The sequence below is a fragment of the Pogona vitticeps genome, chromosome 2, assembly GCF_051106095.1.
Source record: "Pogona vitticeps strain Pit_001003342236 chromosome 2, PviZW2.1, whole genome shotgun sequence".
Lineage (NCBI taxonomy): Eukaryota > Metazoa > Chordata > Lepidosauria > Squamata > Agamidae > Pogona > Pogona vitticeps.
This window is the reverse complement of record NC_135784.1, coordinates 151103250-151231601: the sequence shown is the minus strand read 5'-3', so window position 1 is coordinate 151231601 and position 128352 is coordinate 151103250. Positions and strand designations below refer to the sequence as shown.

The 128352-nt window shown below is 42.4% G+C and overlaps 2 protein-coding genes across 2 annotated transcripts; one reads left to right on the top strand and one right to left on the bottom strand.

The window, feature by feature from the left end:
• Positions 1-12489: 12489 nt before the first annotated feature.
• On the top strand, positions 12490-29419 carry SLC39A5 (solute carrier family 39 member 5). Its single transcript, XM_020785033.3, has 11 exons — positions 12490-12820; positions 15812-16243; positions 16900-17116; positions 19136-19310; positions 20667-20836; positions 21720-21875; positions 22585-22666; positions 24320-24571; positions 25717-25797; positions 26232-26422; positions 28779-29419. Exons 2-11 carry the CDS (start codon positions 15822-15824, stop codon positions 28926-28928), a joined length of 1896 nt encoding a protein of 631 aa, XP_020640692.3. The 5' UTR covers positions 12490-12820; positions 15812-15821; the 3' UTR covers positions 28929-29419.
• Positions 29420-42387: 12968 nt separating this feature from the next.
• Positions 42388-110117, bottom strand: ANKRD52 (ankyrin repeat domain 52). Its single transcript, XM_072990865.2, has 28 exons — positions 109947-110117; positions 99976-100059; positions 87903-87981; positions 86884-86954; positions 84353-84553; positions 83591-83678; positions 79433-79575; positions 73976-74188; positions 73723-73801; positions 72845-72959; positions 72295-72377; positions 71633-71750; positions 70448-70516; positions 69757-69897; positions 69062-69139; positions 67956-68067; positions 66276-66347; positions 64918-65119; positions 64658-64745; positions 63476-63593; positions 62429-62648; positions 61378-61465; positions 61097-61180; positions 59549-59694; positions 57927-58009; positions 50162-50244; positions 48720-48811; positions 42388-46929 (listed from the first exon to the last, which is right to left on the bottom strand). Exons 1-28 carry the CDS (start codon positions 109971-109973, stop codon positions 46685-46687), a joined length of 3222 nt encoding a protein of 1073 aa, XP_072846966.2. The 5' UTR covers positions 109974-110117; the 3' UTR covers positions 42388-46684.
• Between the last annotated feature and the right edge of the window lie 18235 nt (positions 110118-128352).

Below are 128352 nucleotides of genomic sequence, written 5' to 3'. Positions count from 1 at the left end.
TCCTTCCTGCACCAAGTATCCTGCACTCAAGGTATAATAAGGCTGCCAATTTCTCTGTTCAGTACCCACAACAGATTAAGGAGGGGGAGCCTTCCCATCACTTTATGGCTGTGAAAGAACAAGATTTGCCTCTTAAAGAAAAAAAAAAAGACCAGAGCAGGGGGAAGGAATGTGGCCCCCTCTGCAGCCCTTTGCTTCAGTCAGATTCTGAGTTATTGCCATAGGTTCCCAACAAGGCTTTTTGCCTTCCAGACTCCTTCCTGGCCCTCGGGCAGCATGACTGCTACTTGCCACTCCCAAGTCCATCGATCAGGACTGGGCTGGATCCACAGTAACCCTTGATCCCTCCAGATATTTCGACAGACAGATCTTTGAGAATCAGGAGCAGCAACATCCGACTTTCCCACAGACCCAAGTGGCCGAAAAAACTAAGGTAACACTATCTGATTTAAATCTTGGAGGTTTGTGGATTCCATCTCTCTCTCTCTCTCTCTCGCTGCTCACGCACAGCCACTTTTTAAGAACTGTGTTTTTTTTGGAAGATATTCCAAAGTCCACCTTCACTCAGGTGGTAGAGTTGTGACTACCACCAAGGACCTTCTAAACCGGGCAAGGCAACATCTTGACAACTTGGGGAAGGGGGGACTTTTTGCCTCAAAGCAGGCAATTGTAGCTGTTATACACCATTTGTGTCATAATTTGCAAGGGTGAGAAAAGCTGCACCTTCCAAATGTAGCTGAGCTGCAAAGGTGGGAGACAGTGTGGTGTAGTGGATAGTGATAAACTACAACTCGGGAGAATTGGGTTCAAATTCCACCTGAGATATGGAAACTTACTAGGGGATTTTGGCACTGGTAAATATCTCACATACCTTCACAGCCCTGTTATGGTTGATATAAGTTAGATGCAATTTGATGCGCAGAAAACGAAGCTGTTATGCACAGAGGAGCACTATTTTCCACAGCATCACCTGGGCCTATACCTGCCTTTCATTGTACTAGGACCTGACTGTCAATGGAAACCAGCTTCTGCTGCAGTTCAGGTTTCCTGAAATCAGTTCAGGCATCTTCTTTGTATTCTCTCCATGTGTCTACGTACATATGCCTGTCCATGCATACAAAATGGGTTCTGTTAAAAGCCAGCCTTATACAGTGGTACCTCGCTAGACAGTTTTTTCGCTAGACATTGACTTTTTACGATTGCTATAGCGATTCGCAAAACAGTGATTCCTATGTGGGAATTTTGCTGGACGTTTGGTCCCTGCGTCGCAAACCGATTTTCGCTAGGCAACGATTTTGACAGCTCCCTCTGCGCTCACAAAACAGGTGTTTTGGGACCTAAGCTTTGCAAGACAATTTAAACAACTGATCAGCTGTTCGCAAAGTGGCTTTCCTATGGCTGATCTTCACTAGACAACGACAATTCTTCCCCATTGGATCGCATTAAACAGGTTTCAATGCATTTCAATGGGGAAATGATTTTCACTAGACAATGATTTCGCTAAACAGCGATTTCAGTGGAACGGATTATCATCGTCTAGCGAGGCACCACTGTAGTTTTGATCTTTAATATGTGTGAAAAGGAAAGAGGCTCTGTTTTTCCCGTTGTAACAATATTTTCCCAAATAAAAATAAATTACTTAGGGACTCAATTATTTTTCTGTTAAATTGCAGTTTCTGTGCTGATCTCAAAGAGGATGATGGATGGATGGATGGATGGATGGATGGATGGATGGATGGATGGATGGATGGATGGATGGATGGATGGATGGATGGATGGATTGGATGGATTGGATGGATTGGATGGATTGATTGGATGGACGGACGGACAGACAGATAGATAGATTGTTCCAAGGTCCTTGCTCCAGAGCAGCATGGAAGTGGTAACTAATAAAGTGATGGTTTACTTTAAACCCATATCAAGGAGGTATGTGACTGACAACTGAATAAGAGAAGTGCTCTGTTCCAAAATATTATGAGTTGAAAAGGCTTTCTATAGGGTTAGAGCTGGGATATGCTTCTTTACACACATAGGTGGTCAACGTAATTTTTGGACCTCATCCAAATCGCAGGGAAACTGTTATGTGTGAATCAGGCTTTAAGAACTGTAACCATGTGGGTCAGCAACACAATTAATTTTTTAAGAATGCAGTTTGCAGGCAAATTCTAGCACAGGGCTGTGATTTAAATGGAAAATCGGCACAATTAAATTTTTAGTTCTTCTAAGAGATATTAATTCTGCTCTTGGAGTCACATGGAGGGGCAGAGGTAGAGCAACATTGCCTTTAAAACAGGGAAGGACTCTGCTTTCTTTGCTCATGTGGCTCCCTGCCAGTTTTGCATTTCCCTCCTCAACCATCCACACCGTTTCAAATAGATTCAGGATTTGTTGTAATCCCACATAGCTTTCTCTTTAGCCAGACTCAAGCTCTAATGGCATACTTGGACTGGATCCCATTGCGGCTACTAGAATCAGCATCCTCACCCAACCTTGCCGCACCATAGAAATCTGTTCAGGAGGGAAAGTAAAAACTCTAGAGCAGAGTTTTGGGACCACAGGAGAAGTGGCAGAGGAAGAATGTCCCAACCCATTGGTACTGGATGTGGAAGGACATCATGGGGGTCATCATGCACGTACCATGGACAGTTGCAGCAATTTGTTCCCACTAGGATTTGTAGTTTGGTCAGGCACTCCTAATTCCATGCAAGAGAGTTCTAGTGCATTCATCTGAATTACAACACTGGAACTCTCAGCAAATAATCCTTTGTAATTCACCAAAGTATGCATCCCACTCTTCCAAAGGAGGAAAGCATGGCAGTTTAAAGTAGTATCAAAGTCCTGCTCTGACAGCATAGTGTAGTGAAGATCTTGGCTTCAGTCACTGTCCCATAAAGGGAGGAGAGCTGTTCTCCTATAACATTATACAGTATGATATGATTGCAGCAGTTAAGCAAGTTGGGTAATAGTTCTGTCTCAAAAGCTTTAGCAATGTTTTCCAAGTGACTCAAAATCACTTGAGGGGGATCATTTGGTATTCGCCAACGCACCATCTGTTTGACAGAGTATCGAGAAGCCAGATACAAAATGATTTTACAACTTAAAGTTGATGTGTTGGGGGGGGGAATTGCTTCATTAAATATTGTGCTCCGCTGTAAATATTTGCTTCAATCCATATACAGTGGACCCTCTACTTAAGGAATTAATCCGTACTGGAACGGTGGCTGTAAGTCAAAAAGTCTGTAAGTCGAATCTCCATTGACCTACAATGCATTGAAAACTGATTAATCCCACAACTGGCAGTTTTTATTCTATTTTTGTTCCATTTTGGTTTTTTTCTGGTCTGTAAGTCGATTCTCCGGCTGCAAGTCGGATCTAAATTTTGCAGCCAGAGAAGTCTGTAACTCGAAAAGTCTGTAAGTCGAGCCGTCTGTAAGTCGAGGGTCCACTGTACCATTGTCTACATGAGCTCCTTTGGAGCAGGCTTGTGTTTGGTCTAAATAGGGTCACTTAAGGTTGGGTAGAGGTCCAGTATGCCATTTGGTGTGATAAAAAGGTAAAGGTTCCCCTTGACAATTTTTTTTGTCTGCGTTTTGTCCGAAGACAATCTTCCGTGGTCACATGGCCAGTGCGACTTAGACACGGAACGCTGTTACCTTCCCACCGAGGTGGTCCCTATTTATCTACTTGCATTTGCATGCTTTCGAACTGCTAGGTTGGTGGGAGCTGGGACAAGCGACAGGCACTCACTCCGTCGCGTGGATTCGATCTTACGACTGCTTGGTCTTCTGACCCTGCAGCACAGGCTTCTGCGGTTTAGCCCGCAGCGCCACCACGTCCCTCATTTGGTGTGATACTTGCATTCAAATGGTATACACACACATCCCAAGCAACCCTATTTGGTCTGGTTTCTACCACAGTCAATTTCGCATATCATGAAGTGGTTTAAAAAGACAGCCACTTCATGGTACTGGCAGCTTAAAGACTTCCTCTGTTCTACAGGTATAGAGGAATTTTGTTTTTAATTATACTGCATTAGGACAATGCTGATGTGCTGCACCACTTATAAAAATATAAACAATTGAAAAATTCCTCCAGGAAACAGGAGAGGCAACAAGGGGATTTCCTTCCCCCCCCCTTTCTTTGTGACTTTTTAAAAAGGTCAGGTCTAATGATGGGGATATTTGTATTCCTATACAAATATGAATACTCCTGCACAGCTGGACTTAACGAGGGAACGGCCCCTGGGGCCGGAGTGTCCACATTCGCTGGTGGCGGCAGCCTCAGTCAGCCTTCCAATCGCTCCCGGAGCGCCGCTCTCTTTCCGCTCATCTAGCCAACACCAGGCAGGGGAAAGGCTGTTGAGGGGCTACATGAGCGGAAAGAGAGCGGCGCTCCGGGAGCGATTGGAAGGCTGACTGAGGCTGCTGCCACCGGCGAACGCGTGAGTGGATGGTCTGGCCCCAGGGGCCGTTCCCTCATTAAGTCCAGCTCTGCAGGGGTATTCCTATATGAATAGGAATACCCCCATCTCTAGTTAGGTCAAGAACCTGCCCGAGCCAAATCCGCTGCTGAGTAGTGGCCACAGTGAAGTCAGCTGAGGGAGGGGTCTTAACCTCAAGAGAAACAGGCTGAGAAGTATGTGTGACAGCCACCCTCTTGTCTTCTCCCTTCGATTGCAGAACAGAGTTGTGTATGCCACACAACATGTCCTAAACTCCCGCTGCCTCAGGTATGATGTGGTGACCATTATATCTGAATTGTTGTTAATTCATGATTTTCACAATTATTCCACACGAGAAAAGGTACCACACATATTCTGCATATTTTCAGGAGCCATGCCCTGGCTTCTTTCTCCTTCCAGGCCTTAGTATTTCTCACTCTTTCTCTTGGTGCTTCTTTTCCTAACTATTGCTTCTCTCTGCCTCCCATGGAATAGCTGGATCATTCTTAAAAAGACAGTGGCACAGAACAAAGCTTCAGTTCCAAGGATTTCAATAGCCCATGTAGCCTCTTCAACCAATATACAACATGGCTTAAAAACAGATTTAAAGTTTTCCCAAGAGGATGCACACACTGGCCCAAATTCCTTGTGACTATCACGTGACTTTAACCCAATTTCAACCCCCCAATCCAGCTATCACTTTACTTTCATAGTGTAACCATGCTCTCTGAGAACATTTTTATTTAAATTAAACCAAAATTGCATTATTTAGATTAGGAAACCAAATGTTGTATGGCAGTCACAATAATGTGGCTTGCCAGGAGCCAGCCCAAACTCCCCTGCTGTTTTTGCTTCTCTCAAGCAGGGAGAAAAAATGGCCATTGACTAGGTTTATCCTATGTGTAGATACATTACTATAGAACAGGCATAACTGTGCAATATAATGGAAATCAGCTCAGAAGTACTTCCAACTGAGTTAAAAGGTCTCATAAAGTGAGATAAAGCATTCTTATCACATCATGCCGTGATGTGATAAGATCACATAGGTAATGGAGTTGCAGTCCAACAAGGCAACTTTTCTATGCTCTGGATAAAAGCAGAGTCCTCTTGGTTGCAATCGTGCAGCTCACACTCAGTGCTGACTGGGGTGTCTGTGCATCCCTTGAGAGGATCAAGGCTGAGACATCCTTCTCTAGCAGCAAGGTTTTGTGGGTGGATGAGAGCTTCGTAGGTGCATTGAAGCCACTAGGCAACCCTACAGATGAGGTCAAAAGGTGGCCAGCTATCAGATTAAGCCTAAATCAAGGAAGGGCAAGGATCAGAGTTCAGCAGAAGAGCTTTGCATAGGGAAGGTCCCTGGCTCAACTCACAGCGCATCTTGTGAAATGGACCACATCACAGCAGACAGGGAAGTCGTTCCTCTGAAACTTCAAGAGAAGGACTGCCTGATAGGATAAGCAATACTAGAGGAAACGGGCAAAGTATAAAGAAGCATCCTGATATATATATATAACTCCTTTAAATATATATTCAAAGTTTATTAAAAGGTATTTTATATATAAAAACAATTTATGGGAAGCAAAGCAAAGTTTAATTTATTATTTCAAGTCTCTGCTTATCCCAAGGAATTACCGTATATAACCAGACTAAGCCTTTATATATAATTCCTTGGAATAATAAGCAGAGACTTGAAATAATAAACTTTACTTTGCTTCCCCTAAATTGTTAAAACATTTTAAAACATGAGTTAAAACTTTGTTACTTTAATCATTAATGGCCAACAATGCTATTTTTCGACCATAAGAACCTGATCTTTTCGCTTTTGTTGTATTTTATTTTCTTTTGCTTTTGGAAGCTAATAGAGTGGTGACAGTGACCATTTTCAGCCACTTGAAGTATTTTTACTTATTTTTGATGAAATGAAGAACTTACCCATTTTTCTTAATTAATGGAGCAACTCACTTTGCCAATTCAGTGTTAATGCTTTAATTCTAATGAGAAATGGGGGAAAGGTTGCTTTTTTAAAAATGACACATGAACTGTATAATTCTGGGAGATTTGATACTAAAAAGGGTGACTTTCCCCATTTCTGGAACCAATACCAAAATAGCCAAGATCTGCATAATAATTAACCCATGTAGTGACTGCTGAGTTGCCACTAGAGTCCACTGAGACATAAGACAGTGATTTCAACATGCTTGAATGTCATATATACAAGATTCATGGGGGGTTAGTTTCACAACCCCACATGCCAATAAGGACTGAGTATGCCTAGGGGCCATGTAATGTAAAATGGCTGCTGAAAGTGAGAAACTGAAGGTGTAATGAGTAGTGGGGTGACCTGCTTGGACAAAATGGCTGGCTGGAATCCTGAAGGGGAACCACTTCTTCTAGAACAGAGGATACCGCTTAATATTTTCAGTCTTGGGTATAGCCCAAAAGCTGCTCAGAAAAACTGGTAATCTAATTTTGAAATCATGGGACACTCAGTGTAGCGTAGTGGAGAGTATGATGGAGTCGGGAGGCCAGAATTCAAATCCCTGCTTAGCCATGGAAACTCACTGTGTGTATAGAATTGATAAAACCACTCCCTAAATATCTGAGGTCCTGTCCAAACTGGCCGTTTTGCTGCAGGCTGGATCAGGCCACAATGTATTGGTGGAAGTTGGGAGGAGAAATGATGTGCCATTTGGCACACTCTTTCTGTCCAAATGGCATATTTTTATTACATATGCTAGATCATTGCTGATGCAATTAATGACTTTGATCAATTTTTTAATTAAAAAAAGTCTCTTCACTTGTCTGTATATTGCCAATTGAGAAACTGCCTGCAGTCAGAGTGTTATTGATCAGCACTACAAGCAGGCAAAGAAAATTATATTTTAAAATTTGATCAAAGTGATTAATTATATCACCAATGATGTACTGTAGTGCAGTGGTCTCCAACCTTGGGCCTCCAGATGTTCTTGGACTACAACTCCCAGACGCCTTCACCACCACCTCTGCTGGCCAGGATTTCTGGGTGTTGAAGTCCAAGAACATCTGGAGGCCCAAGGTTGGGGACCACTGCTGTAGTGGATGCAATAAAAATAATTTCACTTTTCCTGATCCTCTGTAGATTATCAGGGGAAGCATTTAATTGACATGAAGATCAGCATGCCATTTGGACAGAAGGGGCACGCCAACTGTCATATCACTCCTCCTCCCAACAGACCAATCAGGGGAAGTGTTCAGTTTTACACTATCCTGAAGTGGCTCATAAGCCACTTCAGGATACCGGAAATTGACACTGGAAGAAGCTGCAAGGCTCTAGTTTAGTCCACTCCAAGCAACCACACTCTCTGGGAAGGGAATAAACTGGAGGCCTCCAACCCACACCAAAATAGTAGAAACCCCCCAAAAGTACAAGTTGAGGCAAATAGAATCATTCTAGCAATGTCCATGTGTGAACACATGAAAAAAGGAATGGCCCAACATGACCCATCAACACACCAAACAGGTGTGAGGACAGGCTGTCACTTGCCTTAAACTCAAGGTCACTATATGTTGGTTCCCACTTGACAGCACATAAGTTCGAAAAACAGGGGAATACAACTTGCATGTCATAAAGCACAGGTGAGCAGCCAGTAGCACTCCAGATGCTCTGGGACTGCAACTCCTATCAGCTGAAGCCTGTACAGTTAATGATAGGGGATGATGGCGCTGCAGTTCAACACCTGGAGATGCATGAGCTTGTCCATACCTGCTGTAAAGGGAGGCTTTCTTTCTTTCTTATCTAAAAATAAGAAAATTAGTGGAGAACTTTTTTCTTTTGAAATATGGATGGCAAGATCAATGCCATATATATATATACTCTAAGAATACTCTTGAGTTCTTAGACGCAGGCTGCAGAAAGGCTGCTGCTCTATTTCTGGGCAGGCTTCCTTAGCTTTTTACAGCTGCCCCACAGGCACAGCACTGGCAGGTGAAGGGTTTCCCACCATGGAAATGCAAAAAGGAATGCTGTATCTTTTGGATGTCTGCCTATGACGCATTATAAAAGCTGGGGCCTGTCCCAGGAAAACAGAAACTCTGCGACAATTTTCCCATTATCATACTGGGGTTGTCCTTGTTTTCTACACCTAACATCATTTTTTCTTAGAAATTACACCTGTAAAATGAAGAAATGGAGAAAGGTTAAGGTTTGTAAAGCAAAATTAATTTTGAAATGAATATTGGCATGAAGGGAGGATATTGTTGCTCTGATTTCTTAAATTGCCATCTCAAATATTAATTCCAAATTTTTTAAAAAATCTATATTTCAGTACAAGATTCTATTTCAATTGCAAGTTCCTGTGCAGGTTCCCAATTAATGTGTACAGTGACATTTCCAGTCATGTCTCGCCTGCTAGTAACCTTTTACCATAAATGCCGCTTGCAGACTATTTAGCTGATTGGGGACATACGGCCAGACAACCCTGGAAAACTGACTCTTTGGTCTCCCCATTTCCATTCCCCTGAAGCGGTGTGTCAGCTCCCACGTTATTCTGCTCCCCCCCTGCCTTCACTTGATCTGCTAATGCAACCAGAAATCGACCTTTAGAACATCCTGCTTAGCACAGGAAGGATCTTCCTTCATTTCTGAGCTGCTGGGTGAACCATTAACTTACTCAAATAAAGCATCTGGGCTTGCAAAACTGTCTCTATGGAAAAACAAAATGTACTCCTGACTCTTTCCGCTGCTGGCATTCCAACAAAGAGTGGGAAATCCACCAAACTTTATGGGAATACCCAGATCAGGATTCGGGAAACCTGTGGGCATCCAGATGTTCTCGGACCACTGCTCCTACCATCCTGATCATGCTCACTGGAGCAGATGGGAGCTGAGTGCCAACAAATAACAACACAAGGTGGCAAGATGCTTCTGAGCATCACAAGCATGGAACAAGGGCAATAGCCCGTGCGACACATCACCAGCCTTCAAAGCACACAACGCATATTCAGAGGTATACTGCCCCTGAACCAGGAGCTTGCTTTCAGTTCAGTGGTTAGGGTCACAGCTCCCTGAGACCTCCAGCCAGCTTGGTCAGTGGTTCTCAGAGGCCAAGATGATTAGAAGACATGTAACAACAACAACATATTTATATTGCACTCTATACCAGTGTGCATTCCAATAAAATTAATAACATACAAATAAGCAGCACAACATTGAACAGCAACCTTAAATGTGTAGGTGCGTATGTACATCAACATAAACCTCCCGCAGAAGAGGCAACAATTTGAAAAGAACTAACCTACTAACAAGCCAGTTTAAAAGTTCAAACAAAATACACTGGTCGCTAACCTCTCTGTACCAGTAAGACTGGTCAAAGAAGGCAAGAAAGAAGAACCTACAGTAGAATAAAGAAAAGAAAGAAAGAAATGGATCACTAGGAGCAGGAATCAGAGGGGAAGCAGACAGAACTGCAGAAACCTGTTCCTCCGACACCCAGGAAAACTCAAACTGATCCTCTAGGGATTGTGAAGGAAAGAAATGAAGAAGACTAAGTTTTCTGAAAAATGTGATCAGCTAGGGCATCAACTGAGTGAGATAAAGAAGTTGTGCCACACAGCTCTGGGGCAGCAAGCTCTTAAAAGTATTAAATAACTGGTTCTGGTTGTGTCTCAGAACCAAAATAGCTTCCCAAAGTAATTTTTCCCAGTTCTGATTTAATTATCATGCCTAATAGCTACCGATGAACTGAGGTATGAACTGTACATTACAGACTCAATAATATTAGAAGAGAAAATTCCATGACTGCTGAAAACATCTGATTGTCACGACAAGAGCTTTTCTACACCTTCTATAGTTCATACTCTAGCTGCTAGCATGTTTTGTCACATGACTGGTTTCTGATTTTGTCACATGACAAGCTTTATTTGCAAGTCTGTTTTCCAGTTACAGTACTGAGGTATGCCTGAATCATGTCTCTGGAATACTAACAAGTTCCAGCCTTTAATGATAGGATGTCTGTAACTTATAGCATGGATTCATGTTTGATCTAATTCCCTTTTAAAGATGTCTGCTGTCTCAACATCTTGTGGCAGTAAATTTTGCAGGTTAATTAAGTGGTCCCGCATGCATTTCAGTTGGACTTTGGTCTTTGCTCTCAATCTGGAGAGATTAAAGAGCTTTCCGTCTGATCTAGTCCGGAGATAGACACCTTTTGTTGCAGTTCCAAAGGCATGCCTCAGCATGACAGCAAAAAAAGATCCCAAAAAGGGTTGGTGCGAGGACACAGCCCTGTTTCACTCCGCTTCGGATGTCAAAGGGATCTATCTGATGTTGAGCCGTCAAAAACTACAGTGCCTTTCATTCCCTCATGGAAGGATCTGATGATGTTAAGGAGACGAGGTGCAGATGATGCAGCCATTGTTGCCCACTCTGCTGAAGACCTCCAACAACTCATGAATCGTTTCAGCAAGGCCTGCCAAGACTTTGGACTGACAATCAGCCTGAAGAAAACACAAGTCATGGGCCAGGGCGTGGACTCACCTCCTTCTATTACCATCTCCACACAAGAATTGGAGGTTGTTCATGACTTTGAGTACCTTGGCTCAACCATCTCTGACACCCTCTCCCTGGATGTCAAGCTGGATAAACGCATTGGCAAAGCAGCTACCATGTTCTCTAGACTCACAAAGAGAGTATGGCTCAATAAAAAGCTGATGACACATACCAAGATCCAGGTCTATAGAGCCTGTGTCCTCAGCACACTCCTGTACTGCAGTGAGTCCTGGACCCTTTGTGCACGGCAGGAGAGGAAACTGAACATCTTCCATATGCGTTGCCTCCGATGGATTTTTGGCATCATCTGGCAGGACAAAGTTCCAAACAGAGTAGTCCTAGAACAAGCTGGAATATTCAGCATGTATACATTACTGAAACAGCGACATCTACGTTAGCTTGGGCACGTCGTGAGAATGGCTGATGGTCGGATTCCAAAGGATCTCCTGTATGGAGAATTAGTGCAGGGAAAGCGCCCCAGAGGGAGACCACAGCTGTGATACAAGGATATCTGCAAGCGGGATCTGAAGGCCTTAGGAATAGACCTCAACAGATGGGAAACCCTGACATCTGACCGTTCAGCCTGGAGGCAGGCAGTGCATCACGGCCTCTCCCAATTTGAAGAGACCCTTGTCCAGCAGGCCGAGGCAAAGAGGAAGTCACAAAAGCAGCAAAACCAGGGAGCTGGACAGGGGACAGATTGGATTTGTCTTCAGTGTGGAAGAGATTGTCACTCTCGAATTGGCCTCTTCAGCCACACTAGACGCTGTTCCAATATACCAGAAATTCCGCACACCTGCTCCCAGACCCTCTGTGTCGTTTTTGCCTAAAGGCCTGCTCGAATTAAAAGGTCTTTGGCCTGTTAGGGGAGGACAACAAGGAAGGGACCGACCCTCTTTGCCTCCCTTTGGCAAGGAGTTCCAAAGTCTGGGAGCAGCTAGGAAAAAGCCATTGTTTGTGCTGTCCTCCAATGCACCTCAGAAGGTGGTAGGACAGAGAGAACAGCTCTGCCTGCTGATCTCAACGCCCTGGTTGGCTTCTCCGAATATTCCTGAACACTCAAAAGCACCGAACAAATATTCAATGTAATAATAGCTAACCTCACACAATACAGGGGTTTATATACAAATTAATAACGATATGACATCAAATCAAGTCTGATTTCATGTCTGGAGACCCTTTTCAGGCTTTTTCTAGGCAGAGATTCCTCAGGAATGGTTTATTATTCCTTTCTTCTGGGGGCATCCTGGGACTGTCCAGCTGGCCCCCAAGGGTACTCAAGTTGGCCTTCCTCTTGGGTGGCACGGTGCAGAATAGGGACTCCCAAAGGCTGGCTCCACAGCCAGATACATAACACACTGAGCTATCCAGTCAGCTATATGCACATGAACACTTCATGATGCAATCTCTCCCCCCCCCCCAAATCCTTGCCCAACACAAGCAAGGAACAAGCTGTTCGTTCCCACCCACCTACCAATATTTCTGAGGAAAGTCTAAAAACCCTGCCATGCCCCCAGTTTCCACCTGTTGTTCTGGAATAGGAGGGCCTGGCGCAGGCCTCGCCTTCCCTCAGGCGAGGCAGTCCAACCACTGCTGAGACTCAGGATCAAAAGCCAGAGGAAAGCAGAAGGATTCCTATTAAAAAGCTCGAAGCCTGCAGTTTTCCTTCCCAATCAAAAATGATTAGGCTGGGAACTGTTATTTTTAATTAGTGTTCAGTGACTATAGAACACTGGGCCCCAGCAAAAACTGGAAATAAACAGATAACAGAAGCTCTAAGCTTTGTAACCTAGAAATTATAAAGTTTTGAGGACTGGTCAGCTGTTCCAGATTTTCTTCTTGACAGGACCACGGTAAGGGAATCAGACTTTTCTTTTTTAAAAAAGAGAGATAATGTTATCTTGTTTTAGCATTTACTTTATTCACAGGAAAAAAAAATGTTTTCACTACTTCCCAGCTGCTTCCCAGGGATTTTTAAAATTTCTGGATCAGGACTGTGGTAGTGGATATATTAGGTATGTTAAGACTGGAATTATGGCTAAGAAACTGAACAACGAATTACAGTATAAAATCTCCAGCTAAAATCCTGCTTTTCCATGAATTCCTTTAGTAGCCTAGGTCGGTCTTTGACTCCCTTGTCTGCAAAGGTGGCGCTGGTGGTGGTGATGGGAATCAAACTCACCCAGTTTTCAAGGTTGTGGTAAGAATTAATGAGACAATATATATGAAGTGCTTTGAGACTCTCTTTCTGTAGATATAAATGCTATTTTTACAGCCCTCACCTCGACTGATGTTTCTTGCTAGCCCACACACCTGAGAAACGATCTGGAACTAGTATAGTGATTACCGTAATTTAAATTTGGTTCCAAAACCCTGTTCCAAGAGGGAAACCTGAAGAGCATTAAGCTCTCTCACTCTTTGTTCCCGTTTCCTTTGTTCCAGCCTGGCAATTGGAAATAATTGGGAGTGGGGGGGCGGGCCTGAACTCTTATCATCATTGGAGAGAAAGATCTAAAATGGAGATGAGAAGCATTTGACTAATTAAAAGCACCAAAATCATAAGACGTCTGAATCATGGCATTCAAAACAATAGAGCTGGAATGGAATTTTGGATAAATACAATCGGTTGGTAGCTGTTGATGTTTTTTTAAATTTTAATACAGTATTTAAACTTTGCAGTCAAATTTTGATTTTTTTTTATTACTGAAATATATTTCCTACCTCATCTGAACGTAACACAACAATTAAAACCTGAACGTAACTGAACAACTAAAATGCTACTATGTGTCTGTTGTCCTCCTGCCCGGTGCCAACAGAACCTTCATGTTTTTCTTGCCATTGGATATTATGAATGTTGTTGACTATGACTGCAAAATATCTGGATATCTTTCAGTTGCAAGTTTGGAGCTTTTCGCCATCAAATATTCATAGGTTCAGAGAATGCTTGGAGGATATTCACTACTGAAATTCTGAGGAGAGAATTTCGATCATTACATTTTACTTTACCACAACGACTCAGCACCACAAGGAGGTTGATAAAAGAGCTGGTCGCCTTTCCACAGGCAGAGAGGAAGGAGGAGAAAATTCTTGTCTCTTTCTGGTGTGCGAGGGCAAATGTTTGTGCCTTCTAGGTACGGTATTTTAGATCACCATTCATAGCGTCCCCATTATGAACACATCTGTGGGGATATAATTACAGTACTGGAGTATTACAGGGAAGTGAACTGAAGAGAGAAGTGATACCTCAGGAAATACCTCTACTTCCACCGGCTTCATAGAACACTTGTGAGTGTTGTGTGTCATCAGGTCGGAACCAACTTACAGTGTCCCTCAAAGGGATTTCAAGGAGAGATAGTTAAGGAGTGGTTTTACCAGTTCCAACTGCCATCCACCCAGTGCGTTCCCATGGCAGGACAGGCATACAGGGCCAGGTCTCCTGAGTCCTAGCCCAATATACCCCACTGCTATTACAGGGCATTTCGTTTCCTGTAAATATGGTTGTGGTGGATATTCAACTCTAAAAGGCACAACGAGGACCATCACATGTCTGAAAAATCCTGAGAGAGAAAATGTCTTTGAAAAGTGAGAAGTTCAGCTTGCAGCTGATGGGAGTAAATGCTTTCATTGCGCCAAGGGAGAAAAGAGGCAGCAGAGAGTGAATGTCCACATTCCCTTAAGACAAAGGCCGATGGTGGTTGCAGAAGGTGCGGGCACTTTGGAGGAATACATTGGCCATCTCAGCCAACAGAAGCCTGAAACATCATAAGGGAAGGAGGCAAAGTTTGGAATAGTTATTTTTTAAAGACTCCTGTACAATGTTGAGAAACTCTGCTTATGTGTACATAAACAGTGTACTCTAAATAAGCATAGATGTCACCTTCTGGAGAGAAAGAGAGAGACCAAACAGAAACTCAGTGCTTTGTCTTCTTATCTCAGGGATACAAAAACTTATGACAGGCAAACTCAATTAGCAAAATACTTTGTATATAACATTTAACTTAAAGAGCTTAACTTCAGCATAACAGCATGTACACCACACATAATCACTTGGTTACTCACAAACCCACAACCAGCATTGCTGCCCTTAAGCAAGGTAAGGTAAAGGTAAACGTTCTCCTTGACAATTTTTGTCCAGTTGTGTTCGACTCTAGGAGGCGGTGCTCATCCCCGTTTCCAAGCCATAGAGCCAGCGTTTTGTCCGAAGACGATCTTTCGTGGTCACATGGCCAGTGCGACTTAGACACGAAACGCTGTTTACCTTCCCACCGAGATGGTACCTATTTATCTACTCGCATTTGCATGCTTTTGAACCACTAGGTTGGCGGGAGCTGGGACAAAGCAACGGGCGCTCACTCCGTCATGTGGATTCGATCTTACAACTGCTTGGTCTTCTGACCCTGCAGCACAGGCTTCTGTGGTTTAGCCCACAGCGCCACCATGTCCCCTCTTAAGCAAGGTACACCAACACAAGTTCTGCCTGAGTTACTTTTATACAGACTGCAGCCACGGCCGTCACAAACACCTGCCTGTGGCAACTGGCACCTCAAACCTCACCAGTTATTCAACTGCTGGCGTCTGGCTGACCTACTTACAGTTTGTTCAAGACTTTGAGTTATTTCTCAGTAGCCCAATCTATGTATACAAATATTTTAACATACAATTCCCAGAACTATTTTTTAACCTGCATGGCCAGTGCCTGTCTTGAGAGGGGAGTTCTGGAAATTGTAGTCCAAAAGACAAGTCACTCTGGATCCATGTGTCTCCCCCTTACATTGAGAGCCACAGCACTGTTTGTTGTACTAGGTTTCCTCTGCTGCTCAGGGCCCATGTTCTTTGCCTTCCAGACTCTTGTCGATGGACTGGAGAACTTCCCATTTCCACCTCCTGGGAGCATGGGGGATCCTGCTCTGCCTGCGGGGCTTCTGCCCCTTTGCCCTGGCCGATCCTTCGGACTTGGTGGCTAGTGGAACCGCCCGGACCCTCCCTGAGGACGCCGCTCAAGAGCAAGGCTACTACCTGCAGCAGCTCTTTGGGCAGTACGGGGAGAACGGCACCTTGTCCTTTGAGGGCCTGACGCGCCTACTGCTTAGCCTGGGGCTTGGGAAGGTCCAGGTGGTGGAGATTGAACACGAGGCCCTGGGTCACGGCCATGTCTCACACCTGGACATCCTAGAAGTCCAAGAGAACAAGCATCTCCACTCTCACTCGGCCCTGGAGCACCTCAACAAACCTGAGCACCGGACCGGGGCAGAAGCAGAGAGGGTTGCCCCCACCAGGTAATAATCAGTTTGGTCTCAGAAAGAAATAAACAGTGGGTCTTTTAGGAGGTTGCCACTTCAGCTTGACTGCAAGGTTAAACACCCAGGGAAGGCCAACAAGCACACATTTGTAACTGCAGAGAAAATTAAATCACCCTCTTTATTGTTGATCTTAATGTCCTTATATCTTGAGGAGTTTGTTTTGCTTCTTTTGCAAAACAAACTCCTCAGCTAATATCTTGTCAGAAGATCTGATGTTGTCAGTCAAGGCCATGGCAGTTTGTCTTGGCAGCCTCTTGAGACTGTCCTGGGCAAACACCTCAGGTCTTGCCTTTTCCTTACCACCTTGTTAACACTGAGAATTTGCCATGAACTGATTGGCTAAATTATTGAGGACAAATTAGTGAAAATCCACTGACAACTGCTTTTCTCAGAGGATTTTAGTACTGCTCAAGGGAATGAGACCAGTTTCACATTTTATTTGGAAGCAACAGATAAAATTCAAGAGAGGATAGATAGAATATTCGCTTTTAATGAAAAATTATCCTGAGCTGCACTCTTCTGTTACCAGGATGTTGGTGGAAAATAATCTTTGTTATGTCAGGACTGTAGCCTTATACTTAAGTGAAGTATGTCCGCCTACCTGGAGTTTGATGACTACATGTTTCCTGCAGACCTGGAGTTTCTCAGTGGGGTCACACGACCCAGACACCTGTGCCTCCTGCTTTCCATGGGTTCAGACATGTCACCGAGTCAAGCTTTGGGCAAGCATCAGAAAAGTCCGGCAAGGATGAGGAGACATTTAAGCCGTCCAAAGAACATTCTGGATTAAACCTTCTAGAGGGTGTGATTGCACTGGATCACTCTGTCTACAATCATCTACATGAGGATGTAAGTGTGACAGGAGCTGAAAATTATGATTGTCCCGACACTTACGGTGATTCATGACTTACTGCAGGAAGCGTGTTGAATATCTTAGACAGGAAGGGGAGTGGCTAATTTCGATAAAATGGGACGAACTAGGAGCAGGGCTTAAGACTTTTTCTTGTTGGTGTCCTGTGCTGTCAAGTTGTTGCAGATGTGTGGCAGCCCTATGAATTAGTGGCCTCAAGATGCTTCTATCATTAACTATTCACATTTTTATTTTTCAATATTGACTAAAATAGTTACTTTTTGTTATTTATTACTTAAAATAAACATCTAAATTCTACATTGGCCTGTGATGGAAATCCATCCTTTCTTTTGTCCATCGCATCATCATCTCTACACCCACAACAGAGTAAGGAGCACAACATGTCGATGTTTTAATTAATACTCCTGTTCTACCATTAAGTGATGTGATTCCCCTGTAACTATAAAGGTAACTATGAAAGTTACACCACAAAAGGAGCAATGTTATCCCCAATCTTGCTGGCAATTTACAAATGCGCAAGTGAAATCTTATAAGGCATGGCAATCAATTAGCACTAATTAACAAGGGGCTGTTTCATTTTCCAGTCCTGCAGCAGGCACACCATTGGCATCTTGTTAATCAGGGGCAATTCACAGCTGCAACTTATGCAATTTCACTTATGCATACGTACATCACCAATACGATTCTGGTTCTTGCATTGCAGGGTTAAACGTAATGTAGTTACAGTATACTTTATTATGGCAGAACTAATAACAAGTGACTAGTTACTTATAACAAGTTACTGCCAGACTGTGAATGAGCCAACATTTCTTAGTGGAAAGGAACTGATCATCTGTGAAACGCTTGATAACTATAAATGTCATGTGACCACCATACCTAGTATCTGATCATATGCTGGCTGTCCCATGGAGTCTGGGCCATATTTGCAGCTGAGGGGAAGGCAAATTCATCTGATCCCTTTCTATCCCAGAGCAAAATCTCAGTTTCTTCCTAATTCCTGGTGAAAGCTGCCACTAGCTTCTCTTCCAAAGAAATCCGTTTGCTTAAAAACAGATGAAAGACTTGGGTGTAAGACCCTTTACCCTCTGTACATGCTCTATGAAGTCAATTTTACTCTGCTAAGGCGACTTGGGCAGGCTGGCTTCTCAATCAGTTTAACCAAAGGTAGCTCTGCAAGAAATAGAACCTTCACAGCCAAGGAAGTCTATCTTTTTTTTTTTTTAAAGAACTTTATTCAAAGTAAAATACTCTACTAACAAAAGACTAAACCACAGAAGCATGTCGTTCTGAAGAGGGTGGCATCACGTTGCTTGCCACTTCGAGCAGCCCAAACAGGGTTTTTGAGGTAGGTACAATATTTAAAGAGTAATTTAACCAATTCTCACCCATCCGCCCATGAGCTTCTGTGGCCAAGCAGGGATTTGAACCCAGATCTCCTGAGTCTTAGTCTATCCATCTATCCATTTGCTCCCCAAAACAATAGAAGGGGACAGAACAAACAAGTCTGCCGTGCATTTATTTTAAAGAAACTTTTCAACGACTCTCCTAAATGTTGCTATCCTGTGTGTGTGTGTGTAAATAAAAGAAGTACTCTAATACAATTTATCATATCTTTTGTTTGCTTTTTAGGGGTAGGGAGCATGTGTTGTTGTGAGATAGGCTTGTGTTGCTTCTATTTTGGTTTCTTTTTAACCCCAATCTTCCATGCTAACATTTTACACTGAACCATACTGTTTCTTGCTTTCTCCAAGCGTTCCATTTCCTGAAATTACGGTAACTTCTAAGCTCCCTTCTCCTTTCAAAATTGGCACTTCTTCCCCTCCCCTCATTTAAGATTCCCCTTGGACTAGAGCTAAAATTAAAACTTTAATCAAACTAATGATGGGCAATTTCCTGGCAGTCAATTAAGCCTTAATTGGCAGACCAAGTCCAACACAATTATTCGTTCCTTCCATAACCCTCGTCTGTGTTTCATGTTTTTGTATTTGTGCCTCCAGTGCCTCAATGTGTCCCAGCTGCTTGTGAACTTTGGGCTGAACACTGTCTCCAAGATCACACCAGAGCAGTTCAGCCTGCTGTGCCCCGCTTTGCTCTACCAGATTGACAGCCGGGTTTGCATCCAACACTACGATGAAGTGGCATTTGGCCTGGTGGGGAGCTCTCTCTGGACTGGTAATTCACATGCTGTTTGCCTCAGATCCTGACTCTGGAAGGGACCCGTCTGAATCCCAGTCCCTTAACCTGTAACTCACTCAGAGTTCTATGCAGGGCTATGCAAATTCAACTTAGATGTTAAATAATCTTGCCAACTAACGGTGTGACTGCACAGTGTGGAAAATACACTTGGATCCACTGTGATCAGTGTTTTTCAAATCAGATTTTCTTGGGTAAAATCTCTGTAGCCATCCAGACATCAAACAGTGTTCAGGAATCAGCAGGAGCAGAGACAGAGAGCTTGGTTTGCATAGCAGAAGGTGCCTTTGACAAGGTGCTAGTTGTCAATTTCCACTTTAGAAAAAAAGGCTTCTCCTGAACCAATCTAGTGATTCTGTGTTCTTGTGCTACCTTGAAAGCCTTTAAAAAAACACACCTCTCTGCAGACAACAGGCACACCATTGTGGGGAACCAACCCCAAGAGGACCCGTTTGCCTTTGGATCAGGTGATCACATTTTGGAGAAAGTGGACAAAAGTTCCTCATTAAAAAGCAAGGATTTCACATTGAGCTTTGTGTCATTTAGTCTCCAGGTTTTAATCCAAATTCATCTGAGCCTAATCTGTTGCATGCTGCGGGGTAAATGGCCCATGTATTGACTCTCATAAGATCTGTAGACATCCGAAAATTGAACTTGAACAGTTAAAAATGAAATGACAACAAGTTTCTAGTGTCAGGCTATTGCTGCTTAAAATCAGGAGGCATCTGGGCAAAATACTCGTTTTCCCCATATTGCTGCCTAGTGCCACTCTGCATTTTTATTCCCTTGTTTTCTGATCTACAGCCTGCCTGTGTCCTTCAACATGGACATTTCCCCTTCATTCTTATTTCCCCCCATCTTCTTGAACTGGTATACATTTTTACGACAAGGAGTTCTAAATTTGTTTCAGGCCCATGTCTTGGGCCTGATCCAGTCATGAAATAAAATGTGTATTCTATGTGCTCCCCTCTAAACAACCTTGCCAAATTGTATGAAAGGAGACCATCATCACCCCTTCAACTAAACAAGGGGTCCTAGTCTTCGTCTCCCTCATTTGCATAACTGCAGCCTAATTTTTAGGCTGTTGTTCAGCGAGGACCCCCTGCCAGTAAGGCTTACAAAATGGTTTGTGCCTTTTTCCTTTTAGAAGGAGAAATGTTAGAACCTGAGGGAAGGACCTGCTTCCTGTCCCTTCAGTCCATGTGGAGAGAGTGCAGATTGGCCGTGGGGAATGGGAACATTCATAGGGAGGTCCCACAATATGACCCTGTACAGTCTTGATGTTAGAGCTCCAGTTCTTAGTTCCTGTCTTGTTCATTCTTTTATTTCCCACAGGCCTGGGCTGGGGATTTTTGGCCATCACCTTGACCAGCTTGCCTTCAGTGCTGGCCATTGTCCTCGTCCCTCTCCTCAACCACAAAGTCTTCCATTTCCTCCTTGCTTTTCTGGTGGCATTGGCTGTGGGGACACTGTGTGGGGACGCACTGCTGCATCTCTGGCCACACGTACGTAGCATCCACTTTCCTCCCATCTTTGACGAGTAACGTGTGGATTAGTTCAGTCACACCTCGTAAGGAACTCACTCAAATCCTATAGTCAAACCTTGGATGGTACTTAGTGAACTATACACCAGGTCTCACGGACACAATTCATATTGTGTCACAAAAAGGGTGAGAGAGTACTCAGCAATTGGCATCTTCCAATTATTATCCAAGAATAACCCACTACAGTTGTTAAAGAAGCATGTGGACCACATACACACACAGATTGAGGGGATTTTGCTAGCTTTGCCCCTCAACCTGGAAGCCTGTGAGTCTGAAGAGGTTCTGTCCAGGTAGCCTCTCCCCTTGAACCACAGCCCTGCTCATATGGAGCAGCTACCTGGAGACAGCATACATTCAGACTTCTGTGTTCATTCTAGAAACACTTGAGGGGGGCCAGGTGCACTCCCTGCAATGTATGTGGACTCTAGACACTTCCTCAAGGACTCCTTTTAACTAGGACTGGGCAACATATCTTCAATATGTTTTTGGCCTACACTTCTCATCAGCTTCTGCTGAAAACAAATTTTCAAAGATAAACACTGTACTCTCTTAGTGCATTAAAGGTATATCAAATCATGGTGGGAGGTGGGGGTTTTCATTCCTAAGGAAACATGCTTTACTTCTTAGGAGCATCTTGGACTCAAACTGTTTTCAGCGAGACCTTTGTGATAGATTTGGGTTGCCACCAAACTCTAATGAAGTCTCTCTCTGTGTGTTTGTGTATACAGTATGTGCATTTGTAGGCAAGTCTGATCTACCTGGTTTCTTGTTAGGTCTGATTTTATTCATTTGTTTGTTTTCTGAATTCTCCCTTTCTCTGCTCAAAGGAATTATTTTCATTCAGGCACAGGCCAGCCCCCACGGACTACTGTCACCGAAACATCAGCCCGACACAGCAGAGGACGCTGTCTTGAAAGGCACGTGCATGCTGGCAGGCATTTACTTCCTCTTCCTCATTGAGAATCTCATGGGAACCCTCAAGCAAATACGAGCAAAGAGGGTAAGAGGATAACCCCCCAGCTGGGCAATTTTATCAGCGGATGAGATTCCACCAGATTGTATTGCTGTGAGATAGCTTTTCCCCTCTGCTGTGAGATAGCTTTTCCCATCGGTTTCTCCACTGGCTGAGCTTGCAAATCCCATGCCAGTTTGTGCAGGCTGACAAATGGATCTTTGGTTGCCATGCCGCCTATGCTATGTCCATTCGTCCAGAATCTTCCACTACGGTGGGACCACAAGCAAAGAATTGGTATGAGCTACATGATAGCCTATGCTTTGGATTGAATTACTCATATTGGCCTTCCTAGCCCCACAGTTGCTTTTTGGAATCAGAGTCAGCATTTTGCACAGATTTTTCGAAACATCATGGTGTGCTAGAGTGTGCTGCATCACTGTGTCTGGCATAAAAATAATCACAACAAAATAAAACCCATATGCAAGTAGGGGCAGAAAAGTCTAATTCCCAGGGTATGGCGCAATTTATACACAACCGGTTGCAATCACGAGAGAGAGAGAGGGAGAGAGAGAAAGAGAGAGAGAGAGAGTGACATCCTTTCTGGGACCCAGCCACTGCTCTACCAGTGCCACTACCAGGGTCACAAAAATGTCCACAGCAGCACTCAAACAGAGCTTCCTGACCTACCTCTACACTTTTGTCTAAACGGTAACATTTCCAGCACATTCATAGCCGTTCTGTTTTCCTTTTGCAGAAGGCCATTGCTAAAAAGCAACCTTACCAAGCTCCTACCATGGTGGATGAGAACAGCGCTCTCAGTTTAAGAACACCTCCTGGTGAGTCATGGATTCCCCCTTGCTTTAAATGCATATTAGTATACTTATTTCATTCTGCACTCTGCTTAGAATAGTATACTGTTTTTCCTCTTATGTGCTGTCAAGTTGCTTTTGATTTACCATGATCCCCTGAATTAATGCCCTCCTGAAGGTCCTCTCACTGGCTGGCTGGACAGCTCAGTGTTTTAGATAGCTAGCTGCAGAGCCAGAGGTTGGCAGTTCAATTCCCCGCTGTGCTTCCTGTAAGTAGAACCAACCTGCATGGCTTTGGGCAAGCTGCACAGCCCCAGGGCATTCCCCGGAAGAAGGGAATGGTAAAGCACTTTTGCCTACTCTCTACCTGGAAAATCCTGAAAAGGGTCACCGTGAGTCAAAATTAACTTGATGGTACACAATTATTGTTAAAGATCTTGTCATTAAAGCCCTATTCAGGTCATCCAAACTAAGGTGGTGGCTTTTCTTATTGAATCTGTCCATCTCATGTTATGTCTTCCTGTTCCCTACTCCCTTCTCTTTTTCCTGGCATTATTGCCTTTTTCAGTGGAGTCTTCTTTGGTCATTTTGAACTGACCTTTTCCTAGCAGTTTTCTTTATTGTCCAAAAGTGGATCATCATCCACATGACTGTATTGCTGATTACAATGCAAAGACGTGGAAGTACACATTTGGGCTCCAGTGGACTGGAACTGAAGCACTCTTAATTATGTATTGAGTTTTCTTCTACCAGGGTCTGCTCAATGCCTGGACAGGTGGGGTAGTTATCCCAGGGTCTTGTTATCAGCAATGTAATGCCTCAGACCGAAACATAGTCAGCACTGATAAATTCCATAATCCACTAGTTTTGAATGCAGAAGAGCCCTGCTCAACATAAAATTGAGTTGGATTAGTCAGAATCTCTTTGCTAACCTGCTGCTTTATAGACATGTTGCATAAACCAGTGGCGCTTAGACTGCACCTTCCAGAAATCCTGGCCGGAAGAGTAAGTGGTGAAGGCTTCTTGGAACTGCAGTCCAAGAACATCTGGCATAAACAATGTGAAATATTTTTGGAATGGGCCAAACAGAGAGATCTAATTGCAGCTAATGCAGTTTTGATGGAGTTAGGCAACGGTGAGTAAAAGGTGTCTCACAACTTCATCCAGGTGAGACAAGAAAATATTTTGGAATGCATTTCAGAGTTGCTCTTGTTATGAGAGGATGAGGTTGCAGCCTCGGTCAGTGGATGTTGCAGAGAACAGAAGTGGCGCTGAGGTGATGGAGGTTAGCAGGGTATCTGTCATGGGGCTTATCCTTCTCCCTCTCAAGCTCACACCTGTCTGCTGACCCATCACCACTGTTGAATTAAAGAACATTAAGCTGCTAGTGTGATCAGCTTCTGTACATAGAACAAGGAAGGGGCCATCTTATCCTCCATCTCAAGCAGCAGTGTGTCTTGGGCCAGTCTGATGTATGAGGAAGGAACTATAGCTGTGTGGTAGAGCAGATGCATTGCATGTGGTTTCTCTCTGAGATCTTGAGGGGCTTCTGCCAGTCCAATCAGATAGTGGAGGGCAAGAGAGATTTTGCTTGCATATTCCATTGACCCTGTGCCATATTGGTGGAGTGGTGGGAGGATAAGGTTGATCTGATCTTTCTCCACTGGGTCTGGGTTCCAGGTGCCGAACTTCAGAATCTGTCAGTGACAGAAGGAGAAGCTGGGGACCTCTATGGTGAGGCTCAGGACTGTCCTATCCAGATACACAGCTCAGAAGATTATGGGGCAAGTTCAGAGAGACAAGTGGAAGAGCTACATCACCATGGCCATTCCCATGGTCCAACCAACACCCTCAGTAGTGGGATAGCAGACATCGCTTGGATGGTGATTCTAGGAGATGGGATACACAATTTCACGGATGGACTGGCCATAGGTAAGGGATTTTTAACCAGGGCTGAGTCTATTCTTGTCTGGGGATGTGCGTGGGGAACAAAACAATCCAACTGTCTATACTGAAAAGCCCAAAATTTGGATGCAGTGCAGTTGAGGGAAAGCTGATCGATCAGTTGAATCTTCTCTTGTGCAAACTACAAGGTAGCTCACATTGTGAGCTAAAACTACAAAAAGTTACAGTATTAAAAGAAATGAAATAACTGATATTAAATTGAGCATTAAATTAAAACAATTAAAGACCATTTGAAAGCACAACAGAAGAGAATAAAATACAACATCTGTCATTAAAAGGCCCTCCTTTAGAAGCAAACCAGTGCCAAACGCTTGTCCCAATAAAATGGTCAAGGGGCCAGGTTCTTCTAAAGGGAGTTCCACAGTACTGAAAGAAGATGTGGTGAGGTGGAGGAGAAGAGTCATCACTCCTGAATAGAGATGGGATATTCGTATTTGTATACAAGCATCCTGCTTGTCACGTCAATCTCGGATGTGGCCAAGATTAAATACTGTACTTAAATACAGTTTTAAATACATGAAAATAAGGAGTAAAACAGTAATTTGGTGGTGGTTGTTTTTTTTAAACTTGTTATGAGTTGTGAGTTATTTTTAAACAATGTAACAAGCAAACAATAGGAACTAATTAATTTGGAAAAGCAAATTTCCATTTTTGGGAGAAAGGGGCCATATTAGTGCTGTTTCATGAACCACTGATTGTTCAGTTTAAAAACTTCTATGGCTTTGTTTGGACAGATGTCTTACTCTGGGAGGGGGAAAAGGGTTGTTGGAGTTAAGCTAAGATGGTCTTCCTCAGGCTCGTGCCCTTCAGGTGCATTGAACTATAGGGCTGAGCCTGTACGCTCAAGAGGTGATACAGTCCAACATATTTAATGCTCGGCTAAAAGGTAGGGACTGGCTGATGAGCACCAAGTGGGCTTCATAGCTAAGCAGAGATCTGAACCCAGGCCTTTCTCCGCCTAGGCTAGCATTTTGTTCAGGAGGTGTGACTGGGAACTGTGTGGTGAACACAGACTAGTTCTGGTTACTTGAGACAACGTTCCTGGAGAGGGAGTGCTTTAAAATGAGGTTTGGATTAATAAATCTGGGTAAAATTGAGTTCTTCTCCCTTAGGAGCTGCCTTCTCAGATGGGATCTCTAGTGGTTTAAGCACCACAGTGGCTGTATTCTGTCACGAACTTCCCCATGAACTTGGTGAGTGAAAGAAAGCTATGCTTTTTTATAAAAAAATTACAAATAAAATAAAATAACAACAAAAAAATCAACATGTGACAGCAGACAGGGAACAGCAAAATATTTTCCTTCAGATCTATTTTGACCATTTGATCCTTGTGACTTCTTCGGCTGCTTTTCATCTTTTGCCATTTAATATATTAAAAACAACATAAGCAGCACTGTGAAAGTAAGACAGGCCATACGATGACAAACAGGGGTAGGCAACATCTGGCAGCATCCTTCACTTGGCAGGAGAGGTTCAGCTGATGGAAACTGCAGCCCAACCACATCTGGAGGGCAGGTGTATTTTGAGAGAGAGTCTGAAATTGAATTGTTATCTTCTTTTTTTTGCAACTCCGGGCCTTCTTGCGGGATACCGGCACTGTATCCTTAACCTTCTCTTCCTTCGGCAGGAGACTGTGCCGTTCTGGTGCAAGCAGGCATGCCACTCCGGCGGGTGCTGCTCTTTAATCTCCTGTCTGCTTTCCTGGCTTACTGGGGAACCGTGCTGGGAACAATAATCAGCCAGAGCACTTCTCAGGTCACCCCATGGATCTTTGCCATCACAGCTGGCATTTTCCTCTACGTGGCACTTGTGGACATGGTAAGGACAGCTACATTGGGGCTTTCTCCTCTTAATGTGGCATAATACTTGAACCTTTGAGCGTGCAAAGGTATAAACATTCCTTGTTCCTCCCCCCTTCCCTTGCTTTGAGGCATGCACCCATCCAGTTTTATCCTCACAACAGATCTGTGATGTTGGTTAAGCTGGACATGAACAATATGCCAGTTCCTGAGCAGTGCTAAGCTGCAAGAGAGTAGCTGCCACAGCAGGCCTGGCATAGCTCAATGTCCTCACTTCCAAGGAACATCTTTGCCAGTAAAGCACCAAGAGAAAACAGCAAGAGGCTTCCCTTCTAAGCATCTGTTCCGAGTCCTCAGATCAACTTATATTTGTTTGAACTAGAGCAACAAAATGTGATTAGGGCTGTCAGCTCTTTTGATAAGAACCAAGACACAGTATTTATTAGAGATAGCCTGTCCCAGGAAGAGAGAGTGGCTTAAGAGCTGGAAATGTCTTACCATCACAGCAGGAGTCATTCACATCTTCCATTGTTTACAAATTGGCATTCTTTGTCACCTCAAGGTTTTGTTTCCAAGCATGATTGCTCAGTCATTAAGGTTTACCTGAAGGATATTTCTCAAACATGGGCAGATTTCAACTTTTTTGGAAGTCTACCTCCAAGTTTGATCATTTAAAGAAATGACCCCGTGCTTAGACCAGTGGATTTATCTTTTTCCTGGGTTATCTGAGAATTTATCTACAGCCTTTTTTTAAAAAAACAGCTTGGGAAAATATCTTGATCAGATGCTTCCGCAACTGCTATTTTCTGTCAGCTTACCACAAAGAAGTAAGCCAGGCATGTCTTCCAAACAACGAACTCAGTATTGCTCAGTTGGGTGATCGCTCTCCTACTACAGTACTTTGGAATTCAACTCCCAGAATCACTCACATTGACCATATTTACTGGATGTGACAGGAGTGGAAATCTAAAATATTTATTTTATTTATGTACAGTATTAAAAATAGTTTTACCCTGCCTTTCTCCTTAGAAAGGACTCAAGGTGGCTTACATCATTAAAAGACAATATGTACATACTTAAAAGTTGAAAACAGTATCTGGAGAGCATTATGTTGATAGAAGGCTGATTTCAGTGATAACATGTACTGTACTCTTCTTTATTTATATTTGGTGTATATTTGTAGAATCGACCCCTAATTGATACATAATGAGTCTTGTCATTGTGTGACAGTATAGTTATACTCTCATTTTCCCTTTATTGTCCTGTTAAACAGAAAAACAGTATCTCACCCCTGTCCAGGGGAGGACTAATTATGTGGCAATGTATCAAGCATTCATTGTTAAAAATAAAAAAAGGCATTCATTAGAGGAGCCAAGCTACATCAAAAGGAATTAAATACTGCAGAGTTTTAAAAGGCTACAGGAATTCCTTCTTATCAAATTTGAAGGGGGCATTTTCATGAACAGTTTTCTGCAAGCAAGCATTTATAAGAAAGGATTAGATCGGGAAAGAGGAGCGGGAAAGAGCATTACTTGATATTGTATTTGACTGAGTCCCGTTAGCTTGAGTTCCAGGCCATTCAGGTAGAGCCATGTCCTCGGAGCATCAGACAGATATATTTAATAATTTAATTTAGATGGCATAAGTAGAACTGTGAACGCTTTTGAGAGATGAAACTCCTCCATGCAACTACAATGATGCCTTGCAAGATGAGTGTCTCGTGCAACAAAAAACTCGCAGATGAAAGCGGCTTGCGATTTTTTTTGGTGACTCGCAAGACAAATTTTTCTATGGCTGTGCTTCACAAGACAAATACAAATGCATTAATTACATTTCAATGCATTCCTATGGGAAACCGCGCTTCGCAAGATGTCATTTTCACAATACGAAATGATTCATGGAACTAATTATTTTCCTCTTGCGAGGCATCACTGTACCTGCCTTAAATAAAATTGCTATACTGTATTTTGTATTGGCTCTGACCACTGTGTGAACAACAACAGTCTGGCACAAGGTGAGCCATTCCCTAAGTTTCTTATCTCTATGGCAAAAACATATGAGCTACTGAATACCTACATATCTGATTTGCATAAAAGATCTGGGGCCAAAGGGCACATAACAAAACCCCTCTGCATGTATTGTTTCAAACAAAACATTGCTGCTTTTAAGTGCAATACGAGGAACAGGAGTATTCTTGGGGCTTTGGGCTGGTGGGTTGCTCAGTGGCCTAGGCAGCTAAAGGCTGTGACCTGGTGCTGTTCTCTTTTCAAGGACAACCGCCTTCACTTGTCTGACCTTAAACTGCAAGCTGTTTTTAATCTCAGCTGCCACGGAAACAGTAACAAGCTGCTCCTTTTTCTTTTCCTCCCTCCCAGCTGCCTGAAATGCTGCAGAGGGCTTCCAACGGCAAAAGGCGTTCTCTTGCACATTTCCTTCTCCAGAATGTGGGATTCCTGAGCGGAGGAGCCCTCATGCTCTGCATTGCTCTCTTTGAAAAGCACATCAGTTTCCACGTGGATGGGTAGAACTCTTTAGCGTGAGGGGACAAAGTCATAGCCAACTATGACGGCTCCCTTCCAAAAGATTTTGTAGGAAGGGTTGTACAGTCCCAAGCATATGCTTCACCAAAGGATCTGGGGAAAGAGAACTCTGTAAAAACAGAAGCAACTGAGACCCCCTGACAGTATTCCTGCAAATCACTCCCTTCATCTTGTATGCATCTTGAGGCAGAAAACATGTTTGAACCACCTTCTGTGACTTCTATACATGGAAGGGAGCTGCCACTTTCAGCCATCAAAAGCAACTTTTTCACTCAACTGTATTGTATTGGGGAGCATCAGCCAATACCAGTTTGCAGAGGGGAGACAGACCACATCTTATACGTGCCACCTATGACTGCAAGGCAGGGTGGCTGGGTTATTTAAGGAACTGTGGCCCATTTGGGTAGCAATTTGCTTCCAATATAAACTGGACAGCTTGCCTTGTACTTGAATTAAAAGGATGCTTTCAACAGGAACAGTTGTTCTGGAGTGTGAACCTTCACAGGTGGGAATACAAAGGGTATGAACACCACCTCCATAGATGCCGCTGAAGCACAGCTGCCTGCCTCAAGTTCTTGTTGTCATGGCTCAACATAGGCATCAGGCTATCCAAAGGTTTTGTGTTAAAAGTTTATTTCGGCCATAAGAGCAGGTTAAACAGCAGCCCCACATGAGACTTCACAGGATGTCTTGCCCTCTTAGTCAAAGTCAAGGGAAAGCTTTGTATCTAGACAGCCTCTGAAGCAGGACACTCAAGTCAAGCAGATTTGCTTTCCTTGCATGAAACAACTGACAGGCTGGGATGGGTAGGAGAGGATGACACACAGACAGGTACTGGGACCTCTCTGTGGAAAAAAAAACATGAAAAAGCTCTGACTTCACAAACAATTGCTCAGGGCGGCAAATGGAGCACTGTGCAGTCTTCCGTTTCAAGCTCCTGGTCCACACCTAAAAGCTTCAGCTTAGCCCCGAACAATGATAACATTCGAGGGTATGTGTAGAATACTGGCACTTTCTGAACTGATCCGAGGCCTACAAATTGGTCATGTAATGGCTTACAGGCAAACCCCATCGTGTTGCGAGTGAAGAGTAAAAAGGCAGGTCTTAATTTCCCTTCTCACTGCGTAATATGGCCCCCTGGATGGCCCAAGACTGGAAACAATTCTTCACAAACCACCTCATAAGGTTCGATCTGTGACTTATACAATCCTGATTACACCTGCTATTTCTTACATACTGTCTTTATGGCCATGGCCAAAAAAAGATCAGGAATAGCTGATCTAGAGCAACTGCTAGTTTCAACTAGAGGAGACCCATTAGAAAGGAGAAAATGTAATAAGTCCACACTTGCATATATTGATTCAATCAGTTCAATTCTGGTTGGAATTAACAACTGGATTTATGCTTACAATAATAAAAAAAGATAAATCAGGCAGTATCAATTTACCAGCTATTTCCTCACAAATTTTATACAGTGTCTGGAGGCAGAAAAAAATAAGGCAGAGGCAGATAGAAGCAACAGCATTTTAATAAACATAATTGATTCAAAGCCACAATATGAATAACAGGACCTGGTCGCATCATACATTGTAGAAAATAGATCAAGTCTGAATGCATTTTTTAAATTTAGCTTTTAAGTTCCTGTTTAACCCTTCCCTCCCTTCCCCCAACCCCAAAAGGTGATGCAGAAATTCTGAAAATGCATATATAACATCAGACAAAAAAGGTAACCATTAACTGGGTTCACATAAAGGGCGTATACAAGATCGCTTCCACACTGTGCAGGGAAGGGGTGTGTGCGGAACAGGGAATGGATGGCTTGTGGTACTTGCTTGTTTCGTTATTGTTCTCCAATATATATTTATACAGATCTCTAAAATATATATATTTTTATTTCATGGAACAACCAGGCAGGGAGAAGAGTTGGTGGTGGCACATTGGCATTTTGTTCCAAGAACTGAACCTATAGGCTTATGGATTTTTGACAGAGAGACAAGTGCTTCATGTTGCCTGGAGCCCCCCCCCCAATCCCTGCCCTCCCCCGCAACAAAGCAAAAGAGGAAAAGGAGATAAGGAAGGGAGATTGCCAAGAAATGCTCCTGCATCTCAAGCTTCCGGGCTGTAAGGTGGGACGCAGAAATAAGAGTTAAACTCTGATTGCACACCAGAATACAAGAGTGCTCTTTGCAGTGTATGGGTTAGAACTGGAGTGTGAGGAGAGTGAACCGCCCTTGGAAGCTCCCTCCCCACAACCATCCTCCCCAAGACACTCACATGACGAGCATTTGGTTTTTTGTTTGTTTGTTTGTGCTTTAAACCAGTGTTCGAAGGAAGATGGTAGGTCTGCAAGCAGGAACACAGTCCCATGAGCTGATCTGAATGCGTATTTTAAAAATCTCTTCTAAACATTGGTCCAAGATCGTCAGCACTAGCAAGACAACGGTGCAAAGTTAATCTTCCCCACAATCACTGTGGATCCAAAGGCATGGGTGGTGGTGGTGGAGGAGGAGCATTTTGCAAGCGGTGCTTCCGTATTTGCTCCCCTGTCCATCCTCACATAGAACGCCACTGCACAAAAGAAACTCCCTTCCCCATCCACCTTTTCAACATATTAAATATTATGTGTAACAAAAGCATCTAATAAAAAAAAACCTACTCAGTCAAACCACCCCAGTTAAGGCTCCAGCCTTAGAGAAGGACAACATGACCACATGCTGGTTTTGATCAGCAGGTTGGAGGTTTAGTGCTCTGGAGTAGAAAACAGAAGTACCTCCCCCCCTCCCAATTATTAAAACACAAAAGGCCAAACACAAACCAGGCCCATTAAGCACGAGGTGTTGATCTAAGAGCTAGTTCCTGTTCTTCCTCCTAAACTTATGCTCACCAGGTTGTTGCAAGATGAGGAAACAAGCTCATACAGAGGAGAGAATATGTTTCCAGTGCAGTATCTCCTACTCAGTTTGTGTTCCTTGTATGGTCTCCATACTTGCCCTTAGTGTTTAAGACAAAGAGCAAGAAAAGTTTTTACAATGTTCTGATCTACTTTATTTTTATTGCAAGAGATAAGTAAGAAGACCTGTTGTCTCTTCCTCACCTGAATGAACTCCTGAAGTGGCCAAATTCTACATAAAATAGCCACCTTCCTATCCAGGCATCTAAATCTGTGAGTCCAAGAGAGCTCTTCTGAACTGGGTAGGAGATGAGGGGTCCTGAATATCAAACACAGCTGGATTTTTATCTTATTGGTCAACTGAACAAAGAAAAAGGGTGAGCTCTGATAACTATCTGAAGCAGTACAATGACCACAGGGTAATTTTATGCAGTGCAGTGATTGTTCAGCATGAACTGGAATTAACAGAAGTCTACAACATCTTGAAGTTCATTTTGGAGCCAGTTTACATATTTTACCTGTCCTAAGGATAGGCCCAAATAAACAGTACAGCCAAAGGAAAACTGATTGCAGGAAATACTAACCCTTATGACAAGGATAACATACAGACCAGCTTATGAAATGTCTGGAATTGGTTGGGTGGAAGAGAAAGAGGAAATCTCTTACTTTATTTATAATGATATTACAGTCTCGCACGCAATCACCCTATCAGCATTGGGTGAGAATGTTAAAAAACAACACACCGTTGTGATTTTACAACTTCAGTTGTTCATGCACCTCTGTTCTCAAGACCACTGCAACTAATACATGTAGGAACTGTGCACACATGGAAAAACACTTGCATCTGAGGCAGTACCTTGGAAGAAAATGTGGGGTAGAGTGAATTTCACTACCCTTCTCCAAACCTGCTCTTTCATATAGGTTACATGATAGCTGCTGGTCCTTTGTATTTGGTATCTTTGCACCTGTGGCCTAGCCAGAGAAAAATTTAGCAAAGGCTGAAACCAAATCACAGCCATGGAATACCAAAGTTCACTGCCATTTTGACTGTAATGCAAGGTGTCCCTCAAATAATATGGCGTGCCTTGGAAATCAAGGCATGGAGATGCCATTAATGACGCCATAAAGAGGGAAAGAGAATGTGCTGACTAAGAATTTTCCAAGCAATGTAATTCCTCCTCTTCAGCTCTCGGAAGGAAAGGCACAGAAACAAAAGCAAATTAATGTAACTTTAAAAAAAAAACTGGTGTTAAAGCAATTGAAGAGTATGTTATGATAATGCTGATGAAGAATTAAAATACTGCCCCTCAAAGCCTAATCTGATATCACATCAACATATATACTCTGCTCTGAATAGTAACGGACCAAAAGGATTTGACATGAAAGGAAAGGAGCAGAAAAACCATCTCACTCCACAGAAGCTCTTCTCCTATAAGCAGCTCCTGGAAGTCAAGCAGAAAGAATACAGTATTTTCCTCCTCCTTTCATTTTAAGTGGAAACAGTGCAAGTTTCCATTTTGAACATGTGGTTCTCCTCCTCTCCAGCCTTCCAGAATCAGCGGCTGAAGAACTGACTACTAAGGGTTATCTTGCATCCTTTTTTTTTGTCCTAAACTGAAATGAAAGAAACAGAGAAGTGCTCAACTAATTAAAGCAAGAAAAGGGGGTGGGGGAATCTCTGTGCGTTTTGATTTTCAACCTAAAGTGTTTCAAGCTTGGGTGCCTTGAAAGCCATTTCCATCCACACAACCCAACCCCAATATTACAGCTTCTACTGGCAAGGTCTTCTTGAGCCTTGCTCAACGCGCAGGCTGGCCAGAGCCTTCCAATGCAGGAATTCCGGAGGAGCCTCTTTTCAGAAAGGCTTCCAGCCTCTTCATTTAAGGCAATATTTCAATTATGTTCCTGCACTAATTCTAAGGAGGCAAACTGAAAGGTACCTACAGGAAAACGAGGCAATTACCCATAGAGGCAGCAACCAAAGCATATAATTAACCTTCCTTCCCTTGGCTGCTATATGTCTCACCAGCAGGGAGAACAGTTTGGGTAAGGAGGCAGAGTAAGGATTAGAAGCAGCCTTAACGGCTTATTAATACGGAATATACTGCATTTAAGTCACCCCTTATAAAGACCACCACAAAGAACTAGCTCTGCCTATCTCACACAAAAACAAAAACACAACCAAGATGCCCCTCGAGTGACACACACCATTTGGATATCTGTGTGCAAAGTAACTTGGTGTGCGCATGTGTTAAAATAAAGAAGAAATACAATTAGGAGAAGAAACAAGGACAAAGAAGGGGAAGAAACAGCATGAAAATAAACAAAAGTTTTCAAAAATAAATCCTCCACTGGGAGTGTAGCTAATGCTCTTACAGCTCTGATCACAATCTTTCAAAACCTTCCATTTATAGCTAAAATGTGGGGGGGGGGGGGGAGAAGCTCCTCCCAAATGAAACAGAACACACAGCAGTGCAAGAGAGGTAATCAACTACAAAACCCTCAACACAGCAATTCATTTTCCTTGCCCTATCCTACCCTTCCCACCCCACCCCCTTTATTGCTGCTCCCAAGGAAGAAATGTGTTTGGAGCACAGGTAGTTTTTGAAATGCCTGCAAGATTAGAGCCAACAAGTATTGCTATAAGACAAGGACACACCCGGCAAAACAGCAGGATGGGCACTATTTGGACACAATCTGTAACAAACACACTGTAAGGGAACAAAAGCAATTCCTGCTGTCCTTCAAAGGATGACCACCGGACCTCCCCACCACCTGCCACGCCAACCATGTTCCATGTTTTCAAGTTGCAGACAAACCAGGGAGGGCCAAGCAATTAAACACACAACATGCAAGAGGAATGTTAATAACTTCTAGAATTATTTTTACCACCCCAGCTCCCCCTCAAGAAACCTAAGGAACAATTGCAGTTTATACCAAAGGGGTTTATGCAACTAAAGCAAAGTATATATGCTAGGCTCTGCAGTCAGATTGTCAAAGTGGAGTCCCGATGATGCCTGTTTCAAAGCAGGCTGGTGAAGCTGACAAAAATGTTATATTAATACACTCCAAGACTACAATACTACAGCAAACAAAGTGTAATCACTGGTATAATACATTCTCGCCAAGCAAAATACAGTAGAAAAACTAGTTTGTCTTGCTTTTTGGACTACCTTATTTTATTCCATTTCTAAAAGAATATGAAAATTCTCTAATTCACACTTAATGCCAGCAATCACTCACCTCCGTGTCTTTCCACAAACTAAACAGGCCAATGTTTATTGCATCAGGTTAGATCAGATCTGGGCTCAGGCTTGGAACTTGAAAGGATAGACTAATGGTGTACAACCATCCAATGTTCTTGCTTTAGAAATGAAGATGTGCTCTTAAGAGTTAAACTAGTAATGTATTTAACTACTGATTTTAAAAAACTGGGGCCATTTTCTCCCAATCAGAAAAAGAAGTTACATGTAGATCTGAGATTACAAATATGAGAATTCTAACTGGCATCCTTTGCAGTGTTCTTTTGCTAACTTAAAGAAGGTTTCTACACCACTCCCACAAGCAGCTTGCGTATCGGACAAACCCCATACCCACTTGGTCATCGGAACATATGTTCCTCTTCTCAAAGCGATGAGAAAGGTTGATGTCTTGAAAATGGCATACCATAACAGTGGACACCACCAGAGATGAACAGGTTTTCATTTATCTTTGTTGATTACTTGGATTCTTTCTTAGATTTATCATCAGGTTCTGATGCTATTCAAACTGTTGATGATAGACAGATAAACCTTTATTACGGTCAAAAGACCAGCCACAAACTGTTAATGGAAAACGCCTTGGTTTCTGCTTATTGCTGCGTCCAAAGTATCGTGTCAAACATATACAGGAGGAGAATCAATGCTGATCCTGAAAACCAAAGAATTTCGCCTGCACAACTACTCTTGAGTTGTTATTCAAATATAAGAGCTGAGGAGAGAATATCCAGAGCCCACTAGGTCCCCAACCCAAAGGAACACATCATCAAGAAATACCAAGAGTACTTGCATGGATCACCATGTCTCAAAGTGACCAATAATTCAAAAATGTTTTACCCGTACTTCAGACGAAGGATGTACTTCATATGAGCTAGAAGGTATTTCTGAAGAAAGGTGATAGCAGCTCCTCTTGGTACTTTAACGGTACTCTCAAGTCAAGAACCTGGAAAATAGACTGGAGTGATGCACAGCTTTCACTTCCCGTTATCATTTGAAAAGCTACTGTCTGAGCAGCAAAAAGAATACAACCCAGATGGGCGTGCGGAGATTCAATACCCCTCCCTCCATCTCTGTGGGAACCCTATTCGACCCCCATCTGCATCAATGTGAAAACAGAGGGAACAAAACTGCACTGTATTGAGAGACATGGCTCTCAAAACGTACACCCTAACATCTCTTGAGATGCTGGCAAGTATTAAATTGCAAATAAATACCACTGAAATTGAGATGACACTTTGTTGAAGGGTTTGTGTGGCAGGAGGCAACCAGATGCATTGCTAATGAAGTGATCAATGAAAGGGATTTTAAAAACTGAAAATCTTTCTGCAGCTGAAAGATTTGGTGCTATATCCCTTAACTGAGTGCTTTTTTTAATGTAAAAAAAAGAGAGAGGAGGGGAGATCTTTGAAGTAAACAAGGAGATAAGCAAATAACCAAATACTTATACCATCCTCCAATATCAAAAGAGTTTTGGTTTTGGTTTGAAAAGAGGAGGATAAAGACAAAACAAGGAAAGATTAGACACTGGCACGTAACGCTGTTTAGTGCAATTTTAATGCTCTGAATCTACACAGTACAACTACAACATAATGTTACTGTCAGCGGCAGTGGAGAGAGGGTGAAAAATCACAAAGAAGCAGCCACATTTCCTCTGTGAAGCCCTTGTCTCCTTCTCAGAAGATGCAAGTCTTAAGAGTCTACAAGGCAGGCGGGTCACAGGATTTCTCAGGTACAGAATAACAGAGGGAACACTAACAGGCCAGGGGGAAAAAGCCACAGAGTTCACAGTGTACTTCCTATTGCCTGCAAAAATATGAACTGTACTTTGCAAGAAGAAAATCTGTACCCTGCAAGCATTCCCAACTTCAACATTATTGAAATCCATATGCAAGGCAACTGAACACAAATCATGCTAGCACTGGTTTCTAAACATAAGAAGAAATAAAATGTTTCTGCCATGTTGACAATAAGTGAAAATAAGCTTCACTATTCTTGAGTTCTAAGAGAGGATAATGAACTTTACGAAGGGGAAAGCATTTTAGTCATAGTGAGTTTTCTAACTACTTCTGTGAAGTCTAGACGCTGTGGGGCAGATTATGACAAAAAAGTCCAGAAAATTATCACTTTACTAAACCTGAGATAAAATACACTCAAATGTTTACACTGATTTTAATCATACATACTCTACCTCCAAGAATAGACCATGGGTCAAATCACCTTGTGTGCAGGATGCAGAATTCTCTCTCTCTCTCTCTCTCTCTCTCTCTGTGTCTGTCTGTCTGTCTGTCTGAGTGAGTGTAAGAGAGGGAGAGAGAAAGAATATAGGAGAAAGAAACACTAATTCACATTCTTGCTCTGAAAGAAGACAACTAAAACAGGAAATATTTTTAGAAAAGAGATGGGGAAAATACGAAATCTCTTCAGGCTCAGTGCTTGGCATAAAGTGATGCATCTGTTTCTGGATACGAAGCAGATACGACTAGACAATGCTAGGCAATACATTTTTGCCCCCAAATAGTAAATTCTTCTAACCAAAATGCATCTTTCTCCTATCTTTAGGAAAAGAGCTACTGCCCAACCGTTAGCCTTTCTACTCAGGACAAAAAATTTGTCTGATCTGTTCTGTCACCTTACAATATGTTTCTTGTATAAGCAAACTAAACACATAGTAAATATCTAATACCTCTGGTATAAGTAACTGGCTTTTGTTTTTCAAAAAGGTTTCAACAAAATATTACTTTCTGACCCAAAACATTTTTTTTCAGTCAACATCCCAAAATTCTGAAGGAAAAAAAAATCTAACTGGAAGTTATCAATTGGTGAACGTCTGGATGGAGAAGTAGAGACGGAAAGAAATGGAAACCTGGAGAAACTCTTAGCAAAACACCTTTACATCACTTCCCTCAGTCACAGACACAAACAGCAACAAGCAGGAGATACTGACAACATCTGTGGACAACTGCATTTAACACCTTGCAGGAGGCGTCTTTCAATACATCTTTCAAGAAAACTGAAGTGCAAGACACACATACAAAAAAATATATGAGCAGCCATTTTGGTAAGTACTTTCAAGTGAACCAATGACGAATGCCTAACAAAATATTAACAGCTAACACTAAGCTTGTAATAATGCCCTAGTCTCTTTTCAGTGACTCTGCTCCCTCTCCTTTCTGGTTATCTCCATATGCAATGGTGTTTTTAGGTTGCCATGTTTTGAAAGCCAGCTCCAAATAAACATGTCATTGGCTTAGGAACTTGCTTCTCTATCACCAAAGGTGTTTGATTCTGAACCCTACCCACTGTAGCATTCTAGACAGTGCAGTGAAATCTCCAGTAGAGGGGCTCCAATACGCAACCACATGGCCCAGTCAGTCACTACCCCCTCGCAAAAACTGTGCAAGCAGCTCCTCTCCACCTGAGTTCGGGCACAAGGCTACCTGTGTTCAAGTTCTAGAGCATGTAAACAGCCAGAACTGGTTTTGGTCACTTCACAACACATTTCTCATTTCTTTCAACCCAGAGTCTGCATGGTTCATTCTTTCATAAGCCAACCCCACCTCTAATCTGCTGAACAGAATCCCAAAGAGGCCAAACAAATCAGTGCAAAATTCAGGAGTTAAGGCAATCCCCCCCAAAAAGTGAGAGCCCAGACTTCCTTCCTGACACAAGGAACTCTTGCTCTCAAGGCTGTAGTATCTGTTTCTTGGACCATTTCCCCCCAGTTTTCTTCCCCCATTCCCACTGGGATACTGGCAGTGCCTAAATAAAAGGAGAAGAATTGGAGAGTAGTATTTTAATTCATTTAACAAGAATAGGTGTGGTTCCAAGGAGGTGACAGCTAGATAGATTCTGACAGAATGTTACTTTAAAAAAAAAAATAGCTGGCCCGACAGGATCTGAAATTAACCTTTTTGTCATTGCTGTGATGAAGCTGAGTAAAAACAGCCCCTGAAATACTGCACTGCAGCCAATGTGATGGGGGAGCAGGAATCTATTATGCACTACAGAAAGGAAAAACAGATACATATACTAGCCTATGACTCCAAATCAAGAGACAAATTTGGGAGTCACTTTCAGAGCTAAGGTCAATTCATACTTTCTCCTGAGGAAGTCTCTACTGCTAACAGACCGTCTCCATTACAGAGTATGATCTGCAGCTCAACCCAATATGCAGCAAATCACCTATAGGCAAGTCAGACAGCTAATGCTCACTGAGGCAGAATATCTTGAGATGGTAGTAGAAATAACCTGAATGAAAAGGTACTATCGCCTGGCCTTTCGGAAAATGTTTGGTCTTGGAGGGTGGGGTTCAGCAGTCCTTTGAGCCAAAGGTGCCCTCTTCATTTCCAAGCTATCCCTATGAAACACGGTTGTTCTCTGGTTCTGCCAATCTAACAACAGATGGCACTGACTTTTCTTTGCTACAGCTTTTACTTCCTTATTTAAGCCCTTATGATGCTCTAGAAAGTTGCACAGCCCCATGCAGTGCATATCCAGTATGTGAATACAGGCTGTTAATCTATGCTGCCTGTCCAGCTAATCTCTCAAGACGCCGTCTGAGTCTCACCACCTACTCTGGTAATGCTGGTCTCATGAAAAATGGAAAATACAATCTGAGGTTATTCATGCAGTGCTAGAAAGATCTTTCTTCTGATCCAGACATGGGGCGAGAATCCCAATTCCTAAGGTTTTGCTAAGGTAAAAGCAGGCACAAGCTGGCATAGTCAAACCCCCCTCCTCACCATTCTTTAAGGAAAACAAAGCAGGACTTTTGGAAAGAACAGCTGAAATTGCATACTAATTTTTGATTAGAAAAAAGTTTAGTGCCAGCCCATCATGCACACAAGGCTCAGCTAGTTTCAAAGGCTCGCATGCAATTTTGCTCTATTATAGTCAAATGGACAAACTAATGAGATAAGATTGGAATTATAAGTAAGGCTATTTTTCTTTTCCTTTTTAAAAAAATCCCTTTTTTGTTTTTGCACCAAAAGTTAATTGGAAAAGATACCCATCGCACAGATACACATACATACACACAGGCACACGCGCACGCGCACACAAAGAACCAGAAAATTGACACACAGAAAAGGAAGAGTAGTTTATACCTGACTGGTGATGAGGTCTGTCCTATCTTATTCAGAAGAAATGTTTTATGTGCATAATATACATAGGTGCAGCATTTACACATAGGATACTGAAGGAAAGACACCACAAACTTGCTACAGATGCCTTAAAAAGTCCTTAAAAGACTCAATCCCCCCCCTCCCATCCCAACTTGGAGAATCTTCTACCTATTGTAACATCAAGACCTTTTTTTTTTTTGATCCAGTATACATGGTTCAATTAAAGCCACCACTTCATATTTCTATGGCCAGTAACGTCCTTGCTGCTTCAAACTGGAAATTTCCACATCTCTCTACCTTCTCTCCTTCCACCTACATGAATAGTTTTAAGGTATTAAATGGTGCTGAAGCCATTTTTTCTAGTAAGACGCTACATGCTGAAAGCTGAACCACCCACCAGAAAAATCCAAAAAAGTCAAGGGAAAAGGCTTCAACTAAGGTTTTCACAACTGGATTACCAATGTAGAACTCCCCCCCTCCCTTTAATTATCATGCAGTTAAAGAAAGCTCAAGGCAAAGGTGATTTTGAGCTGATAGTCTGTGAATGGACTGTGAAAGACATCCACTTTTCCAGCCAAAAGATTATATATTCCTGCCCCCTTTCTTCCTTGACGTTGTGGTCCCTTTGGCACTCCTGGGAGAATATATGATCAAGGCTGAATTACACAGAACGTTCACATGGAAGTATTTTATTTGGGTAAAGCGTGGGTCAGGCAGAGAGATCCAGAAGGGTAAATACACTTCTGCAAAACCCATCTTGGGGTATGGGGAAAGGTGAAGGGGTAGGGTACATGTGCAACTACTGTATTTCTGGTAACAGCCAAACACAACAACAACAACAAAACAACACCAGTAAGGCCTGTAGTTGTTCCACAGCTCAACATAAGCCAATCAAGAGTTCAAAATTCCCACCCTTGGGGGAACCCTTCCACACTAATATGTCTGCCAAAAAAACCTTTGGCCCCATGGCCCCAGCACTTTTGCGCGCTACAGGGGACTCTCGGCAGCGTCCTCGGGATCTGTCCTCTCAGTTGGGACTGGGAGCCAGCTGGGCTTGTTGAGCCTGGCTGCTGGCCTAGACCTCTGAGGTGCCCAAGGCCTTCTCTGCAGCTGAGCGGTGCAGGAGGAGGAGCACAGACGTGGCGGCAGCGGTGGTGGTCTTCACAGAGGCAGCCTCAACAAATATCTTGTGAATGACTACAGATCTACTCACCGAAGGAGCTTTAGAAATGCCCTTGGACTCCACTGAGGACAGCTCGAAAAATTGTGCCCTGGACAAAAAGGCTTCAACTGAGGACATGCAGGCATTTTCTGGATGATAACTCATTCGTCACTTTCTGGGACATAGGTATGAGTCTAGTCATACTTCACCTTACATCCATGTGTGTAAGTGGGGTGCGGAGGGGAGGGGGATATATTTCATGATTTCATACCCCTTTTTTGGGTTAAAGGAAGATTAAAAATAAAAGCAGTCATAATAATGAAACCAAATGTACATTTTCCAGCAACATAGGGAAAGAAAACAGAAAGCAAAATAAAGAATTTTATAAAAAGAGAATAATAGCACAAATTTATCAGGACTGGTTATTTCGAATTTGTTGAAGTGCCCATTTAGGAATACAAGATCAATTTATAGCTTCCCAGTACTTGTCCCCTAACAAGGACATTTACATTCAGTGTTTGTCAAAGGTTATATGGCTCAGCTGGGCTCCCAGGGGGGGTGGCCCGTTTATCTAACAATGGCAGTGCAAATACACTTGTCAAGCTGAAATGTATTTGTGCTGTTTTTTTTTCCAAACACAACTTCCCTTTGTTCATTAATTCTCTAGAGACATGAAGTTAATCAAAATAATCATCCCCCCTCCCCTCCCCTGCAAAAACAAAGGAAAACAAAACCAAATACCTCCTGATCCCATTTCCCCTTGCTGGCCTTTCTCCTATGGGTTGCTATAAAAGGGGGGAACTAGACCCTCATGCTTTTTTTTAAACAAAAGTGCTTATTTTACTTGTAAAGCAAGTGCTTTGGAGAAAGCTGGTTGGAGAGAAACTTCCTTATTTTGTGGGGGTTAAGGGGGGGAAGGCCAATAACTGTTTTTGAAAGGAAGAAAACAAAATTTTGGAGTTGTGTCCTCTTGAAGGTCCAAAGAAAGATGCTGCTTCTAGACGGTGTGCCAATGGGAACAAACTATAAGCAAACATTTGTTATAACTTCTGCACAGGAAAACAACATTCCATTCCCCCGCCCCCAACCCTGGGTTACAATACTGCACATATTTAAGCCAAATGTGCCTGCACAATACTGGGGTGGGGTGGGTGGGAGAGGACAGGAAGTAAAAAGGAAGTTTGCCTCCAGCCCTCTTTTACAATGCACTAGGGAAACCAACTCTCATCTTAGCACAATAATGCAAGTTATTACCACCAGACACTTCGATTATTACTTAAAATTGTCAAGCTGTGCTGTCGAAATGTACATGTTACAGCATTAAAGGAGAACAAGACTGGTACCTACAAAATAGAACTGGCCTCATTGCTTTGTCCACACCCAGTTTCTACCTCCACCTCTTTATTTAAAACAGCAATAATTTGAATGTATGCGCTGCTGGAATTTTCTCCATGCCACTTTCTTCTTCATTATCATTTTGAAAAAAAGGAAAAAAAAAACAGGGGCAGAACTGAACATAAAAATATTAATGCATGATGCTACAGAGCTAAGAATACTAAAGCCCTTGAAGAGATCACACTGATTGTCATATATTAATTTTTTATGTTGATGTGCGAGGAAAAAGGAACACATTATCAGCAAGTATGAATTTAAAAAATGATCAAGTGTCAGGTTATTTTTCCTCCACAAATAGAAAGAAAATATCCACCAGCATCCTAATACAGGAAAAGGAAATGCAAAGACAACCTTTGTATCAGTAGGGCTCGGAGATTCCCTCGTTTTTGAAATGATCTTGGAAAACCCATCCTCATGTTGGCTTCGTTCCCCTCTCCCATTCAACAGTGACTTTTAAAGTCTTTAAAATCAGGAGGGGCATACCTGATGTTCAAAGAATTGTGCTACTCAAAGAGTCTGATGGATCTGGCTCTATGCAAGACTCTCCAGCTGACTAGTGAGGCTCTTTCTTCCATTACAGAAAGCGGCTACAAACAAGCACAGCACCAGGCCCCAATCCAACATCTGGGAGAACAAGTATTTTCATTCTGAGCTGAGCTAGACTGTATCTTCGCTATACTTTCTTAACAGGAACACCTCTTTCCTGGGCTGCCAAAAATTGGTGTCTGTGTTGTGGTACAGAATGAAGAGTGCCATGTCAGCAGGAACAGCCAAGGGATGACACACAAAGGACTCTGAAGTTCCGTCTGCCTTTCCAGAATGCAGCACAACCGTTAGCATATGTTATCCCCCTCCAATTTTTCTGTAAACACCTTGATCCCAAAGGCCCCCCAGAAAAGGCCCTTGAAGGAGAAATAATTTTAGCCCTTAAAGGGAAAGGAGAAAGAAACACAAAGCGTGGCTTCAAATTTATTTCCCTACAGTCTCCCATCTTGTGTGGCAGGGCAACAGGAATGCACTTGGAAGGCTAAAGGAAAATTAGGTGATTTTAAAGAAGTTACAGGTTGCTAGTACCTAAAAAAGCAATGTAAACAAGTTTTAAAAAATTATTTTCAACTCTCCCTCTACAGAGCACTGAAAAAAAGGACCTTTTCTTTATTAAAAAGTGGGGAATGGGGAGGAATGGGGATGTTTATTTCAAGTTTTGTTCATTTCTATTCCAACGTGAGGTATTTGGTGTAGAAAGGTTAACACTTTCTTTCAAGGTAGAGAACTTGGAGCAACTGAGGGCAAAGAAAATTCACCTGACCATTAGTGCAGCAACAAAACTTAATGGCCAATATGCAACAGGCTGTTGCTGTGCTTTTTGGCAAGTGCATTAAAAACTTTAGCATCGGCAAACTGAAAAGATCTCTCAAGATTCCTTGGGCATCAAAAGAAAGGAGGGGGGGGAAGCTAAGCTAGTAGCGCCCTAGTCTTTGTGGAAGGCTTAGTTGAAGGAAATGGCTGGGTTTGTTAGAAGACTAGAATTCGCTACCTTAAGGCCCCCAGTTTTTTTTTGCAACCTATCCATATACAGCAAACCAACAAAACATTCAGCTAGTGCCAAAAGAGCTGACTCAGAATGATATGCCGTGGTCTGTGGGGAAGACAAAATTCATTTAGCGGAAATTAAACAAAAAGGGAAGGAAAATGTAGAGTAAGTGTATCTTTTTAAAAATGCACTGTTCACCAAAGGACGAAATTGCAGCTTTAATATTTGGCTCTATGGATTTGGCTTTGGTAAATTAAACAGTGCGGGGGGGGGGGGTGAGGGGAGAATGACAGGGTTTTCTCATTTTCAGACTCTGCCTTTGTCCTTCTTGCATCTAGATTGAGCACCTTTTCTTAAGGTCCTCTTCACCAGCCATGTCCCTCCTCCTACTCCACAAACTGGCTGACTTTCAACCTCCTGTTTTGGAAAACTGGGTGGTGCCCAAGTTAAGCAAGGCGAAGCAAACAATACTAATGTTCACACCACATTGTAAAGTCAGTGTAAAATTTGAGTGGGTGGGGGAGGAAGGAGGCTTGCTATAGAAGTTTTTTTTGGTTAAAGAAACTGAAATTTGTATATAATTTTTTAAAGTGTAATATGCACCATGAAGCAGGATGGTTGAAGCACACAGCCAGCTAAGATGTCCTCCCCTAACAGTCTAGCAGATCCCACAAAAGGAGGACGCAGGGAAATACAAACATTAGTTAGTGTGTGATGGGACTGCCAGCTCTAACAGGCCAATGGCCCCAAAACTCCAACATCTTGGAACAACTGGTTCTCAAATGCTCTGCCAACTGCAGTCCAAGAAGCAGCATAAGGCTGCAGGACCGGGGAAAGATGGTTGGATAAAAAAAAGTTTGCCCTGGCAGCCCTCAACCGATTGCTACATCCCAATCTTTGGCTTTGAACATACTTGTGATATGGTAAAATTTTTGTTAGTTTCTACACATGATACAATTTACAGTACAAAAAGAAAAGAAAAAAAAACAGTGCATACACTCAAATGTGTAATAAATATAATTTTTTTAAAAAATAAAAACAAACATGCACACTAACCCCCATCCATGGATATCTCTACATATATAAACACGTACACACTTAATGAAACCTGCTGGATGGTATTCTAACAGGGGAAAATTATAAATACAGGTGTAGGATTGTTAAGATACAGAAGTGCATTGTTTTCCTTGGAGAAACCTCCTTCTCTTTTTTTGCTATTTTTTTTAAAAAAAGATAATGCTTGTTTCTTTATAAATAATTTCTTTTTCTTTTTAAAGCAACACTGACTTGTCTAATGTGGAAACATGCACAACACAGAGAAGAGGGGGAAACCACAAAGGAAATTCTCTTTGGAGATCCAACACTTGTAACTCTTCCTACTTCCCATCAAAAAAAAAAATCAGCCTCCAGAAAGAGAAAATCCCTAAAGTGCCTGATAATATGGTCAGGATAATTCTGGCAGCGCATACGCAAGTTATCAGAGGGGACCGTGTCAGCTGGGCAACAGCACCCATTTTGAATACAAGGGAATATGAGCTGCCTAAGGTATCATAGTGTCCTACGTACAGTAGTTATCAATTCAAGTGTTTTCACCAGAGTAAAAAAAAAAAAAAAATAGGGCAAGCACGACAAACAGATTAACAAATAAACAAAACATCACCAGAAAGGAAGGACCAGTTATAGTGGCACTTTGCCAGGAGCTGCTGCCCCTCTTGGCGGTCCCTGGTTTATCACACCCTTAATGCCAAATAAAGCTGAGAAGAAATTCAGGCTTCTGCTCCCTACATAGACTTCCATACACAAGGAGGCGGTAACGGTGAAAGGGCCAGGCAGATGGGAAGCTGAAGTTGGCTGATTTCAAGAGGTTCCAAGTTTCAAATTCAAGCCGCTGCCACTTAACTGAGCAGAACCCACAGGAATTTGGCCTTGCCCTTTGCTCATTCTCAAACACACCCAGCTAGAAGAAATGGGAGTCCAAAGTATTTCATCTAAATTGCCCATTTAACTTAATCTAATGAACTCACAGATTCAGACAGCACTCTTTAGTGAAGGACAAAGGAAGGCAGGTCACACTTTTTTTTTGTCTTATGCGATAATTTTAACCAGATATAATAAAAGGGAATCATTTAAGGGATACCACTCTGAAAACAACTGATTAGTTTGACAACCACACTGCTGCTTTGTTAGGTTTAAGGACGAGTGTCACCACTGGTCCAAGCACAAGTCTAGATAGGAAGCAGAAGCTGAGATCCTCTCTTCTGTTTTATGGCCAGGCCATTTTGGAAGGCCAATCCCAGTCTTGTTCTCCTTTAAAGTGTCCTATATTTATAGAATTCCTAAATAAATAGAAGATATTAGACCACCCATCATGGTTCTTAAGCTACTCCGAGTAACAGCCATCTAAGCCAATGGCATTGTGCCTATCCTTGGTGTAGGGGCAGCTGTTCCCATTGGGGAGGGCACTGCAGGCTGCTGTTTTGGCAGCAATGCCGCAGTTCTTGAGGAGGTTGAAGCTGAATGGGCTGATGGCGTCTTTAGGTGGAAAAGGCTTCATGGTGGAAAGGATAAGTGCCAGGCAGTCGGCAACGTCTTTGTTGGGGGCGCAAGCCAAGGCTGGGGTATGGCCTGTAAATGCAAAACAAAACACCAGACATGTTCAGTCCCAGGCGCATCATGTTTTCCAATAACAGCAGAGCCAACTGTTCAGACCTCAGACATAACCACTGCAACAGCATTCTCCCTAGAAGCCTGAAACAATCATACATTGACTGAGGAAGGGATTTGTCCGGGGATTACTCTTTTTTTTCAACTCGTTCCTCTTCCTGCAATAGCAAACCACCCTGACGTCAGAAAACAACCCAGACAAACTGGCCTAATATTGGCCAGGCTGTGGCCCTTTGACCCACTGCTAATTTGTACACTTCTGGTAGCAAACTTAACTTGGATAATCTTGCATTTGTTCATGAAACTTTTGTGTCCACCGTGTCTTATGTTTTCTTTATCACTAATGGGCGGGGATGAGACTGGGAAAGGTGAGGAAAGGGTCAAATCCTAAAAACACTATTTTCCTAAACAATTCTATTCTGCCACTGTTCACACACACCAAAGGCTGTGAAGGCTGTGTATGAGCCGTGCAAGTGTGTAACACAGATTTCCAGTGTACTGGACGTAAGAGGGACAGAGGAAGAACATGCTCTCTGATGGCATCTCTCAGTTGTGTACCCACTTACTCTCTGTGTGTTGGAGATGCAGAATGTGTGGCTCCCTAGAACTGCTGGACTAAATGCCCAATCAGATCTAGTCCGTGGTAAGGGATGATGGGTGCTGCGGTACAAGAATACATGGCAGGCCCAATACCCTACATACTACTCTATGCACTGAAACTGAAGACCTGCAGTGGCGGGTCTGGCGTAATCAGGTACTTTCCATATAATTTGGACACCTGCAGCAGGCTCTGCGCAGCCTATCTGTGTATTCCCACACGCACACACTGTAACACCCATTCCAACAAGGCTACCCTTAATTCCTCAATACTAAACAGATTTCATCAAGAGACTGGAGGACCAGAACTTATCGTGAGGATTGTTTCCAATAGGTTGCAAAGAAGCCACCCAAAAGGATGGACTTGACTCCTCCCAAGGAGGGTCACTGCGGTGTAATGAACAGCATCTCCACTCAGCCGTGGAAACTTACCTGAGAGGTGGCAATAGTACCTTGAAAACCCTGTGCAGGTCACACCGCACATCAGAAGCAACTTGGGGGCACATGGCAACAACCAGCTAGAAGGGTGGGGGCAGGAGACTGCAGGCTCATAATGTTTCGGTCTCATATTAGTGTTCGCTTCTCTTCTAATTTTATTTCTATCTAAACTAAGCGCAGATAACGGGAGAAATTCACTAAGTTGAAACTTAGAAAAGCAGAAGAAGACGGAAATGCCCAAAGACTCTCAGGCAGGAGCCGCATAGGCTGCACTTAATGCACTAAAGCCAGAGGCTGCTGTATCTGGGATTTTTTTTGTCTCAGTCAGTTTATCTCAAAGTATGGACTGAAGGACTCCTTCATATCAGAACAGAAGGCTTATGGAGACAGCCAGAAACTCTCTGTCCGAGGGGAAGAAAACCTCGGGAAGGATGGCAAATATTTAAGCTGAGGTGGCCTCAATTTTTGCAGGGCAGCCATTTCTTATTGGAAGCAGCCCAGGTCATCCCTGGTGAATTATGCGGCTCATCTTGAGATCTTTTTAGAGAGAAGGTGCAGGACCTTAAGAGTTCCAAAGAAAGCTTCAATGAGGGCTGTAAGATTCCTCCGGAGGCGCCAAGAGGGAAAACAGTGGGCCACCTTTCAGAGATGCCTTTCCCACAATTGAATCTGACCCTGCCCATCCCGATGAGCTTGGAAGCATGGAGAATACGCACCTTCTTCGTCCACAGCAAGCACAGTGGCACCTCTGCTCAGCAGAGCCTGAACAACAGAGGCCAGTCCATTTCGAGCTGCAATATGGAGCGGCCTGTGCACAGCAAAAAGAGAAAGGGGAGTTGGAGGTACATCCTTGGGCAAATTACGTAGGAGCCAATAAGGACCTGTGCCTTGGGACTGAGGGCTGCCAAACTTGCAGCTGACATGCATGTCAAGAGAGGAACATCATTCAGTAACATTGCCTAAAGGAGGAAGACATTTTATACAACCACATAACCTGTAGGTTGAAGATACCAGAGTATTTCTTCTAATAAATTTTGTAAAACTTTGCTAAGATTGCTTTCTACAATATATATTCCTTTTTTTCAGACCTTGGGAGCATATGACAAAGGTTTGCATTTAGAGGAATATAATAAGCTGTCGACTGTTGCACTGGGAGAACCAGGAGAACTAAAAGCAAGAAATGGATTGTTAAAAAATTGGCCAAAGGGAGTCCAATGATTGATAACAGCAACCAAGACTATTTATTAGAACACAGCTAACATTTTAAGATAAAATAAAAGAATTTCTGGGAAACAATAAAGCCTAAATTTTTGAGTCACAGGTCAGTAGCGGATCACGTTGCATGCAGAAGGCCCCAAGTTCAATCCATTTAAAAAAAGATATCCAGCAGTGAAAGACTACTGGTTGAGGCAGCTACAAATACAGACAAGTGTAAACATTTTATAGATTGTTTTTAAAGTTCATTTCCTTTTTAAAGAATACTGACTTCTAACACTAGTTTTTAAAATTGTATTCAATTTCTTTTTTAGAAAACGTTTTTAATCTGGTGGTAGAGTGTTACTTTTGGTGTCCTCAAAGCTGAGAAGCAATTAACTGTACTACTACTAAAAATATTAACTGTCATACTACAGTACTAATAAAAATAAGAAACAGAGTAGCTGCCGGGCAGACTGGACAATACCAGGCTAAGTGGATGAAAAAGCAGCTTTCTACACAAAGCTACATTTGGGGAAACTGAAGTTCAAAGGAGTACTAGACATCTCCTTCCGTAATTAGAATTACAAGATGTCTTATTTTAAAAACTCATCACCACACAGGACCCAAAAGACACCTTTAATTTTCACAGATCCTGGAGGTAGATCACCCATTCCTCCTTCCCCCGCCCCAATATACCAGGGCACCCAAATGCTTCTGCAATTCTGACTTGGCTAACCTATCCCTAGATAGTTGGAATTATTCACCCAGAAACAATGAAATGACAGCTTCCTCCCAAAGGCAGGAGTCACCGATTTTAAGGTCACTCTAGGAAGGAAAATGCTTCTCTTCTGACTTCTTTCTGGATACATGGCAGTGTCACTGAGTAAAAATAAAATGGAGAAGAAAGGAGCCAGGGATGGAAGAATCATTTCTCATTTCCACCAGCTGTGCAAATACTCACATCTGCAGAGCACTGTTAGTTGCATTGATAAGGCCAAGGTCTTGGGTTTCCCCCAGAATCAACAAGGCACACTTTTCATGACCCTGAAAAGGAAAGATAATATATTTAAAGGGTAGAATTATTTTGAAAAAAACGTCTTTTCAAAATGGCATTCTCCTCTGCGCTTCCCTCCTGATGAAGGTTATGACGTGGGTTTCTCCCCTTTCCCCACAGGTTCATTCCCTTTTAAATCAGGACTTAACAGAATGGTCAAACTGTGGTTTATCTCACTGGTTCTTAACCTTGGGTTACTCAGGAGTTTTGGACTGCAACTCCCAGAAGCCTTCACCACCAACTGTGCTGGCTGGGGTTTCTGGGAGTTGCAGTTCAAAAGCATCCGAGTAACAAAGGTTAAGAACCACTGGTTTATCTGACAAACAACCATTAAAGAAAATGCAGAGGGAACTGGCATGAGAAAAGGAAGGAGAAGTACACAAGCCTCTTTGGCATGTGCCTGATCCCTGAAACACCGAGCTGGACTTAAGTGTAGCTTCCAAACCCGGGATGTACGAGAAGGCCTGTCTGAAGAGGATAAGGTTTCTATCTGAAGCAAGGCTCTGCTGCCTCCTTGTGGAGAGAGCACAGATTTTGCCAAGGGAAGGCAGCTAATATTAAAGGCATAGCACGAAAGGCATTTTCTCGGGACACACACACACACACGTACGTTTTCCCGTTTTTTTCTGGACTCTTGACCCTTCTCCATGTCAATATTTCAATCTCTGTGAAATTCAGCTACACAATTTTCAGAAGTAAGGCAGTGCAAACATTTGCCTGCCTGGCACTTGGCCTACAACACTGCTGTGTTACAGTGGTGTGGCCATTATGTTAAGAAAAAGAGAGGGTACTCTGGTTCTTCGAGTGGTCATCTGTGAATTCACACTAATGGGTTTAATCTGTGCTTATGGAGAGGTCTCTGGAGTGTTCTAGAGATTTATGCTATGTTCGTCAATGATCGCCCCCCCCCCAGTACACATGGTCTGCCCCGTCCTGGCTATTACCTCAGTTCCTAAGAGCCCGCCGCTGCATCAAGGTGATACAGGAGTGACGGACAGAGGGGAGGACAACTGGGAAGTGTGAATTCACAGATGGCCACTCAAAGAACCAGAGTTACAGGTAAGTAACCTCTCGTTTCTTCTTCTTGGTCTCTGTGAATGCACATTAATGGGTGATTAACATGCTAACTTACAGGAGGAGGGACATCACGGAAGAAGAGAAGTACAGCTCTCCCAAATGCTGCATCCATTTTTGACTCTCAGATCTAAGCGATAATGGGTGGCAAATGAAGACGGTGTTGCCCATGTAGCAGCCTTGCAAATGTCTGGGAGTGGTTCTCCACGAAGAAAGGCCTCAGAGGAAGCCAGAGCTCTGGTAGAACGAGCCTTAATACCAACAGGTAGAGGCTGTTTGGCGAGTTGGCACGCCAGTTTTATAGTTGCAACGAGCCAACGGGATACAGTTTGCGATGAAATATGAGAACCTCTGTGAGGGAGGTGCGGTGTTACAAAAAGTTGTTTTGATTTGCAGAAGGAAGAAGTCCATGAGACATAGAAAGCAAGTGCGCGTCTAATGTCCGAAGTGTGTAAAGACCGCTCAAAGTCAGTCGTAGGTGACGGAAAAAAGGTAGGTAAAACAATAGGTTGGGAGAGGTGAAAATCTTGACACAACCTTTGGTAGAAAGAAGACATCAGGGAAAAGGGTGACCTTGTCTGAGTGAACTGAAGAAATGGAGGATTGACCTGGAGGGGAGCAAACTCCAAGGCTCTATGAGCGGAAGTAATGGCAACCAGGAAAGGTGTCTTAAGGGAAAGGAGGTGCTCTGAGATGGTAGCAAGTGGCTCAAATGGAGCATGGGTAAACCAGTGAAGAACAACAGGTAGAGACCATTGTGGGGATGGTGCAGGTGCAGAAGGACGCATACTGGAGACAGACCGAAGGAAGAGTTTTATTTAATGTGGGATGACAAGCATAGCAGCATCGGAGTCTTGAGGCTGATGAGCTATTATAGCAGACAGGTAAACCTTGGGAGTAGAAAGGGCAGAGTTGTTTGTGAAAGAGATGGGAGAGAAACTGAAGGACAGCTTGCAGGGTCGTAGGATTGGTTGGAAGATGATGTTGAAGAGCAAACTTTGTGAAGACAGTCCATTTATACGAATAGAGCTTAACAGTGGCAAGTTTCGGGTGTTAGCAAAGATGGCATCTATTGAGGGAGAATCCTCCACGCTGTGAGATGGAGTGCATGAAGGTCAGGGTGGTGAGTCTTGCCTTGATGCTGTGAGAGGTGGTGAGGAATGAGAGGCAGTCAGAGGTAACTGTAGCGATGGAGCGGAGCATGGTGAACCATGGTTGTCCTGGCCACCAAGGGGTAACGAGGACTGCGTTGGAGTGATTGTGATGGATCTTGGCTATTGCTCTGAGAAGGAGAGTGATGGGGGGGGGGAGAGATAGATGAGATGTGTGGTCCAGTCTGCAATCAGTGCATCTCCGAGGGACCCGTGTCCCGTGCCTGCCCTCAAATAGAAAAGGGAGCATTTGGAGTTCTGGGATGTGGCGAACATGTCTATGCGTGGTTGACCCAAGATCTTGCAAAAGTGGTGAAATACAGACTGGCCTAGAGTCCATTCATGCATCTGGGTATGTAGTCTGCTGAGAGTGTCCGCTACAAGATTGTCTTGAGTAGCAATATGTATTGCTACGGGAAAAATGTGGTGTTCTAGACACCATTCCCAGAATTGGACAGTGAGATACAGCAGTGGAAGGGAATGGGTGCCTCCTTGTTTGTTTATGTAAAACAACGCAGTGGTATTGTCGGTTGTGACTTGAATGACATTGCTGAGAATGATGGGCTTGAAGGCTCGGAAGGCCTTGAAAATGGCTAAGAGCTCGAAATTGTTGTAAGCCACCCAGAGCCCTTTGGGTAGAGTGGACAGCATATGAGTTAAATAAATAAATAAATAAATAAATAAATAAATAAATAAATAAATAAATAAATAAATAAATAAATAAATAAATAAATAAATAAATAAATAAATAAATAAATAAATAAATAAAAACAATTATTTATATGAAGAGCTCGCTTGGTGAGGTAGCATGAATGACCAGGTAGCATGAATATGCAGGCCATTGCAATGTGCCCCCCCCATCTCATAGGGCTTGCATCGGTGGTGATCTGAACTGACAGTTGGAGAGAAGTAAAAGACAGTCTGATTACCAGGTTGGATGGATTGTCCCACCAGAGCAGCTGAGAAGAGAACTCAGGGGTGACTTGGAGAAGCTTGGAAAAAGGGTCTGCCATAGGATCGAAGAGGAACAGATAACATGATTGTGGCAGTGCATCTTTAGCCTGGAGTGCTGAATGGTTGACGTGGTGGAGGCCATAAGGCCTAGGAGACGTTGAGCCGAATGCGCTGTGACGAATGAGTGAGGAAGGAATTTTCTATGAGCATGTGAAGTTTGGCTGCTCTCTCTCTGGAGGAAGAAAAACTCTTGCCCTCGTAGAGTCGAGGACTGTGCCTATGGTGATCCGTGGTGTAGGGGCAAGAATGGATTTTTCTTCCTTGATCTTGAGACCCGGATCCGCGAGGAGAGAAAGGGTCAACTGAATACCTTTTAAAGCCTGAGAACGTGAAGGGGAGACTATCAGCCAGTCGTCTATGTAGGGGAAGATGGAGATTCCCAGAGTAAGCAGGTGGGCTGCTACAGATGCCATACATTTTGTGAATACCCTTGGTGCTGTACAGAGGCCGAAAGGAAGGGCTTTGAATTCATAGGCATGGAGTCCTATGGCGAATCTGAGAAATTTGTGATGGTCTTGGCAAATGATAATGTGGAAATACGCATTGCTTAAATCTATAACTGCAAACCAGACATATCGCTGAAGAATGGATAGGATTAGTTCTAACATAACCATATGAAAACCTCTCTGAATGATGCAATAGTTTAAGTCCCGAAGGTCGAGAATAGGCCACAGACCACCGTCCCGTTTTGGGATGGTAAAATAGTGGGAGAAAAACCCTGGATTGTCTTCTGAAGGAGTGACAGGTGATATGGCGTCCTTTAGGAGAAGAGATTGAATTTCTTGTCTGAGAGCAACGGACGGTGAGGTTAGAACAATCCTTGGTGGAAGTGGGAAATTGAATTCTGTGGTGTAACCTGTAGCGATGATGGTGAGGACCCAGGAATTGGTGGTGACAGATACCCAAGATGGAAGACGGGCTGAAAGACGAGTGGTGGTGGAAGGAGAAAGGTAAGTAAAGTGGATCTGGGGAATGTAGAAGTCAAAGATTCTGCTTTTGTTTCTTTTCAGAGTAACAAAAAAAAAAAACTGTTTGGGGCGTTGATGTTGTTTCCCATGTCGAGGTTGGAAGGAAGGGGCAGGCTGTGAAGTATACTTATTCCTGTCAGTAAACGATTTGGATTGTTGGTAAGAGTACGGGCGGCGCCACTGATATTGTTGTGGTCTGTAGTATGGTTGGGTGTTGTATGATCGTGCTGCTTTTCTTAATTTCTGCAGGTTGTCCAGTATGTAATTGTTTTTTCATTGAATAGTCCAGTACCATCGAACGGTAAGTCTTTGATTCTCATACGAGTGTCATCTGAAATATGGGCTGATTGTAGCTAGGCATGTCTACGGAGGGCTATAGCAGTAGCCACCTGCCTGGATGACGCTTCAATAACATGTCTGCCAGTAATACATTCCTGACGTGCAAGGGCCATGGCCTCCTGGTGGAAAGCGAGGCCACAGGGCTTGTATTCGCCTGAAGCCTCGCTTTATTCCAAAGATAACAATAAGCTCCCATGGCTGTAAGATAACTGGTAGCGTGGAGGGTAACTGAGGAAAGGGAATAGATTCTACACCCAACGATGTCTAGTTTCCTTCCTTCTTTGTTATTAGGTGTGGTATTAGAGCGTTTTTGTGCTCTGTTCTGGGTAGCATCAACAATGACCGAGTTGGGAAGCAGATGTTTGGATAGGAAGGCAGTGTCGTCTCCATGTTTCTTATATAGATTCTTGACTTTGCGAGACATTTGAGGAACAGAGAAGGGCTTAGACCAGGCTTGTTTAGTGAGCTTTAATAATGAAGGGATAAAGCTCATACTTAAGAGGTGGAGTCTGTTCCTCACTGATGTCCTCATACACTTTATCTGATTGAGGTTGAGCAGGTTGCTGAGTATCTAGTTTCATAGCTTTTGCAATTCGAAGAACTAATTGAGAACAGGATAAGTCATCAGTTGGTGAAGGAGGATTGGCTTCAGCCACATCCGAGTCTGGTGTAGGTAGATTAGGAGGGGATTCTTGTGCTGGTAAAGAGTCAGAGGCAACAGAAAAGTATAATTGAGAAGACAAAGTTGGAGAAGTGAGATGGTACCATGGGATGGAAGTAGCAGGGGGTTCCGGAAGAGCAGGCCGAGACTGAGAAGGAGCGTGTTGGGCCGGTACAGAAACAGATTGATGTTTCGAATGTTTCTTACGGCGAGACTGAGTGGTACACCGGGAAGTAGAGGTGGAGGTCCAGCATATGTGGTGGTTGCCTGTACTGAGGGAGCTCGAGGCTGAGAAGGAGCAGAGGGTTCTGCTACCTGTGGTACTGTTGGAGAGGAAGTCTGGGACCATTTCGGTACCATGGGCTGTTCTTGGAGAGGTTCAGGATGGGTCCTCTTGTGAGATTTGTGGGACTTCAGTACCGGAGGGAGTGGTACGGAGTCATCATCTGACGAAGAATGGTAGTAGTAACCATGACGCCATGATCAGTATCAAGTGGATGGTGAAGAATTAGAGACGTCGGATAGGTAGTAGTATTGACGTCGAGAATGCCTAGGGTCAGTATAGAAGTCAAGCTCGGGTTGGTAATACTGATATGCTCATTGTTGAGAGTGCTTAAGAGAAGGCTCATAATACCGTGGAGGCTCATAGAATGTGGTGGCTCTATGAGTAGGTGGCTCTTGAGATGCCAGAGACCCAGTTAGAGTCAAGGGTCGTACAGGCTCAGCATCAGAATGGCACGTCTCTGACACATCTTTCTTAACTGCTTGTGTGGTGATATGTCGGGTATGGGATACAGCGACTTGGAATTGCCAATAGAGATGGAGCAACCCATGGATTTGGGGCTCAACTGTGCTGATTGAGGAAGGATGGTAACATCAGCTGAAGTCAGCACAGATGGAGACTGTGCCAGTAGCGGAGATGGTGGTTGACCAGAAGGAGGAAGAACGGTCTCTTCTGGAGAATCAAGGCAAACTGTAGGCTGGTCTTGTAGTGGTCTCAAGTCCAGGATTGGCCTGTGTCTGGATTGATGAGAATCGGTGGAAGACTTTTTCGGGTTTTTGTTTTTATTTGCAGTGTTCCAATACTGAAGGGGGGGTTGGTACCGGGGTGGACTTTGCTGAACTGGAAGATTTAGACTTTGATTTCGGTTTGGTCTTGGAAAGCAACTTAACTGTCAGAGCTGCACCCGGAGATTCTTCAGGGGACTGAGATGTTTGGGATGGTTCCATAGTCTGAGCTGGTAGCAAGAAACGTTCCCAGAGGAATGAGCTGAGACGCTGTTGTCTGAGTTTAAGGGCTTGTTTAGTGAAGTTCTTGCAGAACTGACAAATAGAAAGCTGGTGAGACTCTCCCAGGCAAAAAAGACAGAGATTGTGACCAACTCTGAGGAGAACTTTGCTGGAGCATGAAGCACACCTTTTAAGTGGGGGAAGAGGGGGCATAAATGGCGGAGAGGAGGAAAAATGGGGAGGGCGATAGAAAAAAAAAATGCTCGAAAAGTCTCTTACAATTTTCCTTTCATTGTATAGAAGCTGGGAAGAATCACTCGGAAAGTCTTTTCCAATTTTCCTCAGATTAAACAAATAATGACGAACAGAGCTCAACTAGAGGAGAGACCTCAGTGGCGGCAAAAAGGAACTGAAGTAATTGGCAGGACGGGCGGACCACGTGTTTTGGGGGGGGCGGTCCTTGACGAACGTATCATAAAGCTTATTCTGATTTAAACCCATTAGTGTGCATTCACAGAGACCATGAAGATGAAACAACTTTAAACTGATTCAGTTCTTTGCAACACCCAGGTAAAATGCAAATCCCAAGGCAGGTAGGGAAAAGAAAGGTGGATGGAAAAAGATTGTGCCTGATTAAAAAAATTCATCAAGAGGTCTTCTTTGGCATAGAATTTAGATTGAGAAAGCTTTAGCTTTGAGTTTATCACAATCTTTGCTTCCAGTTTGAAGTCCTTATAGTCACACAGACACAGAGAAGAAAAATTTCCAAAAATTACCTTTTTCCCCAGGAAACAAACAGGGAAAAGCTCATGTTTTTTCCCCCAGAAAAAAAAATCAAAAGTTTTGTGGAAACTTTACATCTCTATGCAGACACTGCTCACATATTTTAAAAACTGTTCACTTAAGTATCAGGTGATGACAAAGGAGGCTTCTGCATCTATGGCATACTTTCCAGTTATCGTCTTCAATTCATGTAAATCTATAACCTCACAATGCTCTTTGCCAACAAACATCAACTGGAGGGAAATATGAACCAATCACAATTAACCAACTTATTGATCTCAGTAACTGTTCAAAAGGAAGAATTTAGATTTGTCTGAAATGAAGATAAGCAGGCCTTGCCCAATAACTCAATTTTTCAATCCAAATGGTACAGGATCCTTCCCAATGTTACATTTGAGAGAAACACTGAAAAAAAAATCTCTCCTGCACAGTTTCATCTTCAGATACACTACCTTACTGCAGGCCAGGTGAAGAGCTGTGTTCTTGTTGACATCCAGCACAGTTAGATCAGCTTTCGCTCTATAAAGCAGAAACTCTGAAAACAGGTACAGAAGCAAAGTGAGAGGTAGAACAAACCACCACCTAATTTACTACTTAAAGTAGCTAAATCCTGTCTTTTGCAACAGAAGCATTTCAAAAAAGTTAATTTTTCAAAAAAATCAAATAGGCAGCAAAACTAAATGGAGCAGACATTCAGTTTAACAACTAAGCAATCTCTCTCTCACACACACAGACAGACACACATGCAGGAAGGCAAGCTTCAAACATTCTTTTCGGAATCAGAACTTTTGTGTTTAGTTCTAAGGCAAAAAGCAAAGGAAAATACATTTCTAAGTTTAAGCATCATCTTTAAAATGGTCCAGTTTAGGTTGGCAGGAGAATCTAAGCTTCTTGGGCCTTTTCCATTAGGCTTTCATAAAATATTCAGAACACCATCATTGCACAGTCTTGTGACAGGAATCCTTTCTGCCTCTGTTTTTTTGAGGGGAAAAATGCACTTATTCCTCAAAAGACCCTAATTGTGCCACTTCATTAATTTTACTTGTTACAACATGGGGGGGGGGGGAGATAAGATTTTTGTGACATGCTGAAGATGAAAGCACACTTCAATCAACTTTACCCCTCATGAACGACTTGCATAATTAGGTTGCTAATATTTGTCTTGAAAAGAAAGATATAACTAGACCATGGTACTGAGCAGACATTTCCAAGGGATGAACAAGGATCTGATCTTAGCATCCTGTTTCTCTTTCTCCCCATTCACCACCTAAAATCTGAGGTGATTTTGCACTCAAGTAATTGAAGACCTGCTCGGTTGCACTATTCATCTCTTCTCACACCAAAAGCATTGTAAGCTGGGCCTTACAATGAGACAGAATGAGGTAAACCATATCACGTAACAGAAGTGTGAAGCAAGAATGGAAACTAACAATACTTCTTCCACCATAGAGTTGGAGGAAAATATCTGGATCCTTTCTTCCAGGAAACTACCTTGAGTCATTTCTGGTTGAGTGGAATGGGAGACAGACCATGTGAGCTCAAGGGTTAATCTTGATTTCTGCCTAGGAAACATCTCAGAGTTTTCAGAAGAGAAAATGAAACTACATATAAAGAACAGCAGGCAAGTGTGGCCTTCTAGATGCTTCTGAGTGGCAATTCTCATAATTTTGCCCCATCAGTTATGCTAGTTGTAGCTGATAAGCTAAAATTGAAAGGAGAATCACATTTCTCCACCCATGACCTAAACAGAACCTGTACAGATATTCTCTTTCTGTTCACACTTTTAAACTAGAGAAAACCTGCTGGAAATCATTCAAAAACATGAATATAAACCACAAAAACAAACAAACCAGCCAATAACAATAGAAAATGGGTTGGGCAAGAGGAAGCTTAGCCAAATACAAGTCTCACCACCCATCTCCTACCATCTGGATTTCAAAACTTTTTCCAGCATTTTCTGCTCTCTTTTATAGCATTTTCAAGACTGTGACAAAGAAACCATACCTTCAAAACAAGAGAATCTGGCGGGGCTGGGGAGAGAGGAGACAGATACTAAGGTCGGTTCATGACATACCAACTGCTGCCATCTGGCCATTCTCAGCCGCCATCATAAGAGGGGTCCTTCCCAGTTGGTCAGTTGCATCTACCTCAGCCTGGTGGCGCAAAAGCAGTTGTAAACCATGGATGTTGTCTGCAAAGGCAGCAGCGTGAAGGGGGGTCCTGGAATGAAAACGGGAAACACTTTTAGCTAAAATGCACACTGTATGCTTTTGAAATCTATAACTATTAATTAAAACCTTTTGCTCAGGACTGCAAGGAGACTTTCTAAATCCTTGAAGGAGTTTCTTTTATCTGAGGGCTGTCACAATTTCCCAACACTCCGATGGGAAGAGGACATGACTTTCTCCTCATGAAGGGCGCACCCTAAGGCACTGCAATCTTAAGTGCTGGGCATAATACATACCTATACAAATCTCATAACAGAGTTTTGGACAGTGCCTGTCAAACTGTATATGACCAACCATGCAATTCCTCGTAGTGGACACTAGTCTGGAAGCAATTCTACGAACCCCTTCATTTGTACAAAAGCCCAATAGTCCCTGCTGCCTAATCACCCGAACTAGAGAAGCCACACAGGGGAGCCTTTTATCCTGGAAGGCAGCCTTTCACTGTTTTAAATAAATAAATAAAAAGGCTGGAAGGCAGACATTACAGAAGAGGCTGGCTGCCCCAAAACAGCAGCACCATAGCTTCCAATCTCTGTTTACCATTATTTAGTACATTTACAATATAAACACATCCCCACATGCCACGTCTCCACACTCACACAACTGAATGGGTTGCCACTTAAAAGGGTCAGAAAAAGGAGAAATCTAATGATGTCACAGGTTTTGTTTTATTATACATTACCTGGTGATGGAAGGAGGAAATGCTAAACTACTGGTTGGATGGCAGTCACCCATGGCCTGTAATATCTGTTCCTAACTTAAGAATCTGGTAGCAGCAAAGTAGAAAAATAAGTCAAATCCTTCCACACCATAAGAGCACCTAAGAAAGTAGGTCCCGTTTTAAGTACCACATGGCATCATTAAAAACACACTTACCAGAACAGATTAAAAGGCCCACCTAGACTAGCATCCCCTCTCTCACCTATCCGTTTGGCCAGGGAGCAGCCAACAAGCCGGAGAGGAGTGAAACAGGACCCTCCCACTCAAGTTTTACAACAACAAGCGTCCCTTTGATCCTGCAGGTGACATAGGCCCAGCATAACAAGCAACTCCTGGCATACTTTTCCTTCAGGAAACAACTCAACCTTCTTTTAAGGATACCTATCCTGGTGGTTATTGCTACTTCCTATGGTGCTGAATTCCAACGCTAAACTGTCCCAGCTTTGAATAAGTTGTTCATTTTGTCTGTCCTGATACCTCCCACAGCTCAGCTTTCCCAGATTGTTCCAAGTTCTCCTCTATTAGTGCACAATCCTCCTCTTCACCAATTTCTCTCTGCCGTTTCTTGAGATGAACCTTCCTAACAAAAATGGACCCAGGAAGGTCATGTCAGATGGCTACCAAAAGGAGAAAGGACACCTAGAGGTAATGAACGGGACTGCTCCTTCACTTACCTTCCTTTGGCATCTCTGCTATTAACAATCTTGGCACCCAATGCTTCCACAAGCATTTCACCAGTGCCATTCTGGTTGTTAATTCTGTAGGCAGGAGAAAGTACAAGAAGCAATGCAGTTAACATGTTTTGTCCAGAAAGGCACCAAGGAGCTTCTCCTTACAAAATCAAAAAGCTACTTCTGCATTTGATTTGACATTCCCCTTGTCTATGCACACACACACACACACACTCATGTACAAAGGAGTGCACACCACATCCCAAGGACCAAAAGTAACTTACACTGCACAGTGCAATGGAGTAAAGGGGTTTCCTTCTAGGTATGCAAATGGATTGTGTTCAAGTAACAATTCAAGACAATCTTCATGCCCTAGCAAAGTGAAGAAAAAGATAAGAGAAACCATCACGTGACTTTTAACTTCTGTGACACTGTTATAAGCAGCATCTCGATGCCTTTGCCCAAACTGACATATTTTTCATGCCCCTCAAAGCCTGCCAAATGCACCAAAATAGGCATAAACCTGAGAAACTGGTGGCCATATGTTCCTGCGACTTGTTTTAACAATGCCAGACTGCATTACAGACTCCATTCACATATTAGAGAAAGACAAATGTCTGACTGAATAAGCAGGATCCTTTCCCAGCTGTTTTACTCCTTTATTTGTGAGAGCTGCAGAACAAGCTGAGACTCTGAACCTAAGTACTGTTTCCTGCGACAGCTGAACCAAAGACTACGTAAGAATAAATGCTTGTGAAGAAGTCAGGAGTGGAAGTCAGCTTTAAACCAATTTGACTTATGAAGCCTGGCTTGTTTCTAATCACTTAACCATGTAGCTCTTCATTTGCATGTTATAGAGAGAGAGCCTTGTGCTCAGTCTTAGTTTTGTGGATTGCTCTCATGAAGTGGGGAAATGAAACCAGGTAATAAAAATTTCTTTGTAACTTAGCTGAACAATTTGTAATTTTTCAACTAAGGACCAAAATGTTTGAGAGGAGATAATATAAAGAGGAATGGGGAAATCTGGCAAGTTTGGTTCTCCACTAAGTGTCTGGCCCTATGCCTTTCACTACGATAACTGGAAATTCTGTCCTGGTAACTACATTTTTCTATCCACTTGGGGATTATGATGCCATCCAATACTCTGCCCTGCTGTCGGCTGAAATCAATATGCTCAAGATGACTAAGAGAAGCAACTCCTGTCCTACATATTGTGGCATTTAAGTCTCATATGTTTCTGACATGAGATTACTAAAACAACCATTTATTTGGACCGGTTGATTCTGCCATGGGCAAAGACAATGGGAACTGTGCATGGAGCCCAGCAATTCTTACCACTGTAAGAAGCCCAGTGCATTGGTGAATAGCCACTATAGTCCACCACAGAGTCCAGAGGGTCAGTAGAGAGCGCTGCCTGCAGCAAGGTCCTCAGGATTTCGGAATGCCCACAGACTGAGGCGAAATGGATCGGGGTTCGGCCCTTGAAATCCCGACATAATACAAAGGCATCATGGTCCAGCAGGGCTGCCAGGCAGTCTTCACAGCCAGTCACAGCCTAGGAGCATAAACCAGCAAGTGATGTTACAGCTGAAAGGAAGGCTTTCAGAGAGAGGGTGGCAATGGGGCGTTTGCCTCCTGTACTCTTATCAAGATCTGTGTAAGGCAGATTTTCAATTGAGGCACATGAAAAAGGGCAGAAAAACATTATCCACGAAACCATACCTGCAAGTGTCATTTTGTTTTGGTGTGGGAAGGCTCTCTTGTGGAGCAATAATCCACACGACACAGTAGATCTTCAGACTTTAAGCAACAAAAGGGTCTGGCTGTAACCTCCCTTTGCTCCCTTGGCCTATTCTGATGAATCTCTCTTCCCACACAGGCTGATGAGAAAGTCAGAGTTGGAAGAGACCACTGAAGCCATCCAGTCCAATCCCCCGCCATGCGGGAACATCCACCAAAGTACTCCCAACAGATGGCCATCCAGACTCTGCTTAAAAACCTCCAAAGAAGGAGACTCCACCACCCTTCGAGTTAGCTTATTCCACTACCTGACTGTCAGGAAGTTCTTCCTAATGTTCAGATGGGATTTCTTTTCCTGTAGTTTGAGCTGTTCTTGTCTAGCATACAAAGCTCCTCACAAACATTCAAGGAAGGTATTACAAACACGTCCTTAGGAATCACTTGGCCAACATGAAGAAGACGAAGATGTGGAATGTCCAGTGAAGGACTCGTGGCACAGAGTGATTGGCTGGAACCGTGGAATATTCTCAGAATGTAATGTCATTTTCAACATAAATGACTGAAGAATAACTAAGGACGGTAATTAGCATCTGGAGAACGCTCGGCAGCATCTGAATCTTCAAACCTTCTAGTTCCACTTACCCCTCGGTGCAGTGCAGTCCTGCCTCTCCTGTCTGCTGCATCCACTGTGGATCCTTTCTCTAGTAAGAGGTGGACACAATCTACGTGGCCATTCATGATCGCCAACATCAGTGGGGTTCTATGAAGAAAGCAAGAAGAGCTCAAGTACTGCACAACTCATCCCGCCATACGTCCAACAGCCTCAATGACATTCTAGTGAGTTTTGGACCTCCACTGCTATATTTACAGAACTGCAGAATAGACAGAACCTCCTAGGGATTCAGAACAAGGAAAAGAATCAAAGTCGGGAGGGCATTTGATTCTAAACAGTAGGTTGGGGGGGGGGTTACAACTTCAAAGGCGAGAACAAGGAGAGCTGTAAAGCCAGGAGTAAAGTAACAATGTACGTTCTGGGCACTTTGCAGGTTTTAAAATGGGGAGAGATGAAAATAAGGCTCCTGCACTACTGGAGAGACAGGAAAACTAACTGGTAGAAAAGGGACGACCACGGTGGTTAGTGTTGGATGAGAAAGCTTTTAGTGAATAAAGAATGGCAAGGCCCTTTACTGTGGTGCTTGTTTTCACATTAAGGAACAAGGCATTCTCTCCCAGGGATTTGCACCACAGCATCATTCTCTAGTATAGTGCTTTCCAGATGTTTGGAGCTACCACCCTCCATCATCACCCCCCAGGGTCATGTTGGAAGCTGCCATCCATCGTATCTGAAGGATACTTAGCTCCAAGAGAGGAGAGGCAGGGCTATATGTATTCTGTATCTTCTTTAAACTGAAGCTCTGCTAAGCAATCTGAATTTCATCTGTGCAAGTTAAGCAGCTCCGCCTATGCCTACCTCTCTTTTTACTAATTACCATTCTTTTTTCAAGTTTTGTTAGATCAAGGAGAGGTAAGAAGGGCCCTTCAAAGTCTTGACCGCCTTCTAGCCCTTGAAAGTGTATTTTCATAATCATCTGGGCCAATACCTGTTCAGAATAAGGCACAAGACTTTCAAGATGCTGACATCTATCCTGATTCAGAACCTTCTATGGATTAGTCATGTGCTCCTCTCAACAGTTATTTATGTCACAGTGAGGACACCCCTGGAGAACCAAGTAATTATCAGCCCTGCTCATAAATGGGATTGGAAGGACTCCTTGCCTCCAAACGGGCAGAAGGCCTCGCATATAAAAGGCAGCGGAAACTCACTGTCCATGGATATCCATGACATCCGTGATGTCGACTCTTTCCCCACTGTCAATGAGAAGATGCAAGGAATCTGTGTTCCCATAGGCAGCTAAAAAGAAGCACAAGAGGAAAGACCAAAAAAAGGGGAGGGGGAGAGAAGAGAGAGAGAGATTATGCACAGAATATGTAGCACTTTCTCAAATTTCCATTTCTGCAAGAAGCCAGTGAGGGCTCATGATGTGCTCCTGGGAACAGCACTGGAGGAAGTGTCACACTCTCACCTGCAGCATGGAGGGGTGTCCACTTCTTTTTCTTCTCCTTCACAAGAGCAGAAGCACCATGGCTGGTAAGCACCTCCACACACTCTGTGGAGCCCCTCTCCGTGGCAAGATACAAAGCCGTCCGCCCTTTGTGGTCCCGCACATCTAGGTTCACCAGGGTTTCGGCAAGCGTCTTCAGGGCTTCACAGTGACCGTTATAGGCCTGGGCACAACAGCAATATTAAGTTAGTTTTGTGAGGCTTATTTACTTATTGTTTATTTTATTTAAAATATTTTCTACCCTGCCTTTCTCTTTAAAAGGGACCCAAGACAGCTTCCATCACTAAAAGACAATGTTTAAAGCCAAAAACAGTAAGCATACAATTACTAAAAAGGATAAAATATCACACTAAAAGATGGTAAATAAAAGCAACACCAAGGCACTACCATCCATAAGCAAGTCCCACTCAGGCAAGCAGCCTTCACCTGCTTGCGGAAGGACAGCAGAGATAGGGGCAGCCTGGCCTCCTGTGGGAGGAAGTTCCAAAGTCTGGGAGCAGCAAGAGAGAAGGCCCTCTCCTGTGGCCCCATCAGACACAACTGTGAAAGTGGTGGAACCAAGAGGAAGGCCACTTTTGTTGATCTTAACACTTGTGCAGGCTCAAAAAAGCATAAAGGGAGATGCAGTCCTTTCGACAGCTGAGACTCAAGTCATTTAGGTTAGAATCAGCACTTTGAATTGTGCCCGGAGACAGATGGGCAGCCAGGGGAACTGTGAACTCTGTGACCAGCCCCAGTCAGAAATCTGGCTGCTGCATTTTGGACCCGCTGAAGTTTCCAAACACTTTCTGAAGGGAGCCCCACATAGAGTACATTACAGTAATCCAGTCAGAGTGTAACTAAGGCGTGCATCACCACGGTCAGACCAGACCTCTCCAGGAACAGGTGCAGCTGGCACACTAGTTTTAACTGTGCAAAGGCACTCCTGGTCATTGCTGAAACTTGGGCTTCTAGGCTCAGAGACGAATTGTCTGGATTAAGTTTCAGTTTATTCACCCTCATCCAGTCGATTACTGACATCAGACACTGATCTACAGCCGAAACAGCTTCCTCAGATTCAGATGTAAAGGAGAGATAGAGCTGAATATCGTCTGCATATTGGTGACACTGAACCCCAAAATGTTGGTTATATTCATTATGCACATATAGGACTGCAGCATCAATGAACTCCACATAATTTAACATACCCATGTTTGGCTAGATTTTAGGTTTTCTCTTCTCACTATTTAAAAAAAGGTAACTAAAGTAACTCGATAGTTTTTAAAAGATACATGCCACCTCAACCACAGCAAATCAAAGTTTATGACAGATATACTTACAGCTAAGTGCAAAGGGCTGACTGGAATGGTGCTTTCCACATCGTCCAAACAGTTAAACGACATTTCCAGGAGCTGGAATTGAACAAGCACAATGACCATCTCCAACTATAAAAAAAGCTTCAACTCTTCTTGCTTTTGCAATCCCCAAGAAAAAGGGTGTCAGGAATCTCTATTGTTTTTTCTAAGCTAAAAAAGAGTGTTTCAGCAAACCACAAAGGCATCACAGGAATAGCAAACAGAACAACAGGTTGATATGATACCAGCTTAAGTATGCAATACAGTATTTCTTCCTGACAACCACAATCTTGTGCCCTGACCAGGAAGGCATTTTTCCAACATAACAGTGAAATTTATTACTTTGTCAACCGTGACGGGAACAGGGATGAGGGTGTCTCTGGCAGACAGGCCAGCCAAAGGCCTGGTCCCTGGGAGAACAAGGTGGCCACCTTGGCAGGGGAGACAGAGCAGGAGGAGCAACGGGCTAAGGGCGGCAAAACACCAACCAAGGCGTCACCAGCCGAAAGGGCAGGGGACGTCTCAGCAGGTGTGCCTGACTCACCCAACTTAGAAAGCCCCCTGGAAGTAGGGGAAACTATTTGGGAAGTGGGAGATATAAAAAAGATGCCACAGGAGGCAGGAGCAGGTTGGATGGCAAGTGAAAGAGAAGGCAGGAGCCTTCATGGTGGTGAGGAGGAAGGAGCCTTGGGGGGGGGGAGACACCCTGAAGAGCTAGGGGAGGTGTTTCAGGGAGAAGAGAAGAGGACAAGTGGAAAAGGCCAAGACTATCAGAGAGATTTCAAACTCTGCTGGCCCAACACAAGATTCCTCGATGCACTGTCAATCAATAAATTTTCTGGGAACAAATTCATAGGCTTTTCAGACCTTTAGATTTCTTCATCAAGCAAGACACTATAGAAAAACAGAACTGGGGACAGAGGAGGGGAAAATTAAATAACAACTGTGGGTCACTGTCAAAGCCAGAAGTCTGCAAGGTTAGCATCTACATCACCTTAAGACCTTTAGCCATGCTAATGTCATGACTTTGACATCAAGTCAGGCTTTAGATTTTCTTTTACTTCTCCAGCCCCAAAACCTGTTTTTTTTTCCTTGATAAAATCATCTGGAGCTATCAAAAGCATATGCTATTTTCTGGTATGTAGTTGATCCTAATAAAGGTATGGGTATATCGCTTTAGGGTCCAAAATGGACCCTGATTTAAACAACGATAGGAGTCACATTTGAAACGGCTGTGATATCTAAGATTCTCATCCCATCCACTGATCCTAGAGGTGATGAAGAATTGTCCGTTGGCCAGACACTAAAGGTGTATCCGGATCCATGGTGTAAATTAGTTTACTTGAAAGCTGATTTAATAAAGCCTGTCTGTGCTCTTGGAGCTTAGTGTCTGGCTCCTCGGGGCTTATTAAGCCACTAAACCTCTGGCTGTTGTAACTCAACATAAAGTGTCTCATCAGGACAATTCTCAATATTGCACAAGGACCTAGGTGCTCAGTAGCCCCTGCACTTGGCAAAGACTGTCTTTCAGTTAGCAAACGGAAAATTCTACTATAGACTTGGGATCCAGAGTGTTACCCTTTGAAATATCTGCAGAGTCTTCTAATGCTTGATCTTACCTCCAAAATTTCAAGACTATTCTACCAAGTCCCATTCAACTCTTACCAATTCAAGGTTCTGTCTGTTGCCATAAGCAGCTGCGTAATGGACAGCAGTGTAGCCCTGCTTGTCCCGGAGAGATGGGTCAGCACCATTATCCAGTAAAAACTCTAAACAACTGAAGCAAAAACATTTTGATTAGGTCAGAAACTGAACCGCATGTACATATGGAGCCCCACAACCTCCTCCATATGAATACAGCCCTTGCCTTGCTTTGTTATAAAAATGTCTCACAGCCAATACCATACAAGTCACTTTTTTTAACAGCTAAAGAAAGAAATGCTCTGCATCAGGGCAAAATTATAAAAACAGGGTGGCCAGAATCCTATTGTGTTACATAACCACACAATAGCAAGCAAACAAGCAATGAGGGCAGCTTGTCAGCTGTCTTATTATATGGTCCACAGTCCTCCAGTGGTACTATAAAGCATGTGCCCAGTTACACAATTTAATGCAGAAGTGGCAGCCAGCAAATTGTGAAAACCAGAAGTAGGTACAGTATGCATTACTTTTGCAATAGGCCTTTAGCAACAGAATAAGATAAGCTTACTGCAAACTTATAATAAAACATTGTTTTCAACCCAACACAGGGATTTCAGCTGAGAAGGGGAAAAAGATTCCTGTGTTCTCCCTTCCACTAGTAGGACATCTCATTCCCTAAAACGTAAGATGTTGGCATAGTAATTTAAGACCCATCTCCAGGTCACACTGACATCTGGGCTATTTCCAGAAATCTGTTCAAGAATTGTTCCAGGCACAAGTAAGAAAAATAAAGAAACAATTCCAACAATTTTTAAAGTGTTTTTTTTTTAAAAAATAATCAGCTTCCAAATTAAAGACGAGAGAAGTAAATAACACAAGGAGACATAAGGATCAACACTATCCAGCAAAGGGTACTTTGCCAAATTACCTATGGCAGAGGGTCCTGCCCAACTACTGAACAGCCAAAGGTTCCCCACACAGGTCTCAAAACAAGGGCCAATATTATGTTCATGGCTCTAAACACCAATTAAGTAAAAAGTTAATCTGCTGCTCGGGCTGATAAAATGAACAAGGAGATAACTGAGCTCCTACAGCTGAATGCCAAGGAGATTTCAAGATGAATTACTCACAAGATTGCCTCTTTCAGTCGTGACTCCTTCAGTGGCTCCTCATCAGTGTCATGGCTGTTTCCTGAATGAGTCTCGGCTCTGCAACAGCAGAAACATAGATCAGTTTTGCTAAGACTTTAATAGATGAGGTGGCAGACCTCATGAAAAAGCATATACTTTCCAAGAAATCCTGCACTAGTACACATGTTCAGTGAAAACAACAGATTATAATCTGGTAATCAGAATAAAGCCAGTATCATCAGGCCTAATGGCACCATTGTCTCTTTATAGGCTTCATTTACAAATTTACACCTACCAGTTTTGATCTGATAAAAAATCTGGCACTAAGGGTCAGAAGCTTCATTATTCGACAGTCCTACACCACTTAGGAAAAGTGTTCTAAAAAGCCTTCAGTCTGTTCTAAAAGCAGTAAGGTAATAAGAGCTTCAAAATGCTGATCGTTTTCAGACTTTGGTTTCTGAAAACTTCACCACAATTTACTTCAGCTAGCTGGAAGTCTCAGAAAGCATTCTAAATAGTAAAACAGAAAGTCTATTCAAATTCATTAATGGAACATCTAGTGCTAAACTGATCCTCTGTCCACAGATCTACGGTGGGGGGGGGCAGAGGCAATTTGTTTTGTGGGTATTTATGGCAAGGTAACCGCTCTTGACTCTTGCCGTGCTAGGCAAAGCCCCTTCACCCCTTTTTCCTACCTCCTGTAAGTGTCTGAAGCAGCAGCATAATGTAAGGGGGTGCAGCCTTTACAGTCAGCTTCGTTAATACTGGCTCCGGCAGTGACTAGCGTCACTGTACACTGATAGCTGCCATTAGCGGCTGCGTAGTGCAAAGGAGTCCTAGGAGGGAAGGGGAAAAAAGAAAGAAAGAAATCATGAGGCATTGCTGATTGCTTAACAGTTGGAATACAAGAAGAGACATTTCCGGACAATACAGAAAAATGAGTTAAATCAATGCAAGGTCAAAAGAAGTTATTTATATAACTAGGGCTAGCTTGTTAACAGGCTGAAATATAGTTCTTGTTTATAATGTAATGCTGATGTAATAAAAAATGCTTTCATTTTTTCGTGTTCATCCTCACAACAACCTTCAAATGGCAGTACTGTAAATATCACTTAAGAGGCAAAGAACCAAGGATTAGCAGTCCATGACCAAGGATAACTCAGGTCTCACCACTTCCAATGCTGATATCACACCTTGTGCATTGGTGGCCCTTGTTATCACTGCATTGCATCAACAAACAGAAAAAGCAATGTTCATCAATTCCTGCTCCTTCCAGCTATGGGGTTTCAGAAAAAGCAACACTGGATTTAATAGGACTAAGAGTGATCTGCCTTCCTCCCCCTTCTTTTTATTGCATATGGACAAGGGAAAGTGTTCAAAATTTACCTTCCAAACTTATCTCTCCTCCTCAAGTCAGCTCCGCTGCTCAACAGCAAATTAAGACATTCAACATTCCTACAAAGAGATAACAGAAAATTAAGGAAACACTCAGTGCAACTGAATAAAGAAACAATGACTAACCAAGAGTACTGGGTTTGCCTGAATAAACATTTTTGGCTGGACGTCCTATCCAGAATGGTACCACTGGGCAGCATGATGGGTGCACTGCTAAAAGACCTGAATTTAGTGTCAAATAGGAATCCCTGCATGTCTATATACTTTGTGAGCAAAGCTATTTCAGATCTGTCAGTTCAAGTTCAAAGTAATTACAGTGGTGCCCCGCTTAATGATTACCCCGCTTGAGGACAAATCCACTTCACGATGATGTTTTTGCAATTGCTATTGCAATGTTTTAATGGGAAAAATCCGCTTTGCGATGATCGGTTCCCTGCTTTGGGAACCGATTCCTTGCATTACGACGATCAAAACAGCTGATCGTCAGGTTTTCAAAATGGTCGCCGGCTGTTCAAAATGGCTCCCCTTTGTGTTCAAGACGGATTTTTTGCTGCACAGGTATCAGAAAATAGCCGCCCTATGAAGGATCTTCGCTGGACGCTGAGGTATTTCGCCGATTGGAACGCACTGAACCGGTTATGCATTTCAATGGGCTTTTTCATTTCGCTTGACGAGGATTTCGCTCTACAGCGATTTCGCTGGAATGGATTATCCTCGTCAAGCGAGGCACCACTGTACTGTTACAGATCCTTATACCCTGAGGGCAAAGTGTTTGACTGACAGCACACTTGCCAGCAACACTATACCTTTATGCCAAGAGACAGAATTACTATAAAAAGTGACCAACAATGATTGCTATGCACAGGCAATCCGACTAATACTGCTGATGTCTGTGAGATCAAAGAGTAACCCACAGCCTTATGAAGTGCAGAGAGAACAGAGAACCCCAATGTCTTTGCTCTGTAAACACAGTAGATAAGGAGAGCCTCAATTTGATTACAGCATGATTCCTGCTCTCACACACGAAATGTTGAATAGAAATGATCAACTTGCCTTTTTTTTGTATTATAAATTAATGGAGGCAGTAAGATAGGAAGTGAGTAATGGGGAAACATTATCACACAGGTCAGTGCTGAGCAGTACCTTGTTAAAATGACATGATAATTTACTACTCACCCTCCGGAAGCAGCAGCATGGAGGCAGGTCCTCCCGAGGTTATCTGGCGTATTGATATCAAAGCCTGCAGACAGCACGTGCTCATTGCTGAGTGAGGAGACAATGCTGTACAACTGACCTGTGAATGAGGAGATGGCATGTTAAGTGGGGTTTAAGAAGGCTTAGTTTACTTTGTCCACAAATTCTGTAGAAGGTCTGCCATTTGGGATGGAATTCAGATACCCAAAACTCTCACTCAGCCTCCTTATACACACATGTATACCAGTAGTGCACACTGATATGAATAAATGCAGACAAATGCCTAAAAGTGCAAGCCTTCAGAATCAGTGGGCATTCTGAGCTGCATTAGTTGTTGTGCAGTGAGGAAGACCTCAACAAACACCCTTATTCAAATTTCTCCTGCCACACTGGCCTCCATAGCAGGCATTTGCCAGTTGTGTAAACAGGTCACAGGTTTCCGGTTATGTCCATTTTATGTTTATTGTTAAAACAGTCCAAGGTTTTGATGCCAATATCATATATCCGTCCTTTAAGTTTTCTCGATGGCCTGCTCAGGTACATGTACAAAAATGACCAGATTGTTATGACTCTACACCATAGTAGATGCACAACAATCTAATAGCGGTAGGGAGAGAAAATGGAAGGATGTGTTGTTTACATACCTGAGGAAAGTAGCTTACGACAACAGTCTGAGTATCCAAAGAGAACAGCTAAGTGCAAGGGGAACATATCATGGATCCCACGCCTGGCAGAACAAAGAAAGAGGCATGAATATGTTGATAATGGGGGGACCTTATGGGATTTTAAGTTTTAACCTGTGAACTGCTCAGAGTACTGCCTGCACTAATGGGGTGGTATATGACTCAATCAGTCACTCAAATAAATATGTTCCTCCTAAATGCACAGTGAACCCATGGGTCGGAAGAAACAGAGATTTGATTGTTAGCCCCTGCCAGTAAAATCAACCCTGTTTACCCCTTTTGGTTCTGTATCAGGCAGTTCCAAAGAACCATATGTCTAAATAATACATCTGCAACTGGTAACAAAGGTCAGTTGGTTATTTCATTTAAAAGGCCAAAACCAAACACCCATCTGTCATAGCATTCAGTCTGCTTATATGTACCAAGAGTGGTAACACAACATATGTAAAATTCAACATGGACGTGTAGTCATCTTTCCTCTAAAACACAAGCTTAAGAAACAGGTCCTCACCTTGCAGTATCAGCACCATTCGTCATCAAAGTACTAATTAGCAGCTCGTGGCCATATCTAGCAGCAACATGAAGGGGGGTATTGCCATATTTGTCAGCGCAGTCAATCTCACTGCCTAAAAGCAAGCACAACCCATTATTTATTTTCTTTGCTATTTATTTCAAACTGACAGAAGAAATGGGCAGTTGTGGTTTGGCAGGAAAATGTCAATAATGTATGAAGCAGTGTACTGTAACTATAAATGCCTCTTGGTCCTTTTGTCACTGCTGTTAATCTCATTGGCGGCTTTAGATAAGTCACTTGTGTTGGTCCTTGCCTTCAGAATACTGAGGAGGTAAATTTACCCTGGCCCAATTAAGGCTTCTGGTGGAAATGCTTTGAAATACAACTGAGAAGTCCAAAGGGTTAAATATGATTTTTTACTGAATAATGCAACTGCTTTATTCATAAAAAAGTAATTAAAAATCTTCTATAGTGAATGGAAATTTGTTTCTAGTACAGAATTTACTTTCAAAATTGGTGTTTTGGGAACAGCTTGTTCAAAATGCAACTTGCCACGAAATTCACAGGGGGATCATGGGTCAGTCATAGCCTCTTAGCCTGATTTACCTCACAGGACTGTTGTCAGGACAAAGAGAGGACGAGAGCTTGCGTGCTCCTCTGCACTCATTGCAGGGCAAATGGGATAGAAATGCAATGAATAAGTAAAATCAATAAGCAGACTGGATTTAACAGATATGAATGAAGTAAAATACGCACAGTTACACATGAAGGACTATGTACACAAAATCATTCTATGGACTAAGAGGAAGAACGACAAGGAAGAAGCTTTCCTTGTGTTCCCACATACTGAGCACAAACAACAGCTCACAACTTACCATTTTGTATAAGAATCTGAGAGCGTGTAAACCGTCCGTGAATGGCAGCCATGTGCAAAGGGCTCTTCCCTTCTTTACTCTGTAAAGACAAAAGCAAGTTAGCCCATATGCATGCCTCCTCCACCACCTATAATAAAAAGCAGCCTTTATCCCACCCCCACCCCCCCAATTAAATCCCACTGGGAAGTGAAAGCGGTTTTCATTTCCACCTGCTTGTCTCCAGGCCGACCGAATCCAACTCAACTGGACATACCTGAAAGTTCACGTCTGCTCCGTTATTGACGAGAAGTTCCAGGCACAGGGCTCCGTTGGTGGAGACAGCAGCAAAGTGCAGGGGGGTGAAGCCCTTCTCATTGGGCTGATTGACATTGGCGCCGTAGTTAACCAGTTCGTTGGCCACGGCATCCTGGCCCATGTAACAGGCAATGTGAAGTGCAGTGTTGCCAAAGGAATTTGGTTCATCAATCTACAATAACAAACATTTGCATACAGCATTTTGGTGAGCCATATGGGAGACTGAGAGAGGACCTGGTCAGAGAAGGAAGCAACCAACACACCAAACCCAAGTGCCTCTGGTCAAACATTCAATGGCTGCTTGACAGACCAAGCTATTCCGCTCAAGTCTGTCCTCTCTTCCAGAAAAGCTCACATTAACCTGTCTTCATTGATTCAGAGGATTTATATCCCATCTTGAAAACCCTCGCAAGGTAGCATGAATAAACAAATGGAAACATAAACATTTGAAACAGACAAGTCTACAAACAATGGCCAATGTAAACAGAGACTTGCCTATGCTACAGTAAGTTGCACTTAAGAGTAGGCCCGATTGAATCAACAGAACTTTCAGGGAACTGACTCATCACATCCGCCGTGATTCAATGGGCTACTCTAATGCAATTTATTACACCAGGTACCAGGTTTTTGACCAATTTCATGTAAAATATGAGAGCAGCATTTGAACTATGTGACTGAGTCAAAATGTTAGACACAGCTTTCCCCTTGCTACAGCACTAGATGTGCACAAATTAAAGGTCTTCATTAAATACCCCCACCTGCCTCCAAATCAAGAGCTGGGAATTTATGATCCTTCCAAAATCCTGGAACACTAATTATACTGGTTACGGCTAACAGGAACAGGTATCCAACAAAATGGAGGTCACAGTCCTCCACCACCGCTCAAGTGCATTCCTGAAATTTGGCCTTTACCATAAACTCCCTTATTCTGACAGAGACAGAAGGAGGAAGCACATAAAAGAACCCAAGGTCAAAACAACATCTCCTCCCACTGCTTGTGCTGTCTCCCTTCTCTCCTCATTGTTGCCTTTGCTGCTGTCAATGTTTGGAAAGAAAATTTCTCAAAGCAGAGACTTTTTATTTTTTTTAATGGATTTCAAGAGCTAAACATGATGAGAACCGTGGAGCATTTCCAAAACAGCCAACCCACTGGGAAATCCATAAGGAGAACATGAAGCTTTCTGTCTTCTCCTGTTGTTAGTCCCCAGGTATTTGGGATTAAGAGACATACTACTGAAAGGCCAAGGTTCTATTTTAGTTATTATAGTCTGTAACTCTAAGGCCCTCCCCCTCTTCTTCATAGTTCTGCCACATCCTTTTTTGAAGTTTTCTAAGGTTCTGTTTGGATTACTCTACAAACTGCTTTGTAAAATAATAGCGCTGCAAATTTAAAAATAGGGTCTTTTTAATGTATCAACAGATTCTTCCCTTTGAAGCTTTGATAAGATCAGCCCAGGGCCAGAAAGTGGGCTTAGCATCCCAATTATATAACGTTCTTATTTTGGTATCATATGACCTTAAGGAGGGGTTCAAAATGACTTTGGAAAGTGATCTGGAAACAAGCATTGAGAATGACATGTGAGAGCCAGTGCAGAATAAATCAGTATTTCAGAGCATATCAATCAGGTTCAGGGAACATAATTACAAATTAATACACCGGTGATATACAACATCCAGAAATTTAAATGAAATTGATATCATAAGTTGCCGCAAGTGCTGGCGACGCTGTCAGGGTTACAGCTCATATCACCACATGTAGTAGTTGTGCCCATGGATCAATTTTTTTTCCATTTTTTTAAGGTAATGGGAGAATTACAAATAAAAAATGTAATTAGCCTCTCTCCTGATTTGCTGACATTGTCTTAAGGGGAAAATGCAAATGTATTACATTAGCTAATCTCTATTTTCTGCTAATCTGCCAGTTTGGTTATTGAAGACCATTGGAAGAGCATGAACAATATTACTACGTCTCACTGTGTGTCAAAATCTGGTAAACAGAACTTATTGAAGGCCAGGCTCTGTGAAGAAGGGATCTTGGCACTGAGGATAAACTCAAAGAGGATACTTCTCCTGCATCCTGTGTTGATCTACAGAAATACCTATTCAATTGATCACAATGAACTAACCTTCTCTGCAATCTTTTGATCTCTTCATGTGGGCTGATTGTGGGGTTATTTTATTAATGAAATCTTATGTATAATTTGCTAGTAATAATGACTTTAAAAAAATAAATAAAAAAGAGCCATCACCCTAGGTAGCTTGCCTTTGCCTGATCTGTACAGATAAAGTAGTAAGAAGATTACACTGCACATCTATATACCTCGACTCAAACATAAACCCAAGTTCAATAATACATACTTCCACGAAAGGGTGTTTTAGATTACAGTCTTATTTTTACATCTCAACTTTCAAACACAATGCTATAGCACACATTCTACCAACTCTTCATAACTTCTATAAGAAAACACAAGTTGTCTCATGATTTTTAATTTACATCTTGGAGGATTCCACATAACACCTTCACCCTCCGTTGGGAAGGAGAGACTTCTAGTATTTCTCACAAGGCTGGCAACAGTGCAGAGAAGGGAGTTGTGTTCTCAAGTTTCTAGCAATCTATCTGGGAGACCATCCCACTAAACTCTACAGGGTTTTTTTTTCTGAGAAGACATATACAGATGAGATGTGGAAAAAGCAGCTCTCTCAGGTAAAACTTCCAGCCATCCTTTCCCCCAGACTTTGCTGAAATGTTGTATGTATTAGAGTGCTTAGATAATTAAGGGGACTGTAGAAAATGCAACCCTGAAAAGGTACAGTGTACTTCAGAAATGAGGCTTGGACAGCAGTTTACTAAAAGTCACTGGTAATTAGACAGCTGTCCAACCAAGTCTGAAAGAAAGGTCAATGTAAAACAGCATGGCCATGCAAAGGAATCTCTTTTGTAATGACCGAACTAACCCCTGAGTATGGGTACAAACAACTGATAAGACAAGCCCGAACAAACAATTCTGAGTCCACCCCAGAGAGAGTGCAGCTTGGCGAGATGACTTCCACTCCATAGATCCTCAACTGTGGGGTTCCGCAGGGGTTGATCATCTCACCAATGCTATTTAATATCTATATGAGGCTGCTAGGTGAGGTCATCCGGAGTTGTGGGGCCTTGTGTCATCAGTACGCTGATGACACCCAGCTCCACCTCTCCTTTTTTCCTACTGCAGTGGAAGCTGTTCCTACCCTTGAACACTGCTTGGGGACCGTTCTGGAGTGGATGAGGGCTAATGGACTGAGGCCGAACCTGGACAAGACAGAAATCTTGCACGTGGGTGGCCCTGGCATCAGTGGGTTGGGAAACTCCCTCTCCTTTGGGGGAGTGACTCTTACCACGAAGAAGGAGGTTCGCAGCTTGGGCATCTTCCTGGACCTGGATCTCACCATGGAAACCCAGGTGGCATCTGTGGTCCGGGCAGCCCATTTCCATCTTTGGAGGATTGCCCAGCCGCGTCTCTGTCTAGACATGGGGCACTCACAACAATGATTCATGCCCTCATAATCTTAAGAATAGACTACTGAAGTCCTCTTTATGTGGGGCTACCTTTGAGACTGACGCGGAGACTTCAACTGGTCCAAAATTCAGTGGCCAGATTAATAACTGGGGTGAAGAAATTCCAGCACATCTCCCCACTCTGGCCGCCCTTCAAGGTTATGATGATAACATTCAAAGACCTAAACGTTTAGGTACCTATCAGAACACCTGCTTCCAGCCAGATCTGTCCTTAATATCCGTTCTTCACAGGCAGGGCAGTTGAGGGCCTTGACCCAGATGGAGGCTTGGAGGGAAAGAACAAGAAACTGGGCCTTCTCGCCCCCCGCCCCCACCTATGGAACAACCTTCCAATTAAGATTCTCCTGGCACCCTCCCTGGATGGGTTCAAATAAGTATTGAAGACCTGGCTCTTCCGCCAGGCTTTCCTGGAGCATTAAGATCTGGTCTCCCTTTTACCATCCTTTTTGCCATCCTCTCCATCACCCCTTTTTACCACCTTCATTACCATCTGTTTTAATGTACCCGATTTGGTTATGTTTTAACTTATTTTTTCTCATGTTTTAATATTGTTGCATATATTTTGTTGGCCACCCAGAGTGGCTGGGTATAAATAAATAAATAAATAAATAAATAAATAAATAAATAAATAAATAAATAAATAAATAAATAAATAAATAAACAAACAAACAAACAAACAAATAAATTCCTATAGTTCTAAAAAGCAGAGAGGGCAAACTGGTACCTGACCAACTTTGTTCACCAACACTTTACATTCATGATATTTTGCCTAGTTAGTAAATTACTACAGGATCAGGTAGCTATTCTTGCAGTGCAGAAACTCTGCTAGTCCACATAAAAAGCAACTATTTGCCATAGCACCAAATAAGCTCCTACGTACCTGTATATCGAATGCAATAATGTTTTTCATTCTCTCAGACAATTCTGCGAATAATTAGGTCCAGATTTCCAAAAATTTCAGGAGCTAAATTTTCAAAACCCATTGTAAAACAGAGAACTGGCATCATCCCCAGACAAAACAGGTGTTGGACCTTGCAAACATGTATTTGCAAGCCCAAGATTTCTAAACATTTAGAAGAGTACAGCAGCTGCCAAATCTGCTACAAGAGACTTGTTCACTCCATAACCTCTTCAACATACAACAAACTACTACTTTTTCAACATGCACACAACTATTTTCTCCTAGCAAGGATTACTGTATTTCCCCTGTATAAGATGCCCCCATGTATAAGACACCACCCCACTTTTCTAATCCAAAATTAAGAAATCTAAGTGGGGTTTAGCAAGTGTAGGAGGAAAGGGATCAAAGCGCTGCAGGATCGCTTTGATCCCTGCTTTCCCCTCCACTTGTTTTTGTTCTCTCCTCAGCTTACTTCCGTGTATAAGACGACCCCCAATTTTTAATCTAAAGAAAAATACAGTAACAGACACAAACATCAGCTGTTAGACAGCTTTTTTGTATCTGTATTCACCTTAACAGCTATAATTAACTTCCATTTCCATTACTCCCAACATTTTTCATAAACACAGGCATCTTATGGCTTGCAATTTTAGACAGTTTAGGCTATGGCAAAATGAGGAAACTATTCTATCACACATTTTCATAAGGAAATACATGTGTGCAACCTAGTAAGTTAATTATGCATGCTCCTCACATGTTTTTTTCCTTATGAAAATGTGTGGAAGAACTGTTTCACTGTTTTCTCATAATAGGCCTAAACTGTCCAATAATGCTTGCACGTGTTTTCAGGCACATGTCTGGAGGTGCAAGGAAAGACACAATGGGGAGAGAGGAGCGCCATCTCAACACCACCACCACCACCACCTCTGCTGTACAGGGTCTGTCAGAGAACTTGCCTCGACTCCAAGCCTCAACAGGTGTTTCACGACCTCAATCTGGCCACTGGCGGCTGCTGTGTGCAGCAGGGTGTAACCCTTCTTGTCCTTGCATGTGATGTCAGCTCCTCGTGCCACAAGCAGCTTCAAGACTTCCAAATGCCCTGGGAGAAAATAACACAGAAAAGAAAGGCAATTTGAACAAGACTGCCGTTTCCCGTAAGTTTTGCTCTCGAAATGGAGCTTCTCTCAGTCACAGTACTCTAAATCAGAGAACGCTCCCTGCAATCCCCCTATATTGGTCTCATAAAATACATGGCGACTCTTGCAAGATTTTGCTAATTTGTCCTGTTAAGATTCTGCCTAAATCAGTATTTTCTGCTCTCTCTCTAACTTTGGCTGGGTGGCAGCGCACGCATAAAACATTGAAGGACACTCAATATTTGAAGGCTCTTGGGCCTATGGTACTTACAGACTTACTAAACCGCTTAACTGAAGTTAACACACTGGGTGTGTCCCATGAGATTGTGCATACTCATTCCAATATGCTATCTTTGTCAGTATGAAATCTTGCTGTCCTCTTAATCAAAGTTCAGCAGTACCTCAGACTAAAGGATAGCAAGACGTAACAATGCAAGTATGCGTTAATGTTACCTGTGAATATATGGTATGTGTGTGTGTGTGTGGGGGGGTGTTCATGCTGCAGAATCATGTAAATAAATTATCCAGCAGCTCACTTGCACTCTCTATCACAGTTAATATCACAGTTAATAGATCAAGCAGCCATTTTAGATGCATTATTAAACTATGGTTAAGCACTGTGTATATAAGCCAGCAAAAGCCTTAGCTCACATAATTCTCTCTTCCTTTTTCTCTTGCACAGCAGCAAGAGACAAAGAAAAACATCCTCCCTCTTTTAAACTAACCAGAGCTGCCCTCAGCTCAGATGAGATATCACAAGGAACTCTGCACAGCTTTTAATGAGAAGTATATGTTTCCTATATCTCCTCCTTGAGGGTACAACCAGGAGAAAGAAAGAGAGCCTACAGAAGTACAAGATTCTTGCATACAGTGTAAACCATAGTTCAACAACACGTGCAAAACTAGTAGGCTGGTGCCTGCTTGGACTGAACAATTAGGAAACAAAGAGCCCCCAGGAGACACGGTGACCCACCTGCCCCAAACTGGCTGCATTAAGTGTCTGGTTACTTGATTAACTTCCCCATTATTACTTTTCTGCCATCTTAGGATCAGGTCTAGGGACGTGCTTTTGTTTTGGATTTTTCCTAAAATTCTCCACCTTGGGACTTCCACCTGCCAGACCTATACCTGACTGTGACTACCTGGAGAAAGGCTTGGTTGAAAGGCTTCATGGTTTAGGAAGGGCCAACCCCCAGCCTAGCTACCTGTTAAAAAGGAAGTTATCTTGGCTCTCAGTAAACACCAGGACCATTTCTTTTTCTAACAGGCACCTAGACCAGAGACTGGCTTATCTTAGGCTATGAAGCTTTTCTCCAGGTGATCACAATGTAGGTATTGATCTGGCAGAGGGACCTCTCAGAATGGACAATGCTAGGATTTGGAGTCCAAAGGCAAGGAAAGGCATGGCACAAATGGTATATGCCTAATCCAAGTCTAACCTGGCAGAGACAAACAACTGTAGATGTAGTCTGATAACACCAAACAGCTTTCTATGGTAAAAGAATTGTTTATAAGAATATATACTGACTTAACTGCACCAGAGAAATATGTATGTGACGTTGTACACTTTGCAGCATATACACCACACAGGAAGCCAAAACCATTTGTGGCTTCCTTCTGCTTGCAAACCTGGAACTTATAATATGCCACATAGATTACAATTTCTTTCAAACCACTGTTTTCTTGTACATATTTCGTCTTCTGTAATATAATCCCAACAACCCTTCTAGAAACCATCCAATTAATTTTAAAAAAGAGGGAACTATGAAGCTGCTTTAACTGAAGTGGAACTGTTGATTTCCAGCAAAGCAATGCCTGCTGTGAATGACAATAGCCCTCCACCATTCCAGGCTGCCAGTGCTGCTGGCTCTGGTAACCAAGATCTTCTACTGGGAATGCCGGAGATCACATCAGAGGCCCTTGTGCATACACAATGCCACTGAACTGTGGCTTCAAAACCTAACATGCACACATCCGTGGGAGAGAGACCTTCTTTTAAGCCTGACTTCTGAACTGTATGAAACTGCTTGAGCTTTGTAGCTGATTGTATCACAACTATTTGACATGAAGAAAAGACATGAAATGGAAGTTTGTTTATCCAGCTTACTTTCTTAATGTAGAAGCAGCAGTACTGCCTCCTCCTCCTCCCAAATCTTTGTTCACAGCTGAAGTGCAAAGAAGACTAATGAGGTGTTAATGGATCCAGATAGTACTTTAACAGCTGCTGATGTATCTTAATTACTGCTTGTGTGATTAGGTTCCCTCTGGGTAGGTGACGCTTCATAACTGACTGCAGACATAACTGACTGCAAACAGGAAGCAAGTGCATTGCAAATAATAGTTTTATAACTGGAATAAGCACACTGCTAAAGAGGATACTTCCCTGGATGGGGAATTAAAATGCAAACTTTTCAACCAGGAGATCTGTACTAATCACATTAGTAAGAGCAACAACTTCTCGGTGTGTTTTGACATCCCAATCTTTCCTAATAGCAAACAAACCAGGTTTAAAATGGTGCCTAGAGTTATTCCACCCACTTTTCAAATTATCACAGGGAAGACTGACCTCAGCAACACCACAAGGTTAGTCATACTGGGCTCCTGCTTACATGGGGTACCCTCAAAAATCAGGCTTTCCCTTCCTGGCTCTGGATTAGCCCCTGCTCCTGGTATGTGAACGGCTGTTTTTTTCCATTTCCCTCTTCCTTGGGGAGATACTTTAGAATGCAAATATCAAGAGAGTGTATGTGCCACTAGGAACTTGCCATTTCTGGCATGGTCTTATTTACATTTACTTAGGATAAACTAGAGACGAGCATGAACACCCAGTTCAGCTGATGGGCCAACAGGTCTTCCATGGTTCAGTGGCCCACCCTGTCTGGCGAGTGTCCATTTGGAGAGCACATTCCAACTTCCCTGCCCCACCTCCTTTAGGAGTAGCCTCTGATGGGTAACCACCAGAGGAAGCAGGGCACTGAACTGCGGGACACCTGTTGAGTTGTCAGCTGAACTGGCATGAACTGCTGAATCAGTATTTCATGCTCATCTCTAGGCTAAACACATTGGGGAAGTGGACAGAAGCCTCGCATAGATGATTACTGCATGTATTGCTTGTGAAAATAATCTAGATGCCTTAGTAAATCATCATCAGAAGCAATAGCATTGTTTTACTGTGCTTTGGTCATACTTCAGCTGGAATATTAGTCCAGCTTTGGACACCACGATATAAGGATATTGAGAAACTGGAATGTGACTGCAGGAGAATGACCAGAATGATAAAAGGATGATAAAAGGTTGGGAAACCAGGCTCTATGAAGAATAGTTGAGAAAACTGGGCATGGTTTGCCTAGAGAAGACTGAAAAATGACATGATAGCCACCTTCAAATATTTGAAGGACTGCCATTTAGAAGAGGGAGCAAGCTTGTTTCCTCCAGCTCCAGAGGGAAGGACTTGAAGCAAATTACAAGAAATACAATTCTGAGTTGACATTAGGAAAAACGTTCTGAGAGTAACAGCTGCAAGTTATTAAGGAAGGGTTGAATGGACATATATCAGGGTTGCTCCAGTGGTGGACTTCCTGATTCTGCAGGCAGCTAGGCTCAACGACATTAGGAATCCCTTCCAGCTCTACAATTCTGATTCTATGAACTATTCCCTGTATCAGGTTGTTTGGGGGGGGCACATAACAAGGCCAAGATAAGGACAAGCAGAACGAGCTTCTGCTATACTACTTTCCACTCTGTCCAATATCAAGATCTGTGTTCAATGTTTGGGGAAATGTGAAATTTGAATGTTTCCTGGCTGAAAACTAATATTCTTATTCACGACACTCCACAGCAGTACTCACATATTTCCTCCTCTTTGCCAGATACACATCCAGAACTCTATGTTCTTTTACACACAAGCTCCTCCTTGAAGGTTCATTTATATTAAAAGATGGTACATACCAGAATGCCTAAACACAGAAGAAGACTTACCAAGGAAGGCTGCCCAATGTATTGGCTGTCTCTCCTTCTTGTCACATGTGCTCAGATTGGCCCCTTTATTTAAGAGCAGGTTTACCATCTAGAAAGAGGTAGAGAAGAAAGGGATCCAGAAACTAAAAATGAAATGTTGTGCCATAATAAAAAAAAAATCTGCCAATTTCATTGGTGCTCAATGCCCTCTGAAGTGCCGAGGAAGCAAAATCTATCTCTCTGGAAGACTAAGCTTATGTTACAGTACATGGCTTCTCACCACAATCCACATCCCATCTATACATTGCGGAGCACATGAGAGAAACCAATTGAGGACTTCTTGATGGTGTTGTGCCTCAAAGAGGGTGTACAGAAGGGAAAGGTGTCCTCGGCTCTGTGCCAGGCTTCACTTATTATAAAAGTTAATTTCAGTAGGCAATGCAGGACATGAATTTACCTTGTTTTGGCAATCAGACAGGTCACAGGTTCCTAACCTTGGCTTACTCAGGAGTTTTGGACTGCAACTCCCAGAAGCCTTCACCACCAACTGTGCTGGCTGGGGTTTCTGGGAGTTGCAGTTCAAAAACATCCGAGTAACAAAGGTTAAGAACCACTGAGATAGGTCATACTACACTCATCCCATCCGGTTCCTGATGCAAATTACTTCAACAAAAGCAGCTTTTCCCCCTCTAATGAAAGCCCCTGCCCTTCACTGCTTATCCTCCTTTGGCAGTAATCACATGCATACAAACCCTTAATGGAGAGAAGCACGCCATGGCTTACCTCTATGTGCCCACTGTGTACGGCATGGTGCAGTGCTGTGCGACCGGTGCGGTCCGCCACATTAATGCTACTAAGCAGGGGGATGATGGCCTCAGCACACTTGGTGGCTCTGTTGGCAGCTGCAACGTGGAGCGGTGTTTGCCAATACTTGTCACGAGCATTGACATCTGCCAAGTGCTTTAGGAGGAGGTTAAGTGCCTTCTGCCAGGGACAGAATACAAACAGCCTTTAGGTCTGGCTGAGCAGGACAAGACAAGGAATCTTTGTGAGACTATTAGTTACTAAGGAGTAAAGCTACAGCATGGGTGAGAACTACAACTGGAAAATTGTTGTGGGCGAGAACTGGAATTTTCAAATAAATAGTTGAGGGACCTGCAGAACCTGGAAAGGACGAAGCCCGCCAGTCATCCAGACATACATAAGGGCTGGGAAAGACTCTGCAAAAAAAGAAGGTGCAGGAACCTGGTAGTGATTTAGGAATTCTGAGAGAGAACCCTGAATAAATTCTTCATGGATGACAGCCTAAAGAGAAAAGACTTGAGTGACACTATGAGACCTCCGTTTAATGTAGCCCTCAGATTAAAGGCACATATAGATGGATCCAAACTCAGTTCATTCAACTTAGACCCCTTGAAATCAATGAAGTAAACTGACTTCTGTAGAAATTATGTTCAGCTAATTTGAGCATGGGTCCAATACAATTCCTATTCATCTTAACAATGAATTAAGTGTCACTCAGTCCCAAGCTTGGGGGGGGGGGAAGAGTCCTAGAAGCTTACAAAAAATACTTACTATCAAAAACAGCATGGTCTATGGGCAGCTATGATATCATGCACATAAGTAATGCTGCCTACAGAGCATTCACTAAAAGCCACTGGACTGGCAAAACAAATTATAGTTAACAATATCTGAGGATTTCCTCATGCCCAAGCTTCCGAGTAACCATGCACGTTGGGATTCATAATTTTAGTGAGTCAAGAGACTGAGCTCAAATGAGATTAATCTGACTTCTACAGAGGACTGCCCTCTCAAAGCAGCTTAATGCTAGGTCAAAGTTTCAAGATTCAGACAGCCAAATAAAGAACACTGTAGGATACTAGGGGGAAAAGGATGGGGGCAGCAGCCTCAGCAGGCAAGGACATAAAGTGTGAGAGGAGCCAATAAATTCTGCTCCAAGATTTAAAAAAAAAAAGGCAACAGTAAGAGATTGTTTCCAATGTAGAGGTTGCTCAAATCATCACATATATTCTGGGCAGGCTAACTGCGCAATAAGACAATGAGGTAAAGACACCATCATTATCTGTTTCTCTGGATTTCTGGAGTCGTGCTGCTACCGAGTGATGATATGTTCTTGCAACTAACAAACTCTTTCTGCTGATTCCTAAGGTGTGAGAAACTTGGCAGAAGGCAGATGCGGCACACTGCCCTATATTTTGACACTGCTTCCCCTTTCATCAGTGTAAGACCATACACCACAGTCCCTCTCCACTTCTTACAAAATGCTACCAAAGGCAAGAACCCCACACAAATCTTGGAAACTGGCCAAGAAACTGCTTTTTTACAGCAAAGTGGTGAAGCAATCGAGCCAGCTTAAGTGGTGCTTCTCAGAGGCTGGAAATGGCCTGAAGCCGCAAGGGCAGCAGGAAAAAGCAATTATACAAGTTAACTGAGTCCGACAAAGAAAAACGGAAGCTTTTCCAGGAGGACACTCTCTAGGGAGCCTGGTCTTGCTCCAATTAACAGCAAAAACTTACTCCACTGTCTTCTTTACAAGAACATTATTTTACGAGAAATTCAGCAAGATCTTGCAATAGTCCATTTTGCATTCAGAGCACCTATACTATCAATTTATGGGTGTTATCCTATTAACTGATGCAGTCTTTTCTCCCACTGAATAAATGTAAGTGTTTACGGTCATAGTAGTGATCTAATAATAACCTTCCTGCAGAGCTGGAAGGCACCTTATGGATCATCGCGTCCAGCCCCTGTCAAGGAGGCACAGTAGGGAATCGAACTCTCAAACTCTGGCTCTGCATCGTCAACCAGATTATGTTCTCGTCTAAAACATTCTTTGAGTAAAGTAAGACAAGTACGTTTTGGCAACGGTTAGCTTCTAAAAGCACTGCTATGAGTGCACAAACTTCAAATGACTTTGTCCCTCAACCTGGAGTCTCACTTCCTAAGTCTGGATGTGAAGCCAATACTCACAAACCATAGTCTGGGTAACAACAACTCTGACCAGAGGTGGCAAGCAAGAATCAAGGGACCAGGCAGTAAAGAATAAGAAAAGCTCCTTTGTCCCACTCTTCTCTGCTGATTCCCTCAGAGAAGAACTTCTGTCCTCTCATGCATCAACAAGGGGACTATTGTCCAAATGGTTAGTTTCTCAAGCCAACTGGCTTTAGCAGGATTCAAGGAGATTAGGAAGGAGTAAACAAATTTGCTCAAAATCAGGTTTTGGAGATCTTGGTAGGGAGAATCCCTTTTCATCACTTTAACAAGAGGGCAAAGCCAAGAGGATCAGCACCTACCTCATTGCGAGAAGCTGCAGCACGGTGTAACGGCGTTAGCCAAAGGGTGTCCTTTGCATTAACGTTAGCACCTGAGGGTTGATGCAAGATACGGACAGTTGGTCAACAGCAACAAAGCACTTCTTGTCCTTCCACCTTAACATCAGAATTCCTTTTCCCCTTTAAATCTCAGGGTGTACCTGAAGAATTTGTGCTTTTGGGGTTTGTAATAATAATAAGAGTAAGAGTAAGAATAAGAATGCCATTTGTGCACCATCAGAAGCCAGCTTGTCCTTTTCATCATTAACTTGGGGGAAATTTAGCACATGTATCAAGAACCATCTGTGCTTGGTCCACAAAGCTAACACTACCCTGCAACCTACACAGGAAGTTACAGCGGATAAAGCTGCCAGCTTCAAAATAGTCTCACCAAATTGAATCAGAACATTTCCATAAATCTCTGTTGCTCTAGAATCATGACCAGCAATAATAATTTAATGGCAGCAATCTGCCAACTATAGCACTTTCAACATGGAAAGCACTAGAGCACTTTACAGTCCCTCATTCATTCTTGTGATCATCTAAATCACAGGTAGTTCTAATCCTCATTATAAAGACTGCAAGAGGATGAGGAACTGTAACTTTGCAGAACCATAGCTTTAACTGGAGCATGTAAAGCTAAATACAGCAATGCACCGGCTCCATCCACACTGCCCAGGCTGTTCTGCGATTCTGCTACTTCCAGCCATCTCTAATAATTTGATATGCAAGCCTGTCAAAACCATTGCAACCATTTCCCTAAGGATGGGAAAGGCAAGGCTCTCCTCTCTCATTTGGTAAATATCCTCCATTTACTTGTACTGACCTAGGGAAGTTGCAGCCTGCCCAGCGGCTTTTCCATGAAATCTTAGTCTGTTATTTCCTCCAGAAAAGGTACAATTAGGCTTCTCCTAAATTTATGGCCTCATCCAGAAGCAAAAGATTTAGCAATACATGCAACTTTTTTTGGCAAACAGAAAGCACACACTTACAGCTCTTACCTGATAGTATTAGGAGTTCAACGATAGGGGCATCCCCCAAATATGCAGCTGCATGCAAAGGGGTTCTTCTCTCTTGGTCCTGGTTTCAAGAAAATATGGATACTCAGAAGACACACAAGCAAAATCAGAAAGATATGCCCATCATTATTCAGATCTTCTCTTGTCTAGAGATCACCATCCTCTTGAACTTTACCACAGTTTTGGGGGTTTATTCACATCAAGATGCACTATGGCCTAACAAGTATATACTGTACTGTATTCATTTGGCATTGGGTTTGGAGGTACAGTATTGTTTTTGGAGACAGTTTCAAAATTTTTAAATCTGCATGTGTACACAGTTACTACTATGGCTTTCTTCCCTCCCCACCTCACAAAATTTATCTGCCACAAGCCAGGAATGTCTGCTTAGCAAAAGAGCTCCCCTCAAGCCAAGAGCAACTGTTCATCCTGTAGATCAGTGGTTCTTAACCTTTTTGAAAGAAACACCCCCTTGAGCCATTGAGGAAGTTATCACCGCCCCCTCCACACGGTGATGATATCTTTCTTTCTTTCTTTCTTTCTTTCTTTCTTTCTTTCTTTCTTATTTATTTATTTATTTATTTATTTATTTATTTATTTATTTATGACACTTAAATCCAATGACCCCTGAAAACAAAATTCAATTCCAAGAAAATGAAATGCCCCAAAAACATTTAATGATTTAGTTGCAAGCGAATTTTAAGACGCAAAAAGAAATATAAAAAGGGCATAAAAACAAACCACAATGCAGGAACTAAAATTTTCAAGATGAAAACTCTGAAACTAAATTAAGATTGGAGGAAAATATATATTCATGCACACTGTAAAAAGGCTGCAGCCATCTTCACAGGTTTGGCTTGCTCCAGCGCCCCCCTACCGCCCCCCTTCTGCTCCAGCGCCCCCACACCGCCCCTTTTCGTTCTATCGCCCCCCTGAAAAATGAAATCGCCCCCTGGGGGGCATTATCGCCCACGTTAAGAACCACTGCTGTAGATGCCCTGGATGGACAGCATACAACATTTCCTTTTGTCCAGGGAGGACAGAAGGCACAGACATCCTGGTTGATCTCACTATCAGGTCAGAATGACATATTCTTTTAAGCCACAGATAAAGCTGGCTCATGAGGTATGCATTGCTCTGGAAACTCACTAGTTGTTCTTCACTACTGCCAAGTTAAGCAGACTTGGTAAATTCAAAACACGGGCGCCTTGCTCAAAGATCAACAGATAAATGTTACTTTTATTTTTTTGTTCTTTTTAATTAATTACACAGAAAAATTAATTATAAGGAGCTCAGACTAATCTTGTCAAAATGCTATCTAAATTGTGCACCTGTTAAGTTCTGCACTTCCTCAGACGTTTATAAGTTCTTCTATGAAAAGATCAGTAATGGTGGACAGGTTTTCCTGAAAGATAGCATGCCCAACCTCCTGATTTCCCTGTGATCACAGATTTTTAAGTGTGATTTGGCTAGTGATTTTCAACATCTGGCCCACCAGATGTTTTGGACTTCAACTTCTAAGAATCTTTGAACATTGCCCACACTGGCTGGCAATGTCTTTGGGCGGGGGATGTTGAAGAATGAAACATCCAGAGGCCAACAGCTGGAACTAGTAGGCTAGCCATATTCAGATTGGCCTGAGTTAGACTTCACATTAACCAAGACTGTGTGAATCCTCCTGAGGTTCTATAGACATGCTTCAGTTCCTCAGCAAACAAATTCATGCAAAAAGAGAGTTAAGGATATGGGCATAAGCTTCTGAGGAAGTGCAGAAAACCTGGTAGCAAAAAGTTAATCTGATATTACCTCCCTAAAGCCAGCTGGAATGGACAAAGACAACTGAGAGAAAAAGTAAGATAAATGCCGCCTAGAGTGGTTGTAATTGACTAGATAGGCGGGGTATAAATTGAATAAATAAATAAAATAAATAAATAAATAAAATGACAGTGTTTACATATGTTAGGTCACTGAGTATAACAATCATGACAGTCAAATAATTTTGATATGTTTGCATCCATTTTTTATAACTTAATTTTCTGTTCTACGTATCAGAAATGTACGCTTCTCTTCAGAAGAGTGCAACCCAATGCCTACAAACACAAATGCTAGCCTTGAATCTCAGAGACTTCTAATACAGATGTTGCAGATCAACATCTGTATCTTCCACTCAGTGATGAAACTCATGTGCAGACATTGTACCTTTTTTCTAATGAATACTCCTCTTTATTTCAAAAAATTAGCGACTCCCTTTCCAGCATACAAGGTAGATTATGGTCAATAAGAAGAAGAAGAAAAGATATGCATCTCTCAGAGCCACAGCTTGGACTATATGAAACCTAGGTACATGAAATATGGTGTATGGAGTGATGCACTCAGGGTTTATTCAGGCATTTAAAAAATGTACTAGCTTGCTAGCTACCTGGAGCAATGGGGAATGGCTTTACATAAGGTGCAGCAATGGTAGTGGGTTTGGAGCATTAACATGCATCTGCTATTAGAGATTCATGTATCAGCAAGCAAGCAAGCAAGCAAGCAAGCTCCCAGCTAGCACTGAGAATGAATCTGAAGCTTGACAGAGCTTGGCATAGCTCAGCCTCAAAGCCTTCCACTTGAGTTTTTCTCCCAGGAGCCACAACTTCCAGAACTTCTAAAGAAAACTGAAAATCCATCACTATCTGCTTTGTGGGTCTTGGATGAGAAGAGGGTGAATGTATGAGATGCATGGCTTTCTGCCTAGATGCCAAGTAAGAGAAACTGGAGCTTCTCTTAGCAAGGACATAATATGTCCAACTCTGACAACTACTTAACTGTGTTTGAAAGATTTCATTGTTGTTAAATGAAATTTTACTCAAATAATGCACAGCTCCATACTTTAGCTTAGAATGAATAAAATCAGCTGCAAACAAACTCAACTACCAATTAAAAAGCCAAAAGAGCACCAATAATAAAATAAAAAAACAGCCTTAAAATACCATGTCAAATAGATTCATAACTACTTTGGCCAGCATCTTTTGTATGCTTAGATCCAAAAAAAAAGTTAAAGCAAAAGCTTTAATGAGCAGTTCTACTAAGAAGATGGAGACAGGCTGCGGTATTTCTAGAACACATTTGGAAAGGTTGGAAAAGTGATTCAACATTGAGAGGCGCATTGGAAATATATGCAGAGCCGTGCATCCACTGCCAATCTGCACAATTCACTGCAAATAATTAACTAAATTGTCACATAACATTCCAGTACGTGAAGGATACTGAGCCAGAACCAAAGGGCATATTATACTGATATGTGGTTTGCCCTGTATTTGTCTGCCCTCATCTGAAGAAATTAAGAACTTGTGGTGCATGAAATATGAAATTAGTTACTGATTTCTCTATGCTTCTGTGGGCCTGGAAAGCTGACTAGACATGGGATGTTTGTATTCCTATTCCTGGGAATACAAATACAAATATCAGCACCTCAGGTGCCTGAGAAAACCAAACCCTTCTCCCCCCCCAAACCTGCAGGTCCACCTACCGCTTGCTGCACAGCACACAGCCAACACTGTTCTCATTGCATCAATTTGGGAAGCAGCCCCACTGGCACTTCCCCACCTCCCCACACAGGTGACCACTCAGTGGGAAGCCCCATCATCCCACCTCCTTACTGGAGTGGTCACCTCTGCGGGGAGGCAGGAAGCGCCAGCTGGGTTGCTTCCCATATTGACGCAATGAGAATTATGCTGGCCACGTATGCCGTGTGGTGAGCCATAAGTGGGCTTGCCAGTTTGGGAGGGGTGTCAAGTTTTCCTAGGCACCTCTCGTGCTTATATTCATATTCACATCCCTAAGGATACGTATATGAATATCCCATGTCTAAGGCTGACCTCACAAGCAAGGACGGACAGGGCTGGGGAGCAGAAGCCTCCATGCTTAACCAAAGGACACTAATGTCTTATCTCTAACCAGGAACCGAAAAGACTCAGCTCGCTTCCTTTCTGAGTCCTGGGCAATGGCCTGGGCATCAGGAAGATGCTTTTTGTCCTGACATGAAAAGGATTGAAGATGAATCAGCAACAGGTCTTTAATGGCTCATTTACTTGTATAAAAGAGATTAAGGAAACTAACCAATCAGCCAGGACATATCTGAAGAGAATAATGCTTTGCTCTCCTGCTTCCAGAAGGGACTCAGTCTGACTTACAAGTAGACTTGGGGTCCATTTGCCATCTTATGATGCTGTGCCAGTTGTCTGCATTTGTGCATGTCCAGAAATACACTATCCCTCCGCTCAGGTGTGAGTACAGATAGCGTAGATTAGATTTTATTGCTTTTGGCGCATTTGCTTTCTAATTGCTGTAAGTCTGTGTCCACATTTGAAAAAAACATTTCTTGTAACCATTTGGAACACTTACCCCTTTACCCTTTTGAATTGTTTCTTCTTTCCTTTTTAAAAATAAACTACAAAAATCTTTTCAAGCAAGTTGTTGAATTTTGACTGAGAAGACTGAAGGCATTAAAACTAGTCTTAGCCTTGTTCAGCTATTGGCATTTTTAGCAGTGTTTTGTGTGGGGGAGTGGTGGCAGCTATCTTGCAAGATTGGCACTCCCTTTCTCAGTGACTAGCCTTGAGAATTTTATTTTTGTATCAAATTCTTCAGGGCACATTGGAATCTGGGGGACTACACAGGTGTTGTGGGAATGAGATGGTTCCAGTCAAACATTCCCAGTCTCCACATCTGATTCTCTCTGGGCGCTCCCACCCCAGAGCAACCAAGAACAGGATAGCCAACTGACTGTAAGGAGGCGGATCATGGAAGCAAAAAACCTCACTGAGGTGACTTCAATATGGGAAATTTCAGTTCAACCACTAACAAGCTTGTTATGGGACTCTGAAATGGGGGGGGTGAATTTGCAGAGGGGCAACACATTTTGTCGCCATAATACTTTCAAATATAAGTCAGCAAAAATGTGTCTGGCCAAGGAGGGCTATATAGAAAATCACAAAGGTGAACAAGAGATGATAGTACAGTGGTACCTCACTAAATGACGATCCCTCTAAATGACAAATCCGCATAACGATGACTTTTTGCAGTCGCTACAGCGATTCGCAAAACAGTCATTCCTATGGGGGATTTTCACTGGACGTCGATTAGGTCTGTGCTTCGCGAACAGTTTGTTCGCAAGACTATTTTTTTCAGCTTCTCAAAATGGCTGCCCTGTGTTTTCCGGACCCATGCTTTGCAGGGCAGCCATTTTCACAGCTGATCAGCGCTCACAAAATGGCTTCCCTATGGGTGATCTTCGCTGGACGATGAGGTATTTTCCCCACTGGAACGCATTAAACTGGGTTTCAATGCATTCCGAAGGGGAAAGGGTTTTCGCATGATGACGATTTCGCTAAACAGTGATTTTCACGGGATGGATTATCGTCGTCATGTGGGGCACCACTGTATAATAGACAGTATAATAGTAGTAATAGTAGTAAGTCACAATTAAAATGGGTCTATTGAACAAAGGGAGAAAGTATCTGGCTCACCAAATCCCAACTGATTCAATGGGCCTACTCTAGTTGTAACTTAAAACTGGGTTTCAGCCAATGTTTCAGAACAAGCAAGTATACATTAAAAAAAGAGAGAGATTGGCAGACATAAAATTTCTACAACACGGTGGCAAAGGCCTTTATACAATACACATATATTACTATATTCTGAATCAACAGGGGAAAAGTGACAATTGCCTGAAAATTAAGAATAACATGCATATGGAAAACACTGAAGTTTGTTTCAGTTTAACAAATCTTCAATTTTTCCAGATTCTAGGAGGTGCTTAAAATTCAAAATAAGCAGCTGTGGATTTTCAAACAATTCAGACTAGATAAATAACTCTGAGTTGTATTATTAATTTAAAACATGATTTGCAGAACTACAGCAGAAATATATACAAAACACCAAAGTGTGGTTCTGTGTACTGTATATGATAATCATAATAATGTCTCCATACCTACTATGAAGACTGCATTGTGGTGATGAAATACCAGTGACCTCTTCAACTGTATTATGAAACTGTTATTGAACTTCCATTGTTATGTCTATGAAATATTTTGTTTATATGTTCTCTAAAACATGAGGTTTTTTCTTTTTCTGCATAATAATGCTATATTATTTTTCTAGATAATATAACTTTTGTTTACTATAATGTTTTTTACTTCTCCAAATATTTGTGCAGTGCACTCTTTCACAAGCTTCAGAAGCAACCTGCTTTATTTTTAATTTACTTCCATGCAAGAAATTAACAGAGCTTGCTTCTGAACAGACACATGTAGGAATATCTTGTGATGCACCTTTGGATACAGAAGCTTAGGATGCAATTTCACCTCTAACATTAGTGGGCTTTTAACTTTTATTTTAATAACTGAAGATATTTTATGTTTAAATGGAATTGCATATATGAAACAATACATCCTGGCTGAAATCTTGTTGCTTGTCACAGATCCTGGCAACTAGAACAGGCCCACTGAATCAATAGAATTTATGGAGTAACTGACTCACCAAGTCCACTGATTCAACTGGCCTGCTCCAGTTGCAATTTACTATGTTAAGCAACAGAATTTCAGCTTATGTATGATCAATTATGCACAATGTATTTGATGTACAACTTTAAAATAAGTTTTAAAGTTTAATTTTTAAAAGTGCTGTGTATATGACAATTTCCTCCAAACTTTGTTTTTCCACCAAGATAACTGATTTTTCTTCACAGCCACAAGATTTCCAGAAAAGTAATTTTTTTAAATGAGGGCTGGAAACTTACCCATTTTAAAAAACAAAATGTGAATGTTGCATTTCTAAATGAAAAACGACTAGACGCCAGAAAATTATCTAAAATCCCAAAGTTGCTAGTCTTTGTCAGACATGTTTAGATATGCTGAGGCCTAAGAATTAGCCTGAAAAGTCAAATTAACATTGACAAAAACATTAAAGATGTCTGTAAGAAACAGACCCTCAAAAGCAAATGCTATGAGGTTGCTCTGGAAACACTACATAGACCTTGCTAATCAGTTTGCGTTTAAAACATAATGCCAAAAGCAATAAAACTCTAAAAGCAATACAAGCAATTCTGATAAGGCATGAAATCCCAGCTCATTGCTGAAGGCTATCAAGAAGAAGAAAGCAACACTTAGCTCTTCAATCAAATCAATCAACACTTAAAGTGCCTTACAGTTTGGCACCAGGTTTGTGACATCTAAAACAAAATGACACGCTGGGTAAAATGGTAAAGGGTAAAGATTCATGTTTAAGACAAAGCTGTGACATGGATTGCTTTGTTGGCTCCTGACAAATAAAAATAAATCTTCCAGAAAGTAGACACACAGCAATCAACCTAAACCCAGTATCATTCCTCAGATGCAAAACAACTACCAGAATAACATTGAGGCAATCAATTTGGAACTATTCACTTTGATAATTGTTTTCTAAGGCACTATCATTCTTTCTCTCACACAAACACACACCAGTTAGAACAAGATCCTAAGCACTATTACATTCAACTTAACTCAAATTTCCCAACAAATATAATTGAGAATGAGCTATTTATCTTTTTTTTTCACTCGGGGGAAAAAATGAAGAGACTGACACTGTAGTAAGTACGGCACCCACTTGGAGGAGAATATAGGCAACTATCTCTCTAGAGAGACATGGCCTAAGGCAATAGTTGGGAAGGACAATGTTCTGGCTATGGTGAAAGAGGTTTAATATTCAGATGAAAGAGAGGTCTATGAGAAGCACCAAACTGTGCAGATGGCAACCCCTTCCTAGTGAACACAATCTGCAGTTCTTTGACCTTTCTGGTGGATGTGTAAGCCCCTAGTATCTTTATAGGAATGCCATAGATGGAGTTGAAGGCTGAATGCATGAGGGCCTGTTACATCAGATTAAGATCCCAGAAAGGAAACCTCTGTGTGAATGGGAGTTCCTAAAATGTGGTTCATCTCAGGAAACATTTCACCTGTGGCAATTGTTACCAGAATCCTGGCAAATACTGCAACTTGTCACTTTAGGGTGCCTAAGGCTCCAGGCATGGCTGAAGGCAGCTCAACAATTCCGGCAGCTGCAAATGAATAGTGAGATGTGCCCTTCTGCATGTGCCATCATCTAAAGGCCACCCAGATCTGCTGACAAACCTTGCTGGCAGACAGCCATTTGGATGGCTGCATTATGTTCACCACATTCTCTGGCAGGCCACTCTGAGTAAATATCACTGCTCAAACTCTAGGCATAAAGGTCTGGATAGCTTACAGGGCCTTGGGTCATCATATCTGCATGCAGCAGCACTTTCACAAAGGGGAGGTGTTGAGATCCTGTAATTCTAAGATCTTAAGCCTCCTGAGCCAATGGGGATCCACCATTACGATATTGGGTTTCAATACATTCCCCTTCTTCAAGACCCTCATTAGGAGCAGCACTGAATTTTTGGGGGTATAGGTGTCAGAATTCTAGTGAATTATAGTATTTGTATTTTAAAAAAAAATCTGAAAATCCCATGCCTAGCAACCAGGGAACACTGAAGGATGGGTGCCAGACGTGAAGATGTCAAATCACTATAAGGCTCCCCTTCCAGCACAGAGTTGAGTCCCATTAGGAAATCTAACACAACAGAAGTTCCTCCTCGTAGAGGATTGCATTCCACAAGCTTCAGCAGCAGGCTAGTATCAACACTGCCCCTCAATCCGGCTGTAAGGCAGCTGCGATGGAATAATGAGCAAAAAGAAAGAAAAGAAATTGGTTATAGAGCATTGCTCCACAAGTTACTCTGGAGCTAGATTTCCTCATGATTTGGGAGCTCCCTCCTCTGCTCCAGTACTGAATGTTTTGATCATCCTTTCACAAGGTGGAGACGTTAACTTTTGCTATCAGCTCTACTATTCTACTGACCCAGGAGAATTACAAAGAGGGTGAAGCAAAATACATAACATTTCAATACTCAGTAATAAGAAGAGCTTGGAAAAGTTTGTATTAAGAACCCCAGACTCTACCACTAGTATGGTCATTGGCTAGGATGTGGATTATACAGGCATCTGCTCTGATCCAGGACATTTCCCATATTAGAAGAGAAAGCATGCATACTTCTAATAATATTGCTCAGTACGATTTACAATTAACTAGCTTTCAAAATAATTATTGATGTCTACCTACCCACCCTGACACCACTCTGCCACCACTACCTGTCCAACTGACTAACTTCTGGCTCCTCCCAACATCTAACCACTATATTCCATTATTTCAACTGCCCAGTCCAATCCACGCGTAATTCTGACTTGATCCAAGTAACAGGTGTGTGACCAGAGCGCCTGAAATTCTAGCCTGCCGTTATCCCTGAAGAAAAGCACTGAGAAGCCTACACGCTTGGTTTCACTTTCCTCATCAGAGCCAACTTCAATAAAAGAATATCATCTTACTCACAGTAGATGCAGTCTTTTACCTTCCCTCAGTAGCATGCCAGTTTGCTCAACCCACTTGTTTAGTCATCTGGCTTTATGTGCTTTGCTGGCATTATCTTGCAATGTACTACTTGTCTGTGTGTAGCACACTGTAACCTGGTGGCTGATTTGCCTCGTTTACATTTCAAGATTGGACTAGATGGGTTTATCCCTGTGAATCACAGGAGAATTTGTTTCTTATTTCAATGAAATAATAGCAGCATATGCCATCCTGTCACAAGACCAACACAGAAGAGGTCTTCTGAATTGTTTCCTCAAAAACATTAACCATCTCCATCACTACTTTAAATCTCTGCACATATTTATTTTTCTCACTAGCTCACCATACTGCTGTTTATATAGTCAATTAATTCAAAACTAGATCTGATGCATTCCTCAGCCTGCACCACTACAAGCACATTCTCATACTGTAAGAGACAAACCAAGGTGGATTAAAATTGATGATTTAAAAAACAACTGAATTTAAATCAAATTTATTTTAATCAAATGCTTCTGGAGGAAAAATCTATCCAAAGATACTTTTCCATTCAAAATACATTGTAGTTGAAAGGTTATTCAGTATGAAATAGAATGCTGTATAGCATGCTATATAGTTATAACAGTTATACAGCATGAAGTTGTATATTCATACAATATTTACATTTTTGGTAAACATATTCAATTAATCCAAGTTATCCACGCTGAGATAATATGCACTTTTGCACAATGAAAATGATATAAATTTCAGGAAACTGTAATTCCATTGTTGTTCTGCAAATCTATGTACAAAAATTTATCACATTGATGTTTAAGCAAATACAAGAATATGTATGCTACATAATGTTACTTAGATAAAATAATTTAAATAGTTCTCCAAATATGAGTGATTAACCTACTAAACTAAAATCTGTTCTGATACAGCTGTTTTACTAATCTGATAGGTTATTATTCTAAATATGGAATCTTCATCTGGTTGCAAATATTAAAGATTATAACTACGAGCAAGAATGAGTCTTTACATTTCAAAATCATGATTTAAATCGAGTCTTACTGACTAGTGATTTACAGTGGTGCCTCGCATTACGACGTTAATTCATTCCAGTGAAATCGCTGTAGAACAAAAACGTCGTAATGCGAAAATAAAAAGCCAATTGAAACGCATTGAAACCCCTTCAATGCGTTCCAATGGGCTGGAAACTCACTGTCCAGCGAAGATCCTCCATAGGGTGGCCATTTTTGGTGGCTGTCTTGCGACGAATCCATCCCAGAAAACAGCGGGGAGCCATTTTATTTACCCGGCGGCCATTTTGAAACCACCAATCAGCTGTCCGAAAATCATCGTTTTGTGAAGAATCGGTTCCCGAAGCAGAGAACCGATCATCGCAAAGCGAAAAAAACCCATTCAGACCATCGTTTTGCGATCGCAATTATGATCACAAAAAGATCGTTGTAATGCGGTTTTTGTCATAATGTGGGGCAATCGTAAAGCAGGGCATGACTGTAAATTGTGTCTTAAATAGACTTGATTTAAATCAAAACCATCCTGAGAAAAACCAGGATGCACTTCAATGTTGCATCTCCTGGCTTGCTCTAAGCATTGAAAAGGCCTTGTTTTCAGATTCCGAAACTGGAGCAGCCAATAACAGTACTAAACTTGCCACTTATGGCCCATATTATATATCACTGGTTCTTAACCTTGGGTTACTCAGGAGTTTTGGACTGCAACTCCCAGAAGCCTTCACCACCAACTGTGCTGGCTGGGGTTTCTGGGAATTGCAGTTCAAAAACATCCAAGTAACAAAGGTTAAGAACCACTGTTATATATAATACGCATGTTCCTGCTGAATGAGCTAAAGGAAAAAGAAAAGCCAATTACTGCCTTGTGGGCTATACAAGAACAAGATGAAAAGCACGATTAACACATGCTGTTCTCACTCAGAGACCACAGGACAAATCCAGAACTCACTCAGTGCCAAAAACAACAGCTGATCCCAGTGCCACCCACTGCTCTGTACAGCCAGACCAATACATCTGGACAGTGCAGCTAATTCCAAACAAAGTCAACATTTACTGATGATATATGAATTCTTCTGTCCTGTATACCAATTCTGTGAGTATGCAAAGTACTAGCAATCTTTAACCATCTACAGTACTATGACAACTTTATATTCACCATCCTGTCCCCTTTACAAATGATGAGCAGAGGTTGCCATGAAAACATGATGAAGGAAGCTCTCTAGGAGCATGACTGAATGTTGACCCTAGTTCTCTCCAAAAGTAATCTAACCCCTATACCCTACTAATCAAAAACACACACAGTTAAGCAAACATTTATGCTTGTGAACTTTAGCATTTACATTTTATAAGGATAATGCTGAAAACAACACATGGCAACTGGATGAAGGTCATGCAAGAAGTTACTACCAAAGCCCTGGAGCACTAACCACAAACTCTCTTGCTTTGTTCACATTGCAGTGGGGAGGGAAAACCTCCCCATGGAGATTCTCCCCATCAACAAAGGCAGCCTGTGTCAATATTTGGAAACTGTAATCTTTGTGCAAAACCAAAAGATGCAAAACCAGGAAGAACCATGTTGCTTCAACACTTACCAATACATTGATATTCTCCTTCTGACTCAGCAATGACCGCACCTCCTCTATATCACGGTTGAAGATGGCTTGGACCAGAGGAGGCTATAAAGAAAGAAAAAGAAGAGTGGCTGTAAAATGGGTGTGAGGAAGACCTGGGTGAGCCTCTGATCTTGAAACACAGCATAGTCTGGATTATGACGCCGATAATGTCCAACCATTGGACATTCTGTCTGGGGCTGATGGGAGTTCTTGTTAAAAATATCATCCAGAACCTAAATTGAGAAAGACTGCCATAACTCTACAAACATTGCAATAAGGTAAGAAGAAACACCTTACTCTGGCTTAGTATATTCAGCTGCCAAATGTCTAAGTGACAGAAACGTAACCAACTATTTTTAACCACGACTGCAGATCAAAATCCCTGAATGCAAGTTGTGTGGGACTGAGTTTAGAGTTTTATACATGTCAACCTACAGATCAAAGTTGGTGCCTCATGGAGCAGAATCCGCAATCCAAGTATGGTTATTCCTTACAAACAAAACTACTTTTGCTACACGAGATTTGATCAAAGGACAAAATTTAAAGTATCTGCTAAAGCAATTATGATATACCAATTGTTCTTAAACAAAAACAATGAGGACTCCAACCATCAAAACAGATAATGAGTTAATGTTTAATTTTAACATTCAGGCCTACCAGAATTTCCCAGTTTTTTTTACAGTGTGACCATCTCACTGTCAGGAACAATACAGATAGAGAAAATGAATCCATTTACCATATTTTTCCATTTATAAGACGTCCCCCCCTTTCTAATCAAAATAACAACAAAACTTAGCTTTATTCAGCCTCTGGGCTCAGAACGTCGGATGTTACGAGTCCCTGTTGCATCTGAGCCTACAGGCTCCACCTCCAATGAGGTGTGTTCCAATTGGTTTGTTCAGCATCAGCTGACGTCAGTTCCATAAGGCTTATAACTGGAGGAAGCTACTATATTTTTTGCTCCATAAGATGTACCTTTCCATAAGACGCACCAAATTTTAGGAGAATAAAACAGGAAAATAATCTATTTTCTTCTCCCAAAAGTTTGGTGAGATTTATGGAGAGGCCCGTCTTATGGAACACACCCTAGGACCCTCTGGAGGCTCACCCTGCCCCCCCGTGGGCCAGAGGGGGCGAAATCGCCACCTTCAGGGACTCTTCTGAAGCTTCCCAAGCCTCAAAGTTCCAGAAGGTGGTGATTTCACGGGGGGGGGGGGGGAGGGTGAGCCTCCAAAAGTTCCAAGGGTCTGTTCCAGGACCCTTGCAAGGCTCCCCCACGGGGCCAGCGTGGGCGAAATTGCCACCTTCTGGGACTCTTTTGAGGCTTGGGAAGCTTCAGAAGAGACCCTGAAGGTGGCAATTTTGCCCCCTCTGACTCCCGGGGGGGGCAGGGGGAGTCTCTAAAGGGTCCTGGAACACACCCTAGGACCCTTTGGAGGCTCACCCTGCCCCCCTGGGGGACAGAGGGGGCGAAATCACCACCTTCAGGGACTCTTCTGAAGCTTCCCAAGCCTCAAAAGAGTCCCAGAAGGTGGCGATTTCGCCTGCGCTCACCCCGTGGGGGGAGCCTCGCAAGGGTCTGAGTGAGCTTTCCAGGACCCTTGCGACACTCCCCCCACGGGGCCAGCGCGGGCAAAATCGCCACCTCCTAGGACCTTTTCTAAGGCTTGAAAGGCTCAGAAAAGGTCCTGTAAACTGGCGATTTCGCCCCCGCTAGCCCCGTGGGGGGAGCCTTGCAAGGGTCCTGGAAGGCTCACTCGGACCCTTGCGAGGCTCCCCCCACAGGGCCAGTGGGGGGCAAAATCGCCAGCTTCGCTCCATAAGATGCACAGATTTCCCCCCCACTTTTTTTGGGGGGGGAGTGCATCTTAAGGAGCAAAAAGTACGGCAAGTCTCCTGACTGGAGGCAGCTAAGCCTCATGATTGAAGGAAGCCTGTTTACAGAGGCAAGGCATGGGCCCTTTTGTTCTCTCCATGCACTCAGCTTGCTTCCGTGTATAAGATGTCCCTCCATTTTTAGTGTAATGGTTTTAGGAAAAAGGTAGCGTCTTATACATTGAAAAACACAGTACAGTGGTGTCTCGCTAGACGATGATAATCCGTTCCACTGAAATCGCTGTTTAGCGAAATCATTGTCTAGTGAAAAGCATTTCCCCATTGGAATGCACTGAAACCTGTTTAATGTATTCCAATGGGGAAGAATCGTCGTTGTCTAGCAAAGATCGGCCATAGGAAAGCCACTTTGCGAACCGCCAATCAGCTGTTTAAATCACTGTCTTGCAAAGCTTAGGTCCCAAAAACACCTGTTTTGCAAGCGCAGAGGGAGCTGTCAAAATCGTCATCTAGCGAAAATCAGTTTTCGAAGCAGGGACCAAACATTGTCCAGCAAAATTCCCCCATAGGAATCACTGTTTTGCGAATCACTATAGCAATCGCAAATAGTCAATGTCTAGCGAAAAAACTGTCATGCAGGGTAAGTGACTAGCGAGGTACCACTGTAGCTACATTCTAAGTGCTAGCATATGCAGGTTTCTCTGTATGTGCCTTACAAACAAGATGAAGAACTAATTATATTGAATTTTGGACCATGTTTTATGCATAGGAACAAGCATATGCTGGCAAGCCATTATTTGTAGTTATCATTCACCCTTCCCCTCTCCTGACTCCTTTAATGTAATCAGGGGATTTTGGAGCAGGGATTCACCTTCTACTGTAGTACCTTGGATTATGAATTTAATGCATTCTATGGGACATTACATAAAGCGAAAAATTCATAAACCGAAACGCAGATTACCATAGGATTGGGGCAGCACTATAAACCTCAAGGCACAATGTATCCTGGGGAAACTTCATTTGCAAACCCAAAAAAGGGGGAAAAACATAAACCAAGGCATTATTTTCAATGGATTTCCATTCATAAACCAAAAATTACATTAATTGAGGTATTCATAAACCAAGGGACTACTGTAATGCGTTTCCAAGTTTGATTCAAGATGCTGTTTTTGAGGACAAAGGCCTAAACGTCAGAATATCAGAAACAGTGCCTTGTCTTGTAGGCATGTGCTCAGAATTGGGAGAGAAATGACAAAGGACTTGTATGTGTAGACCATCATGCTGAAAAACTAGTTGAGTACAGGTAGCAGCACTTTGAATATGGAATTCCTTCATTGTGGAACTCAGGTTGGCTTCAGCTCTACTGAGTTTCCAGTGAACAGCCCAAATTCTGTTATTCCGCTGGGCCTTTGCTATTTAAGAATAATGTTAATACTGCTATACAAATTAGCTTTTTATTCAGGTTTCAAAGGCCAATTATATTTTACTTCACATCTCCAGATCTTTGAAAGAAATTGATAAACATTCACGGTGTCAGTCAGAACTTTGAAGAAGACACCTACAGTACAGTGGTGCCTTGCTTAACGAGTGCACCGTTTAACGACGAATCTGCATAGCGATGCGTTTTTTTGCAACCACTAATGCGATCGCATTGCAATGTTTTAATAGGCAAAACATTGCATTGCAATGTTTTGGGAACAGCTGATTGGCGGTTCCAAAATGGCTGCTGGATGCAGAAAATGGCCGCCCGCAGCGTTTTCGCGCCCTGCCCTCGCTAACTGGGCGGCGAAAATGGCGGCCGGATGGAGGATTCCCCACATGGCGGTGAGTTTTTCCCCAATAGGAACGCATTAAACGGAATTTAATGTGTTCCTATGGGTTTCCCCCCCCCCCCCCGCATAGCAACGAATCCGGATAGAGATGTTAATCCTGGAACGGATTAACATCGCTATGCGGGGCACCACTGTATTTCTGCTTCCTTCAGAATCCAGTACAATATTAAGAATTTCCCTTGTGTCCTTGCAAGTCAGAGAACTGAGGTTAGGGACTAAGGTATAGCTGCACATAGGCTGAATTATACCATCCATCCATTCCGGTTCAAAGGTAAAGGCATCTTTTTGCTTCATTTACAGCAAGGCAAATCTTCACCCTCCATATGTAGTCATAACCTGTTAGTATACTAGGTAGAGTTGGTGAAAGTTACAGACCAAAATACCTGCAAGCCTGAATATTACCCACCTCTGATTTGAATTCCAGTGTGGTGATTTCTTTCCTTTTCCTGTTTCTTACTGCCTCACTGTTCAGTGAGCACCTATACATATCAAGATGTGGCATGGGAGACGTTGGTTGCAAAGTCAGCTGATTCTTTAGTTTAGGGAGATACACCATTTGCAGGCTGGCTCACTTTCATATATGCTTCCTATCCTAATATCATATATTTCCCTTTCACCCTCCTCCAGCAATTGCTAAATCTTTGCTAAACTTGCACACCACGTAACCAGCTGGGGCAGAGAGGGTTCCAGCAGATGTCAGGAGTTCTCCACATGTGCATGACACCCAGCTCTATAAGTGAGCACACCTTTGATAGCAAGTACACTATCACAGATCAATAGGCAAGTCTGGCAACTGGGCAGACCACTTACAACTCACCAGGACTTCCACAACCAGATGGAAGGCTTTCCAGTGACTTTTGTAGGCATGCGGTGTAGGACATGGTATCACCCCAGCTCCTTTCTATGACAGGTACCACGTCCTCAAAGCCCTTTACACTACTCTAGATACACAGCTACTGAAACATCCACCACCCATTTTCCACACTTTCTTCTGGCTCCATAACTTTCATTCAGAAACCAACACTTATGCTGGCACAGGAAGCAAGATCTTGCACTCTACATACCGATAGAGTTAGAGTTGTGCAGATTTGAGGGCAGAATCAGTTTTGCATGAAAATGCAGTTCTTTGTTCCACTGGGTTCTTTCCATGAAGGAGAGACAGCACCCACCCACCCAATACCTCAAACTTTAACTTTCTTTTCAGAAGCAATCCTAAGGGAAAGCCTGAACAGGCTCATTTAGTAACCTTATTCAGGAGGCTTTGAAGAAAAAAACCCTGCAAGAGGGTGTAAGCATTTTAGCATTCTTTAAGTAATTAAGAAACTCGCTAAAGCTTCACCAGCATTCGGTTATTGTTGTTGTTTAGTCGTTAAGTCCGACTTTTCGTGACCCCATGGATCAGAGCATGCCAGGCCCTCCTGTCTTCCACTGCCTCCCGGAGTTGGATTAAATTCACGTAGGTTGCTTCGCAGACACTGTCTAACAATCTTGTCCTCTGTCATCCCCTTCTTCTCTTGCCTTCACATTTTCCCAACATCAGAGTCTTTTTCAGAGAGTCTTCTCTTCTCATGAGATGGCCAAGTATTGGAGCCTCAGCTTCAGGATATGTCCTTCCAGGGAGCACTCAGGGTTGATTTCCTTCAGAATGGATATGTTTGTTCTCCTTGCAGTCCAGGGGACTCTCAAGAGTCTCCTCCAGCACCACAATTCAAAAGCAGCAATTCTTCAGCGGTCTGCTTTCTTTATGGTCCAGCTCTCATTTCCATACATTGCTACTGGAAAAACCATAGCTTTGACTATGCGGACCTTTGTCAGCAAGGTGATGTCTCTGCTTTTTAAGATGTTGTCTAGGTTTGTGATTGCTTTCCTTCCAAGAAGCAGACGTCTTTTAATTTCGTGGCTGCTGTCACCATTTGCAGTGATCATGGAGCCCAGGAAGGTAAAATCTGACACTACCTCCATATCTTCCCCTTCTATTTGCCAGGAGGTGATGGGACTAGTGGCCATGTTCTTAATTTTTGTGATGTTGAGCTTCAGACCAATTTTTGCACTCTCCTCTTTCAACCTCATTAAGAGGTTGTTTAATTCCTTCTCGCTTTCTGCCATCAGAGTGGTATCATCTACATATCTGAAGCTGCTGATATTTCTTCCGGCAATCTTGATTCGGTAGCCATGTCCAAATAAACATACTTCTTGCCTTCAGTAAGCTGCTACTGTAATTTTTGGGGATGCAAACAACTTACTTCCCAATTCAACTACTTTATGTGAAGTTTAAATACTTTCTATCATTATATTTTCTACAAATGCTTCTAAAAAGGAAGGATTCTATATCTCATATTTCTTCTTTTTTTGCCTAGTGGCCAGAAACCCATTGATGATTTAAAACCACATTAAAGTAAAACTAACTCACCATCATAAACTGTTGCTAACTAATGAAGAACCAGTTGCATTATTAGAGACGTACCTACTACACATTTGTATATGTTTGTCTTGTAAAGTTTCCAGTGCTTTGCCAGTTACACATATTCACCATGGTGATGTATGCAATTTAACTTGCACTTGCATAAATCACCAACAGGATGATGGCCAGTGTTTCCCAAAAATTTAATTCAGACAACATAGTAACATCTTTCTCCTATGCATTTGCAGAGCAATTCAATAATAGGCAATGAACACTCCTATTTTATACATGTGAAAAAGGAGGCTAAAGAGGTAACAAAGGAAAGATATTGTAGAGATGCAATTTGAATCCAGACCCACATCTCACAGATGAGCTACCAGATTACTATCCTGATTGCAAGCAAAGGGCCACTAAGGTACAGACATTTTAGAGTGGTCACTGTACTACTACTTCTGAACACTCTCTTCTTGACATCTTGGTCTGTAAAACTGCCAAAGGTGAGCTGGAGATTGTTATAAAGATATTCCCCAATTGTTCTGGGAAATAAAATATACTGATCAAAGAACAGATGGCTAAATTATGTTTAGTCCAGTTGAACTATTAACACCTACACTTTTTAATACTATCCACACACATCCCAACATACACACAAATGTGTGCTTATTTCTCCATACAAAAGGAATATAAAGGGGGAAAATGTAAATAAATTTATTTTGATGATCTCACTCTACCAAACCCTGCCTCATGCATGCACAATTCTTAACATAAAACTCTTGTAAGACTCAACGTGTACTGTGTAGAAATCTTGAGTGTAAAAAAATACATTAACTATGAAGCAAATAAGCAAAAGAGACCTCTTTCCTTCTTGGTACAGCTTTAAATGCACCCCATGAGAGCAGTGAAAATATAACAGAGACAGATACCCAATGCAGTCCTCCTACACACACACAAAACACAGGCTAGTAAAAGGCAGAACTGATGCCAATTCCATCTGTTCAACTCATCCTGCTGAGGAAAACCTTCAACCTCTGCATCTCTTTCCAGAGGAGCCTTTCTGTCCAGCTAGCCCAAGGTTCACCTCCCTCCACACAACTCCTTAGATAAAGTAGCAGAAGGATGAAGAAATAAAGGAAGGAGGACGAGTCATCCAAATGGAATGTGATGGACTCAGCATCTATTCTTTAAAGAGAAGATCATTCATAAAAATTCACCATGCCCTACAATTTAGGGTTATGGAACTCCTTCAGCAATGAACAGGACAGATACACACACAGTCCACAAGGCAGATCACAAAACTCCACATTGTATTGGTTTTGCTTTACAAATACTGTATTCATACGCTGGATCTGGAAAGTCTAATGTAATCCTTCCATCAGACATGTTAATGGGGGTGGGAAAATGTTTCAAATCCTAAGGAGTCAGTTTCAAAACTTTACAGCCAGTCAGAATATTTCCAGTTCAAGGTAACACAAACTTGGGATTCCCCACCCCTCACGTATAAGCAGTAGCTGACTGGACTGATGTGAAGACAGGTATGGATTAATGTCATGTCCTTTGCAAATAAATAAGCTACAGAAATGATTATTAATCAGAGACGCAAAGTTTCATTTCTGTCTTCCATCTTCAAAAGACATGCAACAATGTTTTTGCACAACTGCTACACAAAAGTAGCTGACATAAGGGAGAGTGACCTCTCCTGTAGGCAAGGGACAGGTCAAGCGCAGCCCTCGAGATGCTGCTGGACTGCAACTTGCATCAGCCCCAGTCAGTTCAGTCAATAAGGAGGAATGCTTTGGCCTGCAGTCCTACAACATCAGAAGAGCAACACTTTGCCTGTGCCTACTGTAGGCCATCTTTTTTGGGCAAATAAGGTCACTACTGCTGTGGAAGAGCCAGTCTAGGGTCAACCTGTATGACCGATAAAAGAAAAGGTCTCAACCCATAATTCTGAAAAATATTTCATCAGTAAAATCATAAAACATGATGTTGTCATACAAAGAGCCTAACGCTCAGCTGCAATGAAACTGCCATAAGCAAGTAACAAAGGAATGAAATAATTCAAAATGGTGTAAGATGTTAGAAGAATTAATACTTGTGGGATATTTTAAGGAACAGAAACCAGGGCAAGATAGTTCAGGTGGCGATCCACAAGTTTATTCATCCAAACCACAACTACCTTCAATAATAAGAAAGTTAAATCATGCTATAAAACACACACTCATAATCATTTAACACCATTTACATCCTATGTGCTGCACTATAGACTGAATGCAACACTGCACTACCTTTAAAACAAACAGAATAGGGCAATGAATGTTAACCTCTCAAAAATAATCTTAACATCCTGAAAAAACAAATGGTGTATGAGAAACTTAGCAATATTTCCAGCTAAATGCACAAAATGAAAATCAACCTTATTCTCATGAGAAGTTATGATACATAACCTCGAGCAAACTAAACCTTCTTAAGGTCACAATAAAGAAGCAAAAGAAGATTAAATGACATGCAGGGTATGAGAGAAGCATTCACAAAGTCCACAGTGATATTTAGTAGAAAGATGCAATATGTATAAAACTGCAGATGGAGAAGGACAGAGAAAAGGGCATACATAAGTCACCATTTGCAGATGTTTTGATATGTATGTAAACAACTGTAGAAGCAATTGCTCATGCCTGAATGAATCCTAGTATGTCACCATTCAGCAGAAATCTGACAATACTGTACACACGCAGAAGGAATTGTTACCTGTCCTAGAACAGTACCTTTGAAAAGAGCCTTATACTGAAGATACAAGAAGTTGCAAAATGTTATTTCATTCAACACAATTACCCTAAATTTATATGGATAAATATATGTGGAAAGTACAGCTATCTCTTTGATACCTTATTGCTTGTGAAAAAGAGAGGCATAAGATAATGCAAAAGAGAAAATGGTTGTTGTGGGTTTTTCGGGTTCTTTGGCCCTAGCAAAAGAGAAAACCTTACAGCAATCTGAGGTCCTAGCAGAATGCAGTGATGGGTGGGGAATGAGAGCAGAGATGAATTCGAAATGGGGTTGCTGGCTGGGTCCATAGCTTGATCCGGTTTCTCTACCTTTGAAGACTCTGAATTAAAGGCAAATTCTACCAAATCCAAGTTCTCCTTTCGCTACAGTGCTAAGAAGGGACAACTCAACCCAGGCAAATGCGCCTCTCTTTGCCATTTCTAGAAGCAACAGAATCGACTCAGGAGCCAGATTTAGCAACACTAAAATGAAACAGGAGGGCACCCAGGAAGCTGCGGTGGGGGGGGGGAGGAGATTATAGGGCAAAAACTCGCAAGCAAAAGTAAAGCAATGAGTTTTTTTAAAAAAAGAAGGGATGCGTTTGCAGATGCAAAAGCGGAATGAAAACAGGGGCAAATTAATTTTTAAAAGATGGAGGGAGGAGTGCATGGAGCTGTGGAAAAGGTACGTCGGGGACAGGACAGCCACCGCTTCTTTTTCTTGGGCGGGTGAAAAAAAAGGGGGGGCTGCGGGGAAGCCGGACGCCTCCGGCCTTCGGAGGGTGCCGCCAACATCTGGGCCGGGCCCAAAGCCAGACCCGCCTTTCCTCTCCCTTCTCCTGCCTCCCCCCCCCGCACTTCCAAGCTGCGCCTGGGGTCCCGAGCTCGCTCTCCGCCCCCCCACAGGGGCCTCTGAGAAGCCCGCCAGACGGTTCCCGCCGAACGAGGGGGGCGGCTCCAGACTAGGCCGCGCATCCCCAGGCTAGCGTAGCGGGCGCGGACGGGCGGGCAGGCGGGGGAGCGAGAAGAGGCCAGAGATGGATGAGTCGGGGGGGGGGAGAGAAAGAGGACGGAAGGAGCGCCTTTCTCTCTCTCTCCCCCCCCCCCCATAGAGTCCCGTACCTGGTCCGTGATGCTGAGAATCCCCATCTCCGGGCGGGGCCGCCGCCGCCCCCCCTCACTCAGCAGCGCCGCCGCCGCCTCCGAGCTCCCGGCATCGATCGGGCTTCAGCCGCCGCGGGCCCCCTCCGGCTGCTCTGGGGCGGGGCGGGACGGAGGCCGCCCACCGCAGGGCGGGAAGGACGGACTGAGGGAGGGAGAGAGGGAAGCAGGCCGGCAGGCAAGTAGGCAGGCAGGCAGGCAGGCCGGGGCGGCCGGATCTTGGTAGCGACCCCTACTGGGGAGGTGCTGCCAGCACGCCCCGCCCAGCCCGGGAGGACAAAATGGGGAGCCCGCCAAAAGGCCGCTCTCGTCAGGGCTGAGCCTTTCCTCCTCCTCCACCGCTAGTACTCTCCCTGGCCCTGCGGGTGTTGCGTCTGAGACGCTTTCGGGGCGTGCATAACAGTCCAAGAAGCACACCAGTTTCTCTCCTTCCTTATTTCACTTGTTCCGGGGAAACGTTTTCTAGAAGGGCGCCTGATGCTCTGGAGCAACGAACTGCTGCTGAACTTGGGAGAATTAGTCCCGTTTTAAATGCATGGCGCAGTCGGGCGTGGTTGAGAAGGGGAAGGGAAGGGGAGGGGAGGAGGGTTCCGTGATTCCGCCAGAAAACGAGAAGGTGGCGTTTTCTTTACTGTTGACACTGCATTTGGTGAAGGCGGACGAGAAGGGAATGAGATGCAGGTACGGTGCCGGGAGTTGAAGTTCGGGGTAGCTGCATTCACAGGACGAAGTTTTGCGTGTCTACTCGGAACTCTTCCCACCACCACCCAGCTCCAGTTCAAGTGTGGCGGTAAGATTACTGTACAGACCTACACGGAGTAGCATTTATTAAACGTGATTTGTAAAAAAACATTGAAGGGAAATATTGCATTAAATAAGTCAACAGCAAAACATTCTTCCTCGTCCACGCATTTTTTTTCTTCAATAAAAAGATGTCCCACGCGTCTTGGGAAATGTGCAGGACTGGATTTTGTAAAGACTTTTTGGGAAATTCTTACAGTAGCAGAGAATGGGACTGACCCAAGGCTGGCCCATGGACTGAGTGGTGGAGCAACTCAACTCCCAAGTTTCTGTGCATGTCCTTGTTAGCATCCAATTTTAGGTTTCAATTCTCCGTCAGGGAATAACAGATAAAGACAGTGCATCAATCAGTCTATGTAAGCCAATTTATTAAACATAGAACTGTACCCCGTCCTAAAGGCGGATTGGGGAACCCATCATACATGTGGTAAAGCATTTTATAAGTTTCATACACAAAGTACAATAAGCACAGCGTCCCCTTATTGGTCTCCTGAACCCTATGGGTGCCTGTTGGGTCATCCTATTGGCTGTGGTAGATGTGAGGAAAAAAAATCCAAATTGCATCCCAGGGTTAGTGGCTGACAAGTTAGTGAATTTGTGTGAACCATTGTGCAGCTTATCTTAAATATGTTAATGACGGTGTTGCATCCTCTGCCAGAGACAGCAACGGATTATGAGCCATCTATGTTACAGTCTTTGCCTGAAGTGCTGCAGAGTTGGCCTTGAACTGGGTGGTGGTAGTTCTCACAAAGCTGTGTGATAATGTAGGAATGTTTCTGTGAGTGCCAAGCAGGATGGGTCAGGAGATTCAATACTTTGAGATGAAATGAGGATACAAAATACATTGACTATAGAAAATGCATGCTTTTACTATATCATTATAGTAAGGAAATAGTAAGAAATAATATTTGCCCCCTGTCATCCTGATCAACTATTGCTCCCCAGAGTTCCTGCTGGTATGGATGTGTCAGAACATGGTCTAAATCAGTGGTTCTTAACCTTTGTTACTCGGATGCCTTTGAACTGCAACTCCCAGAAACCCCAGTCAGGACAGCTGGTGGTGAAGGCTTCTGGGAGTTGCAGTCCAAAACTCCTGAGTAACCCAAGGTTAAGAACCAGTGGTCTATATAAAGGAATGCCTTTATTTGGCTGTACCTGCTGTGCTGAGGTTTATAATCAAATGGTCGCCCAACACAAGTGGTAACATTGTGTGCCTCAAGTCACCTCTGATTTACCACAGGCATGCTCTTTGGCTCTTCAAGGTGGGCTTCTAAGCTCCGGGATGCTGTTCTTGCATGGGTGGGGATTGAGTGCATGCCAGGGAAGCTGAAAGCAAGGCTATCAGGAGGCTAGACTCTTTCCCAAATCTAGATTCCTATCAGGGTTGCCCAAGGTGAAATGATCAAGAGTTGAGACCTCAGACTGAGATGCATCCATCCTCATCAGGAACTGATAAGTCGCATCACCATAACAGAACTTATGCAGTACAGTAGTTCAGTTGGTGGTGGCAGAGGAGCAAGTCTTGAAGGGCAACTACTGGCCCCAGCAGTAGTGGAAGATTATGGTGGTGGAGGATATTTTATAAGCTGTGGCAGTGACACTTCAGCTACTTGTAAGTGCTGCACAGAGGGTGGCAATGGTAAACTGCCTCTGAATCTTCTATACCCTTAAAACACCATGATGAATTATGAGATACCTGAGGATGGTTGCTTCAAGACTTCAGATAGACTGATGCTTCTCTATGCCAATGGACATTGTCACACAACCCATCTACAGTATTCAAATGGGAACTGAAGGTAGGAATTTCACCTTATATTTGGGTGGGAAAGAAGAAAAAAGCATATTACTAGGGGGGGACTATAGAACCCAAGAGACTATACCTCTTTGTGTGAATGCATGTAGGTTTTGCTGTTTACCTGGAGGCCTTAGGGTATTTCTGCTGCTAACATGCTTAAGTTTTCAGTCTTCACTGCCATTTATATTCAATAGCTACTACAAAAATATTGTGATTCTGATGCTCATAAAGAAGCTGGTCATAGAAAAGGTTTGGAAAGTATAGGAGAAGACATGAACTAATACCTAGCATTTTATCATAGTCTATACACAACCACACCTTTTAGAACATGTATAGATAGCACCATAAAATCTTGTCTATTTTGTAACTAAAACCATGTCATGTTTGAAACATTATGCTAGGTAACCATCTGCCAGTACATCAGGCAGTCTGCGACACCCAATTATACTCAAACATAATTGTGATGCCAGTATTTCCAGGAGGACCTAAATGTAATTTTTTTTCATAGTGGTGGTGTAACTTGTGCAGCTTAATTCTATTCAGAGCAAACAGAGTAAAGTGAAGTTCAACTTGTATGTGCATTTTCTTTGATAAAAGAATGAATCCTTACCTTGTAAGGATAGCCTTCTACAATGTTATATCCACTTGCGAGAGCAAATAAGACCTATTGTTTGAGATCCTGTGCTGGATCAGACTGCATGAGTGACTCATGAGAGTATCCCCATACTGTATTTATTTATTTATTAAATTTTTACATCACCCATCTAATGGCATGCCACTACTGTACTCTGGGCAGTTTACAAACATGAAACATAAGAACCTAACCTCCCACCCATCCCCAAATAATCTAAAAACATCCCCACAAAAGAACTTACAGTGATGGCAATAGCAATTGAAGTATAACTATCTGGAAAGTGGAGAAGAAACTCCTTATAATAGTTTCTATTTAATCTCACACCAAGTGTGCCATTATATATGAGCTAGCCACCAGCATGCAGATATTTAAGCATGTTTCCTACATGTAAAATGAGACTTTCCTCAAGTTTCCAAAGTACTGAAGTCCACGCAAGATGTTTTAAGGGTATGTTTTTGATCCCCTGTTCAGTTGTTACTCCAATCCATGTAGAGATGGTGCATAGATCAAGTAAGAAAGTGCCTCACTCTCAAATCACAAGCAATAACAGGTTTCACTGAGATACCATTTGAAACTGAATGGCTGTTTACTCATCTTTGATAACTAAGCAGGATCAAGTCATTTCACATTATAATATTTATTAAAAACAGGGCACAATATTTGATCATGAGGTTTTATTCTACTTCAGCTCTTTGGCATCTCAGAGGAAATGTAGTCTTTCTTTTCCATTGTCTGCTCAAATTTTGTTTGTCCAAATAATGCTTTTGCCTTCCACTTACCAATCTATCAAGCCATGGACTTTGTGAGACACAGGGCAGAATCCTTTTAGTTCTCACATAACATTTGCCTCAGCTAATTGTGACTGACTAACAAAGTGTCAGTGCACATGTTGGTTGTATAACTGGTCACACGCCCAATTGTCCAACTGGCAACTTGTCAATTATCTTCAGTTATATGTGTCAAATTAGAAAAACTTTGTGCAATTACCAACAGAATTTCAGCCCCTGCTTTAATTCTTCACATTTTTCTATAATCCTATATTCTGATAAGCAAATTATTTCAGAGTTAGCTTGTATGCTCTCAAAAGGCCCAGCCTAGAGAGAAGTTGGAAAACATTAAAGCAAGCACAGTCTCAACATATACTGTAATTTAATTACTGTTCTTGAAGAATTAAAATACATCATGTAAGGAACATATTACTAAGATTAACTCTGGATTGAAACTAGTGTTATCATGTAATTTGTTCCTTGCATAGAATACTGTTGTAATAATCATTGCAAAAGAGTAGGAGAGAATAAAAAGAGATATTATATGTAAGATCCAAGAAATCAAAGAGAAATTTAAATCATGATTAGGGATGCTGAAAGATTAACAGGGAATACGTTGCCTAACCAGAATAAAATAAATGACGGAAACAATATACAGTAGTGAGGAACTATAGAAAAGAGACATAAAGATGACAGATTATTTTGAAGAGGAATCTTTTGAGGAGCAGCTTGCAGTTTTGAAAAGTGATATGATAGATGCTTTCAAAGCAGTTGGAATAAAATGAAATGTTAGGAGTAGATAGGATACTAATAAAGCTATTCCAGACTATGGTGACAGAATCTATCAAAATTCATACAAAGAATATGCCACCAAATACAGAAAATAAAACATTGTCTCACAGACTGGAAATATTTAATATACATTCCTGTGCCAAACAAAAGAGATGCCAAAGACTGTAGCAACTATCAGATAATCTCATTAGTTTTCCATGCAAGCAAAGCCATGCTCAAGATTTTGCGACAGTTTTGCCTTACATGAGTGAGGAATGACAGAAGTTCATGCTGAATTTAGAAGAGGAACAGCCAATAAAAATGTTCAAAGTGGTAACTGTGTTAGTCTGGGCAAGCATATCAGACAAGAAACAAAGAAGAAAGCAAAAAAAGAAAAAGAAACAAAGGAAAAATGTGGCTAACTGGTTGCCTAGGTATTACCATGCCAAACTCTAGGTTTTAATGCTGACATACAAGGCCCTTAATGGTTTGGGATCTTGTTCATTGTTGAAGTGCCTCTCCCTGAGATTTTCCACACGTACTACCCACTCTTTCCAAGCTTTGATGCTGTGGGTAGACATCCCAGATGACGCCGGGAAACCCATGGTCTTCTGGACCAAGAACCAGGCCATCTCAGGAATGGCTGCTTCCTTGTGGAATGTGTTACTGGTGGGAGGTGCACCAGAGAATTGAGACTGTATGTGCCAATTAATGACAAAAAGGATGGACTGCTCTGGGGAACTTGAAACTATTCTGCTCTGTGAATCCCTGCACTTCTGTTGCACAGCTAGAGGAATTTAACCAAAATTCAAAACTCTGCAACACATTTCACACCTAGTAATGATTAAGACCCGGGCTTGATATTCAGTTCTTTTCCTTTGAAGCTTTGTTCTGTAAAAGGTGACTATCAAATATTCCATTCCTTTTAAAAAAGCATAGTTTTTGAAGCTAATAGTGACATTATACCCACAAAAACTACTGTGTTGTGTCACCAGAGTAACAAAAGCTGTATATTTCCCCAGAGACGTTCTCCTGCTTTGAAAAGGAAGTGTAAAGGTAGCCATTAGTCATGGCACTATTTAAACAGCAGTGGAAAATAAATACTGGTCCTTTGCCTAGCTTCGTATCATAGATGATCCAGGAGAAAAAGTCCTCATTCACAGAATAAGTAAGGCATCCTTCAGTCTCAAGAGACTATGTTAACGTGCTCTATATGGAGAATTTGGAACAGTGTCTAGTGTGACTGAGAAGGCCAATTTGAGAGTGACAATCCCTTCCACATTGAAGACAAATACAATCTGTCCCCTGTCTAGCTCCCTGATCTTGCTGGTTTCGGGAGTGCCTCTTTGCCTTGGCCTGCTGAACAAGGGTCTCTTCAAATTGGGAGAGGCCATGATGCACTGCCTGCCTCCAGGCTGAACGCTCAGATGTCAAGGTTTCCCATCTGTTGAGGTCCATTCCTAAGGCCTTCAGATCCCGCTTGCAGATATCCTTGTATCGCAGCTGTGGTCTCCCTCTGGGGCACTTTCCCTGCACTAATTCTCCTTACAGGAGATCTTTTCGAATCCATTCTTATGACATGCCTGAGCCAACGTAAACATTGCTGTTTCAGCAATGTATACATGCTAAAAATTCCAGCTTGTTCTAGGACTACTCCGTTTGGATTTTTGTTCTGTCAGGTGATACCAAAAATGCACCAAACACAACGCATATGGAATGTGTTCAGCTTCCTCTCCTGCCGTGCACAAAGGGTCCAGGACTCACTGCAGTACAGGAGTGTGCTCAGGACACAGGCTCTATAGACCTGGATCTTGGTATATGTCGTCAGCTTCTTACTGAGCCATACTCTCTTTGTGAGTCTAGAGAACATGGTAGCTGCTTTGCCAATGCGTTTATCCAGCTCGATTTCTAGGGAGAGAGTGTCAGAGATGGTTGAGCCAAGGTACGCAAAGTCATGAACAACCTCCAATTCTTTTGTGGAGATGGTAATAGAGGGAGGTGAGTCCACGCCCTGGCCCATGACTTGTGTTTTCTTCAGGCTGATAGTAAGTCCAAAGTCTTGGCAGGTCTTGCTAAAACGATTCATGAGTTGTTGGAGGTCTTTTTTCCCCCAATTTTGTTTGAATATTTATTTAAGGACAGGGTAGGGTATACAAAAGTAAGGGAGAAAAGGGAAAAGGGAAAAAGGGTTAGGGGGATAGGAGAACACAAAGTATACAATCATCCAATCAATTCATATTACAATAACAAATCAACTTTTTGCTTTTTCACAATTTGATTACCCTCCTGCTTTCATCTTATAATTTCATTTAATTTTAGTTTAATTCTATGTTACTTCAACACTATCTGGTAACTGCAGCCATTTATACAATACAGCCCATCATTCAGTTTTATTTGGAATTGGACATTCTTTTAGCCCATCTGACAGGATATCAATTTTTGTCATTTCCCATATTTTCCCAATAAGTTTCTCTTGTTTCTGTATCTCTACTTTCTTGAGATTTTTAATATAATGCTTTTTAATTTTGGAAGCTGCATAGGTCACTGGATGACTCTTTATCCCATTTATGTTACCTGGTGTCATGCCCAATAAAGTCAGTTCTGAAGTTTGTGCAACTTCATTTAACTGTTGTTTGGCATCTAATGTCCCTCATTCATCACTTTCATCAGATCTTCTATTTTGCTAAGACCTTCATTCACTTGCTGAAACCCTGTTATTATTGTCTTTTGCATAGTAATCTGCCATTCCTTTTCTATTTCTTCTACAACTATTCCAAAACTTTGAGCTTGCACAGACCAAGTCTCCATTTGATGTCTTAAATTTGAAAAAATTTAAGCCATCTCAGGCTTTCAAATAAGTGGGGTTTGTATAGATCATACTATGTCCTTAACCACAATGATTGCCCCTTAGATATCCTTCAACAGTTTCCACAATTTTATCAACAATCCAAACCCCTAATCATAAACCTCCCCTTAGATCTCCCGCCAATCTTTATCCAAATTTATAATATAAAAGTCAACTTTTAACTCAGCAAATTCAAATTCAAATAGAACCGTGGCACAATTATTTCTTCTTCTCCCAAGTCTAGCAAGCTACTATTATCAGACTCACACACAGTGCAACAAACCAAAACAACAATCACAGAGTCTCAGACTGTCCAGTAGTTGTCCTTGAAGCCCGTCTTATGATCTTTATATTAACCCATTGATACTCCTCAGTCCAGTTGACCACGTCAGCTCCTTCTTTCTTCTCCAGAAAACCACCAGATTCTATTATCAAAAGTTCACAGAGTCCAGGAAAGAAAAAAGAGAAATATTGTACGTCCAAGCCAAACTGCATTCACAAAACTCAAGTCTTTTGAATCCTGTCCGATGGTATTACCGTCTGGGATTCTTTTCCAGAAACACAAGATTTATTTTTCCGTCTCACTCTCTCGGCTTTGAAACCAGTCTGCTGTATTAAGAGTTAGTAAATTTCGCTTTTGAGGCAGACTGATAAGATAGGCTCGCCGCTGCTTTTCTTCTTTCAACCAAATATTTTCATTCTTATTTTCAGCTTAATTGGGCTGTTTCATAAATCAAAGACTTCAGCTTACTTAGTTGTTATATATTTTAAGCTTATATTGGTTGTTCTCTTCTCCCCCGGTAAAGGGTTACTCACGGCTCAGTGCCAAATATGGCTCCCCGCCTCCGATCCGTGCTGGGTGATTTCTTCAGAAGGAAGAAGTCCGGGTTTGCCTCCCATTCTTCTCCTTCTGCTGCTCACCATCTGCTTCCCAGAGAATTCTCCTAGAATCTCCTTCGATCCCCATTTCAAAAAGGGGATCCTGGACCGGATGGGTTCCAGTTTTTCCAGAGAGCTCTTCTCTGGAGCTACTGGCAGCACCGCAACAAAGCCCCGCCTCGAGTTGTTGGAGGTCTTCATCAGAATGGGTAACAACAGCTGCATCAGAAGTCCCACATGCATTTCAGCTGGACTTTGGTCTTATTTTCATGATGGCAGCACACACCAGCTAGGGAGGATAGGTGAACATCATGCTATGGACCCCTCAAACCAATGAGTTTTATATCAAATCAAGTCAACACTTTCACTAGAAGTAATAAATTATTAAATTGATTCTGTAATAGTTTGGACATATCTAGGGAAGACAGTAATGTTAAAAAAAGTTGATGTTAGCTCTTCCTCTTTAATGAAAGAGGCTACTACTCTTAGTGTGGAGGGACCTTTTGGAAATAATTATTGAAACCAGGTTAATTACAATATCTCATATATCCCCCAAATCTATGCCAATATTTTGTTGTTTGGAACCATTGTGTTGAACGAATGAATCAATTTATTGTCATTGAATGTATATACACCATACACACGTACAACGGAATTCATAACACAAACAAAACATTAATTAAAAGATACTCTCTAGAGCTGCTGCATGTACCTGCACCACCATTTAGGTATATGTAAACACCAGGTTTTTTTCCAACACACAAAAGTGTGTAGTTGAGCCTAACATATGAGTGCATCATAAAAAAAAATCCAGTGTTGTACAATTATCCTGGTATGTATGCCAATTTCATTCTGTTGAGTTCCACAAACCCCTTTTGGCCTAACCCAAAGCAAGAAACATGATTTGGGAGTGGTTCATTAAAAAAACAATAGTACTCCCTCTCAAACTCTGTACGCATTAAATATTTGTGCTACCGTAGTTAGGATTACTGCTAGTTAATATGTTGATTTGGACCAAAAAAAACCCTAGTGTTTTGTCCCCCACCCCAAGTGTGAAAATGGCAAACCCATAATGGAAATTCTGTTGAGATCCAAATAATCCAACATTGTGGCTTCTTTCCCTTTAATCTGATACCAAATACTTTTTCTGCCATTGTGACTCCTTCAGAGAAGAAATTTATATCTTTCTCTCTACTAGCAGTTTGAAGGATATAAAGATGAGCACACATGGCAACATTTCCATATGAAAGATTATTTTGGGAGGGAATACCATAAGGGAACATTTAAGCTACCTTGGGGCCTTGTAAGAAAAGTGGGGTAAAAACATTTTAAATAAATAAATTTAAGGATCAGGAAAAAAAGAGGGGCAGGTTCTGGATGAAAGCTGTGATCACAGCTTTGAAACACCACCTTTATTAGAATGTTAAATACAGTATATGAGCTATAATTGACAACATATATATCAAGTCATCCACTTATCCTCAAATATTGAAGTTAAGGCACCATCCAGAAGTTAATTAAATTCTTCAAAAAAAAAAGTCCAGTTTATGAATCTAGGATATTGTGGATATTGTGCTTCAATACCCATGATTCAGAGTGACAAAATCCAGAATATATTTAAAAAGCCAGTTTGCAGGAAAAAAAGATGTATCAAATGTTTGACATTACCTACTCCTAATAGACAGATGCTGACTCATGGGGAAGCCTTTGGGAAGCTTGGGATCTGCGGATCCCTTAACTGCAGCTGGGTCACCGCTGCCTGCTGGGATTGGGTTACTAACCTCAGTCTGGAGGTGTTTCTTGGCAATTAAAGTTTCCAGTGGCTCCCAAAGCCTTCACCAGGGCAAAAGGCAGCCCTGGGGATCCTCAGAACCTGAAACAGGTGGACAGGAAGCTTTCAATTAATTTAAATTAAAGTTTTACTAGCCTCTGCTGATGACCGTCATTGACTTCAGCTAACATAAAGGTATGCCGATAGGATTTTGGCCAGTTATCGCAGACACACACAACTTTCAGAGACAACAAAATGAGTAACAGACTTCTGTTCTTTCGCAAGATCAAATCGTGCCATTAATCCAGTTTCATGCCTGTGAAATCTTAAGTGTGCTTCGCTTCAGCTTTCACCATATCACAATGAAAAGTCCATCCATATTCAGAAGATGAAGAGCCTTATGTTTCTTGGAGAAGTTTGGCACATAATGGCTAAGGACCAGTAGAGGGCACTCTCCACTCTCCATGTACTTTTCTAATTCTATGGTTAGAACTGCACCATGCAGTAACTACTGTACAGTAGTGAGTTTATGATAGGCAGCTTGTAAATCCACTCCTGTCATTCTTCTTTTAACAATGGTTCAATGTAAAACCATTAAAAGATTTCTCAAGTATTAGAAGCTTCATCAACTGATATTTGCAAATTAAGGCAGTTGTTAAAGGCACAAGAAAAGGCAAGACCTACATTGGCCAGTTCTACTGCTGGACAACCTAGGAGAGACCACTTCAAGGAAAAAGTGAAGCAGACAGCTGAACACCAAGGACAACATAATGAAGCCTCTCATTAGGCACAGTGAGGTAGCTGTTTCAGGTAGTAGATGCTGGGGCTGGGGGAGCAATGGCAGCAGTTCTCCTTGACGTTCTTTTAAGCTGTTTCCCTCACTCAGAAAGCAATTTATGCCACACAACATGAAAATGGAGGGGGATTTTGGGGGTACAAAGGTTCTTAGGAGATATAATTTAACACTGGTATTCTTTGGAAAGTATAGCAGTAAGCACAGTAAGATCAGAGTGACAAAACACAGAATACAAATAACCCAGTTTGCAGAAACAAAAGATGTTTGTAGAAAAATGCCATTAGCTGCCCTAATAAATAGGCATTGACTATAAGAGTTTTTCAGAGGGGTAGGAACTGGCTAATTTACCATCCAGAATGTATGGAAACTGAAGATTGCAGCCAAGGGATTACAATCAAATAAATTCAGTCACTAGAATGCAAAGTTACTTAAAGTTAACTTAAAAGTCACTCCTATATTTAATTTTTTCATTAAAGAATGCCAAATTACTAAAGTCCAGTTTAATGCAAGAGTGTTAGTGCACTCTTCCATGGCTTTAGGTTAATTCTGTTCAGGTATTATTAAAAATAGAATGAAAAGACAGCCGATATTAATTATATTCATATATACCAGTATACATCTTGAGTCTTAAACACAGTCCAGGGCTTTTTAGCACACTATACAGTATATGAATAAGATGCATCTTTCTGCAGTCTTCTGTACAGCCAAAAAGTGGTTTTATTTGGCAAAACTCTGGTACAACCAACTCCTTCTTGAAAAAAAAAGTGTAGGTGTCAATAGTCCACCTAACCATTCTGCACCAGCTGACAATTTGTATTAGCTAATTTTCTGCTTTTAGCCAGAATATTTATACAACCAATATTCAGACAGTTAATTGCATATGTTACTGCCATAGTTGTCTCTATATCCCATTTGGCTTATTCTCCATCCCCACAAACATGTATAATCTGTGTATGTACACCTTTGTTCTAAATATGGTACTTATGTTTCTGAAGAAGTGGATTGCAATAAATGAAAGATCACACTGAAACAAATGTTAATCTGAAAGATGCCGTAACACTTTCGTTTTTGTTTTGTGTTTGTTATACGTGCTGAAACAAACTAACAGGATTACTTTTTTATTTTTTTAAAAACTGAAACAGTTCTGGAGGAAAAATTTAAAATGTTTTGTTGCTATGTGGCATTTATAAACACAAATATGCAAACCAACATCTACAAAAGTTTGGATTTTATGGGTCTATTTATAAAATAGGCCATAGGTACAACTTTAATAAATATTCAGAAGTTAAGGAATGAGAAGGATCATCAAAGATTCTCTTTGCTAGAGATGGCTTTTGATCTTTTTGCTCTCTTAGTTCAGAATATCCAAGTGGAGAAGTTAGGTGTTAGTACTGACTTCTTATGCATAGAATCAAAGCATGTGCAAGGAAGTAGGGTCACACCTTGAACTTTGTGCAGAAATCCCTGTTCTTGGCTTTTCTCCTGTGCTCTGATTCACAATGTTTAATTGGAAAATAATTATTTAGAAAATAACATATATTCAAGTATGCTCCCCCAGTACTAGTTGCTAGTTGTCGTATATTCTTAACTCCTCTAAGCTGCTGCATCATCAGATGCTGAATTTCTTGTAATGGACCAAGCCCAAGTGGGGTTGGACTGTATAATTTCACCAGAGGTGGGCAACCTCTGAGGATCCAGTGGCCAGTTTTACTTTTCCAAGGGCCATAGGGGACTGCAACAGCTTCTAAAATGAGCAAAAATTATCGAAAGATAAAAGACCAAATATTGCTAGCAATCTGCTTTGAGTTTCACTTTTATGGGTTTGCCCTTCGGGCAGGAGAAAGGAGTGCCTTACACCATGCTGAGCTGAAAAAATAATAAAGGGAACAGTGGGAAATGACATTTCTGAAAGCAGTTGGTTTTCAGGAGACACCCATGGCCTGCAAAAATAGCTTTGGAGGGCTGCATGTGCTGCCCACTCATATATTATTCACCCATGACCCCATGTGGGGTCAGAAGCAGCTCCTACTGGTATTCTTTCTGCTTGTGCTTGCTGCATGACAATAATGGCAGGCAGAAACTCAGTGATGTGAATTTACCCCATTGTTTGGAGATGGGATATACGTACACCTATTGATGTCACAGATTAGCCATGACGGCTATTGTGCTACCTGTTTTGTGGGACCATGGCCAAAGTGGACTTTCCAGCCTTGATTCCACTTTTGCATGTTTTCAGCAAACATGCTTGAAAGCCCCAATGTATTTACTTACTTTCCAACTGAATATAATTTTTAAGAGGAAATCACATGGAATCTTCATTTCATGATTCAGTGGAAACCACTAAAAATACTGCACAATGTATGTTAAATTTTATAGTAATTACATGCGGATGAAAGTGGTGTAATATATCTGATATCTGTGTGAATTCAGACAGCTAAAACTGATGTACCAGGGAAACACTGAACATGTCCAGTATGTATATATTTATGTCTTTCCCCTATGCTCACCTTTACATTCTTCTTGTTTTACTTCTCAGCTGGGACAGCACACTCCGTTTCTTGTGGAGTTGCATAACCTGATCCCTCTAGCAAGGCTGCATGGGTTGTAATCCAGTTAACATATTTTGAATTTCAATCTTCTTACTCCTTTCAAGCACACACAGAGAACTCCAGCAAGCTTACCTGGATTTTTATCCAATATAGTACTAAACCAAAAATACATCAAACTTTTGACTTCTTCACGTAAGGATATCAGACTAAAAAACAAAACAAGAAAGACCAATCATTGTGGCCCTTTAAAGACTAACTGCTATATTTTAATGTGAGCTTTTGTAGCTCAAATCTACTTCCTCAAATAGTTTTGCTACTGTTGGTACATTTTGCATATGATTTCCCTCAGAGTTCAACAATTACACTCCCCCCTTGCACCAGAACCAGGTCGATATCTAAGGAAATGAACAGACAGACAGTGCCTTAACATTTTAATGACCATCTTCTCCCATATGAATTACCCAGGAAATTAATATTGTCCACAGATGCTATTTTATCCAACGGAAACAAAATTACACAACTCCCTATGAAGACTTTGAGATGCTTTAGGAATGTTTGGTACCATACTGTTTTTTCTGTAACCAATGACTGTATGTGTACAAGCCGGGGGTGGGGGGGAAGCTAGGTGAGAAACAATGTTGGCCTATGCTCTTTGTAAATGTTTTTGCATTATTTCATTTTTGTTTTTAAATGACTGTAAAATTTTGATCTTCTGAATTAGCTTACATTTTAAATCTATAAATAACAGTTGCTGCATTACAGTATGTTTTACACCTCAGACTGGTGCTCCACCCACTTGGCATTCTACTCCTTTGAGTTAGGGATTTCTCTCTCATTACTGATGATTACTTGCGAGTACCCGTTATAAACGCTGAATTAGTACTGGAATCAGTTTAATGTCTTCCCACATTCTGAACTGAAAGTGGGATTATGGCTATTTTTACCTCAAAGGACCTCCTAACAGCACTAAAAACCGACAAATCAAGCAACCATCTCCTCACTCCCTTGAGGAGTTTCACAGTTTTTCTTACCTTTCCAATGAGCCTTCAAGATTCATTCAATATTGCCGCTGTTTGCATTCTGTTCTATATTCCAGTATTTTGGTCATGGGACTTATTCGTTGTTTATAATTGCATTATAGCATGCACTGTAATTGTGAAAATAGCCCCTTTTTGATCTATAGATTGGAGTGTGGAGTGTGAATATGTAACAGATAGCAAACTAACAGAATACATATGTAATACAATTCCTTCATCCATAAGCATTGAATGGATAAGAAAAGTATGCACTCACAGCCTTTATTATGACATAGTGGTTAAAAGAAGGTAAGGGATGGTTAATCTAACTCGTTCAAGTATGCATCTGAAGACTGTATACACCTACGTACACTTACCATGAAATGAACGCTATTCAATATAGTGGGACTTAATTCTCTGCATAGCATTGATGTACAGAACTGAGAGCATACAATAATTTACTGCTTTGAAAGAAAAGCCCTGCTCTGAAGCATGAAGCAACCTCACAGCATTCAGTTCCAAAAAGGGTGCTGTTTTCCTGCTGCCATTCTGTCTCTCTGTGTCATTATAAATATAAGCTCAGATCCAAAGTTAAGTGTTATTTTGACTTTTCACTTCAAAGGCAAAAATAGTTAAAGAAGCAGGTGCTACCTCAGTATTATTCTCTGGGCAGAACTCCAGAAAAAGACACATTATTTCCACGCACGTCTGTTAAAGGAGTTGAAAGGCACATGGTCTCCTGTGACAAGTCATTTAGAATGAAAGGGAAGAGCATATATAGTGTATTTGGCTCTCTCTATTGCTATACACTCCTGAACCATCATGTCGAACACTGCAGGGGGGCGCAAGGGAAGGAACACGAGTGATGACTCCGTTGCAGCCTGACTTGGCATGGGAAGCTCTTCTCTGGCTTTCTACTTTAATCATGGGTTTAAACAAGTTCATGGGAAGGGGTCAGAGGACCTTGCTGCCATGGCTATTTTTAATCATGTTATTGGACCTGCAATTAGCTATGTTACCTAACAGTGAAATCAAGATGAAAGGACAGAGGCAGCAAAAAGATCAGTTGCTGACATTTTCATTCACCACTGACTACTTTCTTTAGAGATGTACTGGAGAGGGAATAGAATGGGGAGGGGCATTCATATTTCAGTTCTTACCTACTATATAAAACACCTTCCTTTTCAATGTAATCACAGATGTGCTTTACTACAAACATTTTTAGAAAATCCTTCATGTTCTGTCCTGAAGCCATCAGGCCACATACCATCCTAACAATGGTGCTACAAGGTTTATTCTATTAATGGCACTACTGAGCCATTCAGTACATCTAAACTGCAAACTAAAAAGTGGTTTAATCATAATTTACTTTCCCCAGGAAAATTACTGACATATACCTCACAGGATCCTGCTCCAGATTTGTTATTACAGATAGGTCTCCCTAATCTTTATTTCAGATAAACTTTATGCATAAGTGAGACGTAACAGAAAGAAAAAACAACCTTCATTTGTTACTAAAGGAAATACTGTAAATAAGTCTAATAGTGTCTGTAACAATTAATTCATCTCTGCAGGATCAATGCCATTGGTAGAAGACAAAAATGGTGCAATGAATTTTCATTGTAAGTAGTGATTGCTTTACATAATCTGTTTTACAGTTCACTATGAAGTTCATGGGGACGTGGTGGCGCTGCGGGCTAAACCGCAGAAGCCTGTGCTGCAGGGTTAGAAGACCAGCAGTCGTAAGATCGAATCCACGCGACAGAATGAGCTCCTGTCACTTTGTCCCAGCTCCGCGCCAACCTGTGTGTGTTTAGTCGTTTAGTCGTGTCCGACTCTTCGTGACCCCATGGACCAGAGCACGCCAGGCCCTCCTGTCTTCTACTGCCTCCCGGAGTTGTGTCAGGTTCATGTTGGTTGCTTCGCAGACACTGTCCAGCCATCTCATCCTCGGTCGTCCCCTTCTCCTCTTGCCATCACACCTTCCTAACATCAAGGTTTTTTCCAAGGACTCTTTTCTTCTCATGAGATGGCCAAAGTACTGGAGCCTCAGCTTCAGGATCTGTCCTTCAAGTGAGCATTCAGGGTTGATTTCCTTTAGAACTGATAGGTTTGTTCTCCTTGCAGTCCAGGGGATTCTCAAGAGCCTCCTCCAGCACCACAATTCAAAGGCATCAATTCTTCGGCGGTCTGCTTTCTTTATGGTCCAGCTCTCACTTCCATACATCACGACAGGAAAAACCATAGCTATTCCGCCAACCTAACAGTTCGAAAACATGCAAATGCGAGTAGATAAATAGGGACCACCTCCCTGGGAAGGCAAAACAGCGCTTCCTAGTCATGCTGGCGACATGACAACGGAAACTGTCTTCGGACAAGCGTTGGCTCTATGGCTTGAAAAACGGGATGAGCACCACCCCCTAGGGTCGGACATGACTGGACTAAAAATGTCAAGGGGAACCTTTACCTTTGGAGTTCACAGTCCACAACCCATTTATGTATGTATTACCTGTCGTCCTTTGACATCTTAATGTCGCTGGACAGACAAAAAGATCTATGGCCCTGCCAGGTGGTCATGGCTCAGTTGTTCACTCTGATATCATTGAGGAGTTTGGCATATTATGGATAGACAGCTGAATGCACAACACTGTTGTTTACTCCTGTTGTGTTCAAAGTCAAAATAGCTATTTCATCTCCAGTAGCAGAGGGATGTGGTGGCGCTGCAGGTTAAACCATAGAAGCCTCTGTGCTGCAGGGTCGGAAGACCAGCAGTCATAAGATCAAATCCACGCAATGGAGTGAGCTCCCGTCACTTGTCCCAACTCCTGCCAACCTAGCAGTTCGAAAGCATGCAAATGTGAGTAAATAAATAGGTACCACCATGGTGGGAAGGTAATGACGTTCTGTGTCTAGTTGCACTGGCCACGTGACCACGGAAACGGTCTATGGACAAATGCTGGTTCTACGGCTTGGAAATGGAAATGAACACTGCCCCCTAGAGTCAGACATGACTGGACGAAATGTCAAGGGGAACCTTTACCTTTACCTAGAAGAGGGAAAGAAAAGGAGTACAGTGCTGTGTGATGTGATAGGTAACTGAAATGTGTGTGGGGAAGAGCTTGATCAAGAGGGCATACAGCCATGCATATACATACATGAATGAATGTGTATACGGAAGTGTGGCCACTGACCCACTGTATGTGGTTGGCTACAAGATGGTCCACCTCTGCTTGGGAGCAACTTGGCACAACACACAGAATCAGGAATGGGAGAAGAAAACAGAATGAGTGAGTGAGTAGGGTGAGAAGACAACAGAGGCTGCAGAGGGAGAACACAACATATGAGGGGAAACGAACAATCACAGGGAAGTAGCATGGTACTTTTTGGCTTACCTGCATTGTTTCTTTTCAAATTACTGTATCCTTATACATAATAGCCTTTTATATATTTCCCAGCAATTTACACAGAGACACCCTTCGAACAACACCATGTAGAGTGTTCTTCTGAGTTTGCTTCACGAACCCAGTGAAATAGGCTATTGAATGAAAACCTACACCACCCTGAAGGGCCTCTGCCCTTTTCCTCCTATGAAAAATAGAAGCACAATTTGATATTGTAAGGGAGCATGGCAGATGCCTTAAACACGAATTGTTATCGTCATCATTATTATCATCTTAGAACTGCAGAGCTGGAAGGCACCCTATGGATCAGCGAGTCCATCTTTAGAAGAAGGGCGGCGTTTC

What these genes read in the sequence shown, in the direction of transcription:
- ANKRD52 (XM_072990865.2), bottom strand. Translation starts at nt 109,973, where the DNA reads ATGGGGATTCTCAGCATCACGGACCAG. An exon ending in TGTTGAGGCTTGGAGTCGAG is followed by an intron (nt 74,189 to 79,432) that starts GCAAGTTCTCTG and finishes TTGTTATTGTAG; the next exon opens with ATTGATGAACCAAATTCCTT. An exon ending in ACTCCATTGCACTGTGCAGT is followed by an intron (nt 61,181 to 61,377) that starts GTAAGTTACTTT and finishes TCCTGCCTACAG; the next exon opens with AATTAACAACCAGAATGGCA.
- SLC39A5 (XM_020785033.3), top strand. Translation starts at nt 15,822, where the DNA reads ATGGACTGGAGAACTTCCCATTTCCACCTCCTGGGAGCATGGGGGATC. An exon ending in CGAACTTCCCCATGAACTTG is followed by an intron (nt 25,798 to 26,231) that starts GTGAGTGAAAGA and finishes TTCCTTCGGCAG; the next exon opens with GAGACTGTGCCGTTCTGGTG. An exon ending in ACGTGGCACTTGTGGACATG is followed by an intron (nt 26,423 to 28,778) that starts GTAAGGACAGCT and finishes CCTCCCTCCCAG; the next exon opens with CTGCCTGAAATGCTGCAGAG.